This window comes from Hoplias malabaricus, chromosome 2 (assembly GCF_029633855.1).
Source record: "Hoplias malabaricus isolate fHopMal1 chromosome 2, fHopMal1.hap1, whole genome shotgun sequence".
Taxonomy (NCBI): domain Eukaryota; kingdom Metazoa; phylum Chordata; class Actinopteri; order Characiformes; family Erythrinidae; genus Hoplias; species Hoplias malabaricus.
In genome coordinates, this window is record NC_089801.1 from 40,042,058 (window position 1) to 40,186,236 (window position 144,179).

The 144,179-nt window shown below is 41.3% G+C and overlaps 8 protein-coding genes across 12 annotated transcripts in view; 2 read left to right on the top strand and 6 right to left on the bottom strand.

Moving 5' to 3' along the window:
* acsl4b (acyl-CoA synthetase long chain family member 4b) overlaps window positions 1–419 on the bottom strand; it is a 12,688-nt gene extending 12,269 nt beyond the window's left edge. The window contains exon 1 of the mRNA XM_066658223.1: window positions 354–419. The gene's annotated coding sequence lies outside the window, so the exon portion shown is untranslated. The remainder of the gene's footprint in view (window positions 1–353) is intronic.
* Window positions 420–13,171: 12,752 nt separating this feature from the next.
* On the bottom strand, window positions 13,172–17,259 carry cwc15 (CWC15 spliceosome associated protein homolog). Its single transcript, XM_066660935.1, has 7 exons — window positions 17,121–17,259; window positions 16,029–16,176; window positions 15,768–15,874; window positions 15,196–15,299; window positions 13,921–14,028; window positions 13,686–13,816; window positions 13,172–13,562 (listed from the first exon to the last, which is right to left on the bottom strand). The coding sequence occupies exons 2-7, from the start codon at window positions 16,157–16,159 to the stop codon at window positions 13,433–13,435; spliced, it is 711 nt and encodes a 236-aa protein (XP_066517032.1). The 5' UTR covers window positions 16,160–16,176; window positions 17,121–17,259; the 3' UTR covers window positions 13,172–13,432.
* An 11,082-nt stretch (window positions 17,260–28,341) lies between these two features.
* On the bottom strand, window positions 28,342–42,957 carry fam76b (family with sequence similarity 76 member B). The gene is made up of 10 exons (XM_066659654.1): window positions 42,500–42,957; window positions 38,704–38,768; window positions 38,494–38,548; window positions 38,169–38,324; window positions 37,789–37,952; window positions 37,225–37,275; window positions 34,134–34,211; window positions 32,276–32,411; window positions 30,094–30,195; window positions 28,342–29,688 (listed from the first exon to the last, which is right to left on the bottom strand). The coding sequence occupies exons 1-10, from the start codon at window positions 42,584–42,586 to the stop codon at window positions 29,599–29,601; spliced, it is 984 nt and encodes a 327-aa protein (XP_066515751.1). The 5' UTR covers window positions 42,587–42,957; the 3' UTR covers window positions 28,342–29,598.
* Window positions 42,958–44,009: 1,052 nt separating this feature from the next.
* Window positions 44,010–50,849, bottom strand: mtmr2 (myotubularin related protein 2). Of its 3 annotated transcripts, none has more exons than XM_066659603.1 (16): window positions 50,621–50,849; window positions 50,116–50,206; window positions 49,977–50,000; window positions 49,644–49,686; window positions 49,430–49,524; window positions 49,166–49,270; window positions 48,947–49,051; window positions 48,668–48,751; window positions 48,214–48,363; window positions 47,904–48,092; window positions 47,521–47,706; window positions 46,777–46,983; window positions 46,566–46,658; window positions 46,259–46,372; window positions 45,955–46,131; window positions 44,010–45,844 (listed from the first exon to the last, which is right to left on the bottom strand). In XM_066659603.1, exons 1-16 carry the CDS (start codon window positions 50,683–50,685, stop codon window positions 45,683–45,685), a joined length of 1,890 nt encoding a protein of 629 aa, XP_066515700.1. In that variant the 5' UTR covers window positions 50,686–50,849; the 3' UTR covers window positions 44,010–45,682. The 3 variants fall into 3 exon arrangements, with proteins under 3 accessions (XP_066515700.1, XP_066515698.1, XP_066515701.1); XM_066659601.1 differs by having other exon boundaries at window positions 49,644–49,689; XM_066659604.1 differs by lacking the exon at window positions 46,566–46,658 and having other exon boundaries at window positions 49,644–49,689.
* Window positions 50,453–58,963, top strand: gjb1a (gap junction protein beta 1a). The gene is given in 3 exon segments (XM_066659605.1): window positions 50,453–50,543; window positions 54,689–54,762; window positions 57,783–58,963. A coding segment is annotated over 1 exon segment (717 nt). The 5' UTR covers window positions 50,453–50,543; window positions 54,689–54,762; window positions 57,783–57,796; the 3' UTR covers window positions 58,514–58,963.
* A 5,017-nt stretch (window positions 58,964–63,980) lies between these two features.
* gja2 (gap junction protein, alpha 2) lies at window positions 63,981–64,991 on the top strand. The gene has a single exon (XM_066659608.1). The coding sequence runs from the start codon at window positions 63,981–63,983 to the stop codon at window positions 64,989–64,991; it is 1,011 nt and encodes a 336-aa protein (XP_066515705.1).
* Window positions 64,992–67,470: 2,479 nt separating this feature from the next.
* tbc1d8b (TBC1 domain family member 8B) lies at window positions 67,471–92,842 on the bottom strand. 2 transcript variants are annotated; one of them, XM_066659606.1, is made up of 21 exons: window positions 92,459–92,842; window positions 89,689–89,799; window positions 89,155–89,273; window positions 88,720–88,942; window positions 88,397–88,637; window positions 80,066–80,273; window positions 79,668–79,832; window positions 79,384–79,503; window positions 78,237–78,387; window positions 77,735–77,949; window positions 75,860–75,977; window positions 75,270–75,555; window positions 74,827–74,953; window positions 74,622–74,720; window positions 74,062–74,130; window positions 73,585–73,849; window positions 73,250–73,315; window positions 71,997–72,077; window positions 71,733–71,774; window positions 70,162–70,259; window positions 67,471–69,967 (listed from the first exon to the last, which is right to left on the bottom strand). In XM_066659606.1, the coding sequence occupies exons 1-21, from the start codon at window positions 92,583–92,585 to the stop codon at window positions 69,419–69,421; spliced, it is 3,480 nt and encodes a 1,159-aa protein (XP_066515703.1). In that variant the 5' UTR covers window positions 92,586–92,842; the 3' UTR covers window positions 67,471–69,418. The 2 variants fall into 2 exon arrangements, with proteins under 2 accessions (XP_066515703.1, XP_066515704.1); XM_066659607.1 differs by lacking the exon at window positions 71,997–72,077.
* A 2,355-nt stretch (window positions 92,843–95,197) lies between these two features.
* rnf128a (ring finger protein 128a) lies at window positions 95,198–107,645 on the bottom strand. Of its 2 annotated transcripts, none has more exons than XM_066660527.1 (7): window positions 107,041–107,645; window positions 104,572–104,816; window positions 98,694–98,765; window positions 98,464–98,549; window positions 96,513–96,618; window positions 96,218–96,407; window positions 95,198–95,774 (listed from the first exon to the last, which is right to left on the bottom strand). In XM_066660527.1, exons 1-7 carry the CDS (start codon window positions 107,441–107,443, stop codon window positions 95,758–95,760), a joined length of 1,119 nt encoding a protein of 372 aa, XP_066516624.1. In that variant the 5' UTR covers window positions 107,444–107,645; the 3' UTR covers window positions 95,198–95,757. The 2 variants fall into 2 exon arrangements, with proteins under 2 accessions (XP_066516624.1, XP_066516625.1); XM_066660528.1 differs by having other exon boundaries at window positions 95,200–95,774; window positions 96,522–96,618; window positions 107,041–107,634.
* Window positions 107,646–144,179: the final 36,534 nt, after the last annotated feature.

A 144,179-nucleotide genomic window follows, 5' to 3' on the forward strand; every position in this document is an offset into this window, starting at 1 on the left:
CAATAAAATCAATAGATCAAGTAAATTGAAGATTTATGTGTTTTTGTGGAGTGCTGCAATTAAAGCTCATAAAATATGTTTCACATCACACAGTCACACACAGTCTCTCTCTCTCTCTCTCTCTCTCTCTCTCTCTCTCTCTCTCTCTCTCTCTCTCTTACACGCAAACACACAGTTATAGTCACACACTCACTCTTTTTAAAATACAGTGCTCAGCCACGAGTACATACAGAGAAACACTCAGAGAGACTGAGAGAAAGAGACAGACAGACCAAGAAAGAGAGAGAGAGAGAGAGAGAGAGAGAGAGAGAGAGACATAGAGATATAGAGAGAATATCAGAGAGAGTTGTTACCTGAGCTGTAAGATCACTGCGGTTCTCAAAAGTTCTGAACAAACAGTTTCCTATTACTACTCCTCCTCTCTCTTTCTCTCTTTCTCTATCCCCGCCTCCTCTTTATTCCCTCCTATTTTTGCCCTTTTTTGCCTCCTCCTCTTCTCTTTTTTTCTCCTGTTCTTTTTGTTACTCCTTAATTCACGTCAAGTCACATTTATTTGTAAAGTTAGTTTTACATCCTGATGGTTCCACAAAGCAGTTTTACAGAAATTAGAGTTAATAGAATGAATAGAATTAACATTAACCAAATTTTAATTAATAGCAAGCCAAAACCAATGGCAGCAGTGGCAAGAAAAAACTTTGAAGCTGGAGAACGAAACCTCGAAAGACTTATAAAGGGGGACCCATCCTCCTCTGGTCAAAGAAATTATAAACAAACTCCTCCTTCTTTGCTTTCTCTTTCTCTTCCCTCCTCTTTTTCATGTCTCTCCCTGTTCTTTTTTCCTTTCATAGGAGGAAATGACAGTTTCGTTTGGGTCAGTTGGCACACACACACGCACGCACACATGCACATGACTCATACACATTCCTCACTTTTCTCTCTGTTGCAGAATATGGCTGTTCGAGAGAGGAGCTGGGCTGAGCCTGGGAGTTAAGAGAGACGAGCTGGGCTCAGTCCTGGGTGTTGAGAGAGAAGTTGGGCTGAGTGCCGGCCAGTAAGGAAGTACTGTAGATTAACACAGAGTACTTAACACAGAGTAAGGGAGGAACTAGGCTGAGTCCCAGGTAGTGTAAGAGGAGCTGGGCTGAGTCCTGGGCAGTGACGGCATAGCTGGGTCACTTAGTGATCCAGATTCTCCAGCACAGGAAGTGGCCCAGACTCACACACCTACACAAGCAGAGCAGCACAGTGGGGTTCTGATGTCACCAGTGATGTCACAAGTGATGAAATATTCTCTACTTCGTCAAAGAAAAGAGAACAATCATAAAAAAGAGGGTGAGTCACACACACACACTCATACAGACACACACACACTCATACAGACACACACACGCATAGAGATACAAATCGGTCAAAGGTAAATGTGGCAAAATCTCCACCACATCAACTATGATCAGAACACTGGGTCAGAGGTCAGACACAAATTTAGTCACAGGGTTACAACATCACACACACATAACTACACAAACATGCACACACAAATAACCACACACACACACACACACACACACATAAACAATTTGTGTAATTGAATCTTGGTAAAGTTCTAAGTTCATTGTTATTTTTATTGTTTATGAAACTTGTGTATCCAAGATACAATAACTTTTACCTCTTAAAGGAATGGTATATTCTAGGGGGTGGGGCTACCTATATATATATATATATATACCACACAAGGGTAAAAGAGCAACACTCTGCTAGACCGTAGCGAGAGAAACACAACCTAAGTGTATATAATAAGACTCAATTGATTTTGTTGTCATTATCCTTTTTTGTCTCTGCTAATAGAGAGTTTCGTTTTGTTAATTTTTTGTTCTCATGGAGCGCGCTTGTATATATTGTAAATAGTAATGTAAAGTCTGGTGTGTAAATAAAGGTGGAAGGGAACCAAAAATCGAACCCCTCTGTGTTATTTCGAGTCGACCTTACATCATCTCAGGCCTCTCGCCAGACTCTACCCATAGAGAACACCTCCCACCATTACACGTTGCGATGGTGAAGGGGTGAGCTTTATCACAGGAGGTCCATAAATAAGATTAGTAAATAATTTTAATCCAGCACAGTGTCAACATTTTTAGCATAATCATTTTATATCAGGCTTATACTCATTATTATATATCTCATAGTTGTTGGTAATATTTGTATTAGTTTGTTTTCCAGAATAAAAGTCTCTCCATCCAGCCATCCATCCATCCATTATCCACCGCTTATCCGAATCCGGGTCGTGGGGGAAGCAATCCATGTAAAGAAACCCAGACCTCCCTCTCCCCAGCCACCGTTTTCAGCTCCTCCAGGGAGGATACTGAGGTGTTCCCAGGCCAGTCAAGACATGTAGTCTCTCCAGCATGTTCTTGGTCTGCTCGGGGCCTCCTCCTCGTTGGACATGCCCGGAACACCTCACCAGGAAGGCGCCCAGGAGGCATCTGGACCAGATGCCCGAACCACCTCAACTGGCTCCTCTCAACATGGAGGAGCAGCGGCTCCACTCCGAGTCTCTCCCAGACGTCCGAGCTCCTAACCCTCTAAGGGAGAGTCCAGATGCCCTGCGGAGAAAACTCATTTCAGCCGCTTGTACCTGCAATCTCGTTCTTTCGGTCACTACCCAAAGCTCGTGACCATAGGTGAGGGTTGGGACGTAGATTGAATGGTAAATCGAGAGCTTTGCTTTTCTGCTCAGCTCTCTCTTCACCACAACGGACCGGTACAGAGCCCGCATTACTGCTAACGCTGCACTGATCCGCCTGTCAATCTCCCGCTCCATCTTTCCCTCACTCGTGAACAAGACCCCGAGGTATTTAAACTCCTCCACTTAAGGCAGGATCTCACTTCCAACCTTGATTAGATTAGACTAGATTCAACTTTATTGTCATTGTGCAGAGTACAAGTACAGGGCCAATGAAATGTAGTTAGCATCTAACCAGAAATGCAAAATATAACATTATTTACATAATTTACATAAAGTGCAGTTGTGATTATTTACATAAAGTGCAGTTGTGAAATGACATTATGATTATGGATTGTGATTAAAGTGCAGTTGTGATATGACATTGTGATTATGGTTAAGTTAAAGTAACCATATATACATATTGAAATATAAAAAATGTTAACAAAGTAACATTGTGTAGGTGATGCATTAAGTACTGAGGGATAAATTAAATACAACTTTACAGAAGGTGCAATGTAATGATTGTGCAATGTTTATTTAAAGTGCCTGAATAGTGTTCATCCGGATAACAGCCTCAGGAAAAAAACTGTTACGAAGCCTGTTAGTGCGGGAACGGAGGCTCCTGTAATGTCTGCCAGATGGTAAAAGGCTGAAAAGTCCATGATTTGGGTGGGTGACGTCCTTGACGATGTTTCTTGCCCTGCCCAGGCAGCGTTTATGGTAGATGTCCTCGATGGTAGGTAATTTGGTGCCTATGATGCACTGTGCTGTTTTTACCACCCGCTGGAGAGCTTTGTGATCTGCAGCACAGCAACTGCCGTACCATACAGAGATGCAGTTGGTAAGTATGCTCTCAATGGTACAGCGGTAAAAGTTCACTAGTATCCTGGGAGACAAGTGAGCTTTCTTCAGACTCCGAAGAAAATAGAGGTGCTGCTGCGCCTTTTTGATGAGGACGGAGGAGTTCAAGGACCAGGTGAGATCATTGGAAATGTGGAGACCAAGGAACTTGAAACTGGGCACCTGATCCACCGCAGTTCCGTTGATGTAAATGGGGGCGTGAGCTTGGTTCCTTGTCCGTCTGAAGTCCATGATGATCTCCTTTGTTTTGAGCGTGTTTAGTACCAGGTTATTGTTGTGGCACCACAAGGACAGATGCTGTACTTCATCCCAGTAGGCTGTTTCATTATTATCTGTAATCAAGCCTATCACCGTGGTGTCATCTGCAAATTTGACTATGGTGTTTGAACCATAGGCAGGTACACAATCATGGGTGAAGAGGGAGTACAGAATCGGGCTCAGAACACAACCTTGTGGAACGCCAGTGTTCAAGGTGATGGTTGATGAGTGAAGGCTGCCTAATCTAACAGATTGGGGTCTAAAGGAAGTCTAAAATCCAGTGGCAGAGTGATGTGCTGATACCCAGTTGGTTGAGTTTGCATATCAGCATAGACGGAATCACTGTGTTGAATGCAGAACTAAAATCGATGAACAGCATTCTCACATATGAGTTCTGACAGTCCAGGTGGGTTAGTGCAGTGTGTAGTGCTGTTGAGAGCGTCCTCGGTGGATCTGTTGCTACGATAGGCAAACTGGTGTGGGTCCAGCGTAGCAGGCAGACAGGATTTCAAGTGGGAAAGAACTAGTCTTTCAAAGCACTTGGAAATTATTGGGGTGAGTGCAACAGGTCGAAAGTCATTTAACTCTGAAGCAGTAGAGTGCTTAGGCACAGGCACAATGGTGGCAGACTTAAAGATGGATGGTACAGCTGCCTGGGCAAGTGAAACATTAAAAATGTGAGTGAAGACACCCGCAAGTTCCACAGCACAAGCTCTTAGCACACGGCCAGGTACACCACCAGGGCCAGCTGCCCTTCGTGCATTCACTCTGCTCAGCATGCGACTGACGTCCGAAGTGGAAAGTACAAGTGGGTTGTGGTCTGGTGGAGGATGGTTTATTGAAGATATCTTGTTGCCCTGGTCGAACCGAGCGTAGAAGTTGTTCAGCTCATCAGGGAGTGAAGCACTGTTGGTAGATGGAACAGAGTTGGCTGGTTTATAATCAGTCAGGGTGTGAATTCCCTGCTACATACACCGTGGGTCAGACGAGGTAAAGTTCTCCTCAATCCGGCGTTTGTAGCAGTGCTTGGCTATAGCTATTCCTCTCCTCAGGTTAGCTCTGGCCAAGCTGTATGCTTCCCTGTCTCCTGATCTGAAGGCAACATCTCTGGCTTTGAGCAGAGTGCGAACCTCTCTGTTCATCCAGGGCTTCTGGGAATGTTATTATTGTCTTTTGTGATGTCACTCTGTCCACACTGTTGTTGATGTGTGTTTCAGGACAGAGTTAGTGTAGGTGTCCAAGTGGATGTGTGAGCCTGTGGTGGCTCGGGCAGCATACTCACTCCAGTCGGCGTGCTGGAACTTTTGCTGAAGGAAGGAATCAGCCACATCCATCCAGATCTTTACAGTTCTGGTTGAAGGCTTAATCCTCTGCATGGCTGGAGTGTATTTGGGAAGCAGGAACAAAGAAAGATGATCGGAAAGTCCAAGATGGGGGAGGGGTGTTGTTTTGTATGCATTTGCCACGTTTGTATAAACTTTGTCCAAAGTTTTGTGTCCCCTTGTGGTGCAGGAGACATTCTGAAAAAATTTTGGTAGTCCAGATTTTAAATCAGAGTGGTTGAAATCTCCTGATACAATAAAAGCTCCGTCTGGGTGTGTATTTTGCAATTTGGTGATAGAAGCACAGAGACACTCCATAGCCGAGTTAGCGTCAGGAGGCACGTAGACTACGGCTGAAACAATACAGCTGAACTCACGGGGCAGGTAGAAAGGTCTGCATTTAATAATTAGGAACTCCAGATCTGCAGAGCAGTGGGTTTCCACAACAACAGAGTCCGTGCACCATGCTTTGTTTACGTAGATACAGTTTCCTCCGCCGCGGGTCTTGCCCGTAGTCACGCTTGACCGGTCAGCTCTGAACATCGTTCGTCCCTCCATTTCCACCAAGCTGTCCGCCACATCATCCCTTAGCCACGTTTCCGTGAAGAACATTAAATTACATTCCCTGAGCCAGCTCTGTGTGAGGGTCCAGATTTTTAATTCATCCAGCTTACCGGGCAGCGTGCAAACATTCGCGAGAAAAACGCTAGGTAATGCCGGCCAGTGTGGGTTTAGCCTTAGCTTAGCACGTAAGCCACCACGCTTACCTCGTCTTTGTTTGCGCTGGCGTCACCGGCTTCGGGTCCTTCCGGTCGGCAAGATTGACTCGCTTGGTCCACAAGATGTTGCAAAGACGTGTCAGCCAGGAGAGCCCCACAACATCAAGAGCCTTGAACCCGGGGCGAACCTCATCCACCCCCGGGGCCATACCGCCAAGGAGTTTTCCTACCACCTCTGCCACCTCAGCCCCAGTGATAGACGAGCCCTCCCCAGGATCCCCAAACTCTACTTCCTCTGTGAAAGACGTGCTGGTGGGATTGAGAAGTAATCCTCAAAGTATTCCTTCCACCGCCTAATGACGTCCCGAGTCGAGGTCAACAACTCCCCACCCCCACCATATACAGTGTTGGTGGAAAACCGCTTTCCCCTCCTGAGTCTCCTGATGGTTTGCCAGAATCTTCTCAGAGCCAACGGAAAGTCGTTTTCCATGTCCTCACTGAACTCCTCCCACAGCCGCAAGTCACTAGCCGCTTGGCTTTTCGGTACCTGTCAGCTGCCTCCGGAGTCCCCTGAGCAAACCAGGCTCGATAGGAATCTGTGCTTGACAGCCTCCCTCACCTGGGGTATCCACCACCGAGTGCTGTGATTGACACCCTGACAGGCACCGACAACCTTGCACCCACAGCTCTGTTCAGCTGCCTCAACACTGGAGGCCCATTGGGACTCAGTGTCACCGGCCTCCCCTGGGATGCAGTCGAAGCTCTGCCGGAGGTGGGAGTTGAAGATCTTTCTGACAGGTTCCTCTGCCAAACGTTCCCAGCAAACCCTCAACACACGTTTAGTCCTGCCAGGTCTTTCCGGCATCCTCCCCCACCACCTGAACCTACTCACCACCAGGTGGTGATCAGTTGACAGCTCAGCACCTCTCTTCACCCGAGTGTCCAGAACATTTGGCCGCAGGTCCGATGATGCAACTATAAAGTGGATCCTCGAAAGGCGGCCAAGGGTATTCTGATGCCAGGTGTACTTTTGGGCACTCTTATGCTCGAACATGGCGTTCATTATGGATAAACTGTGATGGGCACAGAAATCCAATAACTGAACACCACTCAGGTTCAGATCAGGTTTCACTGTCATTACCCACGTGAGAATTGAAGTCCCCCAGCAGAACAATGGAGTCCCCAGTGCTCTCCAGCACCCCCTCTAGGGCCCCAAGAAGGCATGGTACTCTGAACTGCTGTTCAATGCATAAGCATAAACAACCGTCAGAGCCCTTTCCCCAACCCGAAGGCGCAGGGAGATTACCCTCTCGTCTAATGGGGTAAACCCCAACATACAGGCGCTAAGCCGGGGGGCTATGAGTAAGCCCACTCCTTAGGCCTCTCGCCCTAGGCAACTCCAGAGTGAAAGAGCATCCAGCCCCTCTCAAGGACATTGATTGCAGAGTCCATACTGTGTGTTGAGGTGAGCCCAACAATATCTAGCTGGTTCCTCTCAACCTCTCGCACCAGCTCAGGCTCTTTTCCCACCAGAGAGGTTACATTCCATTTTCCAAAAGCCAGTTTCAGTAACCGAGGATCAGAACACCAAGGCCCCTGCCCTCGGCTGCCACCTGATCCACAATACACCAGACCCCGGATTACTACTTCTCCCACAGGCGGTGGGCCCATGGGAGAGTGGACCCATGTTGCTCCTTCGGGCTGAGCCCGGCCAGACCCCATGAGTGAAAGTCCGACCACCAGACGCTCGCCAAGGAGCCCCTTCCCCAGGCCTGGCTCCAGGGTGAGGCCCCAGTAACCCTACTCTGGGCAAGGGAAGCTGTGTCTCTTTTGTTATTCTCTTCATCTGGGTCTTTATGGATCACTCTTTGTCTAGCCCATCACCTAGGACCAATTTGCCTTGGGAAACCCTACCAGGGGCATGGTACATTCATTCATTCATTCATTATCTGTAACCGCTTATCCAATTTAGGGTCGCGGTGGGTCCAGAGCCTACCTGGAATCATTGGGCGCAAGGCGGGAGGGGGCGCCAGTCCTTCACAGGGCAACACAGACACACACACATTCACTCACACACTCACAAGGCGCAAGGCGGGAGGAGGCGCCAGTCCTTCACAGGGCAACACAGACACACACACATTCACTCACATTGTCACATGCCAAATGTCGGTTTCAATAGTGCAAGGAGCGCAAATCTTGGGCTGTGGACAATATGAAACATGTATTGTTCTCTGATGAGTCCACCTTTACTGTTTTCCCCACATCCGGGAGAGTTACAGTATGGAGAAGCCCCAAAGAAGCGTACCACCCAGACTGTTGCATGCCCAGAGTGAAGCATGGGGGTGGACCAGTGATGGTTTGGGCTGCCATATCATGGCATTCCCTTGGCCCAATACTTTTGCTAAATGGGCAAAAGTCACTGCCAAGAACTACCAAGTCACTGCGAAGGACCGAACCATTCTGGAGGACCATGTGCATCCAATAGTTCAAACATTGTATCCTGAAGGTGGTGCTGTGTATCAGGATGACAATGCACTAATACACACAGCAAGACTGGTGAAAGATTGGTTTGATGAACATGAAAGTGAAGTTGAACATCTCCCATGGCCTGCACAGTCACCAGATCTAAATATTATTGAGCCACTTTGGGGTGTTTTGGAGGAGCGAGTCAGGAAATGTTTTCCTCCACCTGCTTCACGTAGTGACCTGGACACTACCCTGCAAGAAGAATGGCTTAAAATCCCTCTGACCACTGTGCAGGACTTGTATATGTCATTCCCAAGACAAATTGACGCTGTATTAGCCGCAAAAGAAGGCCCTACACCATACTAATAAATTATTGTGGTCTAAAACCAGGTGTTTCAGTTTCATTGTCCAACCCCTGTATGTAAAGTCGAAGTCTCAAATTTAAAATGTATTCGTAAGTTTTAGAATCTGCATTTGTGGATCAAGTCACTCATGTGTTTTCCGTGACGTATATTTGTTCACTTCCTCTCGCGAGGTTTTACATTTTGAGACTTTCCTTTCACATTTCACCCGATCCAATTACAAACGCAGCCTGATGCACCAATAACGCACGGTTGTTTTAGGATGCATTTGCGCAACATTTAATGTGGAAGTTTGAACAAAAAGCTCCCAAACCGCTGAATTCAGCTTCATATCACAGACAGTTAAGAGCGGGGGATCACTGTGGAACACTTTTGAAGGTGCCCTAAATTTAACGACATTAAAGTCCAGTGGAACTTCCCTAATTTCGCTGCAGACTAGGGTTGTCAAATAAAATACGTTAAAATCATCCCGTATTTGGGCTAAAACCGTGTTGCTTATTGGACTGATACAGGACTGATATGTTTTGTAATTTTGAGATTGGATTGTTAAAATGGGTGATTTGTTACAGATAGATGCTCTTCCTCAGCCGAAGGGAGGGGCAGATACCTCACGGCTCCACAAGAGAATATGCGCTTCTCATTGGTCATCACTTTTATTTAGCCAATCAGCAACCAGAGTTGCCTGTCTATATTCACTGCATCAGCCAATGGAGTCACAGTCCCGCCTACAGGGGGTTGTTTCGCTGCGACCCTGACAGCAACAGGTCAGTCCTGAGACACTGGGGAAAACAACAGTGCCACCTAGCGGTGGCTTGTTCGCCTACTGGCCACATTTGTGGAGAAGGGTATCTCTGCAGGCTGGAGGCAGCTCCAAGTGGGAGGTACAGCTCCAAGTGAGCACGGAAGAACATTTTAAGCCCGACTCAAGCACGTCACTGGCTTCGAGATATGTAGTTGGCATAAAGGCTCTGGAGATGACCCAGAGGCTAAAGAACCATTTTTATTTGTTTTTAAAAACAGGGCTGATATGGAGCTGTTTCTAAAAGCTTGTGTTGATGAGCAGGGTCTCAGGGTCAATGTGATGTTTGTGGTTAGGCCATGCCCCTCACCCAGAATATTTAAGGCATGTAAACTGGACTGTAGGGCCCTCACCTCAATTCTAAATGCACAGATACTAGACTGCAGGACACCTTATACACCACAGTTCAGACAGTGTGTATAGCTTGATACTTTTAGAAACCTAGGCTGTCTGGTTCACTGTGACGTCCTGCTTTGTGTAAAATGCCCTGCACAAAATAGGTGTACTAGTTATTTTCTTTCTTATAACTAATTTCTATAACTAATGCAGCTCAGATTGCTCTGAGCATTGTTTGGAAGTGTAAGAGAATGTCAGTGAGTTCTTTGGGATGTTGTGTTAGATTATTGTGTATTTTGTAGTACAGCTGTGTGCCTGGTGACCATGTAATCACTGTTTTGTTTTCAGTGTTAATATTGTACCTTGTAAACATTGAGTACATTATATGGAGTACATTTTCAGCATTATGTGATTTACAGACTTGTTGGTGTTTGGCTTAATATGTGAAATTCTTGCAATAAATAAAGAGAATAACCATTTAACTGAGACCACATGTACTGAGAATGATAATGTTTGCTTACATATAGGCAACTACTCACTTCCTAACAAGAGACATGACCGTAAATATGGGTTCATCAGCACAGCTCAGTGCTGGGGTGCTATATATTCTTCGCCTGGCATTAGGTTCATGTTTCTCTACTCCAGATAATCCAATTCTGTTGTCAGTATTTCTCTACAGGGATTAGAGAGGCAGTGTGTGCACGTTTGCACATCTGTGTTAGTAACGGTTGCAACTTAATGTAGAATATATTCATTACAAATTTGTCCTCAAATATTTGTACATATGGTGTATTTCTGAAATAAATTAAACTGAATAAATAAACTGTATTAAAACAAATTGATAGCCCTTCGGGCGGCACGGTGGTGCGGCAGGTAGTGATGCAGTCACACAGCTCCAGGTTGTGGGATTGAGCCACACTCCATGTGATGGTCAAAACAAATAATACAGTCCTATAATTCTGTAATCAAATTAAAATAATGACTGTAGACATGAGAGACCTAATGGATTTCATAAGTTTGCAGTTCACTCCATAATCAGATCACCAAAAATGTATAATTAAAATATCAGGAGTGCTATGTTTTTCTTTTTCACTGAAACCTAATATTTTAAACTATAACTAGTAGAGTGTACCTAGTTCTGTTGCAGAGAAACTATGCCCTTTTTTCAAATCACAAAGGCTGCATTTCCTACATTCGCCTTCCCACAAAACATCTAGTTCCCCCACTTGCTGGTTTCTACCCACTTGCTGGTTTCCGCCCACTTGTGGGCCTCCGGTCTGCAGAGATATGTACTTGTGGGCTTTGTGGATCAGGCTGCTGTGTGGAGCGGGTGAAATGCGAGAGGAAAATCTCAAAATCCAAAAACCAATTAACAAATGCACATCACGAAAAACTCGTGAGTGACTTCATCCACAAACGCACATTCAACAATTTACAAATATTAAATTCGAGACTTCGACTTTACAAATATTTGCAAATTAAATTAAAACAAATGTATTTATTTTCATATATCTATTTATTTCATATATATCGATATATTTTGATATATCTATGAAAACCAAAAACACATATTTATGAATGAAACTGTATTTGTACAAACTGCAGACTGTGAGACACAGATTGCATGTGTCCATTTGTGAACAGTGAAACATGTGTGTTTTATTTGTGTATTAACATTTACGCATTTGTAAAGTATTTTGAGTCAAATCTCTCTCCATACAGACCCAATAATGCAGAAGAGCAGAAGGCCACTATCAGAGCAACCTGGGCTCTCATAAAATACCTGAGCAGTGCCACAGACTGATCGACTGAGGTAATTCAGGCAAAAGGAGCCCCGACTAAGTACTGAGTGCTGTACATGTTCATACTTTTTAGTTGGCCAGCATTTCTAAAAATTATTTTTGTATTGGTCTTAAGTAATATTCTAATTTTCTGAGATACTGAGTTTGGGGTTTTCATTAGTTGTCAGTTATAATCATCAAATTAAAAGAAAGAAACACTTGAAATATATCAGTCTGTGCGTAATGAATGAATATAATACTCATTATAATACTCAGTTTCACTTTTTTAATGGAATTACTGAAATAAATGAACTTTTTCATGATATTCTAATTTAATGACCAGCACCTGTATGCAGATGAGAGTGGTGGGCCTTATAAAGCCCTAGATCCTTTACCATAACTGCATGCCCTAATGCTCTTCAAGCCTGAAAGAGTTATTTACTAAGTTAGTAACAAAAGGTGCTAATGACTAAGTTAAAAAACAAAACAAAACTATGTATGTCATTGATAATGCTCACACACTTTGTTCACTGTAAGTGTAACTCCGGTATCTGCAGATATTGCACTGCCACTTCACACGAATACATTATGTATTTAATTATTTGTTGTGTCCTCGTCTCAGCTGTTAGCACTGAGACTTAAGTAATTAGTTCTGCAGATGCCTCCGTTTGTTGCAGGAGTTTGTGCTAATGTTTAAAAGATGTTATCAGTGAGGAAAAGCTGCACAGAGCACTGATTAAACCTCTGATAAGTTCCAGCTGCAGCAGAAACACATGCTAAACTCCAACAGCTAGCGAGAACATGTGGTGCAGTGTTCAGGAGTGTGATGACCTGTGGGAGGAAGCCTTTCTAGCCTGGTTTTCCCGATTGCCCGAGGAAATGTGTTGAGGCAGGTGAGTTGCATGGAATAGAGCAGTGGTCAAGTTTTAAGTGGGTCTGGAAACCTGTGGATAATGTAGTAGATAAGTTATAGATTTGTAATTTCTGAATATTTACAAATATATCCTTAAGTTTAACAGTGAGTGAAGGACACTTCAGCTCCTCGTTGTCTGTGACCCACATTTCTACATGCAGTGTCAGGGTGTGTGCAGTATTGTCATGTGTGTATATATGTGGTGTGTGTAACTTTTGAATGTAGTGTGTATATATATAGCGTAAAGTGTGTGTAATGTTTGTTTGTGTGTGTGTGTGTGTGAGAGATGTTGGGCAGGTGCAGAATGAGAGTGTGGGAGAATTATAGTGTGTTACTGGTCTGTGAAGCAGGGACGGAATGTTCCCTCAGAACGTCACCGGGTTCTCCAACCCTGATCCAGATTGTGTAATGAAGCCAGATTAATTTATTAGAACATCAATCATCTTCCTTCACCCAACTCAGAGGCATATTCTCCAGCTTATTTAAAACGTAAAGCTGTTACATTGTGGCAGCTCAGCTATTGAAGATTTGAAACAAGGATCCGCTTAGAAACTCTAATTCAGTTTTATACAGAAAACTATTTCAGACTATAGTTTAACACATAAAACGAGGAAACAGTTCAGAGTTAAAGCCTCCAGTGAAATATTTATTTAAATCCTCTCATCTCTACACACCTTCACCTCGAATGCCTTGCATCTAAATGTCCTGCGGCTCAGAGGATCCGCTAAACAACGAGAACACATCAAGATAAATTTGATCTGAAATTAACTGCAGTAAACAACACAAATAAAAAAAAGAAAATGTAATTACACACAAGGGAATAAAACAGAACCCAACAGGGCTGAGTAACACACTCCACAGCTCCGCCCTGCGCCGCTGCAGAGAAACAATGTTTATTTGACGTATTTCTCCATGAATTTTTTGTGGAACTCCGAACGCAGCGTGTCATTTATAAAACGTTTCTCTTTGCGAGACTCGTCCACTCCTTTAGCACAGTTCTTAAACACCACATCATCGTCCCACCTGAAACACAAACATACACACACTTTAGTCTGGTAGACACCACAAAAGTGTCTGAGTTAGACTGTATTGTATAACCAACCCAGGCACAGAAACCTGTGTGTGTGTATACACACACGTGTGTACCTGCGTTTCACACTGAAGCTGTTCTGATTCGGTGTTTGTTGTTGCTGTTGTCCTGCGAGGTTCAGCAGTGGATTCCCACTCAGAATGTTCTCCATCCGGATCCTCTCCTCCTCTGCCTTCTGCTCTCGCTCCTACAAATAAAATGGGAATGCTGTAGACTTCATGTGTCATGGATTATGACAGTGCTCTGATTGGATGGAGGCTGAGAGCATTCTGACTGGATGGTGAGACCGACCTTTCTCTCCTGCTCCTCTGCCCGCTCCTTCTTGATCTTCTCAAGTTCAGCTAGCAAGGCGGCAGTGTCGTCATCACTGTCAGACTCTGAGTCGGAGTCCTCTTCATCCTTAAACACAGAGCAGAATGGTGACATCAGGCAATGTGAGCAATGCAAGCTATTGCAGCTGCTGTGTCCCACAATATAGAGAACGAGGTAGACGTCCCAGCACTGTTTAATCAGTCACCAATCTTTTTACGTACAAGATCACCTTTTGAAATCTAAAAAAATGGAAGATCTACCAGTGCAAAGGCCAGGCTTAAGTGGCTTAAAATAACACCTGTATTTGTCGCCATCATCTCCAATAAAATTAAATGAAACTCTATTTCATTAATGTTAAGCTGAGTGTTGCGGAAGTGCTATGTAAATAGGACGTGGAGATCGACCTGTCGATCACGAACAACTGGTTGGCGACCACTGGTTTACAGAAACCAACGTAAAAATGCTGTGAAATGGTTAATTCCTGATTTATTACGAACGGCAAGAAATGTTTGTCGACCATAAACCATCTAAACTAAACATGAATCATGCTGCAATTTAACAGTTCATATTCTGCACTCCCTGTCTTGCCATAATTAATGATGTCGGACTTGTGAGTTTTATTTGTGCGAGTGTGTTGGTTCGTTCTTGCTGCAGTCATTGTTTAGAGTTCAGTGGAGCTGGACTGAGCTGAACAGGAGACAAAACTGGCAGTGAAACGTTCTGGCATTTCACAAAAAACAAAAGGGAGAAATGAAAAACTAATAAAGGCAAAAATAAAGAGCAGTAAACAAGTGAAAACTTCAAATAAATAAAAAAAAAAGGCACACACTCCATCAGCCAACAGTCTTATAACAAAAGTGCTGTAACGCTGTGAGAAAAACTTTTCTACCTAAGTTTCACTTCATCCTGGGTCTAAACTCTGATGTTTACGATACTGCTGTAACCACACTGACAACGTCTGTTTTTGACTTTTAAAGAAGGAAAAAAGGTTCCAGAAAAATCTGATGTGAAATGGAGCCTTAAAAATAAACACATCAGAGACTTTGTTTAGTTCCCAGTTCCCAGATAAACCTTTCCCATTTTCTCCCTTAGTGTACAGACTGAGAAAAACTAGTACATCCTAGAGCGAGAGAGAAAGTTAAAAACAAACGTTCCTGTCACTTCACCCACAAACCACCTTTAATCAGTTTATCAGTGTATCTGTGTCGCTCTCTCTCACACACGCAAACACATACACAGACAAACATTGCGTACATCTGTAAGTGGGTCGTCTGCATCGAGGTTGGCTGCAGGAATCTGATCCAGTCGTGGGCGTTTGGAGGAGGAAGATGAAGAGGAGGAGGAGGAGGCCGTGTGTTCTACAGGAGACAACAAAACATTAATCTTAACACGATGACCACCTACTTTTTTCCTACACTCACTGTCCCACTGACTTCACACACGATATTGTTGGTTGGTGGACGATTCTCAGTCCAGCTGAGACCATGCTCTGTGTGGGCCTTGTGGGCATCCTGACCATTGAAGAACAGTGTGAAAGGGGGCTGAAAAAGTATGCAGAGCAACAGATGGACTACAGACTAATTGTAGACCTACCAAGTGCTCCTGTGGAGAGTGGTGTTGAGAGAATGGACTGTGAGTGTAGAAAGAAGGAAGTGGTCATAATTTTATGCTTGACTGCTGTATTTAAAACAAGAATAAACAAAAATAGATGTTTCATGATGTTCAGGTGTGAACCAAGGACGCATGTCTTTCTGCTCTAATACACCATCACTGAGCTGTCCCTTCAGTTTGAGTGCACCCCCTGCAGGTCAGAGTATGACACTCACCCCTCGCTCCTCTCTCTCTGCCTTTCACCGCCGCTCGCTCCCTCTCCTCCAGCTCACGCCTGAAATCACGGGTACGGATCTCCTCAGGGGCATCCTGGGTGGGCTGCCTGCCAAACACACACACACACACAGAAAGAGACAGAGACACACAAGTATCAGATAAAGCTGATGGCGTGTGATGTGGGGGTCCTGTGTTTCATTGGAGGTCTGATCAGTGTGTGTGTGTGTGTGTGTGTGTGTGTGTTGGAGGGGGATGGTCACCTGTATTTGATTTTGGTGTGTGCAGGGAGGTCTCTGCTGGAATACTGCTTTGACAGAGCACTGAGGTCTCCCTCACCCTTCCCTCGACCGCCCCTTGCCGGCTCAAACGTAGGCCGCGCTGCAGTCGTCATCTTCACTCGCCTTCACTCTGTAGGACAACGGGCAGTTATTCTTCACTAACATACAGTTTATATGACCACTATCCCCCTACCAACACTAGATTTTACTCTTCAGGGCAACAGGCAGTTACTCTTTACAGACATACAGTTTATACCAACACTAACCCCCCACCCTGACACCTACCTTCAATCTGAAGGACAACAGGCAGTTACTCTTCACAGTGTGGGATTTATTATAGGTAGTATAATACTATACTATGGGTAGAATTCATTGCCTTTTGTTACATACAACACTTTGATTATCTTCTCGACATTTGTTTTGAAATTACCCTTTATCTCCCAACCTTTGAGTGATCAAATCTCACCACTGATCAAAGCTGTGTGTTTGCATATCACCTTAAGGTGGTTCTGGGTGTGGTGGACCTACTGTACTTATCCAACCAACTATTGAGGTATTGTGAGACCGCTTGGGTTGAGACTTAGACAGCTTGAGGACAACGAGTTACTGTGCATTAATTTCCTATTAAACATATTTGCTGCTTATAACCCAGCATCTCCTGATTCATTACTATGCCAAGGAAAGACATCCCAACAGCTATGGCGCCGGCATATAAATTTACAATAATAGACATACAGTTTACACCATCACTAACTACACCCTCCCCGAGACTCGTCTCCACTCCGCCGGACAACGGGCAGTTACTCTTCACAGACATGCAACTTATACCGATACTCCCACCTCGGTTCTGAACCAGGGTCTATGTCGAGCCCCTGCAGGACCCCGTTGGTGTTTATTGTTTACAGGTATCGCCACCGCGGGGCTCGAGAACACAGTGCAATAGTTTACTGCTCGGGTTATTAAACTACACTGAAACATAACTCCGCTGTGCCTTTGATATGTGTTTACTGAAAGCCCCGCTGTGTCTTTGATCTGTATAAATTTAAAGTTATAATAAAAAGAAAGTTTGCTCACCTCCTGCTCCTCGCGCTTTAGATATCCCAGCAGCCCTCGCGCTGAAGATATCCCAGCAGCCCTAGCGCTTCAGTACAACGCTCCGCACGGGACAAAACCGCCCCGCAGAAACGCGTTGTTATAATCCAGCGGTTGCATGATTAGGGTTAGCACTGTAGATCACTATGGACCCAGTGGGCAGGTCAGTTGAAAAGACGTTGAGACAAAGTCTTTCCCTAAGGTCATCAGGCAGTCGAAATATAGCTGAATTTGGAAGTGTTTAGATGTATTTTTCCTGAGGTCCATGGGACGTCCTCACAGTTGTTTACCAAGTTAAATTTAGGTTATTTTGACGTCTTTTTTATGTCGTTTTAATAACATGATACATGACATATGACATATAATAATAATATATTTAATAACATATAATATATGAAAGTGTAACCCAAACACACAAATACAGTGCGAGATTAAAGCAGAATATTACTGCCTTTATTTAATGCTACATGAATACATTTACAAATACATTTAAAATAGCTTTCATTTAAGTAACAATTTACAAATAAAAATATTTACATCTAAAAAACAGATTTAAATATAATTACGTGAACAAAACAAATATTTTAGATAATTTTCTTCACATTTAAATCAAGTTATAAAATACGGAACTGCCACACGTGATTAAAAAATTATGAAAAATTATCTCATAAGATAGTATCTCATTATTATGGGATATTATGCCATACAAACTACATATTATCTCATAATTATGAGATAAATATCTAATATGAGATATTATGTCACAAAAATTACATTATCTCATATATGAAACACTTATATCGTAATTACGAGAAACTATAAGAAAGTGTCTCATCGTGTCATACACTGACTCCACTCCATGTCGGCAAAGAAGCGCTTCTGTGGGGGAGAATGGGGTGACAGTAATGCTTCCAACTAAAATATTTCAGGATGTGGTGGATCCCTGGAAAAAACGACTTTGTATCTGAAATATAATATTTAAGAAATATAGCTTTCTGAAAAAAGAAGTCTTGTGGCACGGTGCGGTGTAAGTAGTGCCTTGGGAGAGAATACATTAGGTAAATTGGGCCATTGATTATTGAGGTAAAACAGTATGTTTTGATCTCAGAAACTGTAATGATCTATAAATCTAGACTATTTCAATACAAGATTACTCATTTAAGGTTTATTTAAAGTTAGTTTGCAACATCAAAGACCAATTTTCTACAAGCCTATTGCGTCACATGGGCACATCAAAGGTCAATTTTCTTAAACAAGGCCTAGTGCTTGAGAAACAAATCAGAACCATGTTGAGTTCAAAATTAAAGTAAATAAATAAAAAAAGCAATTCTATTTAAAGGTAATTTATGACATTGAAAGCCAAAATTCAAATAAAGACCAAATTGACTGCAATTCTCTTCACAGATCTATGATGAAAGGCAAAAAACGAGTAAATGAGTAAAATGGCTGACTCTTCAAAAATGTGTGGTCACATAACCAATTTCTTCTATGGTTCCCTCTAAACAGGGTGGAACAAATTTCCCATTGGCACAAATCACCCCACTTTCCCCTACGTGTTCATATCACATTTTATTGAATTAATCAAGCTTTACTTTTTGCTTGGCTTAAATCACAGTGGAATCTTAGTGTCACTGAGCGGCATAGATGGCATTTCCACATTTGAACACTGCAAAGGATTCTGAAATCTCAGAGTTTATACACGGAAAAATATATCTGACCTATTAGACGTTGCTTCCTAACCGAGCAGCTTGAACGGCACGGAAAGCTTCATGGTTACAATCTTCACCTTCTCAGATGTCTACAAGGTGGGTACATTGTCACGCAAGACATGGTCAGACTTTTATTAAAAGTTTAGATCCATGGGAAGTCGAACTGAGACGCTGAAATTGCGTTTGTTGTAGGTTGTACAGGAATCCTGTTCTACATGGATCCTAAATTTACATGGCATGTGGTCTCGTATGATAAACTGAAACTGTACGGTATCTGCATTAAAAATGCTATTGATGGCTTTTCATGAATGATCATTTGGCCTTCACAACTAACAGAAATTCTAAAGTAATGACTAATTACTTTATCAACGAAGTTGAAGAGAGAATGGGAACACCCACTAAAATTCATACCAGCTTAGGAACAGAGAACTGCACAATGGAACAAATCCAAAGGTTCCTTCAGCATAAAGTTGATGATCAACATGCAAGCGATTGTTACATGTATGGTTCCAGAAACCATAATCAGCTAATAGAAAGGTGGTGGGCATTCATGTGGAAACAGCACACCCAAGACTGGATGAACCGTTTCCAGCAGCTGAAGGATTTGGACTGTTATACTGACAAAATGGTACAACCTGACCATTTTGTTTGTTTTGATTTGATTGATTGATATGTAGGAATGACCACAGTAACTCATGCATCTGTGGAATGGCCACAATATTCTGCCTAGCAGGAATGCACTGGCACAGCATGGACATCCATTTATGATCCATATACTGTATACAAATATTTGGGGTAAGAGATTATCTGGAACGCGTCTCCCAACCAGCTGTTGATGCCTGTAGAGGAGAATGTCTAGAGAGAGGTCTTTATCCAAGCGACAAGACAGTCTTCACTTTGTCTTGCCATCTCATCTCTCCCTGGTAGAGAACTGTCTACACCCACCAACAACACCTGCTGAAGCAATTGAATTGTAGTTTTGAGGACTTCACTGTTTTATCTCTGTATGTTACATATCATCCACAAATGCACATAATTCAAACAGTTTATAATTATCAAATTGAAACTAAATATGTGGGTTAGTTGTGATTATTATACAGTTTAAATTACACAATTATACAGTGAAAACCCAATTATACAGTAATAAAAAAATATATTATTGCCTAGACTTACAAAAAAGTTTTATTTTCAGATAAAATAGCAACATATGTACATAGCCTTTAATTGGCTTCTAGTAATAACAAAGAAAATGGAAAATGGAATGCTATCCAGGATATCACTGAAGCAGTAAATGTCATAAATTTTGGGAAAAAAACATAATTATATGTAATCAGAATAGCCAAAAGGCAAAGATGACATGTTAGCCAAAGCATTTTTTGTTTTCTGGATAATCTGCTTGTGTGCCACTTGCAACATGATTGCATTCAGGTTGTGTTGTTTGGGGACTTGTCACTCCCATGTGATTCATCTTTGTCGACACCAATGAGATCATATTTTAAATCCTATTTTGTGTGACTCAGAAATAAAAGCAGGGATTCAAACAGCTGATCAGAGGAGACTGAATGCTCTCCAAAAACAAGTTTAAATACCCATGGCAGACGTGTAGGGAAATATTCATGGTCATTAAATAATTTGGATAAGATCCTACCTCCAGATCTCCATTCCTTTTCCTGCCATTTTGGATGGAGTGATGGCACCCTCATCTCTTCTCCCCCTGCTACTCAATCCAAGAATTCAGACCTGAAGGCTGAATACAGATGTCTGGATACACCATCTATATCAGCTCTCTTTTCATCAATGGAACTGTATGTTAAAATCTACTTGAATATAGCTAGATCCTTAAATTGGTTAATCATCTCTTCAAGTGAAGCTCTGTGAAGCTTTATTCCAATATTTACAATTTCATAGTCTGCAGTCGAGAGGGTAGCACAGTCTATCAAATGATTCAAGAATGACTGTTGTTTAGTCTTGTTAGAATTTATCCAAGCAGGATTTATGTCATCTGTTGGTTGAAACATGCCTTTTAACTACTACATCAGTATTTTCCTCTTCATTCATGTTATCCTGGTCCTGTAACAGAGTGTCATCTAACTGACATGCTGATGGTTCGCCAAGAAATGGACCATTGGTAACTTCAGATGTATGAGACACATAGATGTTTCCACAACTGTTGATATGTCAAAAATAGGCTAAGTGCATTCTTCATCTGCTTTCTTGAAATCTGCCTGTTTGTCAGACTCAATTGCGATTTCTAAAGCTGGTTCATCTTCATAAGTTAGGCACTTTGTGCTCAGGTACAATCGTAGGATGCCCATTTTTAATATGGAATAAAGTTCTATGATCGTGACATTATCTTCAAGATCAGTTTGCTGAGAGTCTAATATGTCATGACTGAAGTTCTCACACTTTCCTTTTTTTCCATTGGAGAAAAACAAATTATTGGCCTGATGTTGTATGTCAGCTTTTCTTGCTTCCTTGGGCAGATTGAGAATTCTTGTTAATCTGCAACGTTTTCTCACTTATTTCTCCTCATGAACCCACCATACCTCAATTTTTCTGGTGTTTTTCAGTGTTGACCTATTGCTCTTCATGTGATTAGGAATGCGTGGTGGTGCTCTGTTGTCTTCATTAAAATCTCCCTCATTTTCTTTAATTAATTTTCACATTCCCATTTTCTGTCGCAGCTTTTTAATAATATCACTTTTCTAATATCTATTGTATTTTCCTTTGACCTTCAATGCAGAAGGACCTTGTAGCAATCCTATCACCATAGACAGCCAAACTTTCATCATTCAGCATGTGTATAATCGATGAGTCCATATATAAAACAGAAATCAATACTATTAATATTTTAAACTAAATTACACATAAAATAAAGAAACACAATTTTTAGAACATTTTAATCATTATCAAATTGGTCTTTGCAGTACTGATATCCTAGATGGTAAAAATATGTCGACAAGTCTTTGACCAATCAATATGATCCTGGTCAGTTTTATTTGTGTGTTTTACTGAATTCAATGCAAGTTATTATTGCATCCTGTCTCAGATAAATGAAATGTAACTTTGTTCATGGCCATATGAGACAATAGGTTGAGACATGATAGTTGTTGTATAATTAGGGAGGGGCTAGGGGTATAAAGGCGTTTTGAGAAACTGTTCCAGAAGAGAAGGAGATTAGAAGGGTCTATGCATTGCATTTACTTACTCCAATAAATTTGTTACTCACTTTGATACCGACTCAGAGACTCAGTTTTTCATTTCTGTCACATTCCCCCCTTTGATTCTAATCAATCATATTTACAGATTAATTTCATCAAACAAATGTCCCTATGATGACCAGCAGACAGCCCAGTCCTGCTGTCATCATCACTAGCCCTTTGGAGTTTGACCATCATTATCATTATTTTTAAGTCATTGTTTCTTCAGGTGAGGTTGGAGCCTTTTTTTGTAGTAAGTGTGTTTCACGGTTGTGTGGATCACTAGGAGCAGCTGGTGGGGTCCAGTCCGCTTGGGTTGGTTCCACCTTCTTCTGCGGAGGTCCCATATCAGCACCCAGTCACCTGGTTTATGGTCGTGGAAGGGCTGATTGGCTGGTTGCGGCAACACTGCTTTCACCTGCTTAGACAGAGAGTGGTCAAGCAACTGATTATCAAGTGGAGGTGGACCTAACCCCGTGTTGGGAGGCCTGCCAAACTGAAAGGCACTGAGACCAATTCTTTTCTGTGGTCTGGTTCTGCTTTGCCAGAGGACCAGAGAGAGGCATTTAACCCAATTAAGGCTTGTTTTTTTTGCAAGACCATTTTTAATGGTTCCATTAGCCCTTTCTACCGCCCCAGTAACTGCTATGTTTTCTCATATCTATTCCTAGGTACTTACTTAAACTAATTAGGCCTGTATGTACAAATGGAATGCCATTATCACTCAAGACGCACTGTGGCAGGCCCCACCTGGGGATTATTTCCCTGAGAAATGCTCTAGCCAAAGCTTTGCCATCCTGGGTACCTGTGGGAAAAGCTTCAACCCATTTACTGAACATGCATACACAGACCAGGAGAAACCGCTTCCCTTCTGCTAGTGTCAGCTCCACAAAATCAATCTGCCAATGTGTGTTTTGCGCACATGTGAGGTATGCTGAGTGTAGAGAGTCCAGGTGCATACCAATGTTTAGCTATCATCCCTATAATCCACAATGTTAAATATGGCATTTTGACTTTAACTAGATGGGTGGTGCAACAGGTAATGTCGCTGTCACACAGCTCCAGGATCCTGGGGTTGTGGGTTCAAGCCCTGCTATCAGTGTGACTGTCTGTGAGGAGTTTGGTTTGTCCCCAAAACACATGTTGGTAGGTGGACTGGCATGTAGGTGTTTGCATAACATAGGGAAGTGTTTGAGATAAAAATATTCAGAGTGGGAAATTTGTTCTCTGTGGAGTACTTTAATGGCTTGACGGTCAGTGATGGTGAATGAAACCTGGGGTTGCCATTATAACACAAATAAATATTTTTTATTTACTATCCTAATCCACTGAACCTACACATGACTTCTAGGTTTTATATGGAATGTTGACTATGGTGAAACTATGCTATATCATTGTTTCACCTGTCAGTCATACAACTCTAAATGACTTTATTCATGTGTTAATCATTTAATTATGCAGATATTGTGTAAGAATTTCCCTTGATTGACCCCGTAAATAATAGATTTTTAAAAAATCTTAGTTTACCTATAATGTACCTGCTTGTGTTTGTTTCAACCATCACAACAATTTTGAGCAACTCCTGCCAAAAACCCCACTGTAGGTTTTCCCCTAATATCATTCAAACCTACCACATTACAGTAAAAAAGTGGATGAATACACTACAATACAAAATGTTACACTTGAAATGAGCATGACATTATAAAACATTTGTGAAAAATATATAAGAGCTTTAGCTAATCAATGTAGGCTAAGGTAAATCACAGAAAGCCACCAAATAACTGAATATTTGTAGTTATTTTTATCTAAAGTTTATTCCATTCTCATATACACGCAGATAAGGCTTGTCAATGACCTGATGAGTTGAATCACAAGCGTAAACAGATAAGGCACCTTTAACACACACTATACAGTCCTGATAAAAAGTATTCCACCCTTGGTTGTTTGCCCATTTTTAACTTTCATAAAAGAAACTTAAAATTCTTTCATGAAGAATTAAAAAAAATCTCTTACGCCAAAGGGAAAACACACCTCTACAAATTACTGTTATGAAAAGAAAATATATAATTTGAAACTAGATTTGTATTTCCTGAAGGAAATACATAGTGCTTGGCAAGAGCTGAAAGTTCTCTTAGTGCTTGGCAAGTGCTGTGTGTGTGTGTGTGTGTTTGTGTGTGTGGGGAGTTCAGTAAATGACTACATATCTCTATACCCTTTAAAAGTGAAAAATCAAATTCCAGGTTATTGGTGCTACTCATCCGCCAGTTACAAAAAAAAAAAAAAAAGCACACCACATTTTTCCATGTTACAGCTCAGTGACTCATCTCAATTATTTTGAAGCTGTAGTTTCAAGGTAAATATGCGATATAGTGTTTCTTTTAAAACCATGAGCCAAAAGATTAAAGAAGTGGAATCAGGTATGCTGCTGGTAGTTGGTATTAAATCCAACATTTTGAAACATTTCTTTTTTCCCATTTTATCCATTTAAAACACACAACCAAGTGCACATCATGTCACTAAAACATCTGCTGTATGACTTTCAGAATGGGAAAAACACAGTGATAGTGGACTGTATGCGAATATGGGATGCTATGTTTGTAGCATGTTACTTGTTTGGTTGATTTACATGGTAGTAGCATACATGTGCTAGTTATAGCCTACACATCCATGTGCTAGCTAAACTTAGGCTACTGGCAGATGTTCAACAATGAAGTGGAATCTATGCCAATGTAAAAACGGATGTCAATGTCATCGGCATATGCCACTGTCACCAAAATAAAAATCAATGCCACTGTCACCAAAATAAAAATCAATGCCACTGTCACCCGAATGTAAGATGCCGATGCCTTTCCATGTTATTGCTGCCTCTCATATTTACTCTCATTTTACTCCGTTTCTGGTCATGGAGATTTTTTCGAAGGGCAATGGGGCTTTTTGGTCTGGTAAAGTATACCATTAACTATGATTACTTGGTCATTGCATGGTTGCGAGACACTGTTTATAGACCTGGCCACAAAGTAGACTGTAAAATGATTGACGGGATGACAGTCAGGACCTTGGAGGGTGGGATCATATTAGTTCCGCTCCGGACTGAGCACTTCTCAACCCAGCTAACAAGATAGATCTGTGCCGATTCCGGCTCAGGCTCAGCACTGGTGGCTTGCTGCCGTCTCTGCGTGGATGCAGCACGCCACATCTGGCCCAATTCCGGCTGCACATTGGCACTGTCGGCTGGCGAGGCCGTTGCAGTTAGCACACTACACTGATCAGAGCATTTTATTAAATACTGCGTATTGTTATTATTTTTTTTTGTGGAAAATTGATATAATGACTGAGACACACACGACAGAAATGATTATGGTAAATGGGGCAGGTTAGTATGGAGACAGCTGAAGGGAGGAAAGTGTTAATTAAGTTTTTGAAGACAACTGGACGGGAACGACAGCTTTAAAATTATTGAACGCTGAAAGAGAAAACGGAAGGTGGCAGAAGCGATAAAAAACACAGAAGAAGAAGATGATGAAGATTCGCGCTCTTTTCTGTGAACGCGGCGCGCGAGCAGCTCTCACCGGCCTCGGAACAGCCTCATCCCTTAAGCGTTTTAATTTAACTTTGCATTTTTGGATACACAAGTATTTTGGTATCGCCCAAATGTAGTCAACATCGATAATGTTATGTACGTTATTCTATCAACTGGTATATGTTACATACGTAGCTAATATTTAAATTTTTTTTTAAAACAAAAACTTTAGCTAGGCTAACCTGTTTAGCTAGCTCCCTTTTTCCTCACATAAACATTTAGATGATATGACAATCACTCTTACATGAGTATTTTACTTTTAGTAATTATGTAGTTCGATGAGGTATTTTATAAGACGATGTTAGCATTTTTGTAGATTTTAATTTTGGTTTATTTTTTATCTAGGTGCATCTTAATCCATGGTCACAGAACCGCTTCACTCAGTATAAGAAATAAATTAACAAATAAAACTGCTTAAACACATTAAGATGACATAAAGTAATAAATAGGTTAAAATACATTCTCAATCTCAGTGCTGGTATTTAGTGTAATGTAATGGCTTAAATATAATTCCACATACAATAATATGTTAATATATAATATATATTAATATATACTAATATATAAATATAAGTTATTTAGGGAGTAGCAGTGATTTTGGGCTGGTGATAAGTTGAAGGAGGTTATATTGAAAAAGATTGAAGCCTATTTATTGAGAGAGAAAAAACAAATGCATGTAAACAGTTTATTTTTGGAGCTGTGAAGTTAACATTTTCAAAATTAGCTATGAACATGAACTAATTCATTTTCCTTAGTATGAACTGAACGTTGATCTAGTTCATTTTCAGTATGAGCTGGTGTAACATTGGTCATGTGTGAATCATGTAAACATGGACTGCAGTGGAAAGAAAACTAGTGGGGCAGGGAGAAATGCAGATGGTTAATTTATTTAGATGAGATCCTTAGCATCGGTTGTATCATAACCGTTTGTATAATCGTACTATAACCTGATAATCTTGCCGCATTTTAAGTTCTGAATTTGCTTGAATTAACAGTTTACACATTTTCATTAAACATTTTTAAAGAATATATATTGAAATGAACAGAACATGTACATAATCTCTATATGTTTAATTATAGAGCTGAAATTCAACAAGGAGTACAACTGAGGTGATTACACTTGAGCGTTCTTTCACTACACTGCACATCCTGAAGGTCCTTGTTGTCCAGGCTGCCAGAGATGAGGATACGGCTGATGTTGCCATCATTGTTGAGGGCAGTGAGATATTGACAAAATGTGACAACACAGCAGAGGCTTGCAAACTGTATGCCATGAATCTTAGCCTAAGTGTCAATTGTGTACTTCCACACATTTGAGGAAACTCCAACTGTTGTAAAGGAAATAAACTATTACATCTGGTAATGAGCCAGATCCAGGCAGAGTCTGGCACTTATAGTGTACTTCTGGCTCAAACTCAGTCATGGTCCAGTAATCGCAATTTAGTTGTGGCTTGCCAGACTAGGGCTGAGTCATTTGAGCCGCGCCTCAGCCACAACACTCAGCTGAGTCTGGGCCAAGAGTTTCCCAGACTCCCGCAACTCCACATGTTGGCATCGGGCTGAGTGTTTTTGCTCCGGCATGCGTCATTCGGCCCAGGTGTTGGCCAATACAATTTTGCTAGCGGGAAAGGAGAATATACTGCTTTAGCAATGCTGTGAGAGGCAGCAGTATTTTAGCTTTGACTGTTTCCTTAATCTATAATTACACACCCTGGACATTTTATGACTAAGAACAGTAAATATCCTACAGATTGCTCCTTTAACATGGCTAATGTACTGGTACAAGAAAATAATACATTTTACTAAATTATGAGCTTGTGGGTGTAGTTTATTTTGACTGTCCTTGAGTGTGCTCTACAAGTGAAACAATGAACCTGTGACTCAGACATAAAATAATACACATTTGGTGTTCCTAGGTCATTAGACTGTCTCAAAATACTGCGTAGCCAGTGAGCCACACATTTCCTTCACAATTAGACAGCTTAATATATTGGTGAAAACTGCATTACACGAAGGGACAATATTAACAATATTATACAATTTAATACGATTAAGCTATCCCATTCTTGCTAGGATGCGTAGGCGTCTGTTCCAAATTTGCACACATTATAGTTTTGAACACAAACATCTCGATCTGAATTAATTCAATCGGATTGGAGGAAATCTTTGCATGAAAACATAGCCATGGCCATAGCCACTGCAGTCTGTGTTCAGATTGCTCAGATTTAAAAAGCTGTGTTCAGACTAGCTCCGATTTAAAAAGCTTTCTATTCAAACATCGGTAAACAGCATCTGAGCCACATCCCCTCAGCTATCACACCTCATGCAGCCCACACCAGTAACATGGGCTCCTGGGGGTGAGTACCTGGGCCCAGTATTCTCTTTATTGGGCTTAGTTCAGGTGAGCTCTAAGTTTAACCCATGCTGGTCCGTCCAAACCAAGATTAAATTAACCCCCACAGCGCTGTCCACTGACATACTCGGCTTTGGTGACTGGGTCTATACAACTGAGAGCTATAGGAACGCTAGGATACAGCAAAATACATAAATTAAATACCTCATTTAGTAATTTAAAAAACATGCCCCAATAACCCAACCCAACCCAACCACACAAAAAATGCAGATGATTTACCATCAAATCAAATTGCTCTAAATGCAGTGTGAAGTGAGGTGTTCTGGTGAAGTCATGAACACACGTGTATGGTCAGGGTTTTACTAGTTTTATTATTCCTGAAACGTTGGTATTCTGAGGGGAAAAATAAAATGTACAAAAGTCTGATCACAGTACAAATAACTCAGTAATAATAATAACAATAATATATATAGAGAAAGGGAGAGATAAATGAAGAATGAGGGATGTAAATGATGAAACCCGTTGTTCCTCCATTGCTATAGGTTAAAATTTTCATATAATTTGAACTTAATTTCCAGTAAACATCAGTCCTTATTTATATAACTGTGTTTATTGTTCAAGTTTAACAATGTATGAGAATTGTACATACGAGGGCGCTAAACACAATTAAATATTAAACCTGTAGTTAAAAACATTTCAGTTTTCTAAAGTTCCTAAAGTCAGGACTGCGTGGCTAACCAAGTTCAAGGAGTGGAAACTATCACCGTGCAACTTCACCGCACAGATCTCTCAGTAGCAGTGCATCTATGTAGATTTAATATTAAATTGGCCAAAACCTACATCCCAGAAGAAAATCCTATAACATGGAGAAGACACACACACACACACACACACACTCACAGCAGCCTATAACAGAAAGCCAAACACAACAGAATAATAATCATGATTATGGTAATCATTAGAGATACAAAATACAAAATATACTGCACAGACACGCAGTGAAACATGCAGTTACACAATCATCCTCCAGGGGGTGACAGAGAGAGAGAAAAAGAAAAAAGAAAGAGATGTAGGTGTTTGTGCTGAAATTTTGAAACTCTATAAAATTGTTTATAAAAATCCTGCTGATGATTCCAATGTTTGTGATGTTTCGGAACATCTCCCATGGCGCCGCTTCCACAAAAACGTTCCACTGACGTTTTGCATATGAGCTTCAGAGCCGAAATCCGGCCAACTGCGTCCGTCACAGGTCAAACATCAAAACGAGGTCAGTTTAAAATGATCAAAAAACCAAAAACAACTAAAGCAGCGACCAGCAAAAATCAGGAGAAGGAATACACGAGAAACAGACTAAGAAGAGATAGATAGATAGAAGGAGAGAGACACAGATGATGGAAGAAAAACAGAAAGTGATATCAGTGGAGAAGAAGTAAAAAGAGTAGAGTGAGTAGGGAATGTAAGAGAAAGAGGAAGCTAAAATGAGCATAATGGGTGGAGTGAGTGAGAGAGAGAAAAAAGGAGAGGTAGAGGTATGAAAGTTTAAAAGTAGAATGAAAACGAGCCATGGGCGTGGCCTTCTCTTCCTCACAGTGATGACCTGTCAGGGGTGGGGTCGTCGCTATGGTAACAGTAGAGCTCCACTGGTACGGTCCAGCTTTTTCCCTTTTGACAGAGCAGCCACCTGTTTCATCAGCTCCCGGTTCTTCGCCTAAAAACACAAACACACACTTCAATAAACACTGACACAAACACGGTCTTCATTAAACACAGACAGGCACTGTCCTCATTAAACCCTTTAGACACACACGGTCCTCATTAAAAAAGAAACACACGGTCTCCATTAAACACAGACACAAACAGAATCTTCATTAAACACTGACACACACATGGTCTTAATTAATGACTAACACATATGGGGTCTTCATTAACCACTGAGACACAGATGGTCTTCGTTAAACACTGAGACACACACAGTCTTTGTTAAATACTGGTCAGTAAACAGAGTGCTGTTAGAAACTAGGGAAAGAAGTAATTGTTTAAAGGGAGGAAACACTTTCATTTGCTCTGATTAGTGACTGAGTGTGTGTGTGCATGTGTGTTTATTGTCTCTGACCTGTTGCTGCTCCATTGCCTCTTTATGAGCTTTCTCCATGTTGTTCATCTTCACTCGCATGTTAGACTCCTGATACTGAAAATCAGCCTTCAGCTCCGTCAGCTAGGCACACACAAACACATAAAATCATAATTAAAATTACTGTAAACACTGTTTTTACTGTTTATTTTCTTTTTATATGAATAAACATTGCTTAATAGAAGCTGCAGTGCCACCTGCTATTTAATATTTTATATACAGTAACAAATCTGTGCAGCATGTGTGCTGTGTAAAGACAGATTTATGCTATCAGTGTCACTCTGCAGTTACACCTCCATAAGAATACAGAAATTTCACTGTACAATACATATAGCTGTTTTTACTCCACAATACAATACATTTTTGATACAACACAGAGAAAGAACATTACTTTTATTTCCCCTTAACTTTTTGATGTAGAGGTCAAAAAGATCAATATAAACCCAACAGTATATTTGAAATACATGACCCGTACCAGACATTTTCATAGGAAAATTATATATATATATATATATATATATATATATATATATATATACACACACACACACACTACATGTGATATCCTACCAGTTTCTTTAATAGAGTAATTCCTACGCTGTGATTTAGCGTAAGTAAATCTCACTCGGATGTGGACATGAACAATACATGTACTGTACGTAAGAAATACTTGTAAATGATGTATTTTTTCACCTATGACAACCTGAGTAAAATGGGTCAGAGAGGGAATAAACTTCTCTATGTTAATCTGATTTGCCCGTTCACTGTCTGCATTTAGTGGCTGTCTAAAAGCTGTCAGGACAAGCAGCTGCTGTGACTAATATTTTGTCTTTGTTCCGGTGAGTGACACGTTTAGACGGAGGTATTATAAACAAAGTTTACACACAGTTACCACTTGGTCCACTATTCTTTGCTGTTTTTGTTATAATACAAGGTATTTGTTGTACCTGAGTGGGAAACCAAAATATTCCCAAACAGGAGATAGATGTGAGAATGATTTTGGTTGTTCCAGCTCAGTCTTGTTCTCTCCGCTAGCCATTTCACATCCAACTAATCGTTCAACAGGCTAACCAAGCAATAGCATGCCGTTGCTTGCGCAATGGCTCTAAACACTGCTCCGGCATTGTCATAGCAACACAGCATTCCTATTACACACCATGCCACTAGATGTTGCATGAAACTACAGCACGCCTCAGAAGTATGTCATATTCTGCAGATGGCTGCAACTCAGTAACGCGGGTTGACAAACGACTCAGCAAAATTTAAAACAAAAAAACAACTTCATGTATTCAATTCACAACTCGTATCGTATCGAAACCACCAATCATATTGAAAACAATAAATATTACTATGTGTAATCATGACACCCCTACACACCACTAGGGCTGAATCTCAAAGATCTCTCTCCACACTACATAGTAAACAGGGTAGTAGTCTTAGTTTTATAATACGTGAAGTGCACTATGTAGGGAGTAGGGTGCTAATTGGAGCATACAGTAATTTACATGCAACAACAGGAAAGAAACAAATACAATGCCAGCACTTTTTCCGTTCCTAGGAGTGAGGTGTTTCCGGAGGCTCTCATATATTTCCCTGAAGTTGTGTCAATTCTTTATTCAGCAGCATGCCCTCTTACCTACACCTGCTCACATCACGCCTGTCCCTTATAATCTCCACTGGCGTGACATGCTCTTAAATTCCGTATTCAGTTTAAACATCCGTCATATATATATATATATATATATATATATATATATATATATAAATAACTGTAATTTGTAATTCATCTCTGCGTTCTTAAAAAGCATTTGAAACCAACGTGTGAAGAAATCTCTGGCGGTGAATGTGCTGCTATCTGCCTTTCTGTCAGTTGGAATTGTTCATATTTCTGGATTTCCTCCATTAATCTCCCCTTGACTAGTTCGTCCGACTGTTGACCAATCATAGTCATGGTCTGTGTTGATGCATGGTTACATTTCTGAGGAGGTGATGTCAGGTTATGGTGCAGGATTCACAGCTACTCAGGACCTATGAATTTCTCATGGTGTAGGTTTAACACAGAAGCACTGGCCTTAAGAGTGTGTGTTTACACAAGTATATTTTGTGTGTGTACTTGTTAGTGTGTAGTGAGTGTTTGTACATGTGTGTGTTGTTTAGTGTGTACCTTCCGGTCCTTCTCGAGGATGGTCTGGTCTCTCTGTTGAAGAAGACGCTTTAGTGACATCACTTCCTCTTTGAGCTGACTGATCAGGATAAAGTTATCAGTTCCTCCAGAATCCATTGACTGAGCAACAGAACTACTGCAAAGAGAGAAAGAATGCAAATCATCATTTGACCTGACCATACCCCACACACCATTATTGACCAGCACGTCCACCAAAAAAAAAAAAAAAGAAGTCTTTGCATATTTTATAGACTTAAAAATAGGATTTGACACCATTTGGTAAGAAGGTTTATATTATAAAATGATACAAAATGGTGTAGAGGTAAAGTCTATAAAAATACAACTCTCTTTACTTGGGGGTGTGGTGTCAGGCAGGGCTGCAGCTTGTCTCCTACTTGCTTTAATATTTACGTTAATGAATTGGTGGTGTTGGTGAGCAATCTGCACCCCCTGGCCTGACACTAACTGAAGCGGAAATACCACCTCTACGAAAAGAACAGAAACAGGTCTCAAGCAGCACCTGGACCTGCAGGGGTTCTATAAGACCTGGGCCCAGATGATCATCCAAAAAAAGCCAGATCTCAGGAAAGCAAGTATGTGTTCAATCTAGGAGACACAACCCTAGATCAAACCCATTCTTATAATTACCTGGGACTGAAAATCAGTGCCTCAGGAGGCTTTGGGTCCTGGAAGTTTAGGGTCTATTCATGGGTCTGGGGTCATCATACACTAATTGGGACAAGCATCCCACTGAAGTCTAGGGCTGTCCCGAATACAGTTTTTAGGGCTTCAAAGCTTTGTCCGGGATATTGAGTGAATATTTGAAAATTCGGGGAGTGGGGTGGTGTATATTGTTGTCATTAACAAAATATCCGCTTCCGACCCCAGCTTGATATCCCTCTCTCTCTTAGCTCACTCCCTATGCTCGCTAACCTGCTAACTAGCTCGCTAACTAAGGGCACAGAGTATACACAGTTTAACCAGTTTGGGCGGAGGTGCTCTAATTTCAGGCACAAAGCTGACAACATCTGATTCCCATTGATCATCAATGTCGAAAAACAATCCCATAAAATTCTGGATGCATCTCAAGTCAAGTCCCACAAAAATCCTGCAGTATCAAGCCCTCTTATCCCAAGTGCTGAACTCTGAAAAGAGTCCCCTCACTCGGCTGGTCCAGACACTAATCAACTTCATTACCTCTTACACTCTCAAACTCTCTGACCCGCACTGTTTCCTCAAAACCAATCAACCACATTATTAAACAAAGCAAAACCACTCACCTGGAACATTGGACAAACCAAACATCTCCACAACACAAACTGAATAGCTTCCTGACCCTAAAACCACAATACACACTGGCCCAGTATCTCCTTACTGATATGAAACAGAGACAGATCCTGACCAAATACAGACTGAATGACCACACCCTGGCCATAGAGAGAGGCAGATACAGTCCTGGGTCCCCAGAGAGGACAGAGTGTGTGATCACTGGGAGAGGGTCAGTCAGTGTCCACTGAAGCCAGATATGTGCAGGAGTGTCAAACTCTGCACGAGTCAATAAGTGAACACATATCCACACACACACAGATCATTCTGTACTGTTTTATATGTAAATACATTAAAGAGATATTCTAGTTAAAACAGAGAAAACCTATTTCTTTTCATTATTACCCCCTTTCTTTTAATACAATATGTTTTACTACTTTTAAAAATGAACTTTTGTACTTCATACCTTTGCACTTTTTTCTTAACAAATTGCTTTTTTTGTGAACTTGTTTAATGCTTTGACAATACAAAATGTAATTTTGTCATGTCAATAAAGCAAATCTTTACTTTACGAGAGAGTGAGAGTGTGTACCTGTCTCCGTTGGATGGTTTCAGCTCTAGTTTTGGTTTCTTCTTTGGAGTTTCTTTCTGAATGGAGGATGACTTGTGGCTGTGGAGGAAACACACTAATCACTGTTAGCAGTGGCCAGAGTTACTGCTCCACATACTTTACTTACAATGGGAGGCAATTAATGCCAGTTAAATTTGAAATGCAAATATCTTTTCCAATTTCTTTTTTCATACATGAGTGCATATATTATGACAAAGTTAATTAAATAAATTAATTCATTTGTGATTTGTTGTATACAACAGATGGGCCAAATTTAAAATGAAAAAAATGGATAACTAAAATTAAAAATGTCCGTTTAAGCTTCAATTATCAGGTCTGTGGGTGTTTTCACTGACGAAGTAAATGAAAAGTGCGACCTACTGCTGATTTCTTTTTTTATTTTACAATTATCAAGCTGAAAAACATGCAAATATATGGGCAGTGTGCGGGGCTTCCCTCCCTGCTTCCTGTGCGATCCTTGTGGAGCTGCTGGATGAAGCCTCGTGATAGCAGAGCCCTGGGTCACAGCAGTCAGCTGCGGGGGTCTGCTACACACAGTGAGCCTCATACAGCAAGCCACGTTAAGTGTTTCAGAATGTCCCTAGCGCCTTGCTCTGCACTCTCGCTCTTGCTATGGATGCCCTCTGTGATCTTCTAAAAGAAGGGTCAGCATGAAGTAAAAGTTCTCTCTCATGCAGACCCCGAGGCTTGTTGGGTGAAGCTGACTGCCGTGGCTCGCTGGTCAAAGAAGAAACCCGTGGCTTGCTGTGTGGATCAGACCCCTGTGGCCCAAAGCTCGGCTGTAATCAGCAGCTCTGCAAGTGTCACATGAGAAGCAAGAAGGGGAACCGGGAGGGTAGCCCCACTCACTGTTAATCAACACATATCGCATGTTGTTCAGCCTGAATATGAACAGTGGAAAGTGAAAAAGAAATGGACAGTAGGTGGTGCTTTTCACTGACCAAATGGAGCTGGAAACGGAATCTTAAATGAGCACTTTGACTTTTATTTATCCATTTTAATTTCGTTCTGTTGCATACTGCAGTTGAAAATGAAATACATATTTCATTTTGACTCTTATTATGCAGTTCATGAAGAAAAAGCAAAGCCAAAGCGATGTTTGAATTTTGTTTATCATCTCATTGGCTTTTTCATTTTAGATTTGACCATGCAATTCCAGCATAGATTTGAAAATAACAAATGAAATGACAAAAAGCATTTTTCTTTTTTTTCTTTCAATTAGAGATGCATGAATACTGATACTGGTATCGAGAATTTACCCGATACCATGCTCGTTTACTCATACTATTAATCGCAAACGAGACTCCGATACCAACGTCGGATATCTTGTGCCTAGTGCATGTTGCTGCGCTAATGAAAATGTCAGTGATCTATTTATTTCACAATCTGTGATGGCAACCCAAGCAAAGCGAACTGCAGGGAGAACCAGAGAGAACTGAGTATGTCGGACTGTTTTGACTGTCCTCGAACAAGGTGGGTTTTTCTTCACTCTAAGTGTATTTTTCCTCTCGGGAAATGTTTCCGTTTGCAAGAGTACTGTTCGTTGCCCCACTTGGTTTTTCCTCAAACAAAATTATATTCTCCGCTTGCGAATTTTGAATAGGAGCTGACGTCATAGATCAGGCTGCTGTTAAATAAACACTGCCAATACTTATACGCTCCCAAGTGAGGAACTTCCCAGCCGTTATTGTATAATGAAAACTGTCTTCCCAAAGATGCACAACATGTCAAGTGCGAATGTGCGAATGCATGTCAAGAGCTTATAAATCCCATGTCACTAATTTATAGATAGATACTTTATTGATGCCAGAGGGAAATTCTTACTGGTGATGTAATGTGGGACAATGCTAAATAAAAGATGAACAATTCCAGGGATGAACAATAAAGTTTTTAAACAAAAATGTTTTAATTAATAACTACACTATTACACTATGCTCCTGATTGCTTAGTATCCGTATCGGCGAGTACAAAAATACATTTACAAAATGGTATTTACGCACCCCTAATTTAATTTTTTTCAGTGCTGACACATGCATGAGTGAAAAATTAAATTACATTTAATTTAATTAGACATTTTGTCAAATTCTGGAAAAAGAAATGGCAAAGGGGTATTTGCGTTTTGATTTCAAGTTTAACACCCCACAGAGCAGGTGTGATGTGGTGGATCATTCTCAGTACTGCAGTGACACTGATGTTGTGCTGGAACAAGTGGATCAGAAACAGAAGTGAGCTTTTAATCCCTCCACTGTCTCTACTATACTGGAACAATCCAAAACCCAAATCATACCTGCTCTGTGGGGGTCCTGCTCTGCTCAACAGGCCTCTGTCCTTAGATGATGTGTTTAATAACAGTTTATGAAAATTGAAAACATCACAAACCAGAGACCTCCAGGTTTGCGTGCGCACTAGGGTGGCAAAATTTTCAAAATTGGGAAATTTACCATGGGAATTAACAGGTAATTATGGGAATTAACGGGAATAAAATGACTAAATTAAGGAATATTCTAAGCTAAACGTGGGAAAATTACGTATAGTTGGTAATATTAATATATATATATATATATATATATATATATATATATATATATATATATATTGAACAGTACAGCAACTCCTCAATCCCAGGCATATTACATGGCACATTACACACAGAAGGGCTATTGAGACCACACCCCCGCACTGTTATTTTTCCCTTCACATGTACAGCATATGTCCAGGTGATTTCTAGCCACCTGACACTCACTACATTGCGTACATGTCACATATATCAACTATGATATCACAGGTGTCATATTTATTATTTGTATTTTTTATGCTTTCATGTCTGCTGCTGATATATTGATGATGGTGTATGATATAGTTCCTTTAAATTATCAATATTTCCTCTTAATTCCAATGGTTGTGCCCAAACTTTCCATCGAAAGTTTACATTATGTAATATATTTCCAATGTTGCTGTAATTTATTGGAAATTTATCTGATATTTCCTGCCCGTTTGCAACCCTAGCACACGTGCACACACACACAGACACAGACACAGGTGAAGCACTCACCTCTGATCCCACAGACGTTGTTCTTGCTCTGGACTCAGATTTCCACTAAGTCTAAACAAACACAGACTTCAATGTTAACCTCTGAAGAACCCGACACACTGAGAGTAGTATGTGTATGGTTTTGGGTATTTTTTTTAAATAGATTTCAGTTGTTTAAGATAAACAAGCACAAATAGGAGAGTGAGTGAAGATCAACACTCTTGGGTTCAGTGTGTATACAGACCATACACACATCTACACCTACGAATACCCTGTTTAAAATGCCCCCTGCTCTGTGGAGCTTGTTAAAAAACACAGTTTAATAAAATATTTGCATCCCCTGCAGGAGGAACATGTATTTTTGCAACTTTTTTGTTGGAGGTTTTGGACTTTTGGTTCTCCTGTCTGTTAAAAGGTTAACCCCTTGAGTGCTGAGAGGTTATTTTTCTATATAACAACACAGAGGTGCTGGATTCACATGACATAGGTTCCAGAAGATATGCATTCCAAATATGAGAGGGGTCCGGTTCATATTAAGCAGTTTGTGTGCGTGCACGTGAGTGTTTGTGTGTGTGACTGACTCACTTATGGTGTGAGCTGCTGTGTCGGTGATGATGACGATGTTCTTTGTCGCTGAGTGATGCTGTGTTGGAGTGGGAGGAGCCCAGACCTTTCCGCTGCTCTTTAGTTTTCTGAAGGACTCGACGATATGAGAGTGTACAGAGCCAACACAGCAGCTTCCCATCCACCTGGAGCAGTAATTACACTGTTAATAGCAGCAGCTTCCCATCCACCCGCAGCAGAAATTAGTTAATACACCATTAATAAAAGCAGCTTCCCCTCCATCTGCAGCAGTAATTACAGTTATTACACCATTAATAACAGCTGGTTCCCCTCCACATGCAGCAATAATTACACAGTTAGTACACTTAATAACTGCAGCTTCCCGTCCACTGTGTGTTTACCTTCCTGCGTCCCTCCTCCTTCCTGTCGAAGGCGCACTGTTGTTTACACTGCTCACAGGTCTGCGGGGGTCCGTACTTCTTCTCTGAGTTTGTACAGCGCTGACACTTCGTCCCAATAAATGCTGCAATGATGTTACAGTACTGACACGGCTTCGGCTGGAATGCACACACACACATACAAACACACACACACACACAAACACACTGGTCAGCAGACACAGTGGGGCCCCAATCCCAGGTTCAGATTGGGAAAATCTCTCTCTCCATGTGCAGTCCCTCACTGTCTGTCCCCCTGTGTCCCTGTCTCTGAGTGTGATGAACTCACCGTCCCAAACTGCTTGACGTTCTGAGCACATTTCTTACAGATGGTATTTGTTTTGCTGCAAAAGAAAAATGAAATACATTCAGCTAAAACAATAAAAAATACAAAAGGTCTTTAAAATGATCTTTAGCTTGTAACGAAAGATTAACCCTTAACAATTGAAGACTTCAGACTGTGGTGTTTACGGCTGTAAACATTTGAGCGTTTGCTTACCTCTCCTGCTGAAACTCAGTCCTGCAGTAGGTGCATTTAACGATGGGGTGAGCAATTCGACACTCCTGCAGAAAACACACAATTACTAACCGTCTCACACACTAACCCCCTCAGGTGCTTAAGTGTGTGTTTAGTGTATATTGTAATATTGAGGGGTGTGTGTGTGTGTGTTAGGGGTGGGACAAAATATTGATATTGCAACATCATATCATTTTCATTTGCGATATGTTATCAATATTCATTCATTCATTCATTGTCCGTAACCGCTTATCCTGTTCAGTGTTGCGGTGATCACTGGGCACAAGGCAGGAACACACCCTGGAGGTGGAGCCAGTCCTTCACAGAGTGACAAACATACACACACACACACATTCACACTTAGGGACACTTTTGAGCTGCCAATTGACCTACCAACGTGTGTTTTTGGACTGTGAGAGGAAACCAGAACACCCGGAGGAAACCCATGCTGACACGAGGAGAACACATCAAACTCCACACAGACAGTAGCGGGGCTTGATTCGAAATCCCAGGTCCCTGGAGCTGTGTGACTGAGACACTACCTGCTGCCCAACCGTGCCATTATCAATATGTGGCATCAAATGTTGCTTTTTTTATTGAAACATAGGCGCTCTAAACTTCCTAAACCTCGCCTTCTATTTTGACTTACTAAAGTCACCTTTTCATTGCTCCAAGTGGTGGTGCTAATCTTTTTCCTGCTGTGAGGAAAAAGAAACTTGCGACGAAGAAATGGCAGACAACGGAGGAGAACTCTTTCAAGTCGGAAATTTAGGACCACTTTGGCTTTTACAAAACAGAAAGAACAAACAAATCAAACAAAGACTGTGATTTGCCAGAACTGTCTTGTTAAAATAAAGTACACCGGCAACACAACTAACACACAGCCACCTTGTTCATCACCATCATCATGAACTGACTGTTGAGAAAACATTTTCTCTCACTGGCTGCCTTTCCCACAGAGACCATTTAAAAACAGGATGGGGTGTGAGGGAATCTACCTCTCTTTACAGCCAATCAGGGTGAAGATCCCCCCTTCCAACACTTCTGGCATTTAAAGAGGCACTGTACTTGGTGGGAAACAAGTGTAAACATCAACCAGAATAAAATACAGCAAAACAAAAGTTTTTTCCTGTTTGGTAAGGGTAAACGGCTACTTGGAGAGATGCATGAGACTAGTTTCTCAAAGAAAGCAAAGAAAAACACTGCAAGATGTTGGCATTAGGTTTTCTGCAGTAACAATAATCATTTTCCTTATGGAGAGCTTGGTGTCTTTGAAAACTCCAAAAGGACACTTGGAAAGGCCACCTGCTCACTGTCTAAAATTGTTAAGAGACATGCACTTAGTTCAATAATATTTTATATTGGTTGTCAAATTCTGTAAAACTGACAACAATAAAGGCACAATTCCTTCCATTTGCTTATTTTGGAGTATTTTATACTCTTCATTTACACAGATGCTGTGATGCATTGTAGAGAATTGTCTTGCAATATACTGAGTACCGCAGAATCACCGTATCATGATATCATTATTGTGGGCAAAGGATCATGATAATATTAGTATAGTAGGTGTGTGCGTGATGTACAGTGTATTGTAGTTTTGCGCGTGGTGTACAGTGTATTGTAGTTTTGCGCGTGGTGTACAGTGTATTGTAGTTTTGCGCGTGATGTACAGTGTATTGTAGTTTTGCGCGTGGTGTACAGTGTATTGTAGTTTTGCACGTGTTGTACAGTGTATTGTAGTTTTCCGCGTGGTGTACAGTGTATTGTAGTTTTGCACGTGTTGTACAGTGTATTGTAGTTTTGCGCGTGATATACAGTGTATTGTAGTTTTGCGCGTGGTGTACAGTGTATTGTAGTTTTGCACGTGTTGTACAGTGTATTGTAGTTTTCCGCGTGGTGTACAGTGTATTGTAGTTTTGTGCGTGGTGTTCTGTGTATTCTAGTTTTGCTCGTGGTGTACAGTGTATTGTAGTTTTGCGCGTGATGTACAGTGTATTGTAGTTTTGCGCGTGGTGTACAGTGTATTGTAGTTTTGCGCGTGGTGTACAGTGTATTGTAGTTTTGCGCGTGATGTACAGTGTATGGTAGTTTTGCGCGTGGTGTACAGTGTATTGTAGTTTTGCGCGTGGTGTACAGTGTATTGTAGTTTTATGCGTGGTGTACAGTGTAGGTTTGTGTGTGTGGTGTACAGTGTATTGTAGTTTTGTGTGTGTGGTGTACAGTGTATTGTAGGTTTGTGTGTGTGGTGTACAGTGTATTGTAGGTTTGTCTGTGTGGTGTACAGTGTATTGTAGGTTTGTGTGTGTGGTGTACAGTGTATTGTAGGTTTGTGTGTGTGGTGTACAGTGTATTGTAGGTTTGTGTGTGTGGTGTACAGTGTATTGTAGGTTTGTGTGTGTGGTGTACAGTGTATTGTATGTTTGTGTGTGTGGTGTACAGTGTATTGTATGTTTGTGTGTGGTGTACAGTGTATTGTAGGTTTGTGTGTGTGGTGTACAGTGTATTGTAGTTTTGTCTGTGTGGTGTACAGTGTATTGTAGTTTTGTGTGTGTGTGGTGTACAGTGTATTGTAGGTTTGTGTGTGTGTGTGTGTACAGTGTATTGTAGGTTTGTGTGTGGTGTACAGTGTATTGTAGGTTTGTGTGTGGTGTACAGTGTATTGTAGGTTTGTGTGTGGTGTACAGTGTATTGTAGGTTTGTGTGTGGTGTACAGTGTATTGTAGGTTTGTGTGTGGTGTACAGTGTATTGTAGGTTTGTGTGTGGTGTACAGTGTATTGTAGGTTTGTGTGTGTGGTGTACAGTGTATTGTAGTTTTGTCTGTGTGGTGTACAGTGTATTGTAGTTTTGTGTGTGTGTGGTGTACAGTGTATTGTAGGTTTGTGTGTGTGTGGTGTACAGTGTATTGTAGGTTTGTGTGTGGTGTACAGTGTATTTTAGGTTTGTGTGTGGTGTACAGTGTATTTTAGGTTTGTGTGTGGTGTACAGTGTATTTTAGGTTTGTGTGTGGTGTACAGTGTATTGTAGGTTTGTGTGTGTGTGGTGTACAGTGTATTGTAGGTTTGTGTGTGGTGTACAGTGTATTGTAGGTTTGTGTGTGTGTGGTGTACAGTGTATTGTAGGTTTGTGTGTGGTGTACAGTGTATTGTAGTTTTATGCGTGGTGTACAGTGTATTGTAGGTTTGTGTGTGTGTGGTGTACAGTGTATTTTAGGTTTGTGTGTGGTGTACAGTGTATTTTAGGTTTGTGTGTGGTGTACAGTGTATTGTAGGTTTGTGTGTGGTGTACAGTGTATTGTAGGTTTGTGTGTGGTGTACAGTGTATTGTAGTTTTATGCGTGGTGTACAGTGTATTGTAGGTTTGTGTGTGGTGTACAGTGTATTGTAGGTTTGTGTGTGTGTGGTGTACAGTGTATTGTAGGTTTGTGTGTGGTGTACAGTGTATTGTAGTTTTATGCGTGGTGTACAGTGTATTGTAGGTTTGTGTGTGGTGTACAGTGTATTGTAGGTTTGTGTGTGTGTGGTGTACAGTGTATTTTAGGTTTGTGTGTGGTGTACAGTGTATTGTAGGTTTGTGTGTGGTGTACAGTGTATTGTAGGTTTGTGTGTGTGTGGTGTACAGTGTATTGTAGGTTTGTGTGTGGTGTACAGTGTATTGTAGTTTTATGCGTGGTGTACAGTGTATTGTAGGTTTGTGTGTGGTGTACAGTGTATTGTAGGTTTGTGTGTGGTGTATAGTGTATTGTATACTGTATTGTTAAAAGGGATGTATATGTCTTACCTTACAGAGTTGTTGTCCCTGTGAGAGCTCCTCGAAGGGGAAGCGCTGGTTACACTTGGTGCACGCGTACAGAGCTGGAGTCGCCATCACTCACTCACTCAATCACACAATCACTCACACTCACTCTCTCTCTCTCTATCTCCCTCACACACACACACACACACTCACACTCACACAGTCAGTCAGTCAGTCAGTCTCTCACATACACCGCTGAACACACAGTAGCACACACATACACGCGGCGTTACACACAGTAACCCACACACCGCGGTTCAGCAAATAACACACACACACACACATACACTAACTAACTAACTAACTAACACACACACTCACGCACACACACTCACGCGCGCACACACACACACACACTTTCGGTACCGAACCCTGTCCCAATCTCGCGCTCCGAATGTGTGTGTTCTGCTTCGATCCGAACCGGAACCCGCCCACGTCACAAAGGAAAGAGCCGCCAGCCAATCAGCGCCACCACGGCACCCTGGTTTGAATCAGCCCCACCAATCAGGAGCGCCCATTTCAACAGTGACGCCCACTTCCAATGACGCCAGCAGCGCGTAAACGGATCGGCTCAGTGCGTGATGACGTGGGCTCCGAAAACAACAGGAAGGCCTGAACGGAGACAACAAACGCTGCAATTTATCAAAATATCAGCGATTTCTAAGACTAACGATTCTTCACAATTATTAATAATTCTTCTCCCTTATTAACTAACTAACATTTAATTTAGAGTTAAAGTTTAGTAATCAATTTTGCTGTTCATTTACAAATATTAACAATGAGAAACTATCAGTAAAAGTTGTTAATAAGAAATGAAGAACGACTGTAAACTGGGTTTTAATGATACTGTTTTTTTGTTTGTTTGTTTTTTTAATCAAAGTGACATGATTTGTTATTTTTGAAACTGTATTGGATCAATTCCTCAAAATATATCAATTCCAGCTATGAAAACAAAGCAAAAACAAACTAAAAAACTATTTGAGTGGGAATGCACTGTTTCAGTTTAATACTTACTTTTTTTAACCAAAGTTTAAGTTTGCTTTTATGTCAAAGTGTTTTTATAATAAAATGTATATTAATTTCACAACTATATTATCTAATTTTGTGTTGGAATAAAGATTAATGTTGTAAACTATTGTAACACTGATTTTTCCTGAGAAGAGTCCGGTCATTTATTAGAATCCTCATAAATATATGTGCGCATATATATATATATATGATAGAATTAACAGCTTTGTCCTTTACTCCACTGACTTGAGGAAGCAGTAGGAAATGTTGGAGACGGTGGGACACAGCAGTTGTAACATGATCAGATTCTGAAAACTCTCTGCTCCACAGAGTTAGCATGGTTACCTGATTTGCTTTCTGATGCTAACCCAATCACAGATTAGTAAATTAAGTTTAAACTGCTTTCTACTTTTATTAACATCTTGCTCCATCGCCGCTCCTCCAGAGGTTCAACACAGTGAAAACACAAAGAGGTTAAAAAGGGGGATAGTTTTATTCAGGCAAGAGAGGAATGTTACATTAGTGTTGAATAATCCCCAACTCAGTGCACAGAGCCTGTCAGATATACACTGAAGCACAAAGTGCACTTACTGTGTCCCCAGTAATGAGTGCTGTGTTGTTTCCTTTCAGTTCCACAAGTGCTGCAAGACTACATTACCCATGGTGCATTGCATAGCATTACAGCTGGCCTGTGATGTTCCAACACATTGCACATCTTTGGATCAGGGCTGTAATTTACCATGATCAGGTGATCAAGAACATTATAATGAGACTGCTTAGATAATTATGTTAGTATTCTTGCTTCAAGTATATGTATAAAACACTGGGAAATGTATGATGTAGGAGAAAATATACATTTCCTCTTTGAAAATTAATGATTAGTCAATGTAGTATTCTTTAACGCAGGATGTAAGTTTCTCATTTAAATATGCAAATATCACATTCATATTCAGCACTGGCTTCTTTCAGTGCTTTAGTGAAAAACAGCAAAACGTTTCTCACCCGAGAAATTTTTATAGTATAGTTCATAAAGGCCTTATAACTGCATTAGTAAAACTCTAGACTACAGTAATAATGACATAGTAATAAAGAATTCATTAAACCCAGCACAGCTTTAAGTATAAAACTAAAGCTTCTGGAGCTATACAGGTGCTGGTAATAAAAATAGAATATCATAAAGAAGTTTATTTATTTATTTAAGAAATTCCATTCAAAAAGTGAAACTTTGCTCTGATAGTGGCCTTCAGCTCTTCTGCATTGTTGGGTCTGGAATATTACATCTTCCTCCTCACAATAACCCCATAGATTTTCTAGAGGGTTAAGGTCAGGTGAGTTTGCTGACCAATTAAGAACAGGGAGACCATGGTCCTTATTAGAAGGTATGGGTAGCTTTGGCACCGTGTGCAGGTGCAAAGTCCTGTTGGAAAAGGAAATCTGACTCTGTCTCTTGTTCAAGAGTGGCCTGGCACAAGGAATGTGACGCTGAAACCCATGTCTTACATACGTCTGTGTGGTGGTGGTTCTTGAAGCACTGGCTCCAGCTGCAGTCCAGTCTTTGTGAATCTCCCCCACATTTTTGAATGGGTTTTGTTTCACAATCCTCTCCAGGGTGCGGTTATCCCTATTGACTGTACAGTTTTTCTACCACATCTTTTCCTTCCTTTCGCCTCTATATTAATGTGCTCGGACACAGAGCTCTGTGAACAGCCAGCCTCTTTAGCAATGACCTTTTGTGTCATGCACTGCTTGTGTAAGGTGTCAGTGGTCATCTTTTGGACAACTGTCAAGTCAGCAGTCTTCCCCATGATTGTGGAGCCTACAGAACTAGACTGAGAGACCATTTAAAGGCCTTTGCAGGTGTTTTGAGTTAATTCGCTGATTAGAGTGTGGCACCAGGTGTCTTCAACATTGAACCTGTTCACAATATTCTAATTTTCTGAGATACTGAATTTGGGGTTTTCATTAGTTGTCAGTTATAATCACCAAATTAAAAGAAATAAACACTTGAAATATATCAGTCTGTGTGTAACGAATGAGTATAATATACAAGTTTCACTTTTTGAATGGAATTACTGAAATAAATCAACTTTTTCATATGAGAGAGAGAGAGCACATGAGCAGGAGATTCTATACAATCATCTTTGCTGTACTCTTATCCAATCAGACAAATGTTTGTACAGGAGTGATAGAGCGGGTGGGAGATCCTGCCCTTTCTGAGGAAGCAGACACTCGATTGGCTACTTCTCGCTGAAGCTCCTCCACCCTCTTCTGAAGTTCTGCCCTCTTGGCCAACAGCTCTTTATAACGCCGGTGTACGGGCTCCTGTATAACACACACACACACACATCAGAAGAAATACCACCTGATGGGGGTACAAGGAGCCAAAACCCCTTGGAGTGGCCAGTTTATCAGTAAACCCGTCCCCCGTGTACCTGGGGTCTCATGCGGGGATTCCAGCGGATGTAGTATGACACCCAGAGCTGCATGTGTCTCATGGAGACAGAGGGCAGTAAGACGTGGGAAGGGCTATGAACAAATAAAGGGTTCACAAACTCCTCCCTTTGACTGTTCACCAATGACCAGAGAGATACGCTCCGTTTTCCCAGCTCCTACACACACACAGTATTAGTTTGATCTAACAGTGTTTATGTAATTTATAAGCATTTCACAGTTTAACTGACTTAGTTGTTTACAGCATCATTCTAAATACACACACACATTAATACACATACTGACCTCTTTGACTCTCTGCTGTTCACTGTTACAGAGGAATGTTCCAAATAAGCAGCTGTACAGATGATCTAGCACTGTGATCAGGAAATACTCATTAAACTCAAACGCTGCAGGAAACTACACACATGCACAAAGAGAGAGAGAGAGAGAGAGAGTTAGAATTGAACAGATCACATTTACATCATTGAACATTTAAACTAGAGCTATCATACTGTCTGGAGTTCAGCACGCTTGGAAGAGAGCACTGAATGACCACTGTGTCTGTGTGTGGAGGGGACAGGGTTAAAAAGCTGTTGCTATAGTAACACACCTGTTGTGTCATCTGCCACACGCAGTCGATGAACTGCAGGAAGATCGGCGAGCGATCAGCATCAGTGTGGTTCTGATCACCATGACCCACTCTCTGCAACACACTCATGCACATTACATAGGTTTTAGCCACATTACAGGAGTGTGTGTGTGTGTGTGTGTGTGTGAGAGAGAGAGAGAGAGCACTGTTTCTGGGACTGTGGGAGCTGTACCTGTTGGAACCGGTGTCCAAAGCTAATCCATTCTTTCTCGATGAGGGTCTGGAAGCCTAAGATGGTTCTGAAGTGTGAGTCCAGCATCAGGAGACTGAGCGAGGTCAGCTGAGACGTTCTGTCCCATCCGTCACTACAGTGCACCACCACCGAGGTCTTCCCAGACTCCACCTTATCCGCTATTCTCAGAGCACCAGCCAGGATCAGCTACGCACACACACACAGTTCTGAATCAGACTGAAGCAAGCCACAGTACAACTCTCCGTTACTCAGGGCCATGTCCCGTTAGAGCTCCACCAGAAATGTGGGACAGCGAAAAACTTTGACTGAGGATTCAAAAGTGGAAACAATCTGAAAATTCGTGGTTCAGTGCATGTTCACATTAATGTGGGGATCTGGAGCCCACCCACACACTGTGAAACAATATCCCCCATTCATTTTTCTTGTGTGCTGCCTAAGTCAGAAAACATGGGATAAAACGAGTCATTCTGATTCTTCTCACGTCAAGTGTTGAGACCTTTAGAATTGCCCCAACCCTTTGTCAAAACAGACAACGGAGAAATAAGAGGACTGAGGAGAAACCGAAAAGAAAGAAAACAGAGCGAAAACAGTTAAAAACCAGAGCTTCTGCTCCTCGCTCCTCACTGCTGTGCGCTCAGGGTCGGGGTGAACATTGAGTGGTGCTTTGGGTGGGGTGGGTGTCGACATTTAACTGTAAATGTTTGTGTTTTTGTGTTTGTTCACCTTGATGTGCTCCAGCCAATGAGTGGACTCCAGGTTTGAGAGCCAATGTGATTCCTCGATGTTGGGGTAAACAACCTCCTTTAGTTTCCGTAGTGATTCTCTCATTACATGGATGTTGTGAATGTCCAGGAAAACCAGCTCTGCATTCTGATAGGCATCTTCACTTTCACAGCCCCCGCCCTTCATCTGGACACACACACACACACTTTATAAACACCTGTGTGTGCTGATGCTGGGATATTGTGAGTAATGTGTGTGTGTGGCTCTGAGGCCAAGTGACCGCAGTAAGTTGGCATGGACCACCACAGGACACTTGCAATGTCCACAGTGGAACCCTTGCCTTGTCCAGAGTGGGACACTCATTGTGTCCACAGGGAGCTGACCTTGTTGGCTGCGGCGTTGACGCTGGGTCGGGCGTCAAAGATGAAGAGTTTGTGCGACTGAGCGTTAGCATCCATCACGGCCTGCAGCAGCTTCTCATCATCTTTACAGCGTTTCCCTGCAACGCCACTCATCGGCTGACTGCACCGCACTACTGCTGCCTGACTCTCTGGGTGTAGCCATGACAACACCTACACACACACACACACACCGGAAGGAAAGATAGCAGGAAAAACGTACAGTAATGTGGTCTGGAAACAGAGACTGGCTCGAACTGTGTATCCACACTCTGACCATGATGATGTCACTGACCGGAATGCGACCTTTGGCCCTGAAGGCGGAGATTCGTCGCAGCTCATCGTCTGTGATGGTTACTGGGACGACCAGGACAGCCGGGTATGAATCGCACAGCTCATAGTGATCGTTAACCTTCGATATCCTCCAGCTTTCATTAGGGAGACCCTACACACGCACACAGTTCACCGTAAACCTTTATACTCCATAAACCTACTTAAGTAATACCAGCACCCCCTGTGGATGACTTAAAGCCTCTTAAAAGTGAGTAACAGTCAAAGAGTCTGCAACAAAACAACACAACAGAAATATCTAACACCACCTTCATTTACATCACAGAGAAATACAGCCACACCCACAGCTCCTTTTATGAACCTCTAGTAACACCCACAGCATCTTATATGGACAGGACACGACTGCTACAGGACAACCCTAAAGACTTCAGTGAATCAATAAGAACGGAGACTCTCACCTGTCTCCGGTACTCGGCCACAGCATCGTATACCTTCCACCCACTCTCCGGGAAATCCTGAGAGTATTCAAACGCAAAGAGAGACTACAGAGCGAGAGAGAGAGAGAGAGAAAGCAAATTCCAATATTACGCTCATCACTCCAAAGACATAAAAATAGTATTCAGGAGAGATCTAAAATAACACAGATCACTCATAAATATACACACTCCCTCACAGATGCACAACCACACACACACACACACACACATATATATATATATATATATATATATAGTCACCAAGTTGTGAGAGGTGGGGAAGGCAAATTTGGTCAAAATATCAAAAACCGATCTCTTCAACATATCATCTGGCTCCTTGTGTACAAACCGCAGATTCCTCATATCCTACACACACACAAACAGAGTGAACAGTGAGACAGGGTGCTTAAATGCCTCAAAACATGATGTAAATCCTCAGATCTGTGTCAAAATGGAAGAAAATTTCTGATGCTGCCAGACCTTACAGACAAGGACATAGGACACGTCCCCTCTGCTGGACACACTGGTGATCTTCTCCACTCTGCTGATCACTCCTAGAGCAACGTCCAACACAAAGACAGGCTCCTGCGCACGCGCACACACACACACACACACACACACTAAGCATAATATATCAAAAATCATAAGTGTAGTATTCTTGCTGCTGAGGTTGTGAAGCATGAACACACTACTGTAAACAACTTGGGTTCCATACAGTCCATAGTGTGTGTGTGTGTGCATTACTCTGTTAATTCCTCTGAAGAACAGCCTGTAGTTTGTGACTGTCATTGTCCCCCGGAGAGCTCCCAGAAATGGACAGATATATGTCACATCTTTACCTACACACAAACACACACACACACACACACTTTATACAGTCAGTGGATCTCACTATCACACTTTATTACCATCAAACAATAAAACACTCAACACAGAATATAAATGTGGTGTTTCTCACCCACGTCCTGGATGACCTCCCTCGGCAACAACTCAACATCATTCTTCTTTCAGAATATGAGAGAGAGAGAGAGAGAGAGAGAGAGAGAGAGAGAGAGAGAGAGAGAGAGAGATAGCCTCAAGTTTAGATGATGGTTCAGGGTCATCTCTCATACAGTAAAAAAATAACTACAGGCAGGGAACCCAGGTGTGGCTGAACGATGACTCTGGGTGGAGGTGGAGAGAGTAAACTCTTACCACCCCTCCCACAGTAAATGAATAATCAAGTCAGCCCCACGTCACCTCAGTTTATACTACTGTGTGTTTTAAAGAGTGAATGGCTTTCATACTGTACCATAGAGGAAGGTGTTCTTTTCACCTGCAACACACATACAGATCATTACTGTGTACAGAAACATTAAAACAACACAGTTCATACTAATAAACCGTTACTGTTACTGATGATGATGCAGTTATATAGGGTGTATTCTGACCCGTATTTGAGGAGAATCATCATTTTTTTGTTCTGAGAGGAAGGACTGGCCCCGGGTCTGAAAGGACGTGTCCGACCGAGACGTGGAATAGCTGCAGATTTGAATTAAATACATTACACAGTTAAATAAGTTTAAAAACAAACTGCAGCTTTAAGAAAAGAGTGGCAAAAGCCTTCATACGGGGTCAGACTCTAGTGGGGGAGAGGAAAAAAGGAGGAAAAAGAGGTGGCGAGGAGGAGGGGGTGGTGAATAAGAGAGGAGGAGGAGGAGGAGGTGAAGAGGAGAAAGGGGGTGGAGGAGAGGAGGAGAACAGGATGAAGAAAAGAGGGGAAGGAGGAAAAAGGACAGTGTCCTGAAGAACAACTTGGACACAGCTCAACTACAAAAGACTACACTGCCCACACACAATATTTATCTGTGTGTGTACAGTGAGTTTAAAATGTACTCCTTTAATGTGTGTTTGTCTCTGTGTGTGTAATGTATGTATTTATTGTGTGTGTTGTACCTGCTCAGAGAGTCGAGACTCGCTTGCCTGGAGCTCTGTGATTCTCCATTGGAATTCGGATCCATCAGAACCAACAATACACACTCAGTCCGACACACTCTCAGTCACACACACACTCTCACACTAACACACATTGATTCAGGAAAAAACACCATTAAATCTGAATTAAACCTCAGCGTCAGAACCGAACCAGCGTTAAACCACAACAACTCTCACACAGGAAGCGGCCATCTTTAACCACAGCGGATCTTTGTATCAGATCATTGAGTCGGCTCTGAAATTCAGTTTTTTTAAAACAGCTTCTTTGAATTGGCTCTTTGAGTCGGCTCTTTGGCTGGGAGGAACCGGAAGAAATGCGTCCTGAGACCTGTCTCACTCCAACACTGAGGACCCTGCGCCCCCCAGTGGTCAGTGAGTTCACTGAGTGCAGTTTAAACTGGGACGGTCCCCAGCGCATGACGCTGAAGTTGGTTCCTTATTCGCAGTTCCCGATTCGTTTGGTTCCTTATTCGCAGCCTATTTGCTGACTACAGCTCCTTATTCACAGATACAGATTTAGCGAGCCGCGGTGAACCAAAGGGAGTGTTCGATGTGCACATAATGCTACACACTTTGCTTTTAACGTACATTTTTAAAGTAAATTTTTACTTATGCGATTATTTTGTTTATTTAATCGTGAAGGTATCTGCAGAGCATTTTAATATATTACTAAAATAATATGTTGTATGGGGATATAAATATTTAAAATGGATTTATTTAAATTTTAAGGGCTCTATTTTTTCAGAGAATGTCACTCATTTCTGTCACAGAGCAATCAGACCTGGACCTTAATAAATGTTTACAGTTGCCCTGTTTAACCTCCAATTTAAACGTTTGTTGCCATTTGAAGCAAGACTGAAGCCATGAACTGAACATTGGATTAAGGGTCCTATTCTCAGCCACAGACATTCCTTCAGTGCATTTATCTGGCTTCACTGTCAGGATTCTACCAGCTGCATTCTGATTGGTTCTCTGTACCTCAGTGTATACACACTTCCGCTGCTCTGGTACTGGTCCAACGTGAAAGACTAATGCCCCCAAGAGAGGACCATTTGAGAGTAGCCCTCCTTTCACTCCCATTCACTTTGGGGTGTCTTTGAACCTGTTTCCGAATACGACAGGTTCTCTTCTACAGAGAATGGACTTTCTGTCATTTGATGCACAGGCTTGACAAACTCTTCATAGTTTAAAAAGTTAATGTTTTTCCACAATAATGCTAAAGATGACAAGAAAAGCTGTGTCCCAATATGTAATGTTTAAAGAAGAACCTCAGTATAATACAGAAGTACTGGGATTTGCCCAGCACTGCTAAGAAAGTTTGACTGGCTTGTAGCAATGAAAAGTATAGCCTCTTAATCGTTTTGAACTGTATATATATATATACTTTTTTAAACACCTTTAAAACAGCTGTTCATGAAGCAATGACATTTATTAGATGATGTCTGCTGCTGTTCATGAATTCTTGTAGTTTTTGATTGACTTGTAATTATGCCTTGTGTGACATTCAAACGTTTAAATCCATCTGGTTCTTCACTGTATATACACAGGGGTTGGACAATGAAACTGAAACACCTGGTTTTAGACCACAATAATTTATTAGTATGGTGTAGGGTCTACTTTTGCGGCCAATACAGCGTCAATTGGTCTTGGGAATGACATATACAAGTCCTGCACAGTGGTCAGAGGGATTTTAAGCCTTTCTTCTTGCAGGATAGTGGCCAGGTCACTACGTGATGCTGGTGGAGGAAAACATTTCCTGACTCACTCCTCCAAAACACCCCAAAGTGGCTCAATAATAATTAGATCTGGTGACTGTGCAGGCCATGGGAGATGTTCAACTTCACTTTCATGTTCATCAAACCAATCTTTCACCAGTCCTGCTGTGTGTATTGGTGTATTGTCATCCTGATACACAGCACCACCTTCAGGATACAATGTTTCAACCATTGGATGCACATGGTCCTCCAGAATGTTTCGGTAGTCCTTGGCAGTGACGTGCCCATCTAGCACAAGTATTGGGCCAAGGGAATGCCATGATATGACAGCCCAAACCATCACTGATCCACCCCCATGCTTCACTCTGGGCATGCAACAGTCTGGGTGGTACGCTTCTTTGGGGCTTCTCCATACTGTAACTCTCCCGGATGTGGGGAAAACAGTAAAGGTGGACTCATCAGAGAACAATACATGTTTCACATTGTCCACAGCCCAAGATTTGTGCTCCTTGCACCATTGAAACCGATGTTTGGCATTGGCATGAGTGACCAAAGGTTTGACTATAGCAGCCTGGCCGTGTATATTGACCCTGTGGAGCTGGTGATCTGCCGTGATTTGGGCAGCCGTGGTTTTATGTTTTTTGGATACAATCCGGTTTAGCACCCGAACATCCCTTTCAGACAGCTTCCTCTTGCGTCCACAGTTAATCCTGTTGGATGTGTTTCGTCCTTCTTGGTGGTATGCTAACATTACCCTGGATACCGTGGCTCTTGATACATCACAAAGACTTGCTGTCTTGATCACAGATGCGCCAGCAAGACGTGCACCAACACTTTGTCCTCTTTTGAACTCTGGTATGTCACCCATAATGTTGTGTGCATTGCAATATTTTGAGGAAAACTGTGCTCTTACCCTCTGCTAATTAACCCTTCACACTCTGCTCTTACTGCTGCAATGTGCAATTAATGAAGATTGGCCACCAGGCTGGTCCAATTTAGCCATGAAACCTCCCACACTAAAATGACAGGTGTTTCAGTTTCATTGTCCAACCCCTGTATATATATAATTAATATTTATTTTAATGCCTCTCAAATGATCATATTCACTGTTTATTTGTAAAAGAGGACAGTCAATGTGTGGCTCAAGAAAATGTTATAACAGCTTGCTAAATGCAGTGAGAATGAAGAATCCAACCATTGTGTGATTAAGCCCGAATTATATGAGGAGAATAAAATAACTTTTATGATTATTATTATTATTGTAAAGGACAAATAAAGTATAACCATTATCATAAAAACAGAAATATAGACATTGTTATATGATGTTCAGATATTGTGACCAAAGTTTAGAAAAACGATTTTAATCACAGAGTCAGAACCTCGTTGGACAAACTGCAGATCACAGCTGTTCAGAGTTTCCTGAGACATTGTGGAACTGAGAATATGTAATCAACTTTAAATAGAGAAGTTTCTTGACCCTGAAGTTACAGAGCTGTGCCCGGTTCAGTGTGAGTGTAGAGCAGTGCTTCAGCATCTGTGAAGCTCTGCGAGGTTCTCTGTAATCTAAGTTTGGGGAAGTTAGTGCTAGTCAAGTATCAGTGGAACTGTCACATTATTGGAAAGTTGAGATATTGTAATAGACTAAATGAAATTGCATGGAATTTTAATACAATACATATACAGTGAAATTTTCCCAGACTTTCTGTGGTGATATCCATCCAGTGATGGTGGACCTGTGTTGGCATTTCATTAAATACACAGGCAAATGTGCTCAGGATTAGAAACCATTTAAAAATGAACTCTGCCTTTTAACTCTGTGTTATTGCCTCTGTGGTAATATGTTTAATTAGGTTTTTGTCTCGTTATAAAGCTCATGTGTATTAAGTAAAACAAGTGAATTCAATATTTTACAGTCTCTTGTTCTCTGTGTTTTAGGCATATTTTCAGTCTGCACCTCCATTTACCATAATATCAAGTCTATATGTACATTCAGATTTACAGCAAAGATGACTCGTGTGTGTGTGTGTGTGTGTGTGTGTGTGTGTGTGTGTGTGAGCACTGATCTGAATGGTAAAAGGAGCAGCACAATCAGGCATTGTATGCAAATGTCAGCATGTGAGCAGCAGAGCGTGACTGTGTTCATTAGCAATGCAAACTCTCCGCTCCATAATCACAGACCAGCACCATCACCCGGTCTCGCTCCACCCCACACCCACCCGGTTGCAACCCCCCATGGAGCCCCCTCATTCCCGTTCCACGCCCTCCCTGTTCCACACCACACTGTATCCTCCAGTGTTAACTCTCTGCTCCACAGTCACAGACCAGCAGCATCCGTTCAGCTCTGCAGTTACCGCTTTGCTCGTCCACCAGGACCCCTTCAAACTACAGGTAAAAACAACCCCAACCACCCATCTGCACTCAAATTACCAACATGTCACTGCACTGCACACCCAGTACCACCAGTACCTCACCTTTTTCAGCTACCAAACTACCACATACAGTACAACTACCATCTCTCTCGATCTCAACTTCCAAACTACCACATACAGTACAACTACCATCTCTCTCAATCTCAACTACCAAGTTATAACAGACTGTACAACTACCATCTCTCCAAATGTCAACTACCAAACTACCACATACAGTACAACTACCATCTCTCCCAATCTCAACTACCAAACTATAACAAACTGTACAACTACCATCTCTCTCAATCTCAACTACCAAATTACCACATACAGTACAACTACCATCTCTCCCAATCTAAACTAACAAACTATAATAGACTGTACAACTACCATCTCTCCAAATCTCAACTACCAAATTACCATACACAGTACAACTACCACTGTGAGGAGTTTGGTGTGTTCTTCCTGTTTTCATGTGTTCTTCCTCTGGTTTTCACAGAGTGCTCTGGTTTCTTCCCATGGTCCAAAAACACATGCTGGTAGGTGGATTGGCTACTCAAAGTGTCCTTAGGTGGTGTGATCAGTGATTCCCGCCTTGTGCCCAGTGATTCCGGGTGGGCTCCAGACCCACCACAAGCCTTAAATTGATAAGCGATTACACACAATGAATGAATGAATGAGTACAACTACCATCTGTCACCATTTCAACTACCAAACTAACGCACATTACAACAATCATCTCTCTCTATCTCAACTACCATATAACCACACACAGTACAACTACCATCTCTCCCAATCCCAATTTACAAACTACCAACACTACCCATCTAAACTTCCAAACTGCAACACACAGTACAACTACCATCTCAACTCATCTCAGTTAGCAAACTACCATACATATTACAACTCCCATCTCTCCCCAACTCAACTACCAAATTATCATACACATTACAACTACCACTGTGAGGAGTTTGGTGTGTTCTCCACGTGGTTTTCCAGTAGGTGCTCTGGTTTCGTCCCATGGTCCAAAAATGTGACCCTGAACTAGATAAGCGGTTACAGACAATGAATGAATGAATAAGTACAACTACCAAACTAACACACATAGTACAATTACCATCTCTCCCCATTTCAACTACCATATTACCACACACAGTCCAACTACCATCTCTCCCAATCTCAACTACAAAACTATAACACACAGTATAACTACCATCTCAAATTATTTAAGCTACCAAACTACAACACAGTACAACTACCACTTATCCACATCTCAACTACCAAACTACCTCAGAAGGTACAAATAACGTTTCTCCCCATCTTAACTCCCAAACTAACACACAGTTAACTACCGTCTTACACCATCTCAACCACCAAACTACCACACAAAATACATCTACCAACACTTCCCATCTCAACTACCACATTACCACACACAGTACAACTACCATCTCTCCCAGTCTAACTACCAAACTACAACACACTGTACAACTACCAAACTCCAACAAACAGTACAACTACCACTTATCCACATCTCAACTACCAAACTACCTCAGAAGGTACAAATAACGTTTCTCCCCATCTCAACTCCCAAACTAACACACAGTTAACTACCATCTTACACCATCTCAACCACCAAACTACCACACAAAATACAACTACCAACACTTCCCATCTCAACTAACACATTACCACACACAGTACAACTACCATCACTCCCAGTCTAACTACCAAACTACAACACACTGTACAACTACCAAACTCCAACAAACAGTACAACTACCACTTATCCACATCTCAACTACCAAACTACCTCAGAAGGTACAAATAACGTTTCTCCCCATCTCAACTCCCAAACTAACACACAGTTAACTACCGTCTTACACCATCTCAGCCACCAAACTACCACACAAAATACAACTACCAACACTTCCCATCTCAACTACCACATTACCACACACAGTACAACTACCATCTCACCCAGTCTAACTACCTAACTACAACTCACTGTACAACTACCAAACTCCAACAAACAGTACAACTACTATCACTTCATGTCTCTACCAAATGTATCACTCCATGTAACTACCAAACTACCATCTCTCTCCATCTCAACTAACAAAACACAACAGACACAGCCAGTGAAACATACCAGGCTTATACTAAACTGGCAGTTGGTTTATTCTGTCACCCTCCATTCAGAGCAGTGTTAGCTTGTAGCATGTAGCACTGATACAGAATGTCTTAATGTGAGGGTGGAATTGAGGAGTTAATGTAGAATTAAAGTGGAGTTAAGGTGAAGTGAGTTCAGAAAACTAAACAGAACCAGATCTGGGAACCACATTGTTCTCCACGGGAAACAGCACTGAGATCAAACATCATCTTCATTTACATCACAGAGAAATTCAGCCACACCCACAGCATATTATAGGGACCTCCATCCATGAAGGCTTCAGAATGAGGGGTGTGGCTTCTGTAAGAGGGGTTTTTGTCTGAAGGAGGTGCAGCAGCATTGCTGGACTGGTCACTGAGAGTGAACCCTCTTCGTCTGTAGAGTGTTTTACGCTGCAGTAATGGTACCAGAGTATGTATTCTGTAGTGTGTATTGTGTAGTGTGTAGTGCAGTGTGATGGTGATGCTGCTGGACGAGCAAGTGAGTTTTGCTCATGCCTCTAACACCTCCGCCAGAGACTGGTAACTGTTTCTCTGACTCTCTCTTTCTGCTTTATCTGTTTATTTGTCTCTCTCTGTTTCTCTCTGATTAAATGTGAACTCTGAGTTCTCACACTCTGAGCTGCAGCAGATTTAAACACTGTACACACTCCCCGTATTTAAGTGTGAATTTGAATATGTTTGCCTTTATTTTATTTTATTTAATTCCTAATCCACACTGAAATATAGAGAAAGCCACAGATAAAGAAAGCAATGAGAAAAGAAATAGCAGTTGTGAGAATCATCTTGGATTGGGTGTGTAATGCTGTGTTTACGGTTGTGTTTCAGACCTGGAACCCAAGATGAACTGGGCATCGTTCTACGCCGTGATAAGCGGCGTGAACCGCCACTCGACCGGAATCGGCCGGATCTGGCTGTCAGTTCTGTTCATTTTCCGGATCCTGGTGCTGGTGGTCGCGGCTGAGAGCGTGTGGGGCGATGAGAAGAGTCAATTTACGTGTAACACACAGCAGCCGGGCTGCAACAGTGTGTGCTACGACCACTACTTTCCTGTGTCTCACATCCGGCTGTAGGCGCTGCAGCTGATCCTGGTCTCTAGCTCCGCCCTGCTGGTCACCATGCACGTTGCACATCGCCGGCATCTGGACAAAAAAATGCTTCGTTCCGCAGGTCGCAGCGTCAAGGACCTGGAACAGATCAAAACCCAGAAGATGAAGATCACCGGCGCCCTCTGGTGGACGTACCTGGTCAGCCTGCTGTTCCGCGTGGTGTTTGAGGTGACGTTCCTTTTACTGTTCTACGCCATCTACCCTGGTTACCGCATGTTCCGGCTGGTGAAGTGTGATTCGTACCCGTGCCCCAACACAGTCGACTGCTTCGTCTCGCGCCCTACAGAGAAAACCGTCTTCACCGTCTTCATGCTCAGCGTGTCTGCCCTCTGTATCATCCTCAACATGGCAGAGGCCGTCTTCCTTGTTGCCAGGGCGACCAGCCGCCACCTCCACGGCACGCAGGCCTCGTCTGGCACCTGGTCCACTCAGAAACTTTTCTCTTACTGAATTCAGAAACACACAGCACAGCCCCGCCCTGGCCCTGGGGCTGTTCACACACCAGGAGGATGTTCACGGAAGAAACCACATGAGGGGCTTTGAATAAAACTGTTTATAAACATAAAACATGGTTACATTTTAATAACTTTTTATACTTTATATAAAACACGTTCTAACAGGTGAAGACATCTCTTTCAATCTCACTCTCGCTCTCCCTGGCGCCCCCTGGTGTTTCATTCTGGCTGTTCTCTAGTTCTCTGCAGAGTGGGAGGATGGGGCACATAACCTATTAGTTTCTTTAGTGACCCTCCTGTGGAATTATCTGACTTTGACCATTGGCTAAATCTTTATTATTCGTCCAGTTTAAATACAACATTTCCTTAAGATTCTAATTAAATGTCTAATAAAAATCATTAATTTTATTTTCATAAATGTTCACTATTACAATTAAGTGTTCAAATAAACATAACTTTTAAATGCACTTTGTGATTCCTCTATGGGGTTAAAAATACCACTCTGCATAATAACATTACCTTATTTTATAACGTCACTGTATTTTATAACAGTGTTCTTTTATAACATTACGGTGAGTCAGCATTCAGTGATTTAGAGGGACTCGTTCAAAAAGTAAAAAAAATGTTTAAGAAATGGTTCTGTGAAGGTTCTTGATAGCTGAGATATCAGATGAGAACTGTGAAGACATTGGAAAATATTGCTGGAGCCACAAGATTCTGTGTCACTGCCTCACACACATTTAAAGGGCTTTGGAACGTGGACTCAGGGTCAGGGGTCAGGTCTGCGACTGTTTTGGGAGTGCTGTGTGAGTGTGTGTGTGTGTTTGTGAGAGAGAGAGAGAGAGAGAGAGAGAGAGAGAGGAGAGTGAGAGAGATCAATAATTATAGATAACAGAGAATATATATATAATATATTATATATATTATATATAACGACAGAGAAACTACACAAATAAGTGTGACATCATTATTTTTATTATAATTTAAAGGGATTTGTCCCATTTTTTATAGCATTACAGAGACGTGAAAACTCCACAGTCCTCAAAACGGTGAGAGAAAAACCTTACATAGAGCGTGGTCTCAGGTGTGGTTCAGGAGCTCCGTATTGGCCCCTAACGCAGACAGTGGCAGGGCACCAAACTGACTGATCTGACAACGGCCAACTGGAAGTAACACACACACAGATTTCTTGAAATAGACATAGTGTTGGAGGTCTGTGTATGAATTCCTCTTTAATATTATAATAACACAGTAACACATTCTTTGCCCTGTGAAGGATTGGCGCCCCCTCCAGGGTGTATTCCCGCCTTGCGCCCAATATTTCCAGGTAGGCTCTGGACCCTGAATTGGATAAGCGGTTACAGATAATGAATGAAAAAAAAAAAAGTAACACATTCTGTGTTCTCACTGCTGAGAAAACATACTCTGAACTAGTGTTACTACATGCTAGTGTGTGTGAACAGTGTGTGTAGTGTCTGTCTTCACTATGTCTGTGTGCAGCGTGTGTGTGTTTTGTGTCTGTAGTGTATTGTGGTGAAACAGAAGAATCTGGAGAAGGAAAATGGCTCATTTTTGTTTTTATTTAACACACTCTCCTAAAGCAGCCAGAGAGCCCAGACTAACCCATCTGTTTTAAGCCTGTCCTCATATCTATACAGTCTTCAGTGATGAGGACATGAATTAGCTTGGAACTAGTATGAAATATGTTGTTCAATGGTTCCCTGTTAACTTTTAATTAACAATTCATTCATTCATTCATTCATTCATTCATTCATTCATTCATTCATTCATCCATCTCTAACCCTTATCCAGTTCAGGGTCAGGGTCAGAGCAAGGCAGGAACACACCCTGGAGGGGGCACCAGTCCTTCACAGGGCAACACACACACACACATTCACTCACACCTACGGACACTTTTGAGTCGCCAATCCACCTACCAACGTGTGTTTTTGGAGCGTGGGAGGGAACCGGAGCACCCGGAAGAAACCCATGCAGACACAGAGAGAACACACCACACTCCTCACAGACAGTCACCCGGAGGAAACCCATGCAGACACAGGGAGAACACACCACACTCCTCACAGACTGTCACCTGGAGTGGGAATCGAACCCACAATCTCCAGGTCCCTGGAGCAGATTAAATTAAACATTTACACGCTGTAATGACACGGCTAAGAAAATTCATCCTGTGATGGAGCTTTAACTTGGCGACTTGTAAGACCCCAAGTACATCTCTCAGCCGGGCGAGTGGCTCATCAAGTACTGGTGCATGGGCCAGCACATCATCAAGGTATACACAGCGCTCTCTAGGAATCTGGGCCAGCACTTCTCCATCAATCTCTCAAAGGTGGCTGGGGCATTACACAAGCTGAAAGCCCTGATCTGAAACTGCCACAGGCCTCCACCGATAGAAAATACCATTTTCTCTTTGGCCTCATCTGTCAGTGCCACCTGCCAATAGCCGCTACAGAGATCAATGGAGCTGAACCACTGGGACCTGGCCAGCCTGTCAAGTGTGTTATCAATGCAGAGCAGTAGATACGAGTCCACATTTATGACAGCATTCAGCTGCCTGAAGTCAGCATAGAAGTGCCAATCACAGTTTTTCAGTAGCTCTCATTACTGTTAACGCTGGTTGCCATTGCAGCTATGGTAGGGTGGTTAGGAGACTGGGCTTGTAACCGGAAGGAGTCGGCAGGTCATGACTGAATTGCCCTTGAGCAAAGCACCAAACCCCCATCTGCTCCCCGGGCACCATGGCTAGGGCTGCCCACTGCTCTGGGTATATGTGCTCACTGCCCCCTAGTGTTCACTAGTGTATGTGTAAATGTGTGTTTCACTGCATGGACTGGGTGAAAATGTTGAGAATAATTCTTCTGTGTGCAAGTCAACCCACAACTCCTTCCAGGGATTGCACAATACATTACGATATATAACTAGCCCTTAATTCCTGCACCGCTTCGTAGGTCGCTCTAGCAGGACCCTTATGAGGCTTAGGTGTACTGCCCCAGTGGTGTTGAACTCGCACCATCTGTCGCTTGTGGCTGTCATCATTGTCACCTCTCTCAACTAGCCTTGCTGCCTCAGTTTTCACTTCCAGCAGCTGTTGGCTAATGCCAGGGGCCAATGTGGCCAAAGTCAATGTGGGCTCAAATAGTGGTGTAGCCATGTAGACCCGAGAGGCATTGCTCTTTGATAGATGCCATCCAGAAATTATGGTGGACAACATGACAGTCCAGGTTTAAGGGCAGCCTCAGCTTCCCCTCTGCCTCCAGCAATTCTCCCGAGAGTTTGTCTCTCACCACAAGTCCCTTCCTCCAGTCCTACCGTGTCCACCAGCGCCATCAGCCTGACACCACCCAGCTCACATCTCAACCACAGTCCATGCCTTTCTCCCAGCTGACCAGTGGTGTTCTCCATATTGAGGGATTTAGTGACTGGGGCCCTGCCACCTCTCATTGGTTGGCTCCCACTTATTATCCCACCGGCTGCACTACTTTTCTAGTAGTGTGCTTGGTGGCCCCTTTTTCTGCAGAATTAGCACACCAGGTAGCGGTCAGCTGAGGCTCTACTTGTTTCCACCTCCTCATCTCCACTTCATGGCATAGTGTCACCACAGTGTCAGCACTTACATGGCTAAAAATGGGCTCTCATGCGCTGCCTCTTTAACAGCTAGCGTGGGTGGTGTGATTAGCCGCAGGTGCCATTGCAGCCACTCCAGTGTCAGTGTGTTGATGAAGGTCTCCAGCGTCAGCTCATGCTGCACCTCTACTGGAAATTGAGGGTAGACTTGGCATGTGATGTAATTCAGCTGTTAAAATGGCCAGTCTTTCTCCTGTTTCTTCTGTCTCTTTCTCGAAGACACTGCTCTTCAGCAGGTAGCATACAGCCTGGTGGTGCTCTAACTCCTGGCTCTACACTCTTTTGCTGCATTTGGCCCCTTCCCCAATCTCTTTTTTTTCTGCTTCATCCAGGGTTGTCTCATCTCAGCGAACTTGTCATCCCACTTCTGACACCAGTGTGGCGAAATAGAAGGATCCAGAGAAGGAAAATGGCTCATTTTTACTTTTATTTAGCACACTCCCTCAAAGCAGGCACACTGAAAACAGAAAGCCGACAGAGAGCGCAAACTAACCCACCCCTAGTAACCTCATATCACCTTCACAGATGAAAGGGACAAAACCACCCTGAAACACACAGCTTACACAGCGACGCCACAATAGGATTCATGTGTGTATATAGTGTGTGTTCACTGTGATGTGTGTGGATTGTTTGTAGCTGTGTTTAGTTGTCTATGTGTGTTTAGGGTATGTGATTTTATTTAGAATTATAGGGTTTAAGTCTGGCTCTGATTGGCTCAGCTGGCTGTCACTCAGTGCTGTGGGAGGGATGGGAGGAGCTATACACTGGGGAGTGTGTTCTCTGCCAAATATAACCCCTCTCTCTCTCTCTCTCTCTCTCTCTCTCTCTCTCTCTCTCTCTCTCTCACACACACACACACACACACACACACACACACAAACGTTACACAAATGTGTTTCTGAGAGCTACAAGTTATTACACACAAGGGATGTGTGAGAGGAGTGTGAGTGAAGTTCTGATATTGGATGTGAACACATTCTAAAGGTGAGTCTCTCTTCCTACTGTTCTGCATGAGTGTGACACGCAAACACACACACACACACACACACACACATATATATATATATATATATATATATATTAATTAATATAACACAGTTTATTTAGTAAACACAGGTTAAAAGTTATTGCACACTCTTTTTTTCCATCATTAATTTCCCTAATACTCTCTCAGAATGCGCAAGTGCACACACACACACACACTAACACCATTTACTGAGCAGACACTCAGGTTAAAAAATACAGCACACACTACAGTTCCTTAATACTCACTCAGAGGGTGCGCGCACACGCACGCACACACACACACACACACAATCAAAGACTATAGCCATATAATGAGTCAAAACTCATTATTTACTTATTATTATAGCATGTATTCATGGGTTTATAAACTGATTTATAAACTGGTCTGTGAACTGATTCATATGATATAGAAATAGAATAATTGATTTATTGATTTATTAATTGATTCATATAGCAATTTGATAGCGTATTATAAACTACATTTATAAAGTGAATTAAAAACGAACCTATTAACAGATCCCGACAGTCTGTAACAATAATTTATAGTGTTTATTAACTCATTTATGAAATAATTTACAAACCAATTAAAAACATTGTGGCATGCAGTGTGTGGGGCTGGTGTGTATGGCGGGTGGGGGGTAGTGTGTGGGGCTGGTGTGTCAGGGCGGTGTGTGTGGGGGTGGTGGTGTGTGGAAAAGGTGTAGGGTAGGGCAGTGTAATGGGGTGGTGGCTAGTAGAGGTGGTGACCCTGTCTGTGTTCTTTCTCACTCTCTTTCTCTCTCTCTGGAATAGAGATGGGAGACTGGGGTTCTCTGGGGAAATTGTTGGAGAAAGCCCAGCAGCACTCCACTGTGGTGGGGAAGGTGTGGCTGACGGTGCTGTTTATATTCCGCATCCTGGTCCTGGGCGCGGCGGCGGAGAAGGTTTGGGGAGATGAGCAGTCAGGGTTCAGCTGTGACACAAAGCAGCCAGGTTGTCAGAGCGTGTGCTACGACCGGACATTCCCCATCTCCCACATCCGCTTTTGGGTAATGCAGATCATTTTTGTGTCTGTGCCGACGCTGGTGTACCTGGGCCATGTGCTGCACCTGGTGCGGATGGAGGAGAAGCACAAGCAGCAGCATGTCCAGGATGGGAAGGTCTCAAAACCCGCAGTGTTGGATGAGCGAGGCCAGGTTCGGCTACAGGGGGCGCTGCTGCGCACCTACATTCTGAATGTGATCTTTAAGACGCTGATGGAGGTGGGCTTCCTGGTGGCACAGTACTTCCTGTATGGGTTCCGGTTGGAGGCAATGTACCGCTGCAGCCGCTGGCCGTGCCCCAACACCGTCAACTGCTTCACATCCCGCCCCACGGAGAAGACTGTCTTCATTCTCTTCATGCTGGCCGTGTCCTGTGTATCCCTGTTGCTCAACCTGGCCGAGATCTACCACCTTGGCTTCACCAAGTGCCGACAGGGTCTGCGGCTGAGGTCCCAGCCTCGGCCCCAAGAGGACGCTGTTCCCCAGTTCCTGGACACCTTCCCATATTTCCCCTCTCACCCCCCCGAGCACCAGTACAGGATCCCGGACCTCGATGCTTCCTTCCCTTACAAACAGAACCGGCAGAACCTTGCTGTGGAGAGGGGTGGGGCCGGGCTGGTCGGCAAGGAAACCAAGGCCAACCCTGTTACGGAGCCGAAAGTGGATGGCATCACCGCAGAATCCATGAGAGTGAAGAAAACCTCGAGCTCTGCTCCTGGGTCGCCCTACACCGGTCGCCACAGTAACATCAACAAGCCCAGACTAGACGACTTGAAGATATGAGCACAGACTAGAGCTAACGACTACAGGTCCTCCACTGACCGATTGAATGCAGAGGATGAGATGAAGTGATTGAGAAGTGAATAGATAAATTGATTACCCTCAATGTCTGGGGAGATGAACTACAGGAACCCAAGATGTTTTTTATTAATACTAATGAAGTTGATGTTTATTTCAACAAAGTGAAGATTAATGAAGTGCGCAGTGATGATGCCATGATTTTCTGTGTGTGGATTTTAGGGGTGACCGCACAGTAGTCATGAAGAATAAGGGGTTTGTTTTTAAGACGCTTCATTCTCTGACTATTGTAATGTTTCAGAGAGATTTTTTATGAGTTTGTTTTTCACTTTTTCAATGTTATTTTTGCTTTTTTTTTTTAATGGTAACAGAGGAAGTTTGAGGCAATCAGCTTCCTGTCTGTTGTTTACTAATAAAATGATCTCAATAAAGTTATGGTCTTTGGAGCTTATTTACATCTGAGAAATGTATTAAACTTATTCAGCTTTGAAAATATTCTTTTTAACACACACACACACACACACGCACATACACAATCTCAGGTTATTTATTAATTCATTCATTGTCTGTAACCACTTACCCAGTTCAGTCACTGACACACTGACCCAATCACTTACACGCACACACTCATGGACAACTGTGTGACCATTCCACGTACCAGTGTACGTTTGGACTGTGGGAGGAAAGCAGAGCACCTGGTTCTAACCCACACAGACACAGGGAGAACACACCATTGTTCTGATGCCATCGCTCCAAAGAACCCAGACTGATATGATCCAGACCTCTGATGCCAATCAGTGTGGTCCTTTTCCAGTTGTGGACAGTGTATGGTTTTATCCCAAACAGCTTTACACGGATCAATAATCAGTTGTGGACGTATTGCTTTTTGATATACAAACCCTGGTAAAAAGTCATGCAAATACCACTGTATAACTGTGACTCTTTAGTTGGTGGAGAAACCCTTGTTGGCCAGCACAGAGGTCAGACGTTTCTTGTAGTTAGTGACCAGGTTTGCGCACATCTCGGGGGGTATCTTTGGTAACTTTGGTATCTTCTAACCACATCACATTCTCCCAAGCCTTCTCTGAATCATTCAGGTGTTCACTGGCAAACGAACCTGTAGATAAGCCTTCTTGAGCAGAGCGACTTTGCTGGAACTGCAGGATCTCAATCCATTACGGCAAAATACATAGTTTTCTTTGAGACTGTACTCCCAGCTCCCTAGAAATCATTAACAAGCTCCTCCTGTGTACCTCTGGATGGACACCTCACCTTTCTCGGAATCATCCTTACCTCATGAGATCTTGCATGGAGCTCCAGAGCGAAGGTGATTTACTGTTATCTTGTATTTCTTCCATTTTCAAATGACTGTGCCAGCAGTGGCCTCCTCCTCACCAAGCTTCTTACTGGTGGTCTTGTAGCCCATTCCAGCCTTGTGCAGGTCTACAATCTTGTCCCTGACGTGCTTTGACAGCCTGCTGCTCTTGCCCATGGTGGTCACAGGTTTAAACGGAAGCGACAGATTCTGTGAGAGGTGTCTTTTACACACATAACAAGGTGAGAATAAGAGAACTTTCTTAACAGGACAGGACTAATTTATGCACATAATTGCTCAGTGGGGTTTAGACTTCTTGCTGGTTGGTAGGGGATCAAATACTTATTTCATGTAATCAAATACAAATTAATTTATAACATTTATTTAATGTTTTTGTTTGGATTTTTTTGTTGATATTCTGTCTTTCTCTGTTAAAATAAACCTACCATAAAAATTACAGACTGTTCATGTCTTTGTAAGGGGGTAAACGTACAATTAAGTTAATAAATATACAATTAGAGGAAATAAATATGGAGTCACCCTGTAACCTGCAGTTTTTTTCTTTATTGTTTCTTAACACCAGAAGGTTGGACTAACGAAAAAAGAAAAGAAGTGTGACATGTCCCTGTGATTTTTTTCTCCTGCAAAAATAAACAATCGAAAGAACATCCCCCATTAGATGTGATTCCATAATTTTTGCTATGGGCTGTAACTTACCCCAGTGCTCATAATCACGGCAGGATTGTTCCACAGTCTCTGAGGGTTCTGTGTCATTTTTAGTGTCAGATTCCAGAGCCGAGTTTCTCCTGAAAGTGTGTGTATTTTCTGACAGGTGTGAGGTCAGGGATCAGGGACCAGAGGCTATTCCCGTCTCAGCAGTTTTCATCTTTAAATGGAACCAAATTCCAGCAGAGTACTGTAACACACATACTTTACAGACACCCACATGCTGAACAGACACTACTACTACTACTACTACTACTACACACACACACACATTACAGACACTCATCAGTCAGTAGTGTGTATTTGTTTGTGTGTGTGTGTTTAAAACGCCTTTATTAAGGTGATCTCAGGATTAGTTTATTCTCATAAAAATGGTCCAGAATCTGTGACAAATATCTGTTCAGAAACTGTTAAAACACTGTTTAAATCTGCTTTATTTCACAGGAGTCTCATTTCATTCACAAACAAAAACAAAAATTTTTTCCCAGAGAAACACACAAACAACATGACAGACATCTTAGCCATCCAGGTACGTGTGTGTGTGTGTGTGTGTGTGTGTGTGTGTGTGTGTGTGTGTGAGTGTGTGTGTGAGGCAGTTCTAGAGGTATAAAAAGAGGCTGTGTGTGTGTTTGCATGTGTGTATACAAAATAAACAAGACATTCACTGGTTACACAATTAAAATGATCAAATAATTTTATTTATTTAATTTAAATAATCCAAATATCAATTACCCTGATGTAATGATTAGTGATCTTTTTTTTTTCAATTGGTTTGTAACCATGGTATCGCTGTGTTTTACTCTTTAATCCTCAACAGTGTCCTTTTACAATATTCATTAATTTACCTTTATTATATCATTTACATATCATTTCCATTAAGTTTTCTGTGTGTAATAAAACACTATTATGTACAAGCCTCACCCAGAGCGCCACCTGCTGGACCAATGCTGACCACGCAGCTCCAGAGTTATTGAGTTCACTGAGACAAATATATTTCTCATTTACCTGTAATGATATAATGTGTAATAATTATACTGTCTGTTATAATTATATAATATATATTCTGTAATAGTAATATAACCTGTAATAGTGATGATTAACACTGCAATAACTGTAATAAATGTTAGTTTATATTTTTACGGTTGGAAGCACATTGTTTCTCTCAGATTGTGAAAACATTAATAGTCCCTTATTCTTAAGACACTGCAGCAATAACAACATTAACATACTGTTCCCTCATATATATCCTACACTACCACAAAACTACAGATTTTACACTACTTTAGTGCACACACACACACACACACACACACACACACACCACTTTAAATAAAACAATAACCATGACTCTGCTGATAATTTCATGGTGTAGCGACTTACTCGGCCACATGGAGCTCTACAGTGAATGTGGAACAGTGGAACTGTGTTCCGAACAGACAGACTCCTTCTTTTACACTCGCTCCCCAGCTTTGATCTCTAAATTCATTTGCATATTGTATGTGTTTGACACAGGAGCTGAATTAGAGACAAATATTTTCTCACAAGAGTGTGTTTATGGCTTTTGGGGCGGGGTTAAGGTTAGGGGTGGGGGAGGTACTTCGCTATTTTGATGTTTTACTGTTTAAAATTATTTCACTCTGTGTGTGGGTCTCTCTCTCTCTGATCTGGTTCCTGTGAGTCATGTCCATGAGAGCATTGGGGTGTGTGTGTGTGTGTGTCTCTGATCTGCTTCCTGTGAGCCGTGTCCATGAGAGCATTGATGTCAATGTTCCTTTTGAAGAAGTGGACGATGCTCAGTTCGTTTAGCAGCGATGCCAGAATTTGTTTGAAAGAGAAGCTCCAGTTCTCGCCCCCCAGGGTCTCAGGTGTGCACTCAGGTGTGTTGGGCACAGAGCTGTAAGTGCATGTGGGGCTGCTGGTGTCTGAGGGGCTGGAGTCTGGGTCAGGAGATGGAGTTCTGGGGGAAATGGTACCCACTGTGAACAGGGTTCAGGAGTCTAGTGCGGGGGATGAGTGTGACCCTGCAGGGTACTGAGGGGTGTGTTTTGTGTGTGTGTGATCTGTTTCCTGCAAGAAATGTGAATGAGAGTGTGTGTGTGTTTCTGATCTGGCTCCTGTGAGCCGTGTCAATGAGAATGTTGGGTGTGTGTGTGTTCAGTGTGTGTCTCTAATGATGGTCCTGTAAGTTGTGTCAATAAGACTGTTTGTGTGTCTGTGTGTGTATGTGTGGATGTGTTTGTATAATTGTGTGTCTCTGATCTTGTTCATGCGAGCGGTGTCCATGAGAGTGTTGGTGTGTGTGTGGTTTTGTATGTCTCTGATTTTGTTCATGCAAGCAAGTGTTGATGACAGCATTAGGGTGTGTGTGTGTTTAGTGTGTCTCTCTGATCTGGTTTCGGTGAGCTGTGTCGATGAGAGCATTAGTGTCGATGTTCTTCTCGAAGAAGCGGACGACGCACGGTTCGTTTAGCAGCGACGCCAGAATCTGTTCGAAAGAGAAGCTCCAGTTCTCAGCTCCCGGGGGCTCAGGTGTGCACTCAGGTGTGTTGGGGACAGAGCTGTAGGTGCCTGTGGGGCTGCTTGTGGTGGGGCTTGTGTCTGAGGGGCTGGAGTCTGGGTCAGGAGATGGAGTTCTGGGGGAAGTGGTGCCCTCTGTGGGTGAACAGGGTTCAGGACTCAGTGGTGCAGGGGTGGAGTGTGACCCTGCAGGGTGCTGAGGGGAGTCGGGGGCAGTCGGGGCGTTAGTGTGAGGGGCAGTTTGGGCTGTTTTTGTGGGGCTGTTCTCCTGGAGTCTTCGCCCCACCTCCTCCATCCGCAGTAGGAGGCTTGTTACCCGGGCAACAGCACAGTACAAACTTTCCTCTTCTATGTCACCATGGAAAACACTGTACAGTGTCTTAGACAGATGAACAAACTCTGTCTGTAACACACACACACACAAACACACACACACAGAGGAAATTACCCCCATGGCACAATACCTGGGTTTTGTAAAGTGGGCAGTTCCTGGCTTAAAGGCAAAAGACGTATTGTGTGCTACTAAGACTGCCAAGTGAAGACGGAATAATGCCGCGGGAATGTGGAAGATGTGTCAGAGGAGGGCAGAGTGTTTACCTGACGGATCCTGGGCAGGTCTTTTATACTTTCCTCTTTCTTCTGTAACTCATCCTGCCACTGCTTCAGATACTCCTGTAAATCTATCTTACCCTGACCTAGGGGGAGGGGGGAGGGACGGAGGGAGAGAGAGAGAGAGAGAGAGAGAGAGAGAGAGAGAGAGAACAAGAGAGAGAGAGAAAGAAAGAGAGAGAGAGAAAGAGAGAGAGAAAGAAAGAGAGAGAGAGAGAGAGAGAAAGAAAGAGAGAGAGAGAGAGAGAGAGAGAGAGAGAGAGAGAGAGAGAGAGAGAGAGAGAGAGAGAGAATTAAGAGAACTTTATTTAGCCATCAATTGACCTTACAACATTCTGCACAAATTCAAACCAGGACCAGGACTATTTACTAGTCAGACTTGCATTGTAGATATCTGAAATTACATTTGTACTAGTTAAAATATAATTGTGATATCTCTAATTGGAGTTTTTACTAGTAAAAATGTAATTAGGAATATGAGAGGGTGAAATTCATTGTAAGTCAATGGAGAATTATGGCTAGTCAGAATTACATTAAAGATATGTCCCCCTGTAATGTGACTAGTCAGAATCTAATTATAGTAGTTGATAGTCATAGTCATAGTCATAGTTGATATCTGAAATGGGAGTTGTTACTAGTAAAAACTACATTAGCGAAATCTCAAATTAGATTTCTTACTAATAAAAATGGAGTTTTATTGCTGGTGTCATTTTAGGCTAATACAGCTTGCCATATCCACACCGTTATTTCAAGTTATTTTTTTCTCTGACACTCAATATCCTTATGCAGTTTCTTCACAGCCAGGAGAAGAGATGATACAGCATGAACATAATAACACTGATAGTTTCACGTGCTGCACATCTTGATGGTATGGTGTGGTATATGGGGTACAAAGGTAGTGGGGCCATTCTTCATCAATGGAAACCTCAAGGCCATCGGATATGCGAATTGCTACATGATGATGTGTTTTCCTCTTTATGCACTGAAGCTGGCACGTTTTTCCAGCAAGATGGTGCACCACCACATGGTCTCAGGTTTGAGCATTCCTAGATGAACAGTTTCCTGGAAAGTAGATTGGTCATCGTGGGCCAGTTGAATGGGCCCCCAAGGTCTCCCAATCTGACCCCCTTAGACTTTTATCTTTGGGGTCATCTGATAGCAATTGTCTATGCTGTGAAGATACGAGATGTGCAGCACCTGAAACTACGGATACTGGAGGCCTGTGCTATCAGTGTGTGAAGAGTGGGAGAAGAGGGTTGCATTGGCAATCCAACACAATGGGCAGCACTTTGAACACATTTTATTAGTGGTCAGAAACTTGTAAATAACTCATGAAAGAATAAAGTTACGTTAAAACCACCATTGTGCACACCGTTGTTTTTCTTGTGAAATTACCAATAAGTTTGATGTGTCACATGACCCTCTTCCCATTGAAAAATATATATTATGCATTTAATTATTTACTTTCAAGCAAATCTTGAAATTGAAATTGAGAGAGAGAGACAGACAGATAGGTTGTGGTATGGTGATGTGGTGGAGAAATAATAACAGATGCTTACCTTTCTCTGGACTCTTCCTGATCACGGCATCAATAGCAGATTCTAAAGACAACAGAGACTCATCAGCACTGAGTGCATCGACAACACACACACATACAGAGACTGTTCACTTTCTACACTCAACATGGCATCTGGAAACGACTGTGTATTAAAAGGGAGTCTAATAGAGAGAAAGGGTATAGAAACAGAAAGAGAGTGAGGGAAAGAGCGAGAGAGAGAGAGCGCAAGAGAGAGAGAGACTGAAAGAAAGATGTGAACGCTGACCAGAAAAACGAGTGGAGAAAGAGAACTCTTCAGCAGGAAGAGGAGAAGCAGAAGATCCAAAAGCCTTACATATCGGAGTACCTGATAACACACACACACACACACACACACACACACACACACACACACACACACACACACACACACACACGCTCTGAGCATTAGCAATGTCTGTCTTTGATGAATAAACATAGACTGCAGTGGTTTTAAAGTCAGGACTGATGTGGACTCATTCAGGAGGAAGTTTCTAACCATAAAAACTGTAGAAGAATGAGGAGCTCAGAAGCAAACACCTGACGGGTGTCTCACTGAGTTTTAAACAGCCAACGGGTGTCTCACTGGGTTTTAAACAGCCGACGGGTGTCTCACTGGGTTTTAAACACCCGACGGGTGTCTCACTGGGTTATAAATACCTGACTGGTGTATTACTCAGTTATAAACACCCGACTGGTGTATTACTGGGTTATAAATACCCGACGGGTATCTCACTGGGTTTTAAACACTCGACGGGTGTCTCACTGGGTTATAAATACCTGACTGGTGTATTACTCGGTTATAAACATCCGACTGGTGTATTACTGGGTTATAAATACCCGACTGGTGTCTCACTGGGTTTTAAACACCCGACTGGTGTCTCACTGGGTTATAAATACCCGACTGGTGTCTCACTGGGTTATAAATACCCGACTGGTGTCTCACTGGGTTTTAAACACCCGACGGGTGTCTCACTGGGTTATAAATACCCGACTGGTGTATTACTGGGTTATAAATACCCGACTGGTGTATTACTGGGTTATAAATACCCGACTGGTGTATTACTCGGTTATAAATACCTGATGAGTGTCTCACTGGGTTATAAATACCTGACTGTTGTATTACTCGGTTATAAATACCTGACTGGTGTATTACTCGGTTATAAATACCTGACTGGTGTATTACTCGGTTATAAATACCCGACTGGTCTATTACTGGGTTATAAATACCAGACTGGTGTATTACTGGGTTATAAATACCCGACTGGTGTATTACTGGGTTATAAATACCCGACTGGTGTCTCACTGGGTTTTAAACACCTGACGGGTGTCTCACTGGGTTATAAATACCTGACTGGTGTATTACTCGGTTATAAATACCTGACTGGTGTATTACTGGGTTATAAATACCCGACTGGTGTATTACTCGGTTATAAATACCCGACTGGTGTATTACTCGGTTATAAATACCTGACTGGTGTATTACTCAGTTATAAATACCTGACTGCAGGTGGAGCTTGAAGAGAAATTTCAGCTTTTCTGTGAATGAGCCATTATACAGGACATCTGCAACACACACAACATCAACTTAAAAACAAATACAGACATACATCATCAGCAAAAATATAGACAGATAAACAAACACAAATATAGACACAAAACTACAGACACATAATTGTCAACACAGATATAGACATGGAAACATCAACACAAATAGGACACATATTATCATAAACATCAACACACAAAAAGGATTGGATTGGACTGGAATTGAACTGAACTGAACTCGATGGGACTGAACTGAACTGGTTTGGACTGGAATGAGACATACTCACCGAGAGTGCAGATGAATTCTCTGAAGTTCACGAGTCTGTCTCCATTCTCATCAGCGAGATGAAAGGCTGAGAGGGCGAGTGAGTGGAAGTGTGAGAGTGAGTGTTTATGAGTCTGTGTGCTGTGTGTCCAGGGCAGCAGCAGTATAAAGAGAGGACAGAACTGATCTGGACCAAGCTGGTACTGATCCAGGTATGGCAAACTGGGGTCATGGTTCTGTAGAGACTCGCTGTTTATACTCCAGTAACAGGACATGAAATGCTGTCTCTAAAATAAACACACACAGGATATTTTTGTTGGTTTAAATTCAGAACAGTGGACCGAGATGGAACCAAACATCCTCCTCTAAAATCTCCTCACAGAATGCTAGGAAAGTAAACGTTGGAGGGCACGGTTGATGCAGACAGTGGAGGTGCTGCTGGAGGTGGAGAAAGAATAAAATGCTGGGTGTATGCTGGGGATGTGTGTGTGTGGTTTACCTTAAACAGTAAATACAGCTTATCCAGCTGAGGCGTACTGAACTTCACGTCCTGAGCAACAACTCGTAACTGTAACAAACAAACAACAAAATACATTTTTTAACAGAAGCCTTCACTTCACATTCTCAGTGCTGTGAGAGTGGTGATTGTTTCAGCAATGACGTCAACATGGAGTTTCACAGCAGAGACTCATGTCCACCCCACAACCCTGAGTGACAAACACTGAAGGTTTCTTACGAGTCAGAATCAGGGTGGTTTGACTGCCCTGGAAGACGGTTGGAAGAGTAAGGACTGGATTATGGGCTCTCTGCAATCTAGGAGAATCTGGAAGACCGTGGTCTACCTTCACCTTTGAATCAGGAGAACTCTTCCAGTTCTAGATTGTGTGATTACACTGAAGCCATGGCCAAAGCGGACCTTCCATCTCTGTCAGTTTTTATTTGTCACTGAGGCGCTGAGGTCACTGAAACCCTGAACAGTCCCCGAGACCACTGAAGGAGTCAGTCACTAAGAGCAGATTAAAAATACTGGGAGTGCGTGTGTTTGTGGGGGGTCCTCACCACATTTTGTTTGGTCGTCTCCTCCAGCATCTGAATAACGTAGAGTTTATTCCGTTTCCTCATGTTCTCCACCTCCTCCCAACGGAGCTCCCCAAATCTCTGATACACACACACGCGCAAACACTTAATTTGTACTTAGCAAATTGATAATCAGATAGCTGTAACATTCTGGGTTGTTTAAAGTGTAAACTGTGTGTGTTTGTACCTCATAGGCCTCTCTGATGAGGTCAGAGATGTCGACACTCTGAACGGGTTTCTGATTGGTTGGTGTAGAAGCCTGTTGTACAGTGGCTGGGAGGGGACTGTCTTTATTGGAGACATTGTCAAAAAACCTAAAGAACACAATCACAAAATCCTTCGAGTCATAGACCAGGTTCACACAAACCCGAACAAAAACAGAACTGTAGTGTACGACCCCTGGGGGCAGGGGCTGGTGGCTAGGGGCTGGTGGCCGGGGGCCGGAGTCTGCCACTCCCAACATCTCCAACATACCCCACTTCCAAATCCCACTGCTCGCAACACCTCCAACACTCAACCAACAGCTCCACCCCACCCCCTCAAAACCTACAACCCCCCACCACTAGCCGAATTTCTTCTTATCTTGGTGAAGTGAGGAGGTAAAGTTTAAGCGGTAGGGCTAACACTCACCTGTTCAGGATGGTGACCGCTTCAGCGTCGTCATGACAACATAGCAGGGCATCCATGTTGTAGTTGAGAACGGCGAGGGCGATCTGCAGAACAGCACGAATCCCATCAAAGAAAAAACAATCCACAACGTTTACAGCACTTTCGATTGGCAACACACTTATAAACAATGTCAGGAACCATGACAATGACACGGATGAGAAGAATGACAGATCTGTCATGTGATCCGTCAGAGAGGTCAGGTGATCACGGATCAGATCCTCAAACACAGCCTGGTCCACCAGGGCACCTGGAACACACAATCACACACACATATTACACATAACACATACGCATTCCCACATGCTTAAACACAAACATTTACAAATATACATTCTCTGACACAAACATTAACAAACCATTCCCCGCAGAGTCACAGGGGCTTCTGCTGCCCTGCAACGCCCAGGCTTGGAGAACTTTACACTGCGATGAGCACTGACTCAAATTCAAGAAAATGTATTTATTTATTATATATATTTTTGTATATTTCACAGTGTGAGAGAATCACAGGAAATGAAAGAGAACTGAAGAGAAATAAACACGTGTCCACACACCAATGATCCTGCGGTTAAAATAATCCGGCAGCATCCGCTCACACACTGCAACCAGCAACCAGAAAGCCTCCTCCTCATTAGCATACAGCAACAGAACTGAGGTCACGATGTTCATTGCCTGGTGAGAGAGAGAGAAACATAAACAGAGAGAGACCGATACAGAAACAAAGAGAGAGACAGATAGAGTGAGACAGAAAGACAAAAAGAGCAAAAAGAGAGAGAGAGAGAGAGAGAGAGTGAATCTAAAAAAAAAACATCTGAATAATATTAATTTAAAGGAACACTATGTGGTATTTCTACCTTTATTATTAATATTACAGCTTCTAAATAATTGTGATCCAGAGAGCTGTAATAGAATTGTGAAGAACAGAGCCTTTGTGGCTACTATTCTGGATAGACAGCCTTTTATTTGCATGTGCCTAGCTCAGTGCTTAGCTCACAGAAAGCAGCTGTACCATTTAAGAAGGAACAGTTTCTGGTTTTTATTCCCCCCAAGTGAACATTTATAACCAAGCAATATCATAATCCACACAGGGACAAATGAGCTCAGGGTTCAATAAGAGAGTGTGGCTACATCCCTGATAGCAGTGATACAGAAGGCCAGCAGCACCTTCGCTAACTCAAAGATCTCCACCCTCTTGCTTCACAATGATTTCCACCGTTACACAGTCCAGAAAATCAATGCCAGGGAATGTGCTCTCCAGCCAAACACCCACTGCGACCATCACCCCACTCTGGATACAGCCTGCCTCTTCTCATTTTTGCAAAAACATTGATGGACTTCACACTAAATAAAATTGACTTTAACATCACACTGTCCCACAACTCAAACACCTTCCAGAACAATTCAGAACAAAATCAAACTGTCAAGCCCTACAGCAGGAGCATCTCCCCAAGCCCCACATCTGATGGCCCAGCACCATACTCTCCACTACACACCACAGCCTGGCAGGCGGAGAGGACCTGCCGGTTTTCCACCTGCATCAACATCAACATTTACCATAGGTTCACACAAGCACATCATTCCCACACGCCTCAGCACCAACTACCCTGCAGGCCTGGAACCCTGACCGATGCTTAGGGCATCAGTGGAGCAGCAAATCCTGATGATGAACATCAGTTATGTTTGTGCCTGAGGTAGTGAATTGTACAGGCAACAAATGCATGATTCATTGTGATTAAGGCAAAGGTACTTTAAATAACTACGATATGAATAACACATTTTATTCAGACAGAATTATATTTTCACATTTCACTTGGGAATATTCAGTTTCTCTCTTTGGTTTAAAAAGCCAAAAATTGAGATATTACTTAAATTAGAAACACTGCAATATTTGCAGGACACATGGTGTAAAGGTCCTTCCACCAGGTTAAGAGTTGTCGCTCAGTGCAGTAAGAGGAAACTCTCCCACAGCTTGAAAGAGAAATTCCTCACTTCCAAACACAAAGCCATGTAATGATCTGTGGGGACTTCAACACTAAAACTACATCAGCACACAGGGTGATCACTTCATAACAGGTGTTCTTAATTTTCTCACATACTCTGTAGAGAAGATTGTGACAAATCACTAAATGCACACGAAAAAAATCTACTGCAGCTCCGTGGAAGCATGGGTCTGTCCATCGTGAAAGGACATATGCGAGGAGACTCCTTTGAACAGTTCATATACAGCTTAGCTCTTGGCAGCATCACAGTGGACTGTGTCATAACAGATCTGGGCCTGAACTTCCTGAAATCCACCAACACCCCTCCCTGACCACAGATCACAGTACACTTCAACACACCAACAGTGAGTAATTGAGTTAGACATTGAGTGAGACATTGAGTTAACACCGTACTGGAGTTAAGAAAACTCAGAGCCAAAGTTGCAGTACCTGGCAGTATCCGATTTTGGGATTGCGGTGGGCATACGCAGTGAGGACACGGCGCAGGGCTGATATTCCTTTCTCTGTTTGGAATGCCGGGTGTTCTGGGAGGGATCGATGTAAATCCCGCTCAATTTCATCACACGCCAAAGAACTGCTGCCCATACACTTGTCCAGCAGGGCGGTGTAATAACCAGGGTGGGCTGCCATATCATTAACTGCACCTGTACACATACAGATAGGGAAAGAGAGAGAGAGAGAGAGACAGACAGACAGACAGACAGACAGACAGACAGAGAGAGAGAAAACAAAGATAGAGTGGTGAAAAAAAATCAGCAGACACTCCTGGGAACCATCTTTTCTGGTTCAGAAGCTTGTTTATGTTGATGGAAAAGTACTGAACAGCTCAAAATAAGGTTCACAAACAGGTGAGATCCAGTTCCAAACTGGGGGAAATGTACTGCCTGTATATTTCTCTCAGACTCTTACCTGTTCTCTCTCAGATTCTTACCTGAGAACAGGAGCCACAGCTCTCCACGGAGAGATTCTGGAATTCCTCGGACGACAAGGTCACGGGTTTTTTTGGTGCAGAACATCCCGCTCCCACGTTCATATTCTGAGAAGTGGATCTGCCACGACTGCTCCTTCATTCGCTCCTTCAGCTGCCAATCACATTGTTACCATGACAACAAGAAACAGAGCAGCACTGGGGGCTGGGTTTCTTACATAAGCACTGCTTTACTGGTCAAGTTGCTCATCACAGTGCTAACATGGCACTAACAATGAGCTAACACTGCCCTAACATGTAAGTAATATTTAGCTAACAAAGATAATACTGAAATAATGTTGAGTTAATGTGATAATACTGAGATTATGTTGAAATAATGCTGACATAATATTGAATTAATGCTGAGATAATACTGAGATAAAGTTGAGATAACACTGATAATGTTGAGTTAAAGCTGAGATAATATTGAGATAATGTGAAGACAATGCACCAATAATGTATTAATGTTAAGATAATATTGAGATTATATGCTGAGATAATATGTAAATGCTGTGATAATGTTGAGATAATGTTTAGATAATTTTGTCATAATATCGAGTTAATGTTGAGTAGATGCTGAAATAACATTAAGATATTGAGATAATGTTGAGATATTGTTGATATAATGTTGAGTTAATGCTGAGATAATGTTGAGTTAATATCAAGACAAAAAAGTCTGCTTTTTTCCCCTTCACTAGAAGGTCTGAAAAGTTACTAAATCTACCAGTAAAATCATTACATATTGAGATAACGTAGAGTTAATTTTGAGATAATTACTTATTTATTGTCTGTAACCGCTTATCCAGTTCAGGGCGGTGGTTAGTCTGGAGCCTACTAGGAATTACTCGGCGCAAGGCAGGACCACTGGAGGGGGCGCCAGACCTTTGTACTCTCACATTTACACCTATGGACACTTATGAGTAGACAACATGCGTTTTTGGACTGTGGGAAGAAATCTGAGCACCAAATAGATAATGTCGATACAATACTGGGATAATATTAAGATAATGTTTAATTAATGTTGAACTATTGAGAAAATGTTGAGTTAATGTGATGATAATGATGAGTTAATGGTGAGATAATATTGAGTTAATACAGATACAGTCCTCACCATTTTTGGGTCCAGGTTTTCTGAGTCCTGGGGGTGGAAGTCGTTCATCAGAGCCTCAGCACTAACAGCCATCTGGGACTGACCCACCATCACATCCTCCTCTTCATCACAAAGAGGGAGCTAACACACGCACACATTGAAAGTACATGTTTTGGTGATTTACACTGAAGGGTTGGTGTATATGTGGCTTATAGTTTGGGGTTCTCTGGTTCAGATGTTATGGTGTTGTGTCCTAAAGATAAAAAAGGAAGCTCCAGGTGGATGCAGCAGAAACAGGAAGTTACCTGCATGCTGTTGGAGTGCTGAGGACTCGAGATGAAGCATTTTCTGCGAACGGTTGCAGCCAAGCGCTCAAAATCTTGGACCTCAGAAAAACGGAAAGCTCTCTTCCCTCGGATACCCACACTCAGAGAACGAGTACTGCGGTCCATCAGCTCGACACTTACCACCTAACACACACACACACACACACACACACACACACACACACACACACACACAGACAAAATGAGTAAAACAGCCCAACAGCTCCACACTCCACCTAACACACACACACAGACCCAGTGATGTGGTCCAGAAGCTACACACACAAACGCACACGTCCACAGAGAATGAGTAAAATGGTCCGGCAGCTCCACACTCACCACCTAACACACACAAATACACACACACACCCACACACCTCACGTATGGGGATGATGAGGTGACACTGGCTGCCGTCCTGACTGGCGAAACACAGGTAACTCTGTGACACACACACTTTCCCCAGAATGCTGCAGTGAGCAAACGGAACCCACAGAAAACTCTCGTACACTTCACACAGCATCTCCTCCTGCGGCAAGCGGAAAAACGACCGGAATGCTAGGTTCCTTGCGTGGACTTCCAGAGCCCTACACACACACACACACACACACACACACACATCAAAAGAGCAAATCAGAGCGCAGTTTGTAATGTGTTGTGTACTGTAGTCTAGTGTACAGTAATGAAGTGTGTACTGTAGTATAATAATAATAATTATAATAATACATTTTATTTCAATCACCTTTCTATACATACAAATAAATAAACCATATATAAAAATAAAATATCCATAACATTATGGGAAAGAAGAAAAAAAAATTATGAGATTGAGATTTAAAAAGCTATTTGTCTTAAAAGTAAGATAATTCGCTTTTTATTTAATAATAAATTTTATTAAAAAAAAACAAACAAACACCACTAATATTAAAATAAAACCAAATAACATTATTCCAGTGTGATATTCTGTGTGTGAATGTGGTGGTTTAACGTTTTCCAAATCTTTCCTCATAGCAGTCCATATTATTTGAGGTTATCATCCAGTACATAGTTTTACTGGTTAATAAATAATGATTTTAAATAATGTGTGCTGTTGATTTAATAAATTCATGCAATCAGTGAGAATCTGAACAAAACATTGTTCTCACACCTCACACCTACTACTTTATTGAAAAATCATAGAAAATTATTTTATATTTCTTATTTGTTTTTTATTATTTGATTGTATTTACTGTGTTTATATATAAATTTACACAAGCACCACGCTCACTGAGAAGTAGTGTGTAATATAGAGTATATGGTTCTGTAGTGTGCTGTATTGTAGTGTGTAATTGTGTGTGCATTTTACTTTATTGTGTATTAGTGTGGTGTCTACTGTACTTTAGGGTGTAATGTACTGTAGTGTATTGTGTAATGCAGTGTACTGTAGCATAATGTTTAGCAAAGGTGGACAGTAACGAAGTAAATGTAATTCGTATCTGTATTTAAGTACTCTTTTTGTGTATCTGTACTTTACGGAAGAATTTCCATTTTTACTTTAACTTAAAATCTAAAGTCAAATATGTTACTTTTTACTCAACTAAATTATGAAAATCTGCCGTTACTTTTGGTTTATGTGTGAATAAAAGCATAACAACTCTGAACAAATCTCCCAGCTTCACAGCTCTCTCCGTGCAACACACAGCAGCAACGTTGACTAGGAGAGGAACAAACACAGCTGCCACACTAAAACAAGGGAAAATGTTTCTCCACCTAAAACCAATGATACCAAAGGCAGACAATTTAATCAACTGTTGTGCGAATTTGAGACTGAAAGTAATCACAAAAACAAAAACGTAGCCTGTTTAAGAAACAGATTTCTCAGAACTGCAGAAACAACTCAAACTATACTCTGCAACTATGTAGACAAAACAGAGAACTTAAAGGAACACTGTGTAATACATTTAGCTGAAAACCTAAAAAAGGGCGGCATGGTGGTGCAGCAGGTAGTGTCGCAATCACACAGCTCCAGGGGCCTGGAGGTTGTGGGTTCGATTCCCGCTCCGGGTGACTGTCTGTGAGGAGTTGGTGTGTTCTCCCCGTGTCCGCGTGGGTTTCCTCCCACAGTCCAAAAACACATGTTGCAGGTGGATTGAGTGATTGTGTGAGTGAATGTGTTTCCCTGTGAAGGTCTGGCGCCCCCTCTAGGGTGTATTCCCGCCCAATGATTCCAGGTAGGCTCTGGACCCACCGCGACCCTGAATTGGATAAGCGGTTACAGATAATGCATGAATGAATGAATAAAACCTTAAAAGGCGGGTCTGATGGGTTACCACACCTGGCTCCAGAGACCGGCCATCAATGGCAGCATTTGGAAGGGGTTCCTCTAATGGGACCAGCGGCAGAGCTAACGTCTTGGCCAATCCAGCTTCAAGAAGTTGGCAGCTGCTCCTGAATCCACAAAGGCCTGTAGACACGTGTCTCAAATGATCCCCATGCAAGGGTGGTGCTGAGGAACACCCCTTTAGCTCAGGAAGGACAGACAGAGTCTGTCAGGAGGCCTGCCATTCCTGATGGACCTAATCTTTTCCAGAGAGCTCTGGACAAGCAGGACAAAGATGACCTGAGCAACCACAGTACATACACCGTCCCTCATGTATGCGTGAATCGCTCTCACATCGGGAAAGGCGGGTGTGACTCCCTCAGATGTGATTGTCAATGCAGAGCACTAGGTCAACCACATCATCAAAAGAGTTAACAGGGTCTCTGTGGATCAGTTCATCTTTGAGCTCTTCCTTTAGGCCCTGGTGGAAGGCGCCTGGTGGAAAGCGCTGCACAATTCCCCCCACTCTCAGCTGCCATAGTGCGAAATTCGCCACAGCTTTTTTCCCTGACGTACAATCATGTCGTCATTCAAACTAGTCCGCAGAGGCACATGCATCAGGTTGGTGTTCCCAATCTGGAGTGGTCCAAGCCAGAGCTCGTGTAGTCAAGAGAGGGATGACATACACAATTTTAGCATGCTCTGAAGGGAACCGAGAAGGGTGCTGCTCAAAAACCAGTGAACACTGGAGAAGGACTGCTGAGGTGCTTGGTGAACGTTTTCTTTTAAATATAACTTTCCCCTTCTTATTCATTGAGGGTTAAGACATCTTGAGATGAAAAGGAACAAAAGAGAGAGAGAGAGAGAGAGAGGCTCAAAAGAAAGGGTCTTTGTAACAACAACTGCTTTAGTCCAGCAATGATCAATGCCATGCCCTGGGCATGAAAGAAACTTCTGATCTCTGAACGCTGTGGAAGAAGAAAGCTTCAGGCCACAGTTTGTGGCCCAGGACAGATGTCTGTGACCGTGATTCTCCAAAAGACGCAGATCCAGTGATGGAGAACACTGTCGGCTCCTTCAGAGTGGTTTACTCTGTGTCTCTGAGTATAGTATTGTACTGTTTGTATTTGTATATTGTAAGTATTGTACTGTAATGTGTTGTGTACTGTAGTGTACTCTATGGTAACTGTTCACAAATGGCCTAGCTGTGTAGAAGCAACACACTGTGATGGTAGCACAAGTTTACTCTGGTATAGTGTACTCTAGTGTAGTATAATGATAAAGTGATGAAGTGTGTAGTGTCCTGTAATGTGTATTGTGTTCTGTCATGTATTGTGTAGTCTAGTGTACTGTAGTGTGTATTGTACTGAAGTGTAACATAGTGTATTGTAGTGTTTAGTGTACTGTTTAGTGTACTGTAGTGTGTATTGTAATGTACTGTAGCATACTGTGTAGTGAGCAATAGTGTATTGTACTGTAGTGTAGTGTGTAGTCTATTGCAGCGTAGTAGCTCGCTCTTTAACCCTTGCTAAAATTCCTGATTTATTTATGGCTCTCATAATCCACAACTAATAACCAGGGGTTTGACAATGACAGCCTTTGAAGACAACTCCCCTCTACCTACAGGAAACCCACATGACCAGCAGATAGTCAAGCAATATCTTCATGTAGATCAGCACATTACTGATCTCTCCACACAAGATAAACTGACCAGCAAAGATCTCCAGACCTCTCTTTTGCAAGCTAGGTTCAGCCTGACCATTCTTTCACTACTTCGAGCCTACAAAGAACTTTGCATAACAGACAGATAAATATTCCCATGCTTCATTGACGCCTGCTTGTTTTGAAGTAGAATTTGTAGAAACAAGCATGGACCAGGAATGCTCTCAAGTGGACACTCTGAGGGACAATGACACACTACCTCAACAAACTTTTTATTGCTTTCTTCTTTCCATGTATATACTCATATATATATATATCTGAATACAAATATCCTGCATGTGTGTGTTGTAGTGCCTGTAACCAGGAAGGTATTAATTCCTTCCTCAATTTAAATGTGTATGAGCCTGCATTATTCCTCATGTATATTATTCCTACTAATCTGTATGTATACTAACACACCCAAGTGATTCATCCAGGAAAAGAAATTGGTACCAAAACATAAAATGGGTTTTCTTTACCGTTATCATCACAAGCCAAATGTAACATCATTAAAGTTAGTTGTAACTTATTATCTATTTGTTTGTTTTTATTGCTCAGTAAAGCACTCAAACTAAGGCTAATTAAAGCTTGTGAAACATATTTTTGGCCAGAATAAGTCAGCTCTGAAATTAATCCACAGTGTAGAGAGATATAAACTGAAATTAGTCAAAAGAGAGGCCTATCAGCCACCTGCTGGCTCCTGCCTATCCTCCCAATCAGAACCGCAACGTCGCCTGCCCACCTGGGTGCGGAAATCCTGACCCTCTCACTCGCCGCTTGGAGAACATCTAAAAAAACGCAGCAGATGTGACTGTCATCGATTGTATAACGGAGCAGCAAGGCCCCGTGGACCACCTTCTTCAACACAGGCTCACGAGCGGTATCCTTCAGCTAACGGAGCAATAATTACTTCAAAAGCAGCAAGGCCTCAAACTGCTTTCAGTACTTGACTGTTTGTCCCTTTGATAAAATCTACACTTTACTAGGTGTTATTATTATTTATTATATTATTATTATGCTATTAGGTCACCTACCTTAGAGTAAGATTACATTCAGTCAAACATACCCTATATCACGTTCATATTTTTATTATTATTATTAATAATAACAAAAAGTGTTTCATGTACATTAACACAGCCTGTGAAGCTTTAAAATTGTGCTGTGGTGATGGTGATGAGTGATCATTGTTTATCTGAATAATCTTTGTGTTTGTGTGGAAGAACTGCAAATCCTGAGATCTCACATTCCAGCAGGGAATTGTAATCAAAATTCATAACAAACTGAAAATTATTTCATTAACCACTAGCGAGTTGATAATAATAATAATCATTAATCATCAATAAACATTATCATAATTAATTTAGATCTAGTTCCCACGCTAGAGTACTGTATTGTAGTGTATAGTACACCATATTGTAGGGTTTAGTATACTGTAGTGTGTAGTGTTTTGTAGGGTAATGTGTGTGTGGTGTACTTGTGTGTACTGTAGCTCTGTGGTGTACTGCAGTGTGTAGTGTACTGTAGTGTGTAGTGTTTTGTAGCGTAATGTGTGTGGTGTACTCGTGTGTACAGTAGCTGTGTATAGTATACTGGTGTGTGTATTGTTCTGTAGCGTAGTGTGTGTTATACTGTAGTGTGTAGTAGTATATGTTACTCTGTAATGTACTGTAGCGTGTTGTGTGCTGTTGTGTGTATTATTTCTCTAGTGTACTGTAGCAGTGTGTAGTATACTGGTGTGTGTATTGGTCTGTAGTGTAGTCTAATGTGTACTTTAGTGTGTAGTGTACAATACTGTAGTGTATATTGTATTGTAGTATATGTTGCTGTGTAATACTGTAGCATAGTGTAGTGTGTTGTGTACTGTTGTATTATTCTCTAGTGTACTGTAGCATAGTGTGTAGTATACTGTTTTTAGTGTAGCATTATGTGTACAGTAGTGTGTATTGTATTGTAGTATACGTTGCTCTGTAATGTACTGTAGCATAGTGTAGTGTAGTGTGTAGTATTCTGTTTTTTAGTGTAGCATTATGTGTACAGTGGTGTGTATTGTATTGTAGTATATGTTGATCTGTTAAGTACTGTAGCATAATGTAGAGTGTAGTATTCTCTAGTGTACCGTAGCATAGTGTGTAGTATACTGCTGTATTGTTCTGTTGTGTAGTATTATGAGTACTGTGTGTAGTGTAAAATACTGTATTGTGTACTGTACTGTAGTGCAGTGTAGTTTATTGTGGCATTATGCTTAGTGTACTGTTCTGTGTGTTGTTCTGTAGTGTAGCATAAAGTGTAGTGTACTGTAATGTGTAGTGTACAGTACTGTAGTATGTATTTTACTGTAGTTTAGTGTGTACAGTCTAATTTTATTTAGCATAGGTAGTGTGTATTGTTCTGTAGTGAGTAGTGCACTGTAGTGTAACAATGTAGAGTGTACTGTAGAGTGTAGTGTATAGTATAATGTATTGTTTTGTAGTATAGTATGTAGTGTACTGTAATGTATTGTAGTGTAATGTTATGTAGTGTGTATTGTACTATAGTGTAACGTATTGTAATGTGCAATGTCCTGTTGCATACTGTAGTGTAAAGTGTAGGGTGTAGAATCATTTAGTGTGTAGTGTACTGTAGTGGAATTAGTTTTAGTTGTATTAATTATTATTATTTATTTTATTATGATTGATCTGCCAAAGTGTTCCTGGCCCCGAAACGATATCTGACCTGAAAGTAAGAATTTCGTACAAAAGTAGTGCACACAAATAAATAACCAATGATTGGTTTTTATCAACACAGCTATTTATTGAAAGTAATATTAAAAATTAAATATTGATTATACATTCATATAATTAAATGGAATACAGCGATGCATGAGGGAGGAAGGAGATTAATACATGAGGGAATTTCTCTATGATCACTACCCTAAACTCCATTTGAGCAGAGGACTTCCCAGTTGCGTAGGTCATTGAGGTTTCTGGAACATTTTTTGCCTCTTCTTCCCAGGGTTTAGGTCAGAGACACAGACGTAGGGAGGCTACCACACTGAAAGAGCCTGTGGCATTCTCTACCGCTGGGCCGCAGATGTGCGCCTTAAGCTCTTGTTCCATAATTTTAAGGGTTCAGAAGTCTGAGGAGTTTTTCATGCCCTGGGTGTGGCATCAAGTGTGGCTGGACTAAAACAAAGCGTCCTAATTTGCTAATATAAACACAGAAATAGATCCTTAGCCGTTTTTTCCTCTATTGCCTTCAGGCAATAGCTCTAAACTTACTTGACCTCTCTGGCCAGAAGTTGATTCACCATTGGGTGAATCTAATCCTCCCCTTTTGTTTCATTCCTGCCTTTCACTCTCTTACCACCTCCTTTGCCATTCTTTCTTTACTCTTCAACCATGCTTCATTTACCAACCCATTCTCTCTCCTTCTTCCTCGCTTCCACTCTTTTCTTCTATCTGTTCTAAATGCATGAGCACCAGTGGTTCAAACCAAACCTAATGACCAATGATAATTCGTCCCTGGTACTCAAATATAATAATTGGAGGCCCTCAGAGTTCTTTTCAGACTAGAACCTCCCTGAAGTGATGGAATCACATCATTTACTACATTTGACACGACAAAACAATTTCACATCTCTAAGTCATTCCTGTGCCAAAACTATAATAATTTTCTAATATTTCTATGCATGGTTTTCACAATGAGTTATTTCAAGAACCTAGAACAAATAGATTACATTTTAGAAAGATTAATTAGGAAGCAATATAAAAGATATATTCACACAAAGTCACAGCATGCAGACTAAAAATAATGTTTTACACAAATCTTAACCAAATGGCACACATAGCTGCCATGAGGAAATGCTGTTGATTTGTTATTTAAAATGCAGTTTAAACCACAATTATAATTCCATTTTTGCTTGTCCAACTGGAATTATTTTAACACTGTTATACCATCTGATAAACTTTGTGACCGATCCGATTCAGTTGTGGGAATTAAGGAAAGTTTGATCCTTTAGTTTTAAACTCTTTTGAGTAAGTGGTTTTACAAGGAAACTGGATTTTGGGCACTACATTCCATTCTTGCCCCCTGGAGACCTTGTGCCTTAAACAGAGCATGGGGTGTAATTTTTATTATTCCCTGTCAAAGATGTAGAATTCGATCTGAGCTGTGGAGATCCTGAAAGTGAACTGGCTAAATTTCTGAAGATTAAAGTCCCCAGGGTCAAATTTCTTTTGATTGAAATTAAACTAAACTTAGTACAAAAATGTATATTCATCTGAGACTACTGTAGTGTACAGTGTAATGTAGGGTGTAGTGACATATAGTGTTTAGTGTACTGTGTGTAGTGTATGGTAGAGTAGTGTAGTGTACAGTGTAGTGTACTTTTGTAATGTAGTGCAGTCTATTGTAGTGTGTGCTGTACTGTAGTGCATTGCACTGCAGTGTCACGTAGTGTAGTGTACTGTAGGGTGTAGTGTGTAGCATACAGTGTAGTGTAATATACTGTACTGTAGTATGTATTTTACTGTAGTGTCACAGTGTAGTGTGTAATATACTGAGGTGTTGTGTAGTTTACTGTAGTGCTTTACATTAGTGTACTGTTGTGTATTGTATAGTGTACTATAGTATTGTATAGTGTGTAATGCAGTGTGCTGTAGTGTGTAGCATACAGTGTAGTGTACTATGTATCGTACTGTAGTGTGTAGTTTTGTGTGTAGTTTGCAGTACCTCTGTGTGACGTGCAAGGGGTCAGACAGCGGGTGGTCCAGGCTGAACGTCTCCTTGTCGAAGAGCCGGGCGATGGCGTAGTCTGCAAGGTGCTGCATGAGGATGAAGGTCTGCTGTAGCCGGAGGAACATGGAGAAGAAATGATCTTCTCCTCGGACACACACTCGGATGCTCTCCGCTAACAACACACTGGACGTCCGTTCAAGACGACTGACCTCATCCCACGAGAACACCAGCTTCACTGAGACAGCACACACAGCTGTTAGCACACTGTTGGCCTGCCGTGGGTACAGCCCCATGGGGCGCTTTAGAGCTGGCCGTACCTTCGTTGCCGAGGAGGAAGGAGTAGAAGCAAATGAAGTTGGTGCTGAGGTAAATCCAGCCTTGGTTCGGGACACGTCTCCAGTAGCTGCAGGAAAAATACGTCACCAGCTTCTCCCTCTTCGGCAAACCAAACAAACGCTCGAACCTCAGCGCAGCCTCACGGTAACGCTCAGGGTCCTCATCAGAACCGGCACTCGACTTACTCTCCTCTGCTATCAGACCCTGTATGTACACACATACACCCCCCCACCACACCAATGATCTTCATCAGAACCAGCATTCGAATTACTTAGGAGCCAGCTGGGTTTGCGGGGGGTAGTACAGGACAAAATTTCACATTTTGGCAGATCTTCATTTTGATGCATGCAGACATTACTTTGAGTTTTGCTGATAGCTTGACTTGTATGTATTTGTATGTGTGTGCGCCCTCTCACTCTAATCTTGCCCTGGACGAAGCTCGTGATGTCATCATCCGAGTCGAACACAGAGAGAGTTCTCATAATATTAACCTGCAGCCACTCCCAGTGCTGAGTGATTTCCTCTAGAGATGCACCTGCACACACACACACACACACACACACACACACACACACACACACACACACACACACACACACACTCTTACTGGTGTTCGTTACTCTTTAGTGTACAGAAGCGTGCAATGGAAACAGTTTGCTGTAGAGTTAACAGAATTAGAATCACTTTATTTGCACACAGGAATGTATTCTATGCATTTAATGCAATCTGTGCAGTGAAACACACATTTACACACACACAGTAGTGAACACAAGCTAGCAGTGAGCACACATGCCCGGAATATCTTTACTAACCCCACTTATCCCACTTTACTAAACTATTACCCTGTAACCTCCCTGCTCGCCCCCACCTCCCTCAACCCTAGCCGCCCAAACTAAGCCACCTCCCTCACACCCGCCCCACCAGCCACTTCCCAAAACACACCCCCTCACCACAGGCAATGCTCCAGTAAACCTGCGACTCTGGAGTCTGGTGTAAGATTCTGTATGGAGCAACCTTTGCTGTGGAATCCAGCACTGTGTCCAGAGTCCCCACCAGGAGACCTAAACACACACACACACACACACACACACACACACACAAAACACACAGAAGTCAGTAACAGTCATGTAATCAGACATAGTAAGGGCAAAGGAAATGTTATTACTTTCCTAGAAAACAGACTATAACCTCCTTAGCAACCATCTGGAACACCATTCCCACAAATTATCAGCTCATTAGCAACCACAGCAGATTTTTCTTTAGTACCTGGGTCAGCAGCAAAAAAGTCTTGGCATCGATCAAGATCTATTATTTGACAAACACATAGGTAACATTTCTAGGACAGCTTTTCTCATCATTGAAATACTGCTAAATTAAAAAATGCCCTAGCCCTTCATGACGCAAAAAAATAGTGCATGCTTTTATTACTTCCAGGTTAGATTATTGTAATGTGGATTTACTGGAGTTGCTCACCACACTCTGACAATATCCATATTCTCTATAATTCATAAATAAAAACTGAACAAGCTTTCTACTCTCCAAATTAATGCCTGCCCTCCTGTCCGAGTGACACTGATGGATGACTGGCTGCCAAAGGCTCCTGCTCACCTGCCTTGAGACAAGTTATCTGCCCTCCATTCCCATTATCTGCTTCACTCCCTACCTTCACACCACATCTGTGGCCTGTCGTCACCTTGCAGCAGCTCCTGGGTATTTGATGGGACTGATTCAGCACAGACCTTTACTAAAGACCTCCACAATTTATACAGACTCCAAGGCTGCCTCTACCTGCAGTTTTAAATCTCTATTGTTTATAATAAATTTGACTAGAAGAGGATGGGTCCCCCGTGTGAGGCTTGGTTCCTTCCAACGTTTCTTTCTCCAGATTCTTCCTTGCCACTCTTGCATTTGGCCTGCTCACCTGTGGACGCGATTCGTTTGTATTGATTTTATGTGTTTAGAACTATATAGTACAGAGAGAACAGTTCTTTCCTGCTTTGTAGAATTTTTGACTTGATAATTGGAGGGGTTCCAGAGACAACGCATGTTTACAACCTTCATATGACTTGATACCTGCAGGGGAGACCATGTAATTATTACAGCCTTGCTGTCTACCTCCTCCTGCTCCTCCCCAGACGTGAAGCTCGACCAGGTTGCCAGTTGCCAAGCAATTATGAGTTTAAGAACTTAGGATCATAATAGTTAAGACGAATGTGCCATAATCAACATATTTACACAGAAATTAATCATTTCACTAAAAGGCAAAAAAGGAGCGGCCACCATTTCCGTGCATTTACAAGCCTTTATTGTACAAACCACCTTAAATATTTCGACTAGACAAGGAATGTTTTACTTATTTTCCCTTTCACAATAAATCTTGATTAGGAGGGAGATCTTTGCTTCTTAGTCACAATTTTTGTAGTAAAATATTTTGTTCCGACTTAAATGTGTTCGTTTACGAGTATTGGCAGTATTTCTTGAATTTTTTTTCCACCTTAAGAGCTGAAGCTAGCACTTTTAAAGCTTTTTTTTTAAAGAAACTGTTATTTCAATGTATCTGTTTAAAACACACAAACCAATTGTATGTGATGTCACTAAACATTTCCCTACTTAAGTGAAAGGCAAAAATGGAAATGGAAAATGGAAGCTTTCCCTGCATTTACAAGAATGTATGGTCTAAACCACATTAAAATTTTACACTAGACAAGGCTGGTGTTATTTTTTAGGAGGCATATCCTTGCTTCTTATTCAAGCATTTAGTTCCACCTTAAATGGTCTGTGCTAAACCTAGCGTTAGTTTTTATCAACAAAACTCATTTTGAAACACTTATTTTCCATTTAAAACACACGACCAAGTGTACATGTTACTACAACATACCTACCAGTGAAATGCTTATATTTGCGGTGTACTACCGAGCTTGATTTCTCCGTTCCACCTAAAATAGGTGAATCCCTACTTAATTTGTTTTTATTTTTAAACACAAGGCCAGTATTTGCTCTCGTTTTTCTCTGTCTTTGGTCATGGAGTTTTTTAGAATGGCAATGGGTCTGTTAAAATATAACATTAACTCTGTTCACTTGGTTATTTCATGGCTACAAGGCACTATGTTTGTGGACCTGGCAACGCGGTGGGTTTGGACTGTAATGTGATTGGACAGAGGGCGGGATCTGAGGCTGAAATTCCAGTAGAGCTCCACTGTGGACTGGGCACTTCTCAAAGAGAATATACTGCTCCAGCACTGCTTTAGGGGATGCTAGTGCTTCAATCTAATTTCCTTAATCCATGACCACACACCCTGGACATTTTATGACTAAGTACAGTAAATATATTACATATTGCTCCTTTAAAGTTGTGTTTATTTCATACGCCCACATACAGGACTTTTGCTTAATTATTTTTATTTTATACAGTTCTATAATAAAATCATATCCCATTTCTTTCTACAGAAGAGAATGTAATTAATTTTTAGGGAAACTAATTGGACTTTATCGCCACTGCTGTACATTTACACTGTTTGATCCTTTAGTGACAGTTCCTATACAGTACCTTTATTTCTGAGTTTATAAACTCTATACTGCCCAGATAAGCCCCACATACCCGAAACCAGATACCTCCCGGGTAGAAACTCGTTATTCCATGGTCATTTCCCAGCTATCACCTCTTTACCACACCCCCGGTTAAACACCGAATATATTCACGGTTGGTTGCCGGTGACTGACCGGTGAATCCCCCGCCGTTGTCTCCGTATCCGCGGCGTCTCTGCAGAAGAAAGTACTGGTTTGATTTCTCCGTGATCCATAGCCGCAGAGCGCTCTTCAGCAGAACCTCCTCCGGCCTCAGCCACATCCTGACACCCGAACCAGGACCAGGACCACGACTGGGATCTCTCCGTCACGTTCAGCAGGTGCACGCACCTCCGATTCCACCGCGGGTTCTGCCTGTTCCTCCTCCTCCTTCTCAGTCGCTCTCCCGCATCACTCTCCGAAAACACGTCGACACAAACCGAGCCAACGGCACCGAAATAAACAGTACTGGGCGCTGGGATCTGTAGTCTCCGAGAACTCACACATACATATATATACACACACTACAACTCCCACAATTCCCCGCGCTGCCACGTCCGCATCTGTCCTTTTAAAGGGCCCATAAACAAATCGGAGAATTCGATTATAATAAAATCTAACAAAAAATGATCACTAAACTACCTGATATGGTGTTATCTAGTGCACAGTGCAACTTAATATCACTCTGAACTGCTACATTGATCGTAGTCGGATCATATTCTGAACTTCAACCTCATTGTTTACAGAAGCAGTACACGTCATTATTTTGGGTCACTTCAGTGTATCCCTAGAAACTGGTCGTCTGTGTGGTTCGGTACGGAACATTTTGTTTTCTGCTATATGTAGTAGTTACCGGCCACTTTTATTACAATATTAGAAATCTTAGCTAACTGTAAATAAATAGAAGTACTTTACTCACTCAAATCAACATTTTCAGGAGTCAAATATGTGTAGATTAATGTCCAAGACTTGCTTGAATTTGAAAGAAAATATGTTTTTAGATAAAAACTGTTTTGTTTAAGTCTCACTAGGCGCCAATACTGCTAAGATTATTATTACTTCGGCCACCTCCCCTGCTTTTGACAGTCAAACGAGACAGTTACTACCACATTCAGTGGTTTTGTGAGGTTCACAATGACGTTACGTTTGTCCTGTGTTGGTAGTAGTGATGGGAATTTCGGCTCTTTTGGCTGGGATTTTCATAAAGAGCCGGCTCTTTTGGCTCCTAAATGGCTCTTTGTTTTACCAATTATTTCCACTACAGAACAATATTACCTACATTTTACATGACTATATGGACAAAATATTATTGTTCAATATTAAAAATAATAAATAGTGTTGCAATGGCCAATTGTTTTTATGGCTGTCTTGTAATAACTCACTGATTGCACTCACACATTCACAATTGTATAAATAACTGGATTTTTATTTAAACACCTTAATAAAAAAATCACTTGTAAACTCTGAAATATAGCCAATGGAACCCAAAAGGTAGGTATTACAATAGCTTATTAAATTAAATAATCATCCATTTCTGGGTAATAAAATAAACAAATACAAAGTGCAAAATGTTACGGAATTATTTTTTTAAAATAAATTAAACAAGAAAGGAAGATCAATAAATACATTGCTCAAAGAATTCTTTGGGGAGAACAGAGGAATAAGACACACAGTCAAAGATTCTCTCTTATTTCACGTGTTTATTGAAGAAAATCAAGTCATATATATATATAGAACCCCAGTCACGTGCACCATCAACGTTTCTCATACCTTTAACCCAAACATTCCCTTATTGGTTCCTCATTATCTCCAACTTTATAGTTGCCAGGGAGAAATGGTGAGAATGTCCTTCTAATCTGCTCAGGCCTTTTTCCCACAGGTCAACGTAACCACACAAAACACACAAGTCCCTTCACCTTCAAATACTAAGGCCTACATAATTTAGTAAGGATCAACCAAGATTAATCAAACCCCATATATTATGTTACTCATTAGTGTTAATCTGCATTTTTCCATTACACAGAACAGCAGCATTCAAACAAACCACAACTGTCAACAAACATTTAACTGATTTAACATTTTCTTCAACTATTTTTTGGAAAGCAGATTGGCATTCAGGAAAACCAAGTGTCTCAACTTGAAGGGTTGGGGCTTGCTTGTTGTTCTCTGATTGGTTGAATGAATGACAAGCCTTAGAAAAAAATGGCTCGGTCTTAGACGGGAACCGGCTCTCATCGTTCACTTACAAGAGCCGGCTCTTTGAACCGGTTCGTTCGCGTCCGACACATCACTAGTTGGTATCCGTACTCTACAGGTAAGGATTACAGTGGCGGTAGATTTTCCCCTGTTCCCACGGTTACAGATACTTAAATATTGTTTAGATGTGTGATTTCTTGCAAGACTGATGTTTCAAATGCCGCACTAAGGCTTGAATTTACGTTTTATTGTTTTATCCAATACGATTGGCGAAGACAGAGAGCGGAATTGCACCATATACGGCAGTGGCCGGAGTTAGGGGAAAGACTGATACCAGCGCTGTACATGTACATTAAACCTAACATAACTCTAGCTTTAATATTTCAAATCCTCATTATGAAAACATTTAATACTATATCATTAAAAAATATCACTGCTCTATAATTTTCAATAATTATCATACATACTCTCAAAACTGTTAAAGAATATTTACAACACTGATGGAGTATTAAGTTCTGCCTTTAATATGCAATGCTCTAAATTCTACTCAAAATACTGTGGCATTAGCCATGGATTTAGGGGCCCGGGGCCAATCGGGAATCATGGAAACATGCCTCATTTACACAAACAGATTTTGGTCCCCAGAAAGTGAGTAAAAGCTTGCAAACACGTTCATTGAAAATACTCTATAGACTTTGTTTATTAAAAAAAGCTGTTTATTTTGCATCAGTAAAGTTCAGATGTTAGTCATCACAATTAAAAAATTCACATTAGCAGCTCACTGCAATTCAGCAAGAAGACCCACTCCCCAAAACACACACACACACACACACACACACACACACACACACACACACAGGTACAGGCACTTTTTGTACGACCAGGTACAACTGCACATAAAAGCACTGTGATTACAGTACAAAAACCCAGAAGGTCTAAAATTAGATCACAAACAAAATCAATAGTATCACAAATTAAAATACGCATAATTAACATTCATATATTCACACACAACTGTTTATTGTCACACATACCTGGTGCTTGGGGATTATGTCAACCCAGGTTTTACCTCAAGTTTTAAGTTTCACTAGTGCTTTATTTTTAATTTCAACAATTATTGCATATTTTCCTTAGTTTTTAACCACAGTTTTAATTCCATCTCTTCTCCCCCAGACTTCACCCCCTCACACACACAATTGAAAATGTCCTTGAGTTTTGTTTAAGTGCAGGTGTTTCTCTCAAATACGAGGTTTTCACAGTCACACAACCGCCGTACCTGCAGACCAATCACAGCACAGAACACATATTTACTCATCCAATCACAGGACATAGCCCAAACCTGCTGGGTCATAATGCAGTTTTTTTCCCACGTCATTGTAGACACGACTTATAGTGAATATATATATATATATATATATATATATATATATTAAAATCTCTTTAGAAAAACACAACTTCAGTAGTTATGTTTCTGAATGTAATAAAATCCTCTTCACAGAAAATTTCCATCAAGTCCTGACCAGCAGAGGGTGTTATTGCAATATAGAGGAACACACTCCTGGTGCAAGGCTGGAAAACACCTTGGATTGGTCTCCAGGCTATCATAGGACATCACTGACTTATTTATAGTGTCAAACACTCTAAAATACTTCTTACTCTAATTAATCCCCCTCTCAATGTCAACTGATCATCGGTGTGGGTGTGGTGCACTGATCTCACCATTTTGTGTGTCTCCAGCTGAGTTTGTAGATTCATATCCTGAAGGCACTGCATCGTTTAGTGTGAGTGACACACTTTCAATGTGTGTGCTGGAGTGTGTGTTAATGTATGTGTTTCTCTCTGTGTTAATGTGTGTGAGAGAATCCTCAGTGGTGCTGGAAAGTAAATCTGGAGGAGAGTTGTCATCCACCTTCAGAGAGAGAGAAAGTGTGTCATCACAGTGTATTAGAGTTGATTGTGTAATGCTGAGAGAATTTTGTTTGTACAACAGTTCCTAATTAAATAACACACACACATTTCTCACCTGGACTCCAAGGGCTTTGAGGACGTCACATTTACACATGGGACACGTCCTGTGCTCCAGCAGCCAAGGCTCAATACACACCTTATGGAAGTAATGACTACACACACACACACACACACACACACACACACACACACAGAGTAAATAGAGCAGAATATTTTGCAAAATCAAGGTCTCTTTAATCCTGAGTAATATTATAATTTAATCAGATTATTTTCTGAGATCGGGGAGACACAGAGAAACTGAAAGACTCAGTACATGTGACATTTGTGTTTGTAAGAAAGCTAAGAACTACAGATTTTACATTGGGAAAAAATGTACATGGCTCTACAGCACACACACACACACACAACGTGGATTTCAGGAGTAACTTGTTTTTTTTAGAAAAACTCTTCACCTGTGTGTATGTAAATAAAAAGTATGAGGGTATTAAATTGGTTCTATCAGGAATGCGATGAGTGATATCATGGCTGTACCCACCCCATCCATAAAAAAGCAATTGTTTAGTTAATCAGCTTGTTTTATTTTAAATAATCATTTTTAACCTGTAATTGAATCATTAATGCAGTGTGCATTCAGAGATGCTCTCTTCCCATTTACACATGAAGAGACACAGGTTGCTTATCCTTAATGAAAGGCTGTTTATTTCTGATGTCAGAATAAATTCTCAAGGAGGAAAAAAAACAACGCAGAGTCTCTGTCTGTAACCACCAGTTACTCCTCATTGCTATCGCCTTTTCGAGTCTTTGAACATTTCTTTAAGTGTTCTCTCTGTTCCTCTTCACACAAAAAAACTTTTTATGTTCTGATCCAAGGAAAGGCTTTCCTTCCTCCTTTTGTTTTCTGTTGGTGCCCCATTTGTTTGAGAAGGCTATTTATTTATTTATTTATTTAGTGAAAGCCAGCCTTTCCTTTAGTGTCATTTGTTCCCTTTCACACCAAAGTCAAAAAATGGGTGGGTTTTATAATTACATTTGATTTTCTACCCATTTTTAGGCATTTCCTTTAAAGGTGTACTTTTGCAAGGGCTTTGTTGTGGCTCTTGTGGTGTTGTGGTAGAACACAGAAACAACACCAGTAAGGTCTATTCTCATGTCTTATAAACATTAAGTGTAAGTGTATGTAACCACTTATCCAGTTCAGGGTCGCGGTGGGTCCGGAGCCTACCCAGAATCACTTAGCTTAAGGCAGGAATACACCTTGGAAGGGGCACCAGTCCTTCACAGGGTGACACACACTCGCACATTCACTCACACCTATGGACACTTTTGAGTCGCCAATCCACCTACCAATGTGTGTTTTTGGACTGTGGGAGGAAACCGGAGCACCCGAAGGAAACCCATGCGGACACAGGAAGAACACACCAACTTCTCACAGACAGTCACCAGGAGGAAACCCACGCAGACACAGGGAGAACACACCACACTCCTCACAGACAGTCACCAGGAGGAAACCCACGCAGACACAGGGAGAACACACCACACTCCTCACAGACAGTCACCCGGAGCAGGATTTGAACACACAACCTCCAAGTCCCTGGAGCTGTGTGACTGTGACACTATCTGCTGCGCCACCCTACCTCCCTCTTGTAAACATTATTTTTATTATATTTAGAGCTACCCTTCCTTTTTGCTTAAAAAACTCCAGCCCGAGAGGTCACCACCATTACATATGAAGCAGGAACAGAACAACATCCTTATGTCTTTTCATAACTTTCAGTGTTTGGAGTTCAGATGCACTTGGTTTTTTGTCCCATTTACAAACATTGGTTTCCAGCACAAAGCTATTGGAGGGTACCAAACTGTGTGGAAACATTATCAGATAAAGAGGGCAGATACTGAACACAGAGAAACGGTCCAGGTCAGTGTTAAAGGAGAGCTGTTTACACAGGAAACTGTGAAAATGATCCAATTTATAGTGAGAGCATAAACTCCTCATTTACCTGCAGGTGAGAACGCTGACAATGTCTCCAGGTTTATAGACTTCAATACACACAGCACAGGAATCATCATCAGAACCTACACACTCCTTTACACATACACAAATGATACAAACACCATCATTTACCAACACTGAAACAGAAGCCATTTGCTACTTTTTTGATTCCTCAACTTTACTCTTGCTGTGTACACATATAAACACATGCTAAATCTATTAAGTTTGAAAAGAGACCTGATCTCCGTGTGCGAGTGTGCGGGTTTGGAGTCGACTGATCGCCGCCTTTGCCTTTGCTTTCATCCGTTTCTGTGAAAACACACACACACATTTAAATTTACATTTATACACTGCTTAAAAATAAATAAATAAATAAATGGGAACACTTAAACAACACAATGTAACTCCAAGTCAATCACACTTCTATGAAATCAACCTGCCCAGTTAGGAAACAACACTGATTATGAATCAATTTCACCTGCTGTTGTGCAAATGAAACAGACCATTTCTCTGTTCTCTTTCTTTCTGGCTGATGTTTTGGTCACTTTTGCATTTTGTCAGTGCTCTCTCCCCTAGTGGTAGCCTGAGGCCATGTCTACAACCCAATCAGGTAGTGCAGCTCCTCCGGGATGACACATCAATGCGAGCTGTATCAAGGTTTGCTGTGTCTGTAAGCACAGTGTCCAGAGTATGGAGGAGATACCAAGAGACAGGCCAGTACACCAGGAGAGGAGGAGGGGGCCGTAGGAGGGCAACAACCCAGCAGCAGGACCACTACCTCCTCCTCTGTGCAAGAAGGAACAGGAGGAGCAGTGCCAGAGCCCTGCAAAATGACCTCCAGAAAACTGTCAGAAAGACTCCATGAGGGTTGTATGAAGGCCACAAGGGGGCTTGTGCTTCCAGCCCAACATTGTGCAGGGTGATAGGCATTTGCCAGAGAACACCAAGATTGGCAGATTCTCCACTGGCGCCCTGTGCTCTTCACGGATGAGAGCAGGTTCGCATTGAGCATGTGACAGACGTGACCGAGTCTGGAGACACTGTGGAGAACGTTCTGCTGCCTGCAACATCGGCAACATGACCGGTTTTGGCAGTGGGTCAGAAATGGTGTGGGGAGGCATTTCTTTGGTGGTCCACACAGCCCTCCATGTGCTAGCCAGAGGTACCCTGACTGCCATTAGAGATCCTCAGACCCATTGTGAGACCCTATGCTGGTGCAGTGGTCCCTGGCTCCCTTCTGATGCATGACAATGCTAGGCTTCATGTGGCTGAAGTGTGTCAGAAGTTCCTGCATGATGAAGGCACTGATGCTATGGACTGGCCTGCCCCTTCCACAGACCTGAATCCAGTCAAGCACATCTGGAACATTATGTCTCGTTCCATCCACCAATGCCATGTTGCACCACAGACTGTCCAGGCCATCCCTCAGGAGAACATACGCCGCCTCATCAGGAGCATGCCCAGGCATTGTAGGGAGGTCCATACAGGCATGTGGAGGCAACACACACTACTGAGCCTCATTTTACCTTGTCTTAAGGAATTTCCACTGAAGTTGGATCACCCTGTAATTTGATTTTTCACGTTTACTTTGTGTATGATTCCAAATCCAGACCTTCATGGGATAATAATTTTGATTTACATGGATCATTTTAATGTTATTTTGTTTTCAACGCATTCCACTATGTAATGATAAAGATCAAGAAGAATATTTAATTAATTAATTAATTAATTGAGATCTAAGATGTTGTGAAAGGGGTGAAGAAATCCCTCTCACTGGCTCACAGCCCCATGAGCCTGGACATATGCTCGTGAGACCTGAAACAATCTGTACACGCACATTTCATGTATAAATATCGGTTTGTTTAATAATATCTTGGCTAATGCCTGCTAGAACTCACATTATTTCTCACAGGGTGCATTGGACCCATAGTCACTTCAGTTTCCGCCGTGCCATATGAACCGGCCTTTCACCAACAACGGGTGTCCATTCAGCGTGTGGCCATTTGTTTTCATAATCCAGTTTTCTGTATGTTGATAGGTGGACGTGTGGCTAGTGAGGAACCCACTACCACACTCTCAATTTAAACTATATTAAAATATTAAAATACAGCTGGTAAAACTTACACCCACATTTCCCACTTCCTCATTCATTATTAGGGACTGGGTTGGAACATGTGCGCTGCTCTTAATGGCCCTTTATTGGAGGCTCCGGGGTGGAAGATGTCTGTTTTAGATGGAGGGGTGTACATTGTGCATGTTTTAATTTCTCAGTTAAATATTATGAATAATGAGCTGTATTTTGATGGCGTTATTTTAAAGGGATGAAAAGTGATTTTCGTTTCTTTAGAATCTGCATGTTCCTGGTTAACCGTACCTTCACGGATGGTATATCCCAGGTAGTGTTAATGAGGGGAAGGTATTTACGCATGGGGTGTGAGGAGGAAAGATGAGTTGGAGTGGGCCAGTTTGTGGAGAGGCTGCACCCAAGTTAGCGCAAAGAATTTGTGCTTTCTTTTGAAGTTTTGTCTTTGTTTGTGATATGTGGGTATTGGTAATCTTACCCAATAAAACAACAAAAAACCCTACTCTGCAGTGACTGTACTTCTGCCAGTTATTGTACAACCAACATCTTCACATTTGGTGGGAGTTGTGTGCAACCAAAGAGACTGGAGTACAGGAGTGCTCGGAGGTACCTGACATGGCAGGTGATGGCCTTCAGGAGATTGGCCAAGGGGGAACAGGATCAGCCCTCTGAGCCAGCAGAGGAGCTACCTGAGATGGAGACAGTAGTGGAGGAGCGGATCCCAGAGGAGGGAGCCCTGGCCTCACTCTATCAGCTGCTGCAAAAGACTGTCAAGTCTCAGATAAGGGAGGCTTTCAAGCTGGAACAGCAATGGAGGAGTGTGCAGGTCCAGCTGAACCTGCTACGGGATGATCTGGAGGCAGATCGAGGTGATGGAGCAAAGACAGAACGACAGGGACAGGAAGGGCAACAGCCAACAGAGGAGGACAGCCCTACCGGACCCACCATGCCCCACCATCCAAGTCTGAAAGACTTCTTCAGTGACAAATTCACCATATTTTAAAGGGTAAAGAGCTATATATATTTGAGTGGGAGCCGAGAGAGTGGAAAGAGAACAGACCACAGAATTGACCACCTCTGTCACGGGATACTTAAGAACCCATAAGACACTGTTCCTGTAAATAAAAATTTATCTGAGTTCAATGCTATTGTTTAATTGGTAGCTCTCTGTTTTGCCCATTTCTGGAGGGGGCGAATGTCACTGATTGTGTCTTGTTCCTTTGTGTTAATTTCTAATTATAAAATTATTTGGCAGTGATCTGAAAAATGTAACTGTGGTAAGACTATAAATGTACTGATATATCCAGGATGTGTATCTCTGATAGCGTGGTCTACTACACTGCCGCCCAGAGCGGTGCAGTATGTGAATCTACCCAGGGAGTGTCTTCTCATCCTGTCATTTAAATTTACAGAACCAGGCCTTTACACAGCTGAGTGATCTGTCTTCCATTTTTGTTGACTACACTATCCTAGCTTTGTCTCTGAGCTGTGATACTCGTTTGGCAGGAGAGGACTTGTTTGGTATGTTGGATAGTTTGTTTATATGGAAAAAAAAATTCCTTCAAGATTTTCAAATAGGTCTGTGTAATATGGGGAATCTGAGAAAGGTATATAGATAGTACATGAATAAATATTTGTTATTTTGTAACAATTTCCTATCAATTTTGATCCAATTACAGATATTTCACAGTGATAGTCTGTAACCTAACCATTTGAAAGAGTAGTTAGTGTTTTTCCTACTATTATTAATTGATTTCAAGTAAATTGAGTAAATATTAATGCCACTGTAGAAATGTAAACAAATTTTGATATTGATGATAAAACTAATGACACGAACAAAACAGTTTAGTTGAATATTTTGTGACAGATTGTGATGAAGTCTCTTATCTGGTTGGGGTATAGTTGGGTGGGTGCAGGGAAGGTTATGGCTGGAGAATATGGTTGGAGTCCAGAACTTAGTTGAATTTTTCTTAGGGAAAAGACATTTCATGTCTAAATATTTCTTATTAGAGTCACATATGAATCATGTTCATTGTTTTCTTGCGTGTGTGGATTAATCAGTGCTGTGGGAGTCAGTTGTGGGTGTTTTGATGGGGTAGGTTTGAGGAGGGTAGATGGAGGGGGTGTTGGGTGATGATTTGTAGTTGAGTTACTACTACGCTGCTGTAGTAATAAAGAGTGGAGCTTTTCACTTTTCTGATGGAGGGTAAATTTCTTTCGTTAAAATCTATAAATTCCTGTTCCAGGATGGACAGTCCATCTTTTAGTGTTCTGATCCAGCCGGCGAGTTTAGGTGTGTTCCAGCTGTGGCTGTGGTGTCATGGGGCTCTGAAGAAAGCTTTTCTGTGGAGTTTGGTGAGGCTGTAGATTTTCTTTTTGTTACAACAGATTTCTTCATTTGGAAAACAGTTTTGACAGTTGTGTAGACTCTTTTCAGATCCCTGGATCATAATGGTTCTGTTTTAATTAATTTCCAGAATGGCATATACCTATTCTGCACCTTCATGTTTATAATTTGTCTAAAATTTGCAGTTAGTCTCAACAACAAACCTGGCCTCACTGTCAGGATTCTGCCAGGTGCATTCTGATTGGCTCTCTGTACCTCCCTGTTTATGCATGTGCATGTATCGTTTTGCACTGGTATTGGTCCAAAGTGAATTGCCTCCTACATGTCCTGCCAAAATAGCAGATATGTGACTGGTCCTTTTGCATTCCACTCAAATTTCTTTTCCTGTAGTAGTAGGTGGTTCTTGGACATGTTAAGTGGCTAAAGGCACCAGATTCTCCACAGAGAGTCTGGCAATGCGAGACTACCTTGTACTTGTTCTTTGTAGTGAAGTTTGGCAGTAAAGTCAGAGAGGATCTTTGTTTTTATAATAGTTTCCTTGCTTTTATATATTTGGCATACAGTAGGTATTGCACCTCACAGTTATTCAGATGCACCAAATGACCACTGTGAGTGCTGGAATCTGTCAAGTCTATTCCGTTACAGTTAAAGTTAAATCTTTGTTTCCTTCTCCTTAGTCAGTGTCCGCTGTGTGTACCAAGGCTGCTACTTTCCATGCATGAAGATCTGTGCTTTTGTTTTGCAGCAAGGAATGGAAAAATACACTCCTCCTCCTTCAGCTGAGAGCAGGGTGTGATCAGGATATGAGAAAAGAGGAAGAGCCTGAAGCTTTTGATGCATGTACTGGCACAGAGCAGAGACTGTCGTGATTCATTTAGAATGAACATCTGCCAAATCCCTCGCTGACCCTGATTAAACACAACTGAAAATGAGTGAAATTGTTAAATAATAGTAAAAATAAAATAAAAAGTTCACTCTGGGCTGAACTAACAGGTGCCAAGTTCCATGCAGTTTGGATGCGGAGTGGAGAGATTGTGGGTCCTGTCTCTGGTCTGACTGCAGCTACTGGGAGACTCAAATTCTTTCACTAAATATAGCAAAAAAGTCGCTAATTTGGCAACACTGACGTTTAAAAGGACACCGCTTCCAGGACTCCAACCAAGGACACCACCCACAGGTCTGTACCCACAGGACCCCTTCCACAAACCTCTGCCCATATGACACTGTCCACAGGACTCCAACCAGAGAACAGAGACCTCACAGGACTCTGCCTTCAGGACACTCACTGCACAAAACGCTGCCCGCAACACTCCACTGACAGGACACTCAATAAAACTGTTGTCTGGGTGTTTTTGTTTGGTAGGCTAATTTTAGTCCAGCAGTGACACGGAGGGACTAAAATCTCCAGCAGCACAGCAATATGGGCCCTAAAAAATGTAATAGAACTTTGTCTGTGTTAGTGTGTGCGTCCTGTATGCTGGCTCTGTGCAATCTGCTGATGATGAGTGTGTGTGTGTACCTGCGTGCAGTCTATTACACTGTCTGTGTGTGTGAGTGTGTGTGTGTGTGTTTGTGGTCCTGTGCTCGATACAGTCTCCTGACTATGTGTACCTCCCTGCAGTCCTATAGTCTGGCTGTGTGGTCTCTGTACAGTCTCCTGATGGTGTATGTGCGTGTGTGTATACCTGCATGCGATCCTGTACTCTGGCTCTGTACAGTCTTCTGGCAGTGTAATAGGTGAAGTATGAGGCGGCTGCTGCGGCGATGATGATGAAGGAGATTGAAATGAGGAAGATGGAGTAGTGACCCATTATTGGCTCAAACACCTGCCCCACCTTTATCTCCATGGTGATGGACACACCCTCCTGCAGCAGCCTGGCCAGGGCGGCTCCGTCAGCATTACCAATCATCACTGCCACAATGAAGGTGCCTTTAAAAACACACACATACATGCAAGCAAAGTGAGAAAACGCATGCACTTTTCCATCAAGCTCTAGATACTTTCATTCCGTGCTTTGAACTATTCTTCTCTTCTGTTGAGCGCAATATGGTCAGGGGCTGAGTCTTGTGTCACTGTTGCTGGTCCACATGTATCCAGTTTCTTTACAGGGCATGTAAATAAGCCACAGCTATATGTTGGAGGCATCCACACAAAGCCAGAATGACAACACATTCATTCGACTTAACCCTGTGCTGCGCAGATAAATCGCTGCCAAGCAAGTGTAATGATGACAGCTTAATCCTCATTGGTTAGAAGCTCAGCTCACACCATATACAGCTATTTCTTTTTGTTCTAAAATGTACACCAAATTGTTCACTATTGAAAGAGTAAATTGTTCACTAATGAAAGAGTCAATTGTTCATTACTAAAATTAGGGTGACCAGATCTGAGACGGTGAAAAAGAGGACACGTCTCGAGGGGCACAGGGTTGGAGCTCTCATCCCTTGCTGTCGTGGTAGGCTAAACCTGTGTGTGCTTTTAGATCCTTTACACCTTTATTTGCTACACAAAACATGGGAATTTCTTTTTTAATTAATCCGAGAACTTACATTTATGTTTCGGCATAGCTGCTTGAGATGAGCTTTGCCTGATGTGAACAAGGACTACTGACGTGCAGACTGACCAATTAAATGTTTACAAAGAAGGTTATCGCCCAATAACTGTAGCTCTACAGTCAGACCGTGCAATCAGAAGATTTTAGGCTACTTCACTACTTCCCCTTCTCACTCAAGCGAACCAATCGGAGTAGAGGAGGGCGGGACTAGTTTGTGAATGAAACTTTCTCGAAATTCTATGTATGCTCTAGAAAAACAAAATCCCGAACGTTTGTGATATTAAGTCTAAAAAAAGAGGACATGTACGGGTAAAAGTGGACTTCTGGTCACCCTACTAAAATTCTAAACTCCACTACCTATACACTCTTCACTCCTGAAACACTGAAATCCTCACTACTGTTTACTAATTAAACAATTAAATGTTCACCACTGAAACATTAAACCGTTCACTACTGAACAGTTGAGTGTATTTGTAGTGAACAGTTCAGTGCTTTAGTGGTGAACTACTGAGTTTTTCACTCTTAGTGAAGAGTTCAGTATTTCATGCGGCAGCCGTGGCCTGGTGGTTAGGGAACTGGACTTGTAACTGGAAGGTTGCCGGTCATGACTGAAGTGTGCTTGAGTAAGGTACCTAACCCTCAGGTGCTGCCCACTGCTCCGGGCATGTGTGCTCACTGTAGTGTGTGTGTAAATGTGTGTTTCACTGCACAGATTGGGTTAAAAGCGAGAACAAATTCCTCTGTGTGCAAGAACAGTGGCCAATAAAGTGATTCTAATTCTACTGATCCATTGAATACTTCACTATGAAAAAATTCCCTTTTCACTGGTGAATCACTGAACTTCTCACTACCAAAAGAGTGGACTGTTCAATACTAATTCACTGGCTTGTTCACTACAAAAATGCTAAGCCATTCACTACTGAAACACTGACTAACAGAATTTTTCTCTACTGAAACTCATTATCCCTCTGAAACGTTCTGTATCGGAACATTGAACTGTTCACTACTGAATCATTGAATTGTTCACTACCAAAACCTTGCCAAACCAGTGGACTCTTCACTACCAAAACCGTCAGATGCCTGAAATGCTAGTGTTCACAGCTGTAACTCTAAACTCCTTTGTGCTGAGGAATGTGGAGCCTGGGGAATCCAGTAACACATGAGTTACAGGTTTAAAAGGAAGTGAAACGCAGCTCTGTGTTTACAGCATACACACACTCTCAACCCAGCTAGAACCTATCCAACCTGTCTTGGGATCAGCACCCTGCTTGACAACTTCCTGTTTGAAATCTTGTTTGTCATGTTTGAAAATGACACCAGTATATTAAACAACAGTAATAGTAAGAAAATATTTGTAGTTTTCATATCACAAATAGCACTACTATTCACACAAAGTTAAATTTGCTGCAACCCATCCTAATAACAATATACCTATAATACTGTAAAGGAAGATTTAATTAAATATAGGTGTGAGTGATCATAATAACCACAATAATAACAGTAATGTGCATGTGAGTTGTGTCAGTAGTTTACTGACTGTGTAGTAAACTGAGTGTGAGGTGGTCACGGGTTGATGAGTGTTATTGACAGTGAAATTACCCGGATGTGACATCTGTAGGAGTGTGTTCTCAGTTTCGTCGTCGTTGTTGTAAATGACGGCGGCCGCGGCCTGGTGCTCCGCGGCTTTGTTGATTTTCTCGGTAAACGTGCAGTCATTTCGCTTTATCAGCGCGATCCAGCCGGGCTCCATGAGCGCTCCGTGGGGGCCGAAGTGCGTTGTTGGACTGCATGCGTCCACCGGGTCCGCTAACAGGACGGGGCCGGTGAGAGCGTGCCGCGGAGACTCGCGCCCGAACAACCCGTTTGCCAAAGACGTGTTCAATCCCGAGCTGGAATTCACCTGCACGCGCAGGTATGCCGAGCACAGGGACGAGGCGCGCGCGCAGTAGCTCCCTACCGCCAAGTACATAAGGACGAATGTAAAATACCGCCACGAAGGCATAGCGCAAGCTCCCCTTCGGAAGTTTGTGTGTGTGTGTGTGTAGCGTGAAATTCCACCACAGCTCACCTGAGCTTCTCCGAGCTCTGACTGGCTCCGTACACACAGGTGAACTTATTCAAGAGGACACGTCCTCGCGCTCTGATTGGCCCGTGGAAAAATTTTCATAGAAACCACAGCGGGCGCTCAGCAACAAAAACAATTGTACACACTGTTGCATAGAATTTTCTGAATATTCTGAAATAATTGTGTTTATAACGAGTTTATATACATTCTAAAATATTTAAATGTTTAATAGATTAAAGTTATGATTGTTAAACTATAATAGTTTATTGATAATGTATAAACATACAATACTACATTTGTTTAATTTTATAGACATACTTAAATATGTAATGTATATAATGTACTTATGAAAGTATATTTTAAGGCTTTATTAAAGTATAACTGAAATATTAGTGTTATGAACTGAGAATTTTTCTGAAGTTTGTATATTAAACAGATTTAGATCAAAGGATAGTCACATCAATTGCTTGTGGCTTTTTAGTCCAAAAGATTTTCACCAGTTTGTGCAGATGCATATATACCATTTTAATTAAATATTTGTTTTTGGCAACAAATGTTATACAGCAGTGCTTGTTTGTTTTGATTCAGTTTTATTTTGTAATTTGTGTATGTTTCTGATCATAAACAGCTTAATGTATAATAACGAAATATGAATAGCTAAATTCTATTGCAATAATTATGAGAGTAGAACAATCAGTTAAACATATTTTCCATTTCATCTTTATTCATTCATTCATTTATTCCAGCGGTTCTCAAACTTTTTAGACCAAGTACCACCCGTTATCAAACCAAAAGAAACCACAGAAACATGCACACCCAGGGTTTTTCCTCTGTTCCGAGGGTATAAGGCAAAATCTTGCTTGAATTTTTGCTGCTTTTTATTTACTTAAAATTTGTATGCTTAACACAAAATTATCTAAAATAATTACTAAAAACTATAAAGTGAATACAAGTAACTAAAGGCCTAAACTGAATGTTTTAAACACAATTATACATTTATGAGAACATATAAAATGTATGTAAAACGAGGAGGAATCAATTTAATATCAGTTATGTGCTTTAATAGGCTACAGGTGAAAACAGCATGGTCCTTGGTGCAGGTGCTCACAGCGGCTCTCGGTGCTTGTAGTAGTTATAGGTGAACGGTGGTCATGAGAAGAACGGTCATGTTTTCCTTCAGCTGAGGTTTCTTCTAATTTGTCTTCACATGTACAGACTTCTCGCTTAGTTTTTCTCTATTTTTCCTCTGGAGTTATTGCTTCTGGGCTTTGGAGTATTTCTTGTGCTAGGTCTCGGCTTGTTTATCTCCTTTTCGCTTTGCCCTTTTTATAATAAAATCTAAATTGCTCATGTCTGTCTCCTATGCTTAGGTCCAGTAACTGAAACTAGGCTTTCTTTACGTGGATTAAAAAAACAAAAACAAACAAACTGGGGTATCGCTTTCCCTCCCTGGAAAATAGTGGAGGAACGCTGTTGTAACACATTGTATTTTTCTACAGCAAAAATGTATTTAATTGGGACATAATCATGAAAACTGTGAATCATTATGTAATTTACACATAAAACCTTTAGATTTTCAGTTATGAATAAATTCCTTAATAAGTAGTAAATTTTTCAGGGACCACCTCTTTTCAGGAGTACCACCTCTTGCTGCTTACCACAGTTTGAGAACCACTGATTTATTCAAGCCCACCTTTACTCCATCCACAGCTGTCCACCAAACTGAGAGGGAGAGAGAGAGATACTTTGACTTTCAACCCTTTTATTAAACCATCATTTAATCACCAGCAAACTCACATGAGAAAATAAGGGGAAAAAAGATACAAAGAAAAACCCTCACTGCAAAAAACACAGCGCACAGTGAAAAAACAACCGAAGTTCATCCACAGATAAACAACCCCCACCTACCCACTAGTTCTTCTCAAATTCACACACACACTGAGTGTTCTGATAGAATACCAGCTCCACTCAGACCTGGGATTCAACCAGAGCCTGAAACAGATTCACAGCCGAGCGCAGCCTGAAGGACTTCCACACCGCCATTGGCCTGTCCCAGCTAGAAGTTCACCAGCTCACACTTGACACTCCTATATTACTAAATAAGACATAAATACTAAATGAGAAAACACATTCAGCTAATGATAAGGTCCAGAAGCTCAAAAAGTGGGTTCAGTCTCACACACATTTGGAAAATGCATGACAAACTGTCAGAGACTGACAAAATAAACAGCAGGGCAACACACTCCAAGTAATTTTGGTCAGAAACTCATTTGTTGGAAAGGCACATTATAAAATCCACCATTGAAGGTCCCAGAATCCTCAACAAAGGCCACGGGTCCTCAGGGACTAAGAGGAGGGCTCTCCATTTTGAGGTAGTACTTCCTTCCAGCTATGTCCTTCTTGCCAGCCATGGAAACCAAAATGTTCTGCAGACCCTCAAAAAAAGAGAAGACACCACTTCCCCATCTCTGTCCACAAGCTCATGAGCCAGGAAATGATACACAGCTCGGCCACCTGGATAAGGCACACCAAAAACTAAAGCTGCCTTGAACATCCTGTAGGACATTAAAATTACTTAAAAATATACACTGCTAAAAAAAATACAGGGAACACTAAAATAACACATCGTAGATCTGAATGAATAAAATATTTCACTTGAAAATTTTTATTCATTACATTTTGTTCTCAACGCATTCCACTATAACATTAAAATTATCAATGAAAATCAAAATTATTATCCCATGATGGTGTGGATTTGGAATCATACACAAAGTAAAAGTGGAAAATCAAATTACAGGGTGATCCAGCTTCAGTAGAAATTCCTTAAGACAAGGTAAAATGAGGCTCAGTAGTGTGTATTGCCTCCACATGCCTGTATGGACCTCCCTACAATGCCTGGGCATGCTCCTGATGAGGCAGCGTATGTTCTCCTGAGGGATGGCCTGCACAGTCTGTGGTGCAACATGGCGTTGGTGGATCGAACGAGACTTGATGTCCCAGATTTGCTCAACTGGTTTCAGGTCTGTGGAAGGGGCAGGCCAGTCCATAGCATCAGTGCCAATGTCCATAGCATCAGTAGACAATGCCTCATGCTACCACTAGAGGTGAGAACACTGACAAAATGCAAAAGTGACCAAAACATCAGCCAGAAAGGATGAGAACAGAGAAGTGGTCTGTGGTCACCACCTACAGAACCTTGCCTTTATCATGGTTGTCTTGCTAATTGCCTTTCTACCCATTGTCTGTTCCATTTACACAACAGCAGGTGAAACTGATTCACAATCAGTGTTGCTTCCTAGTGGCACATTTCATGGTGGCAGTTTATTTAACAAAAAAAGGTATAAACATGTTTAGTTGAACTCAAGCGAATTGTTTACACATAGGTACATACAAAAATATAAAATACATAAATAGATGGAGAGACATACCAGTAATAATGTAGTTGTATTTTCATGAGCTAATCACACATTAACCCTCCTTTACAATTAATCATTTTCAAACTTCAGTGTTGTAGTGAACAGAAAGCTTCATTAGAGATGTGTACAATTTTTATATATTACTGAACAGATTATATAATTTGAAATTGAATAAACACGAGGCACATGTATTTAATAAAAGTGCATTTCATTCTATTCATTTTTACAATACAAAGATCTTGGTAAAAATTGCTTCCCATTTTTTGATTATGATTCAGTAATTGAAGTGTTACTGTAGTCATGATTAATGATAATGAAAAATATGATGAAAAATAAATACAACCATTATTTACTGTAAAAACTATACCCAATATTGAAAATAACTAATAAAAGATCAATAATGATATAAATAACTATTTACTCATTGAATACACTCTAAATTGTGTTGTGTTTCACACACAATAATCAATGAAAAATGTTAAAGTTTATTTTGTTATAAATTATACATTTACACAACTATTTTATTTATCATTCTACAGACTTTTAAGCTGAAGTTGTGGGTTCCCTCTGTGGTTCTGGGATGGTGTTTTCAATAATTCTCATGAATCATTTAAAACACTACAGTTAACCATACAGGCTATTACATATTTATTAAAACACTTTAATAATGTTTTTGCATTTATTTTTCAAAAATACTAATATGGGGAAAAACTCGGGCATTCATTAACCGTCTAATCGTTTTGAGGGTCCTTGCCGAGTTGTTGACTGATGTACATTTGATCCAATCACATGACGACATCAACCACAGGAAACCAGGGGAAGGGGGATTAGGACGGGGATGTAGGATTAGGCTTTACACCTGCTCAAAAGTGTTGTTGGAATGATTAAGTTGTTAAGTTTAAGTTCTTTAAACAGTGAATTAAGTATTTATTTCTTTTCTTGTAAGATGTAACATGGTTCTCCAACAGAACTAGGTACTCTCTACTAGGTTTCAATGAAAACAAAACACATAGCACTCCTGATATTTTAATTATACATTTTTGGTGATCTGATTATGGGGTGAACTGCAAACTTATGAAATCCATTAGGTCTCTCATGTCTACAATCATTATTTTAATTTGATTACAGAATTATAGGACTGTATTAATTGTTTTGTACTCAGCACAGTATTGGATTATAATCAGTTTAAATGTGTAAACCCTTAAGTAACACTTATAGCCCACTATTCAAATAAATATTTAAAGCAGCTCCTTTCCATTAATGGACATGGGAGAAATGGTGCTAATAATTTGTAAATAATCGTAATATTCAGCAAACCTACCCTGACAGTCATAGTGGGTGTATATGACAATAGAGTCAGTGCATGTAGCTACAAGTTAGGTGAACTTAATAAGATGGAAGTTCACTGTAAGGTAGTTATGGTTTAATGAACTCCAAGATAGTGGTGCAACCTTTCAGGAAATTTGGCTCAACTTAAAACTAAGAATATAAACAGACATTCAGAGAAGTTCACTGTACTTCATCTAGTTCCTCTGCATGGTTTTAAATGATTCTTTATAGAAGTATGTCCTTGTTGTAGAGTGTTGTGTATTACTCTTTGCGTTCAGATGATCACACATGCTTTGATTTGGCATCAGAACCAGGTCCTGGAACAGCCTACTCACAAAATTAGTTGAATCAAGTTTGTTTGAACAGGTAGAATAGGATCAGAATTGGATAACACTGGCTTAGACTGAAAGCCTCCCTTTCTTCTTACCTGGATTGTGCATGTGAATTTGTAGAAGGACTATCATTCTTTCATTCATTCATTGTCTGAAACTGCTTATCCAATTCAGGGTCGCGGTGGGTCCAGTTCGGAGCCTAACCGGAACCACTGGGTGCAAGACAGGAACACACCAGTCCCTCACAGTGCGACACACACACACACACACACACACACACACACACACACACACACACATCACCAGTCCTACCAACTCCTCACAGACAGTCACATGGAGTGTGGCTCAAATGCACAACCTCCAGTACATGTGGTCTCAGTTAAATGGTTATTCTCTTTATTAATTGCAAGAATTTCACATATTAAGCCAAACAAGTCTGTAAATCACATAATGCTGAAAATGTACTCCATATAATGTACTCAATGTTTACAAGGTACAATATTAATACTGAAAACAACAGTGATTACATGGTCACCAGGCATACAGCTGTACTACAAAATACACAATAATCTAACACAACATCCCAAAGAACTCACTGACATTCTCTTACACTTCCAAACAATGCTCAGAGCAATCTGAGCTGCATTAGTTATAGAAATTTGTTAGAAGAAAGAAAATAACTAGTACACCTATTTTGTGCAGGGCATTTTACACAAAGCAGGACGTCACAGTGAACCAGACAGCCTAGGTTTCTAAAAGTATCAAATTATACACACTGTCTGAACTGTGGTGTATAAGGTGTCCTGCAGTCTAGTATCTGTGCATTTAGAATTGAGATGAGGGGCCAGTTACAGTCCAGTTTACATGCCTTAAATATTCTGGGTGAGGGGCATGGCCTAACCACAAACATCGCATTGACCCTGAGACCCTGCTCATCAACACAAGCTTTTAGAAACAGCTCCATATCAGCCCTGTTTTTAAAAACAAATAAAAATGGTTCTTTAGCCTCTGGGTCATCTCCAGAGCCTTTATGCCAACTACATATCTCGAAGCCAACGACGTACTTGAGTCGTGCTTAAAATGTTCTTCCGCACTCACTTGGAGCTGCCTCCGGCCTGCAGAGATACCCTTCTCAGTTTTGCGAGCATTTTTGGTACAAACCTCTCGCCTGGCCGTGTTTCCTCAGGGTGCCTTCCCATTGGCTAAAGAGTTTTTGAGTGACAACTCAGTGCACTGGACAATGTTCATGACTCAACTGCAGCAAGCGTGTGTTATTCGGCTTTGGGACTCCACATGTGCCGAATATCACTCATAATTTCCCCTTTCCTAATATTTAAACATATAGCCCTTTTTTGCTTAAATTGCATACTATTAGAAAAATTTGACATATTGTGACACTTCACCTGTTTTTGATTATTAAAATTAATAATACTTATTACTATAATAATTATTACTGATTGTTAATAATGATTAATCATTTTTTTAAAATAATCATTCACATTTCCTCAAAAAATGCGAAAATGACAATGGATTTTGCAGAAGTTAAATACAACTTTATTAAATTTGAATTCATTAAAGTAACAGGAACATCTCTCACACTCCTTATTGTCATGTTTCTCTTTTCACTGACCTCATGTAACACAAAATGCCCATATGGAATTCGTTAAAAACAAATAAAATTTGAGCATTTAAATCATAAGAGCCGTTGTGGAATAGGTTCAATACGTTAGTACATGGGATTCTGAACAGGAGCTCAAGCACTCAAAAATATTTTACAAATAAACAGAAATAAATGCTCATTTATTCTGTTTCATCCTGAGTAAACACTGACATCACTGTGCATTTACCTCAGATCAGTATCTACGAGAGACAAACAGTATCTACGAGAGGTTTTTTAAGACTGAACTACCTCAATATCTACACTGTCAGACTTCGCAGGTATTTCAGCGTTTTAAAACAGTAAATCACAGAGAGTATTCGTGTTTATGTAAATTCTCTCCTGTGTCTCTCCACTGCCCACTTCCCCAAATCTACGCATTTAGTGGGAAATCTGCTCACTCTTCAACACACTTGTTAAATGGATGTAGATAAGCTGATAATATAAAATATAGTTCTTTAAACGTCTTAAACTTTAAACGCTCATCACACTCGCCTCTGTTCTGCTGTAACTCTACGGCACTGCCGGTGTCTGTCGATAACATCCGGGAACTACTGAGAGGCTCCATGATCCGCCATCGCGGTAAAAATAAATAAATAAATAAATAAATAAATAAATAAAATACCGGTCCATTGGAGTCAACGGTGTTAAAGCAACTCTCTCTATATACTGCTCTGGGATAAACAAGCAAAAACACGATGTAAAGTATTTGAAAACTGTAAATTCCAAAATACATTACAAATAAATTACATAAAATAAGTAATTGCAACGAAACACTAAAAAGCGCTTTTTCCAGCGACAGCACCATGAGGGAGTCGACTCCTAAAAAAATTGATTCCTTGACTCTGAGATGAGGAGTGCAAAGATTATTTCATTGTAATCTGTGCAAACCAATTTTTAAGTCCTAGATATCATCACAAGGAAAAATGGATACCAAATTCAAGGACATTGGAGTACTTCAGTGACCGGCTCTATCAGCTTGGTAGTAATGACCAGGAAATGATTAGTGCATGAAGGAGGAATATGGAGAACATGCGCAATGTGAGGCTGTTACTGATTAAGAGGGAACTGGAAAGAATGCAAGAACAAAGGGAGAGAGAAGATGAAATGGAGAGGGAACAAGCTCAGTTGTACTTGAAGTATAAGCTACTGGAAGCACAGATGGAGAAATTAAGGGCAGAATGTAAAACTAAGGCCATGCGGATGCATCAGGCTACAAAGAAGACACTGGAAGAAGTGGCCAAACAGAGGGCAGAAAAGGCAAGGCCAAATAAGGGGCATGTCAGATTTTGGAAGAAGCTTAAAATAGACAAGCAGAGACAGGAGATGCAGAAAAAGGAGGAACTGATAGAGGAGCTACAAATAAAGCTTAGACAGGCAGTGCAGTGGGCAAATCAGGTGGAGGATAAGCCGAATGAGCTCCACACCAAGAACCATGAGGTAATAGATAGGTATAAGCGCATGATGATGCAGAAGATGAGTCTGCAACACAATGAATTGCTGGAAAATGTTCTGGAAAGGGAGGAAAAGGTCTTAGCTACAGTTCCCATGGTGGTAGTGAGAAAATAGATGCTTCTGCAAGTGCTGAAGCAGCACCAAGCGAAGGAGAGCCCCAGCAACATGTGCCAGGAAGAAAAGAAAGAGGAAGAGCAGCAGGAAGTAATGATGGAGGAGGGAGGAGGTAACAAAAAGAGGAACAGTTTCTGGAAGAGGTTAACTGCCAGGCTGAGGAGGTCCTGAAAACAGAAAGTACCAAAAAAACAAAACAAAAAAACAAGCACTGTCTAGTGTTCCTAGAAGTGGTCTGACCAGAGGAGGATGGGTCCCCTTTGTGAGTGAATTCAAACTGCATATCTAATAATAATAATAATAATAATAATAATAATAGGTTATATTTATATAACGCCTTTCTAATACCCAAGTTCAATTTACACAATAAATAAATAAATAAAATAAAATAATAATAAAAAATAATGAAAAAAATAACTAAATAAAAAAGAGAAAGAAGGAAGAAGAAAACGAAGAGCCGAGGTGAAGAATTTGCAGTTTGCAGTTTTCGGCTTCTAAAGAAAAAAGAAAGTTGGATGGACCTCTCCTCCCCTGACCACGCTACCTGAGGGACAAGCAGAAACAGGTAAACACTTTTTAAACATATACATTTTTAACACATGGTCTACTATGTGTTACAGATTTATTGATGAGGCAGGCCTTAACCTCATCACACACCGCCCCTTTAACACATCACTCCTCAGAGTGACGTGAGAGGAAGTCTGCGATTATATTCTGAGAACCTTTTCGGTACCGGATCTGAAATTTAAAAGGTTGTAATGACAAATACCAACGAGTTATTCTAGCATTACTGTCCTTCATACGTTGCATCCATTGTAAAGCTCTATGATCCGTCTCTAAAATAAAGTCTGTGCCCAACAGATAGTATTTGAGCGAGTCCAACACCCACTTCACAGCAAGTGCTTCCTTCTCTATTTTAGAGTAATTAATCTCTTGTGGAAATAAGTTTCTGCTAATGTACAGAACCGGTTTCCAGTCCCCTTCATCTTCATGGAGTAGCACTGCTCCTAATCCATGCCCAGATGCATCTGTCTGCACCACGAATGGCTTATCAAAGTCTGGGCTAGTACGTATGGGTTCTGAACATGAGCATGCCTTCAGATCGTTGAAGGCTGATTCGCACTCATCTGTCCATTTTACCCTTTGTGGTTTGTCTTTCTTCACCAAGTCTGTCAATATTGCCGCTCCATCTGCAAAGTTTGGGATGAAACGCCTATACCAGCCCACCATTCCCAAGAAGGATCTCACCCTCCTCTTTGTTGTTGGTGCTGGACCTCTTTTGACTGACTACACTTTGTCCACCTGGGGGCGAATAACTCCTCCTCCCAGGACATAGCCTAGGTATGACACTGTGTTTCTTGCCAAATTGCATTTACCTGGGTTGATTGTCAGCCCAGCATCTGCATTTTTCTCAAGATTGTGGTTACATGCTGTAGGGGTTCTTCCCAGGTTATGCTATATATGATGACATCATCTATATAAGCAGCTGCAAATCCCTCCGTTCCCTTTAATACTCCATCCATCAACCTTTGAAAGGTTGCAGCTCCTCCATGCAGACTGAAGGGCATCATTTTAAAATGATATAATCCACTAGGCACCCGGAACGCTGTCAACTCTCTAGCTGAAGTACTTAATGGCACCTGTCAGTACCCTTTACATAGGTCTAGTGTTGTCAAAAACTTTGCTTTTCCCAATCTTTCAATCAACTCATCTGCTGTAGGCATTGGGTAAATGTCAAAAGCCGATACTGAGTTTAATTTGGAGAAGTCAACACAAAATTGCAGACCCCCATCCTTCTTTGGGACCAGAACCACTGGACTGCACCATTCACTCTTTGAGGCTTCAACTACCCCCAACTTTAACATCATCTTCACCTTGTTTTTTAGTTCCAGAATCAGACGTGCTGGCAGTTCGTCTGTCGGATTGGATTCTGTTTCAGCAGCCGTATATTATGATATATGATGTTTGTTCTCCCTGGCTCTTCTCTGAACAGGTTAGGTGGAAGGACGTTCTCCAGTTCTGTCTGCTGTTCTGGGCTGAGGTGTGATAAGTTGAGTGATGGACAGCCCTCTCTTCTTGTAGGGAAGTACTGCACTGTATTTTCTTCTTCTTCTCCCACTGCCCTTACCCATAACTGTTCTGTGCTGTTCTTGATTTCATCTCTCCATGCCCTCAGCATATTAATATGAAAGGCTTGTTTTGTTTTCTTTCTGTCTGGGAGAAGTAGTTTATATGATGTCTGCCCGATCCGTTCGAGTACTTCATATGGCCCATGCCACTTGGCTAGTATGCTGGTATCTGACGTTGGCAGTAAAACCAGGGCTTTCTCCCCTAGTTTTAACTCTCTGTCTCTTGTTCTATATCATACCATTCTTTCTGTCTATGTTGGGCCTTCTCCATATTTTCACAAACCATCTCAGCCAGCCTCTTCTACATGCGTACTCTGCGCTGCTGGTGTCTTTTGGAGGCATGTAGTAGTCCTTTGGCTTGTCTTGTGACGAATCCTCGCTGTTTCTTTAGACTTTGTCTTCTAGTCCTCAGCTTTGATTCAACATGATGCACTGCCACCATATGTTATGTAGTGAAATAACCATTCCCGCTGGACTGAGTGGACGGACAGGAAACTGGGTCCGCCAATCAAGGATCACTCCAAACTTCAAAATAATTTTCACCCCAAGCGCTTAAATTTACCGCGCTACCTGAGCGACAAGCAGAAACAGGTAGGCACTTTTAAAACATACATTTTTAACACATGGTCTACTACATGTTACAGATTTATTGATGAGGCAGGCCTTAACCTCATCACAAGAGAATTCTGAAAATACTGAAACAGAAAGAATTATTCAATAATTGATTTTTTTAGTGAATGTGGTACATTTTCAGGTGTCATCCACCTCAGGATCCTTTGTGTATCACCAGTGGTACAGCTACCACAGTTTGAGAACTACTGCTCTATGATAATTTAATATGGCTATATGCAAGTCTAGAATTTAGCATCTGCTTCCAAAATTTGCATTAGGATTTTTTTTCTTCATGTTTTGAGAAGAGATTGCTCTTTCTCTGAAAGAGGAAAAGTAAGTTCCAGTGAGGATGCGCTCTCCATATTTGGCTCCTTTGGGACCAATGTGCAGCAGCTTCAGAGTGCTTTTCATCAACATCTACAGCTGGAAGGCGAGGCCTGAAAGCACATCTAATAAACACACTGCTCAGTATGAAGTGCAGCTCTGCGCTTTTCATTCTGCTTCTGTCCAGCATCGTATAAAATGAATACACAGACTCCACTGCTGGAGTACTTTAGGAGGAGGCTAACTTTCTATTTCAGCTTGGATTAAAGATATACATCTTGTGAAAGATTTGGGGATGTCTAGCTTTGCAAAATGTTACAATACAAACAAGCATGTTTACAAAATATCCACTTATAAAAAAGACTAACCAGATTTGACACGAATCATATTTTACACCTTTAAACACAACCATGACAGCTCCGAGAATTCTGGGCTTAACGGTTCTTCTTTATAAACCCCACATTTTAAAAAGCACCAGAAAGAGATCCACTTTTTAATCATCTGAGCTTTTTCTAGTATTACACTTTTTTTATTATCAGCCATTACATTAAAAATGACCTCGTTTCTACACTCATTGACCATTTAATGAGCTACACTTTATAGTTCTACAATTACAGGCTGTAGTCCATGTGTTGCACTTTTTACTTCTCATTATTAACACTGATGTGATGGAAGAGTGGTGTGTTAGTGTGTGTTGTGCTGGTACGAGTAGATCAGACACAGCAGTGCTGCTGGAGTTTTTAAAACCCTTAGTGTCACTGCTGGTTGTAATCCAACAACCCAAAGACATTCAACCAACAGTGTCCTGTGTCCACCGAAGGACTTGAGGTCAACCAACACGCAACAGATGAGCCACTGTCTCTGACTTTACATCTACAAGGTGGACCAAAACGTTAGGAGTGTCTAAGAGAGTGGACAGTGAGTGTTCACAGTGTTTAAAGGCTAAGCACCACGTAATGGACCTCCATGAATATTTCACTTTTATTTATTACTGACATATATAAGTATGAATTTAAATAAAAATAGCATGCTTAATTTGCTTTAAAACTGTGACAATTTTATTAAATTGATGGAAAAACCCCAGCTCGCTATGGAAATTCTTGAACGCAACCGTGTGACATCACTGGTGGACAACAGCTGAACAACGCCGTGGTAAGACACAGTTATGACTGACTGTTATGACAATATCTAGCTAGCAATAGCTAAATAACCAACATTATTCATGACAATAGCTTAGTAATCAGCAAAACTCAAATTTAGAGGTACTGTTATTCTTGTAAATGTGATCGAAGTCGAACTCAAATTCATCCGACACTATAAACCTCCGTAATGCAACTACATAGCCGAGTATAATCTGAGCCACCGAGTTTAGCAAATCAAGCTAACGTTAACTAACACCAACTAAAACAGGGGAAGTAAGTTTACTTACCCTGTTTACCTCCATGTATACAGAGGCTCTTGAACACCTTTGCTTGGTTTTCTTTACATGCCCATATTGTTGGAAAAGTGCCAGTGAAATGAGCACTACAGATAATGGAGTGAGAGGATGGTCCTTTCCAAAGTGCCTGTTTAAAGTTGACAAATTTAGTCAATTTTCTGGAAATTTTTGGATCTTTGGGCCATTTGTGCACAGATGTCCCACTGTACATTGAATTATTGCAGCCAAAAACAACACACCTTTTTGTCATTTTGCATTAAATTAAGTGCAACTTCTAGAGTTGTCCACCATCTACGTCACAGGCAAGACGCGTATTAGAGTTTCCGAACACTGTTGGGGGGTGGACCAACGGTTTTTTAAACCTCTTTCCTTGAATTAGTAAGAAATAACATGTTTTCTGACTATCAATAAACACAAGTTAGGAACTCAAATTCCACTGTATTTATATGTTTGACACTTTCATATAGCTGGTGCTTAGCCTCTAGCAGCACTGCTGTGTCAGATCCACTTGTACCAGTGCAGCACACACTAACACAATACTCAGAGAATGATCCACCACACGAATCATATCTGCTCTGTGGGGGTCCTGAGAAGGTCCTTGATGTTAAATAAACCATGACAGATACGTCTCTGAAATGAACTGATGTCTTCATAAACTTTAGGTTCTTTCTTTTACTGGGACAAATTCCAACTGTACGACTGTCAGCTGGGGACCAGCGAGCAAGTTCATTGGTTGAGGAACACAATGTCATCCATTTGCAGCACCACACCCCTACACGTCACCTCAAGTTAAGGACAGTCCAACAGTTCTGGAGCAACAGTTTCAGGATGATGAGTTGTCGTCTACCATTAGTGTTGGGGTTAGCATTGGGGCGAGTAGTGGTGTCGGAACGTGTCACGCAGGTAACGCTTGCGGATATCAAGTAGTGCTCGACTGATATGGGTTTTTTTGATGGCCGATTCCGATTTTTGGACAGCAGTAGTGGCAGATGGCAGATGTAAAGCTGATATTCCCATTCCTCAGGCAGTGAATAAACTAGAGGCATTATCATGATTTTTTTTTTTTTTACAGAAAACCCTTCAAATTTGTAAAAGAAACCATTTAGAGGTCCTGGAATATATATGAAGTGGTCAAACGCTTATGAAAACCACAAAAAATATAGGCACTTGTCTTATTTTTGAAAAAAAAAAAAACTATTAGTGACTATAAACTGAAGAGTTCATGAGTCTCATTACCTTTTTCTTTTTAAACTTGTGTCTCCAGGGGTCTACTTTCATCAGATAAAATTTGGAGTTGATACCCTCCTACTGATTTGAAGTCATTCAAGCTGGAGCCGACAGTGGACAGATGGCCTCTCCGTGTCTCTTTAGACCCAAGCTCTCCATAAGAAAAATGATTACTTTTACAGCAAAAATACAGTGAATATATCTTGTCTAGACCTAATGTCAACATCTTAGTGTTTTTCTTTACTTTTTATGAGAAACTCGTCTTCTGTCCCTCACCAAGTGGCTATTTACCCCTCACCAAACAGTAAAAACCCTTAGGTACGGTGTGTTTTATTCTGATGTACTGAGTTCGTTTCTGATGTTTACACTTGTTTCTCACCGAGTACAGTGTTCCTTTAAATGACTGATGTGGTAAATGGCGAGAGCTGCACTCTGATTGGCTGTAGAGCAAGGCAACCTCCCCCACACCCCTGCTGCATTTAAATTTCCTTAGTGGGGGAAATTTAACTAGTAAAAGACATCTAAGCTTTGAAACATGTTTATTGACTTGATTGTTGTTTGTGGAGCTTGTGGCTGCCAAACAGAACCGTTTGAGTCTCTGGGTCTGGGTCTGTTAGGCGCTGAAAACATATGCGCTCTGCAGCGTGTTTGTCCTGCCTCCTTGAGTGCACATCGCTATAACTCTGCCCCTGATTGGTCTACAGACTTGATTGACATGTCATTGGAAAGTACTATTTTTTCGGCCAGTACTTTTGACACAAACATGAGGATTACTCATGAACGGTTTGATGGAGAGACTCAGATTTAGTCTTGTTTTGAAGGGGACTATCTAAAGTAAGCACTGCTTTGCTTACTTTGTGTGTGAGCCGCTTGTGGGCTCTTCAGGCTTTGAGAAGCAGCGGTTTTGTCATTGATGAGGAAGAAACCTGAAGTTGGAATATCTTATTTTTTCAGCTTTAATTTCTAGTCTTACATTTTAGTGTATATCTTCATGATCCTGAGACTCTGCCTGTTCAATTGGTGTATGATATGTACACATTGACTCAAATATGGTGCTGTGAAAAATCTGAAAATCTGTACTGTGCCTAATATTTTTACATAACAATTTCCAATAACAGCAAAAATAATTATTTATCGAGTGAGATTATATATAAAATGATTAAATCAATGAAAAGCAGTGACTTTAAGTTTTAATTTGGTACATTAACTGTCAACCTGTAGTACTTGAGATATACTGACAGATATAACAATGAGTGATTTTTTTTCATAGCCGCCACTGACCAATAAGCGAAATAAGAGGTTAAATAATGCTAGGTATCTAGGTTACAACTATCATCTCAGTCATCTGCAGATTAGTGAGTGTATGTTACAAAGAGCAGCCAGTAACTGAAGAAGCTGAAAATAGTTAATACCGTTTTCTCTGATGAGACGGCATGCAGCTACAGGTTGGAGGCTTGTACTCCTGTACTTGTGCTCAATGGTGTCTGCCTGTAAGATGACCAAATGAACGCAAGGGCGCTCTAACAGCCAGAATGGCGGAGCTGCCCACAGCATTGCCTGTGTGCATTTTGTAAATATTGGCCTCTTGCGCTCATATAGCGGCCGATGACGATTAAATAAAAAATGCCAAAAATCGGCCCGATTAATCGGCCGACAGATATGTCGGTCGATCACTACTGCAGAGTGTTGAAAACAACAAACACCCAGGCTCATCGGCCCATAAACAACTCTAACATAAGAACAGAAACAGAAAACAAAACACTACTACTTACTACTCTCTCTAACCAAAACACTCTTATAAAACCCACAGCCAAAACAAGAGCAGCACTAGACACAGTCAACATAAACACCCAACACTTGGAGCTGAGGGTATATAAATCTGAAGGACCATGATCATTCTGTCTTTTCTTCAGTTGACTCGTTTTCTTGTGTCCTCTCACCTTTCCTCTGACATGTGTTTCCCAGAAATTTTGTTATTTTTGTCTCTGTCAGTAAAGAGGCAATCAGCAGTTCCCCGCCTTTCTTTTGTGTTTCCTCACTTTTTTGCCTGTTTTGCATGAAATTTACTGTTTGTTTTGCTCTCTTTTAAATCATACTTTTTTGCCCTTTGGTCTCTCTTCCCTAGTCCATGGTATCTCACGCTGTAAGATTTGTGTGTATTTGGGGTTAATACTCAGCAGTCCTGAGGCTGATTCACTGACTGGGTGCCTACCATTTAGTAAAAGAAATATTTATTTTACTTCTAACTAAATGCAGTTTCTTTATAAGTGTCATACGCTTTGATTTTAAACTCATCAGCATCTCTTTAGGCTGTTCTTACAGTACTCTTTCTGACTGTAAATGCTGGTTAATATTTGGTGTTTTCTTCAAAAGTTTCACATGAATCTAATAAACTTTTCCTGAATCCTGGTAAATTGTGTGGTTATTTTCAGAAGCAAGGATGGGGTGAGTGGTGAGAGGTGAATGGTGTGGGGGAGGGTGGTGTGAGTGGTTCAAATCCATGGCTGGATCACCCACAGAAAACCCCACAAGCTGGCTGCTTGCTGCCCCAGGGGTATGTTCACTGCCCCAATCAAGAGTACACTGACAGTGAATGCAGGTGTCAGATTAAATTTTGTTGTTATATTAATGACCATAAATCATTATTTTAGATTTATTACATTATAGCAACCACCTATTAATAACTAGCACCACTTAGAAACCATGATCAACATATTAGTAACCACTTTGACCTTCATGACAACAGCCTAACATGACTTGACCTTCCATAGCTACTGCCTGTCAAAACCTTAGTAGACACTTCAGACACTATTATAACAGCTTAGCAACATCTTAGTAGTCACATTGAATATTATAGCAACAGCCTGACACATGTTCAAACATCTGGGACTCCACAGAAACCACCTAACACAATTGCAGTCTCTTGGGACATGAAAGCAACATCTTCTCAACTATCTGTGATGCCTTAGCCATATTCTAGCAACACCTTAAATGTCACCATGGACAATTTTGATTAGCAACTGGCTGGAAAACCAATTCAACCATTTTTCATATGACGCAACAATGAAAACTACAGCTTACCAACAAGGCAGTTACCATAACATACCAGTTACCATAACCCTAACCCCCACTAAAAAAACCCTCAGCTAACAGTTCAAAGTAAAAAGGTAGAGAAGATTCAGCACCATGGGCAATGAAAGCAAACGTACAACATACAGCTTACCCTAACCCTGTGGATAGTTTGTGTGTGAGCTCTCAATGCAAACTTAACCTAAGACAGGCTTATGTTGGGTCTTATGTTGTGTTCCAAGAACTTTGAATCTCAAACATCAGTGTCATACCATATGATGATGGAAAGAGCTTCTGTACTTGGTTAATTCTGAAACTCTGCTCCTTCCATCTGCATAATGACAAACAAACCTGGAATTGTCCAACCAGGTAAATTTTCACTTCTCAAAGTCCAGATTGGACAGTAACCGATAAAGGGGCAGGTCTCCTTCCACATAAGCAGGTCAAAGTCTATCTCAGTGTTTGACTGAAATCCCCTCCCCCCAACTCTGAGATTTTAAGAGCATTAAACAATAGCCTTGAGAGTAACAGGAATCACACAATAAGAACACTGACTGATGTCAGATCTGATCTTTGTTGTGTAGAAACAATTTTCAGACCTGGAGCTCATCTATGCTTTCAGTTTTAAAGGAAACCACAACACACACACACCTCACCAGAAAAAACACATGCTCATTTCAGCCTGTAATTGAAATGTGGTTTTCACTGTGTCTGAAGATTCACCTCCACCCCTGTCCCCAAAAACCTCACACTCAAAAGCTAAGAGCCTAAAAGATGCATGAAGAGTTACCAAAGTCAAACCAGTCCTCTTCACATTTTGTGTCATTACCAACTGATCTCAGATCTGCTAAAAATGGGGTAGATTTGGCACCTGAAACTAAACCCAGTCAGTTATTTCAAACTAGCTCAGCCAGCAGTTGTTCTGTATATAACACACTGAGTCTGTATTGAGATGCTAGTGAGAAATGAGGGGATTTTATAGCTTGAAGTCACGACTAGGTAGACTGATGGAGGTAGATGCAAATGCAATAACACAACAGATTCCATTGACACAAAAGAAAACCAAAGGACGAAGGCAGATGATCAGAAATTCATGACAAAAATCAACAGTAAAAACTAGGTAAATAATAAAGACAAGCAAAACTAGAGGTACTACGTGGAACAGGGGTAAACACAGGACTAGGAAACTAAACACATACCACAGAAGCTAAACATTGAACAAGAACGAACAAAAAGAACCTCAACAAAAAGAATATATACAAAGACCTTGGGACTGGGACAGAAGCAAATAGAGCAGAATAAACACTGAGACTACTAAAGACTTGGAACAGATGGAATAAACAGACAGACTAAAGAACAGATTAGTGCAAACAAACCAGGCCAGACAGAGCAGAGAGACAGACCAGAGTGTTGCAGACCAGACTGGTTCAGAAAGGTACAAAGACCAGAGGAGTATAAAGGAATAAACACTATAATGTCAACCAAAGAAACACTGAAACAGGGGGGCTTAAATCCAACAGCACAGACAAGGAACACCTGGGAAGGAAAACAAGAGGGCAGGACATCAAAGGAGACAAGTGGAGACAGTAATTAAAAGGTGGAGCCATATACAAAAACAGAGCCATATGATAAAGAAGCACATGACAGGCATGGAAACAAAAACAGAGCAGGAACACATGAAAAAGGGCAAAAGCATGACACCTGAAATCATCAACTGTTTAATATCTGTACATTCTCATTGAGTCAAATCATATAAAAATAAAAATCAGTACAAATAAACAACTGATTATATTTTTACAGCACTGCTGAGTTTGGTAAGGAAAAATGTTGTATTCTAGACTCTTCTGAATCAAACCCCAAACCTTTGAGAAGGGACCAGTCAGTCTATTTTGGAAAGTCAGTTAAAAGTTAATGTTTGACTATCAAACACAGTTTCAAAACAATTTGATATTTTCAGAACAAAAGTTTCCAAAAAATACTTAAACACAAGCAAGTGTACAATAACTCACATCTCCATTTACTCCACAGACTCATGGCTGAGTCGAGCTGATATATATATACACAAACCGGATTCCAAAAAAAGTTGGGACAGTAAACAAATTGTGAATAAAAACTGAATGCAATGATGTGGAGGTGCCAACATCTAATATTTTATTCAGAATAGAACACAAATCACAGATCAAAAGTTTAAACTGAGAGAATGTATCATTTTAAGGGAAAAATATGTTGTGTCAATTTCATGGCGTCAAAAACAAATGTATGTAACCTTCTTCTATGTAGCCATGATGTTGTGATTGCTGTAGAATGTGGTCTAGCATTATCTTGTTGAAAAATGCAGGGTCTTACCTGAAAGAGATGACGTCTAGATGGGAGCATATGTTGCGCCTCTGACCGAGCGATCTTCGCGCTTAAGTGTTTCACAATTCCCGCCTCTCTAGTGCTTCTCATTGGCCTGTTTCAATTGTTTCAATTCCTGCTTCAATGATTGGCCCGGAGACGCAAACAAAGTGCGTCATTGAAACAGTGTGATGTGCTAACGCCGATGGCTGTCTGACAATGGCCACACATTGAAAATGTGGGAGGTGCTAACGACTGATTGGCCGATGGCTGTGTGATACTGTTTCCTCATCGAAACTGTGGGATGTTCTAACGCCTGATTGGCCGACGGCTGTGAATGTTTCTGGGGGCGGGCCTTACAATGGCTCCTCTTAAACGAGTCGCTTCGTTCTCTTTTTCTCAGTTCTACAGCGAACAGACAACGATTAAAAGGTAAGTGCTGCTTCTCGTTCATTGCTTAGACTTTAGTAAGACTTTTAGGATTGGGGTTTGGCGTTTAAAGATTAAGGTAGCAGCGTTGTTGGTGCGTGTGTCGTTGTATACAGCGCAGCGTTCAGTAAACGGCTTGTGTAAACACTGTTTTATGTTTATAATCTGCTTTTTCTCAATTAAATTACACCGATTTTATAAAATGTAGTAAAACTGTAAGTGTTAGTTGTAGGGAATGTGTTCTGGTAACGTTAGATTTCGTTGTAGGTTTGTTAAACGTGTTTAACAAGTGTTTACAATTGTGTTTACATGAATAAATGATATTTCTTGGAATCTCAGACGTTAAACTATTCATCAGTATAACGTAGGCAAAACATCTGAGTTTTCGACATTCCGACAGGTCATCGGGTGTGCCATCGGGGGCATCCAGGTCCCGGCCGATGTCGTCCCTCAGCTCTTTGCACTGCTGAGAGAAGAGGTACTCGACACCGATCAGCTCACCTGAAACACAAACGATCACACAGCAGTTTAATAAGAGTGGCTATTTGTGTCGAATGAAAATAGATTGGCTTTATGGTTACAGCACGATGATTCGCGTTCAAAAACGTTACCCGTGTACCTAGTGAGAAGGTGCCGGAGGAGTACCCTAGGACCTTTGCTTTCCCCACTCCTCCGGACCTGTCGGGGCAAGCGGCACAGCGAAGACGGCCTGCTACCGCAGCTCCTGCGTCTGCTCCGCTGGTGCAACTGCCACAGCCTCCGGCTTCCGGAGGAACTGTACTGTTCCTTCAGCCTTCGGCACCTTTGACGAACCAGCCGGCACTTCTCTTGCTTCAGCCGGCGTCTCAGCCATTCCAGCCGACCCTTATGCCAGGACCTCCCCAGCCAGTACAGCCGACCCAGCCAGCTCAGCCTGAGAGAAAATGGAGCAGGACAACAGAGTGGAGGAGATGGAAGGAAGCGGAAGCATTGAGTAAACATCAGGGTTGTTCCACGCTTCCTGCCAAGTTCCACCAGAAAACACACTACAGATGCTCCAGCTGTGGCCAACCAAAGACTAGGGAGTTCGGACATAGCAGGATAGGCAACAGGTCATTCTGTGCCACTGCTGAAGGGAAGACGTTAGAGGAGTGGCTGGCTGGAAACTTGGAAAACATAAAGTACTTTTATAAGCTTGTAAATAAACCAGTTAAAATGTATTAACGTTTCTCGTGTCGCTCAATAAATGTATAGTATTTTACCATTGACAAAGCTCACACTAATACTACTGAAAACATACAATGTTTATACATGCACTAAAAAGCACATGTTGGAGTGTTTACGACTTCAAAATGCCCCAGTTCTATTGGTGTCTGCCTTGGCCATTGAGAGCCCACCACATGGCTACTTAGTCCAGAGTTGCTCCTCCTCTTAAGAGGGCAACGGCAGAGCGGAGGGTACGTGGGGCCCGCCGGTGCCCCGCGGACCCTTTGCTTTGGTTTTTTCTCACGTCCGACGCCCTGGAGCATGTCCTCGGCCGGTCAAGAGACCCACGGTGGCGTCTTTGGGCCGGATCGGGTCGCGGGCCTTCGCGGGGGGGGGGGGGGGGCGCAGAGAACATTGGGTGGCGTCTTTTGCTGTAGAACCTGAACATAGTTCTCTGCATTAATGGTGCCTTTCCAGGCATGCAAGCTGCCCATGCCACAAGCACTCATGCAACCCCATACCATCAGTGATGCAGGCTTCTGAACGGAGCGTTGATAACTTGGGTTATCCTTGTCCTCTCTGGTCCGGATGACATGGCATCCCAGTGTTCCATAAAGAACTTCAAATCGTGACTCATCTGACCACAGAACAGTCTTCCATTTTGCCACACTCCATTTTAAAAGACCCCTGGCCAAGTGCAAACGTCTGAGCTTGTGGAGCTTGCTTAGAAATTGCTTCCTCTTTGCACTGTAGAGTTTCATCTGGCAACGGCGGATGGCACGGTGGATTGTGTTCAATGACAATGCTTTCTGGAAGTATCCCTGAGCCCATTCTGTTATTATCTTGACAGTGGCATTCGTGTTTGAGGTGCAGTGACATTTCAGGGCCCGGAGATCACAAGCATCCAGTAGAGTTTTACGGCCTTTACCCTTACACACAGCAATTGTTCCAGATCATGTTGTCAATTGACCTAATTACTGTTAATTGGTCCTCCAGCTGTTCGTTATATGCTCAATTTCCTTTTTCAGCTGCTTAATGCTACTTGTCCCAACTTTTTTTGGGATTTGCTGACATATTTAAAATGTTACATTTACTCAGATTAAACTGTTGATATGTCATCTATGTTCTTTTACGAATAAAATATTGACATTTGCCATCTCTACATCGTTTTTATTCACAATTTGTTTAGTGTCCCAACCTTTTTGGAATCCGGTTTGTAAGATTATATTGTTAATTATTTAATGAAACATATTTTATTAATTCTCCTTTTAATTAATTATTTCTTTATTCATTTAATTATATAATATCATCACAAAAAACCCTCCATAATCAGCAAGCCATGATACATATTTAAATAATTTGGGTGAGAAGATCCTCCCACCAGCTTCGGCCTCCTATAATTTATTTGACTGAAGATTGCAAGCCTCATTACTATTTCAAATGGAATTCTTTAAATTTTGATCTTAACTTAAAGAACATCTAAGAATTTGAGCTGGGAATGTACTACTGTGCTTTATGTCCTAAAAATACTGGGGGTGTATATTCTGAAGGAAACAGATCCACACTTTTCCCTACTTCCCTGGTGAGTGCTGGGATTTCATTTGAAACTGATTTTTGTGATTCTTGTGTATTTTTTTTTATTTTTTTTTGCTAAAGATTTTCCAAATCAAAAATGTAAACAATGACAGCAACAAAGTGGTAGGACATTATCAAGTGACAGTGTTCTTCTGATTCTTCTTCTTGTTCTGAGGGGAGGGCATGTATTTCTGAATAGTTCAGAAACTTTTCCAGTTTGAGCTGCTGTTGGAGATGTGTTAACAACATCTGTCAGAGAGCACAACTCAAACTCAACTGCACTGAGGTTAAAAGTTGGAGTTACTTGGACACTCCATGTGAATGGTCAGTTTGGTTGTTGTAATGGAAACTCCAGGGTCCACTATGATTGGTCAGAGAGATCATAACGCTGGTTACATTTAGCCAAAACTGAACTGTTAAAATTTTCCAAATATCATCAGTTCTACACACACACACAATTAATAAATAAAGGCTTTGTAAAAGCTAGAAAACCATGTTGCACTGAAAACTCTGGGCTAAGGGGACCAATAGAGTCAACGCAGTTCTGTGTCATTTCCACTAAGTTAATACGTTCTCAACTCTCTTATTTCAAATCCAGCTGTTTCATGTGCCAACCGAACCCAGACCACCCTCCAGCACTCTCATCTGAACCCTCCTAAGAAAAATCCCCAGACTAAGTCCATGGCTCACCAGTCAACACCCACTCCTCCTGAATCAGACTGCAGTTCCTGCTGGAAGCTGATTGCTCAGTGTCCAGTGTGTGTTCTGTTCTCATCACTCCTCTCTGTGTTTACTATATCTGTTGCTACAGAACTAAAGGTACAGCTTCTGTTCAAAATCTCAAAAAAATTGTTGATATGTAAATATTCCCATATATTATAGTCATCTCTACCATTGAAATGAAGAACAGCAGAATCTTTTAACCTTATTGTGCTGCCTTATTTGATGTAAAACTTATTTCTTAACAAACTTGCAAATCAACCAAAATGTGCATCATTTGATGATAGGTATTAGAAACAAATAATTTTACTCAAAAGTGAGACACACACACACAGACACACACTTATATATGGAAAATTAATTATCTCATTACATTATATCATATTATAATTAATATCACTGAAGCTGACTCAAGTTACAGCCTAGTAATCCAAGTAGCTCCATTGACCTATGGACTATTTTAAGAAGCATTGTACTGGACCACCATAACTTATTTATATTTGTTTCTAATGTCTTTAAGGAGCCTACCAATCACCCCCTGCTGGTGATTTCTGGCCAGCTATTCACACCACTTTTTTTGCAGGTGCTCTTCCAGTAGGGCCTCTGACCTGTTCCCTCCCCAGATCTGTTCTTTTTAACTCTGCAATGCACTCTCTATGTGCTGTGTGTGGGCTCCTGTTTCTGGGTAATCATAATATCTACTGTGATTAACAGTAAAATGTCTGAATCCTATATCAGATAAGCTATTACAGCCATGCCATTCATCAGATACATTTGTGGAACCATATTTTATATAATTCACAATGGCTGGGATGAGACTTCTTTGTGTGCGTTTTTCCACAAGTTTGAGAACTGGCATTGTATTTGGGTGTCTCACTCATAACATCCCAAACAGCCACTTCTTCCTTCTCCATCCACCTGCCATTCATCCACGCCCATACTGATAAAAGAACCAGATTTACATTATTGTGAAATAACAGGACATTAGAATAAGTAGACATTAAGTGACATTACGATATAGTAGAATATAACTAAATAAGTAAAAGTTTTATTTTAAAACATTAACAGTGTTCAATAACACACAGAAATTGCTGTCCCTAGACATGGGTACTTTAAACAAATTCTTTATGACTATGGATTATGTTTTAATAGCACATTTCAATCTCAAGTTTGTCTGTCTTAGTTTGTGTCTGAAATAACTCCTCAATTACAACAAATTCTCTCTCTCCACCAATCCTTTGTCCTTTGTGATTCTTATGTTTTCTTATAGCCGCAACACATACATCTCCGAGTGCCTTAGTCATAGTTGGCAATAGCAGGACATCCAGCTATGCCCTTCTCTATAATGTCTATCTGTCTGAGTCATAAACCCTGGACAAATGTTAGAGAACAATGGTGTTAGTCCTCAATACATACAGCTAATATACAGGTGCTGGTCATAAAATTAGAATATCATGAAACATTTTATTTATTTCAGTAATTCCATTCAAAAAGTGAAACTTGTATATTATACTCATTCATTACACACAGACTGATATATTTCAAGTGTTTATCTCTATTAAATTGATGATTATAACTGACAACTAATTAAAAACCCTAATTCAGTATCTCAGAAATTTTAGAATATTACTTAAAACGAATAAAAAATTATTTTTGGAAATGCTGGCCAACTGAAAAGTATGAACATGAAAAGTATGGGCATGTACAGCACTCAATACTTAGCTGGGGCTCCTTTTGCCAGAATTACTGCAGCAATGCAGCGTGGCATGGGGTCGATCAGTCTGCGGCACTGCTCAGGTGTTATATGAGAGCCCAGGTTGCTCTGATAGTGGTCTTCAGCTCTTCTGCATTGTTGGGTCTGGTGTATTACATCTTCCTCTTCACAATACCCCCTAGATTTTCTATGTGTTTAAGGTCAGGTGAGTTTTCTTTCAATTAAGAACAGGGAGTATACCATGGTCCTTAAACCAGGTACTCGTAGCTTTGGCACTGTGTGTTGGTGCCAAGTCCTGTTGGAAAATGAAATCTGCATCTCCATAACGTTGGTCAGCAGCAGGAAGCATGAAGTGCTCTAAAACTTCCTGGTCGACGGCTGCGTTGACCTTGGACCTCAGAAAACACAGTGGACCAACAACAGCAGATGACATGGCATCCCAAACCATCACTGACTGTGGAAACTTTACACTGGACATCAAGCAACGTGGATTCTGTGCCTCTCCTCTCTTCCTCCAGACTCTGGGACCTTGATTTCCAAAGGAAATGTAAAATTTACTTTCATCAGAGACATAACTGTGGATCACCCAGCAGCAGTCCAATCCTTTTTGTCTTTAGCCCAGGCAAGATGCTTCTGTCTTTTGTTCAAGAGTGGCTTGACATATTTTTGAATGGGTTTTGTTTCAGAATCCTCTCCAGAGTGCGGTTATCCCTTTTGATTGTACACTCTTTTTCTACCACATATATTCCTTCCCTTCACCTCTCTATTAACGTGTTTGGACACAGAGCTCTGTGAACAGCCAGCTTCTTTAGTAATGACTGTAGTGTGATATGATGAATGTGTAATTCCTAATATGAAATTTGACTTTCTGAGAGGTTTATTTTAAATACCCAAACTTTAGCTCGTCGCAGAGACATCTCCTCCACGCAAGCAGATGCAAGGTGAGATAAACCTCCAGAGCAGGCTCGTAAAACCCCTTCCAAAGACCTTTTTTAATGACTTAAGGACCACAGGGTCAAGAAAAGAATGCAGAGACACAGACTCTATCTTGATTGAAACACACAATGCCCTCTTACACCTTTTTAAAGACTGTTAACTCTAAAAGACTCAAACATCCCAAAGTTCTTACATGGAAAACAAGTTGTATATGGGCACAACTGTTTGAAATGAATTCCATTTGGACAATCAAAATGGCTGGGATTAATTTACATGTGTTTAAAGTCCTTTTTGTTTATATGAATATATGTAGAACCAAGGTAAACACATACTGTGTGGTATTTGGTTAATAATTATATAGAACATGGTTGTCTTTTCTTAATGATATTATTTTGTCTTAATATATAATCTTTTATATTGCAAAATATGATTCAGAATCATGGGACATTCATTCAAAAAGAGATCTTGTAAGGTCTTCAAGCCTTTGTCTTGTCCAGGGTCATAAATACTATGTGATGCCACTACCAAGGTACAGGAAACAGCCAATCAGGAGCAAGAAATGCTGCAATTTTCCCTCACTGAGGACGAATCAGGTATTCGGGGCGGGTTTTATTTGAATTTGAATTATTAATAAAATAAAAATTAATTATCATTGACTCCGCTATGTAGTGCTTATGCCACCACAACGTGTGCATACTATTTCCACTACACATATATTTTATTGGCGCTGCAACATGGGGCATAATTATTTCACATATATATTTTATGGTGCCCAACAGTAAGGCGTCTGATTAATAATCATGATCAGAAGTTATGATTCCTGTACAAGAAAACCGCACACCAATAAGTTAAGCGCAGCCTTGGGCTTCAGCGATAAGAGCGGCCTGTTTAAGAGCCTCACAACTGGTTCCCCCCAACCTTAATCCCCTCTAATTAATAACTAGGACCTGTTCCTAAATTAGTGGTGCAGCAGGTAGTGTCGCAGTCACACAGCTCCAGGGACCTGGAGGTTGTCGGTTCGATTCCCGCTCCGGGTGACTGTCTGTGAGGAGTTGGTGTGTTCTCCCCATGTCCGCGTGGGTTTCCTCCGGGTGCTCCGGTTTCCTCCCACGGTCCAAAAACACACTTAGTAGGTGGATTGGTGACTCCAAAGTGTCCGTGAGTGTGTGTGTGTGTCTGTGTTGCCCTGTGAAGGACTGGCGCCCCCTCCAGAGTGTATCCCCCGCTTTGCGCACAATGATTCCAGGTAGGCTCTGGACCCACCGCGACCCTGAATTGGATAAGTGGTTACAGATAATGAATGAAATTAATGTTCCTAAATTAAGCCTTGAATGTGAGCAATGATTGTCATTTCACTGTTGTTTTGATTTAATGATTAGTGTGAACATGCTTTTCATTCGTGAAATTATTACGCCGCCGCCGTGCGCCTAATTGTGAAGTAATACTGTGGATTTATCAGCTGTGCTGTGTCACTGTTTAATCGCCTGCATAAAAAGCATATGACACACCCGAGGGAGGTTGACATAATCACTCACTCCATGTATGTGTACGTTCTGAATCGCCCAAAAGTCTGAGAATTCCAGTTTTTGGTCGGCAAACTTTATACCTCTGGTATACGGCTTGTTAAAATATGTCATACATGCAGGAACTGTTTGTGAGAGGCATTGATTCAACCCATAAGTAGTGAGACAGTAAATCCCGTGCTCATAATTGCATGCAGATTCTTGTGCCTTGAATATGTAAAACAACGTGAATAGTAAACTTGCTCCAAAGCGGCCCAAACAAAGGTCCCTGTTTTGTTTTAAGACTGGCAATGGTGTGTTTTCCCTTCATTGTCCGAACTGGAAGGGTTTTAATTACGCAAAACCAGTGAAACTACCCCAGGGGGAGGAGTTAAGTAAATAAGGTGTCACCACTGACCCAGCCCTGGAAACACCAGGAGCCCTGTGTAAAGAGGAGTGTCAGACAGCTGACCTCTTCTCATACACCTCAGGTGAAACTGAGCATGTCCCAAGGACCCCTGCAATTCAGACTTGCACGTCTGAACAATTTAATAAGGGGGGTGAAAATCAGACTCCTCTTAATGTCACGGTTGTTCAAGGTGAACCACCTGCATCACAGTTCCTGGGCCATTTAATAGAAAAGGGGGGTGCTCGTAGATTAAACCTGACCACAGTCCTAGAAAAGAAGCTTGTACAAAAAGCTCTCTTGGACATTGCATCAGACATCACTCTGATGTTATCCACACTCTTTGATGAAGTGTGGGCTGCAGCAGACCACGCGCCACGGAAATTACAGTTACAAAACTGTTCCCTCCAAATTGTGCCTTATTCATACACTGGTATCAAAATAAAGTCTGTGGCAAGAGTGCTCATAACAATAGGACCTATAAGTCTGGTTCACCCTGTATATGTGTCTCCTATTGAAAACATTCCCTTCCTTATTGGCAAGGACCTGCTCAACATGCTTGAGCCACTGATTGACTTCAAGTGTTTGAAGATCTGGGCCCAAGTTCACAAACCCCTGCCCATCTCACACTTACATCACCTTGAAGCTCAGTCCGGTCACCTAAACACCAGGTCCACAGAGACTACTAACACCTTTCAAACTCCAACAATGACAAAGGATGCCATGAGCCAGAGAATCTCAGCAAATGACTGTCCACACAATAACAGTCCCTTTTGCTAACACCCATTCGGATCCCAAATGGCCTCCAGAAAGAGATAAGTTAAAAGACCAGACAAACCAGGGTAACCACAAAAACCTTCCATGTGAATTTGATTCCATTCAATTCCCAAGTGCAGGACAAAAAAGGATTAAAGTGAAACATCACATTGTCCAGCAAAACCTTCTTCTCACTTAAAAAGCTCTAAATAACCTTGCTCCTTCACATCTGTCTGCTCTTCTTCATCCTACAAACCCATGAACACACTCAGGTCTTCCTCATCCAGGCTGCTCACTGTCCCTCCTTCCAGCATTCACAGCTACGGTGATCACGCTTTCTCTAGACCTGCTCCACGACTCTGGAAATCTCTTCTCCCTTCAGACCAACATTCTCCAACTCTCTAAATTCAAATTAAACCTCAAAAAATATCTTTTCTCCCTCGCTTATAATACACCTCAAACTTAATCTTTTCATGCTTGTTCTGTTTGTTAATGTTTTGTATTCTGTATTTGCTCTGTTTTGTATTTGTGTCTTTGAATGTGTTCTATGTATTAACTATTGTAAGTGTCTTTGAGTTCTTAAAAAGTGCTATATTAACATAATGTACTATTATTATTATTATTATTGTGTCTTGCTCTGCTTGTGTAAGGTGTCAATGGTCGTCTTTTGGACACCTGTCAGTCAGCAGTCTTCCTCATGATTGTGGAGCCTACAGAACTAGACTGAGAGACCATTTAAAGGCCTTTGCAGGTGTTTTGAGTTAATTCGCTGATTAGAGTGTGGCACCAGGTGTCTTCAATATTGAACCTGTTCACAATATTCTAATTTTCTGAGATGTGAATTTGGGGTTTTCATTAGTTTTCAGATATAATCATCAAATTAAAATAAATAAACACTTGAAATTTATCAATCTGTGTGTAATGAATAAGTATAATATAAAAGTTTCACTTTTTGAATGGAATTACTGAAATAAATCAACTTTTTCATGATATTCTAATTTTATGACCAGCACCTGTTTTAACTCCTTTAAGGTCATACCAGCAAATGAACGTTAATCACTTGAACAGTGACACTCTGGAGAGGCTTAATATTGATCTGTGCCTGATAGACCTTGGATTTCATGGTGTCTGTGCACTGCTCTGTGACATATCCTGAACATATTTTTAAAATTTTGTTTAAAATAAAAGGATTTTATCCCAGTTGCCACATCCGGGCGGACTGACGGAGGCTGACACAAATGCAATAACAGACTTTATTGAAACAAAAGGAAACCAACAGAGATACTCAAACAGAAGACCTGGACAGAAAGAGTTAAACAAAAAACTATAGACATGGAGAGCTAAACAGAGGCCTATACAGGGACACTGATACAGAGACCTAGACTGGGAGACAGATACAGGCAGATCAGGATAGGGATACTTAGATATACTGTGTGTGTGTGTGTGTGTGTGTGTGTGTGTGTGAGGAGAGACAAAGAGAGAGAGAGAGAGCAAACAGGCAAAGTGAGGGAAAGAGAAATGTCCATCAATGAAGCAGTCAAAAAAAGGAAATTAAATACACAACACAGACAAGGACAAACACTGTTGCTGTCATTCTGCAGTTAGCACATGATCACTCAGGTTTGTGGACAGTGGAGTGGAAGGATGGAAGTGTATAAGGGGGCTCCCATGTCTGTGTCCTTCTGGCTCTCTCCATTAAGTTAAGATCTTATAGTTAGATCTGTCTGAGACATTAGCCACAATCTGGAAAGATGCTCACACCCGAACAGTCATCAATGATTAAACACACCTTCAAACAGCACACAACAAAACAAACCATAAAACAGAGCTTCTAAATAACAATGTGGTCAGTGGCTCTGTCTCTTCTTTCCCCTTTAGACCGTCTGAACTTAACAGGAAAAGGTTGCTGCTCTAAAACAGGAAACCCACAGAGAGGCCTTGACTCTGACTACCTTTATTAACTTTGACTTGTAGATCTGCTTTGTATCGGTCAGGTCTAAACTGCAGACACTCTCAGTGTACTAGATAAACTTAGAACTTGTATTTATACCCAACAACCCAATCAGCTCCTAGCACATTCCACTTGCAGCAAAACTCTTTTATGGATCACTTATTTAAATGGTGCTGGATTGGTTTGAATGCAACAGTATTTTTTTGCAGGGACTTCCTCTATGGTCAAGTGTAATTACATGAAAATATCTCTACTCGGAGGAATTTGTCCTGTAGAGATTATAGTCTATATATCTGAAAACACTTTAGGGAAACTTTGTACTAAGAGACAGCATAGCACTGTGAATCTGCAGATGTTCTTTAGAAAGGCCGAATTAACCATGTCTTTCCATGTTGAATGTAAACAGGAAGCTGGTTTAGCAACAACCCCTTTATTTTCTTCACCCAGTCCCCCAGTTTGATGATAAGACATTCAGAATTGACCAGATATATTTCCATTTATATGGACCCAGTCAATTGTGAAAAAAAAAAAAAAAAAAACTTGTCTGGTTACGTTCACACCAGACAAACACTGATGATGTAGATTATGAGAAATGTTCCAGTGACATGGACCAATCAGATCTCAGAGCTCAGCCCCTTGCTACAAGGACCCTCAGTGTCATCAACCTCTCCGCAGCAGTCTCTGAGATGGATCGATCAAGTGCAGCTCTCTTTCCTCTCGTCTGTAAGTACACTTTAATTTTGTAGATTTTGTTTGATTGTAGAGAGACACTAATGATCTTGATTTCCACACTATTTTGCCAAAGGTTAATTGGATGATTTACGTCTGTAACCCACACTAGCATTGGACATGTTAATCTTATATATTTCCATTATATTGGCCAATGCTTTTCTAGGTAAATTATACAAAGTAGTTCGGCAATAATTACACCTTAAAATAGCAGCAATTTGAACATTCAAAGATCTGTTTGTCCTTTTTGTTTCATGTAAACTTTGGCTGGTGTGTTGCAGGTGTGTTGTTCTCCGGTGTCTCAGGAGCTGAAGTGGAGATAAAAGTGAGACCAGGAGACAACATCACTTTCAAAAGTGATTGTGTTTGGAAAAGTGGATTAATTACGGTTTGGTTTAAAAACTATTCATGTAACTATCAACCTCCTCTTATTATAACACATAGCAACTTGATGAAAGATGGCTTTCCACATTATGATTTTGTGTGGAATCCCTCCAATAAAACTCATGATCTTCTGGTAAAGAACGTCACTGTATCAGACCTGGGCCTGTACTACTGTGCTCTACATGAAAAGCAGGTTATCAAAGATGAAAATGGAGATATATTTTCTAATGATGTTTATCACACTGGAAACAGAACCATCCGACTCTCTCTTTATGGTAAGATTCCTAAATTCCAGCTTATTGATTTTTATTCTTTTTTTGTTTGGTTTTAACAAAGGTTCTCGCAAACAGAAGTGTTTCTCTTATGCTGTGTCTGTGACACAATAATTACCTAGATGTTGTAACAATACTTTTTTCTGAAATTAATTAAACTGTTAAACTGAGTCCTTTAAATTGCTGGGAAACTTTACACAAGAGATGGATACATTGCTGTGAGAATTTGACATGACTGAAGTCAGGTACTGATGTATAAATACCAATTCAAATATGTTCCCAAGGGTCCTCTTTATACATTTCCATTAGACTCTAGGCCAGGGGTCGGCAACCCGCGGCTCCAGAGCAGCATGCGACTCTTTGATCCCTCTGATGCGGCTCAGTTTTGAAAATAATTACTGAGTATTTAATTAAAATGTATTTTATTTTAGTTCGTTCATTTTCAAAATGTAATTCTATGAAGTTTATGGCGATCTTGTAACATCTAAAATATTTAATATTTTAAAATATTTTGTCGCTCTTAATACACGTCACAACTTCCAACATGCGACATCCGCCAGTGTGCGGTTTCTTGAACTTTTTGACAGCTGACTGCACGGCGCCGGTAGAAGGATGACGGCACGCAGAGAGAGAACAGCATTTTTGTTTGCTGCCAGTGGATAATTTAAGTTCGGCGTTTTTTTCCCCATTACTACAAGGACTCAAATAGACATTGAGTATTTTATTTAACCGTCAACACAACGTCTTTATTCAGAGTTAAAAATGTTTTGTTGCATGCAGAAATGTTATTTCATTTTCTCTGAGGTCGTTCATTGATTTCATAAATGTAACACAGTATAGTTTGTTTATACATAGCACAAAGGCAAAAAAAAAAAAAAACCCTTTTATGCGCAGTGTTATTTCATGTAAAGTTTCAAAAGGATTTTGTGGCTCCCAGTGTTTTCTTTACTGTGTGAAATGGGTCAAAATGGCTCTTTGAGTGGTAAAGATTGCCGACCCCTGCTCTAGGCACTAGTGACCCTGGCTGTCATGAAATTAGCCTTATGTCTAGCTGCTCCTGAGTGTCTCTTTCTATTGGTCAGTGCCTTTCCATGGAAATTATTACTGATCTAATCTTAGTGGTGATAGTATGGATCCAGAAAGTAATAAAGTAATGATAATGCTTAATAAATAAATAGTTAGTGTTCATTTAAACTTCATGAAGTCAGTAACGGAGGGTAGACAGAGGGTTAGTTTGAAGCAGGAAACAGTAGCTGGAGGGTGAGCAATATTTAGTCATAAAGGAATGGCAATCTCCTTTTCCTCTCACTTTAGTCCCTTGTGTCAACCTGCCCCAGTCCATGCCCATGACCACTCCCACTCACCCTGTAGTTCCTCAGTGTAGTTCCTGCTGGAAGCTGTTGGTCAGTGTGTGTCCTGTGTGTGTTCTTGTCTCTTGGATGCTCTCCTCAACCTGTGTATACTACATCTGCCACAAAAGAAACAAAGGTAATTTGTTTTCTCCACCCACTTTCTCTCTCTCTCTCTCTCTCTCTCTCTCTCTCTCTCTCTCTCTCTCTCTCTCTCTCACACACCTTCTGTTTCTAATGTCATGTAGTAAACTGTAAGTGTTCTTGGGCAAGACTCCTAACTCTGCCTTCGCTGAGATGTGTGACGTCATTAAAATGCTGCATGGCTCTGGATATAAGTGTGGGCACAATGCTGTAAATGTAAAGATTATTGATGGTTCTGTTTGTTTTATTTCCTCAGATTCAGAAGAGAGAAGAGAACTCCTCACTGCAAATGTGTTAAAGGTTCAAACCATTCTCATGACATTTCCATAAATATTCATTTCATTTCAGTTACCGGTAGCTGAAGTGACTTATCGTCTATCTCTCTCTCTCTCTCTCTCTCACTCTCTCTCTCTCTCTCTCTCTCTCTCTCTCTGTCTCTCTCAGGGCGACTGTATTAAGGAACATCAGTGTGAGCAGAGAATGAAAGGAGAGTTGTGTCTCCACACTGAAGTCTATTACACAACTCTGAAATCAGAATAAATACAAACACACACACCTCTCTGAAGTCTGTTGTTTGTTGTAAATTGAGTAAAAACAATAAAACATATGTTTTTGTAACTTATTTGTTTAAATGTACATTACAAGTCCTGAGTTTCAATGAACCAAGATGCCACCAAATAACAGATTAAAGCCAGGTTCATATTACACAATTTTAGACCAAAAAATTCAGCTACCAAATGTTTTGTTTAGGGATTGCTGACAAGAGATCCAAGTCAGAGATGGTATGACTCAGTCTAGGGTTGATCCATAACAGAATGAGGTGTGTGTTATGATTGGCATGTGGGGAAAAGAATAACTGTAACAGGGATGAGAATGCGGACAAAAATTTGTAGATGAAAATGACCCAGCATCATGAATCACAGAATGGATAATGAATAGAATATATTGTATATGTGATATTTACAAACACTGGTGAACTTCAGAATGGCCTGTGCCGACAAAATAACAAACAAACACTCACACCTAACTGACGCACAGACAGCTCTACCTTACCTAATAGAAATAAAAAGGAAACAAAAGACAATCTCTTCCCTCAATCCCTAAGTATACACATAAACACACACAAAACCTACTCTGGTGGAATATATACATAGTGTATATATTTTACAAAAGTTTACATTAAGAACACATTGGAACCCAAAGGGGCAAACACATTCATAGTCAAAGTGGGAAACACAGGATTCAATATTAACACAGAGTCACAGAGAACAAAACACAGCTGGCTAGCAACATTTACAATGGCATACAGGAAACAGTGACTGACAGAAGTAGTTATGTCTTACCTGACAAGCTTGGGAATACATTTTAGGTAAAACGAAAATCACTTTGTGGGGGCCTAGGTACAGTCTTTATGAATGTGAAAAATCCTTCTTCCTACATGACTGGGAAAACTCTGCAGTATTGGTAGCATTCCCTGGAAAACCTTTGTCTGCAAATATTTATTAGCCACACTGATCTCATGTAGCAGGCCTAGGAGTCTTCAGGCACATGGAAGTTGCTCTACTGATATGACCGGTACACAAATGGTGAGGCAAAGAAAACTGATTCGTAAAGTATCAACACTTTTTTTACATCACTCGGAAAAATACTTAGTCACATGTAAAGTTTGTGTTGGTTTTAGTAAAGGAATTCTCCATGAATAAGGAGATATATCTTACTTCTGATATGATAAGCAAAATGTGTACAGCCAAAAATTAAGGTCTATTTTAACTTGGCTGGGTTAGGGTTAGCTGGGACAGTCAAGGTCCTTAGACAAATCCTCATCCACAAGTTTTGAAATATTGTTATCCATGTTTCTGAGAAAACTCAATTAGATTAATTTACATTTTCAGGAAAGAAAAAAAATGGGACACTCCTCATTCATGTGCATAAGCTCACATAGCTCACATATGTGGGTACACAGGGTATATGTGGCCTAATGGTTAGAAGACCGGGCTTGGTACCAGAAGGTTGCAGATTAAATCCCCAAGACTGGTGGGAACATCCATGGCTGAAGTGCCCTTGAGCAAGGCAATGAACTGAAGACTGCTTCCCGGGCGCCGGGGATGGCTGTCTGCTGCTCTGGGTGTGTGTTCACAGCCCCTAGTGCATTAGTGTTCACTGCCACAGATGAACCTGCAGACCTAGGATCTTCAGCAGACGTACCTCAGTGCTGGACATCACAGTATCTCCCCTTTACTGCCTAGATCATTACTTCCTTTCTTATACACTTTTTGTCCCAGGCTCTTCCTGTCCATGTCTTCCCTCCTTGCTCCTCCTTTACTCAACACAACCTGCACTTCATCTCTCTTCCATCTTGCTTCAGCTGAATAGACTACCCTTTCCCATACTCACCTAACCCCACAAGGTTAATAAAATACACCAGTCTTATTCCTCTGTCCCTCCTCCCTAGTAGTTTTCACACTGTTTGTTCTTTAACCAGCTTTTTCTCCCTTTCCACAAATGATGTCCTACAGCTACTCAAGTCCAGCAAGCCAACCACCTGCCCACTGAACCCCATCCCATTAACACTGCTCCAGTCAATCTCAGTGGACCTACTGCCCTTCATCCAACTCGTCATAATCAGATCCTTGTCTTTGTTGTTTCGACATGGAAATGGTTTGAGTCTTACCAGGCAACATGAAATGCATCATTATCCAATCCATGCAGGCTCAGCACTGGTGTCCCTCAAGACTCTATGCTGGGTCCCTTACTCATTTTATTGTATACATATGCTGAAATTAACTTTCACTGGTTGTCTGAACAGCGGACTCTCTCATGGTCTTCAAACGCAGACTGAAGACCCATCTCTTTGTGACCAATTTTCTGGTCACAAGATGTTATGTATTTTCCTCAACCGGGCTGCTCACTGTCCCTCCATCCAGCCTCCACAGCTACGGTGATCGTGCTTTCTCTAGATGTGCTCTTCGACTCTAGAACTTCCTTTCCCCTCTGTTTCAACATTCTCCAACTCTCTTTATATTCAAATCAAACCTCAAAAATATACTTTCTCCCTTGTTTAAAATACTCCTCAAGTGTAATCTATTCATGCTTGTTCTGTACTGTTTGTTAATATTTTGTATTCTATATTTGTTCTGTTTTGTATGTCTTTCTGTGTTCTATGTATTGCCTATTGTAAGTGT

What these genes read in the sequence shown, in the direction of transcription:
- fam76b (XM_066659654.1), bottom strand. Translation starts at nt 42,586, where the DNA reads ATGGCGACTCCAGCTCTGTACGCGTGCACCAAGTGTAACCAGCGCTTC. An exon ending in AGGGACAACAACTCTGTAAG is followed by an intron (nt 38,769 to 42,499) that starts GTAAGACATATA and finishes TGTTTTCTGCAG; the next exon opens with GAGTGTCGAATTGCTCACCC. An exon ending in TCCTCGAGAAGGACCGGAAG is followed by an intron (nt 30,196 to 32,275) that starts GTACACACTAAA and finishes GTGTGTGCCTAG; the next exon opens with CTGACGGAGCTGAAGGCTGA.
- rnf128a (XM_066660527.1), bottom strand. Translation starts at nt 107,443, where the DNA reads ATGCCTTCGTGGCGGTATTTTACATTCGTCCTTATGTACTTGGCGGTA. An exon ending in CCTACAGATGTCACATCCGG is followed by an intron (nt 104,817 to 107,040) that starts GTAATTTCACTG and finishes GTGTTTTTAAAG; the next exon opens with GCACCTTCATTGTGGCAGTG. An exon ending in TTGGAGTCCAGGTGAGAAAT is followed by an intron (nt 96,408 to 96,512) that starts GTGTGTGTGTTA and finishes CTCTCTCTGAAG; the next exon opens with GTGGATGACAACTCTCCTCC.
- gja2 (XM_066659608.1), top strand. Translation starts at nt 63,981, where the DNA reads ATGGGAGACTGGGGTTCTCTGGGGAAATTGTTGGAGAAAGCCCAGCAG.
- tbc1d8b (XM_066659606.1), bottom strand. Translation starts at nt 92,585, where the DNA reads ATGTGGCTGAGGCCGGAGGAGGTTCTGCTGAAGAGCGCTCTGCGGCTA. An exon ending in TTACTGGAGCATTGCCTGTG is followed by an intron (nt 89,274 to 89,688) that starts GTGAGGGGGTGT and finishes GTGTGTGTGCAG; the next exon opens with GTGCATCTCTAGAGGAAATC. An exon ending in AGCACTCCAACAGCATGCAG is followed by an intron (nt 79,504 to 79,667) that starts GTAACTTCCTGT and finishes TGCGTGTGTTAG; the next exon opens with CTCCCTCTTTGTGATGAAGA.
- mtmr2 (XM_066659601.1), bottom strand. Translation starts at nt 50,685, where the DNA reads ATGGATCCGAATTCCAATGGAGAATCACAGAGCTCCAGGCAAGCGAGT. An exon ending in AAAGAACACCTTCCTCTATG is followed by an intron (nt 49,690 to 49,976) that starts GTACAGTATGAA and finishes ATATTCTGAAAG; the next exon opens with AAGAATGATGTTGAGTTGTT. An exon ending in CCTATGTCCTTGTCTGTAAG is followed by an intron (nt 49,052 to 49,165) that starts GTCTGGCAGCAT and finishes GTGTGTGTGTAG; the next exon opens with GATATGAGGAATCTGCGGTT.
- cwc15 (XM_066660935.1), bottom strand. Translation starts at nt 16,159, where the DNA reads ATGACGACTGCAGCGCGGCCTACGTTTGAGCCGGCAAGGGGCGGTCGA. An exon ending in CAGACGACCCACTTACAGAT is followed by an intron (nt 14,029 to 15,195) that starts GTACGCAATGTT and finishes TCTGTGTTTAAG; the next exon opens with GATGAAGAGGACTCCGACTC. An exon ending in AGCTTCAGTGTGAAACGCAG is followed by an intron (nt 13,563 to 13,685) that starts GTACACACGTGT and finishes TTTGTGTTTCAG; the next exon opens with GTGGGACGATGATGTGGTGT.